Source organism: Mytilus californianus, unplaced genomic scaffold, assembly GCF_021869535.1.
Source record: "Mytilus californianus isolate M0D057914Y unplaced genomic scaffold, xbMytCali1.0.p SCAF_7, whole genome shotgun sequence".
In the NCBI taxonomy this organism is placed as follows: Eukaryota; Metazoa; Mollusca; class Bivalvia; order Mytilida; family Mytilidae; genus Mytilus; species Mytilus californianus.
In genome coordinates, this window is record NW_026262723.1 from 60,583,371 (window position 1) to 60,727,549 (window position 144,179).

The window sequence follows — 144,179 nt, forward strand, 5'->3', positions numbered from 1 at the left end:
CAAAAGAAACTACGCAAAATGACAATGATACATAAATTAACAAAGGACTACTAGCAGTTACTGACATGCCAGCTCCAGACTTCAGTTAAACTGGTTGAAAGATTATGTCTTCATCATATGAAAATCAGGCACAATTCCTCCCGTTAGGGGTTTAGTATCAAACCATCATACAACATATGAGAAGAACATAACCTACAAATCTAGAGAAGAAGGATCGGTCACCAAAATGCTAAAGGACCTATAGAACTAGACAATCTGCCGTCCGGTCCGGTAGAACTAGCCAGCGGCTCGTAGTTCTATAAGAGGTGGTTGAGGGTTTGGTCCCAGCTATAAATCCTAACGAAATTTTTGTTAAAAGTATAAAATCAAAAAGGTTGATTCAACCTAAACGTTTTGACGACTTTGAAAGTGCCAATATAGTTATTAATTCAGTCAAGAATTTGTATATTCTCACTATACAAATCATTGATTCAGTCAAGAACAATTCAACGGCACTTGATACAACACAATCTAAAACTGAACTGGAAGGAGACATAGTGTGCGCTAAATCAGCCGAGAGCTTCAAGACAGGTCTCTCTTCAGTCGAATAAAATATGGAATTGGTATCTTCGATGTAACAATACAGATACAGATGTATATGTTTTTAACCGTATTGGTAGCCACGATATCTGAATATCTTGGACGTTAAACAAGTTATCATTCTTTTATTTTCTCTCATCTTAATTACTGACTAGTCACCTGTCATTTTAGCAGTAAAAAATAACACCACACATATAAGATGGAAAGAGAGCATTGAAATGTGTTATGAAAATTATAATAGCTCATATGAAGATCTTTTGCACATGCCAATACTCCATTCCCTTAAGTCAGAAGATTACGAGAAATAGCTGTAGAAACATTTAAAATTATAAACATAAAGAGTCTATCATACTTACATGATTTCACAAATATTTGTTTCGATATAGAAATACAACTGACAAACTCCAGATAAAAACAACAAGCTTTATGACTTCGGCTTTCATTACGTATAGAAAGTATAACACACAGAACCATGCACAGTGCAGCTGATAACAAGATGACAACTAACTTGAAAAAGGGGGAAATACGGCACATAATTTGGTTAGCATGTACTCCTTGTTACTGAGGAAAGTACCAACAGAACGGCTATAAAACAACCATTCCTGTTGCTTAATTTTACTAATTAGTACGTTATACCATGGGAGTAATAATTATCGAATGTCATCAATATAACACAATCAATGGGTATACGTAACTTGCGAGGTATATTACAATGATAGTTAATTTCAAAAGATTAGCAAATTGTCAAAACGAAATTGTTCTGACAATGTGCTGTAGGCCTGCATTTCACAAAAAATCTTACGACTCAAATTAATTGATCGTAAGGCATGCATGAACAATTCACAGTAGTTCCGGTCATTTTTGTCTTAAGATTTTTTTGTGAAACGCATATGAAGAGAAAAATGTCCGGATTTATGCACTTAAGTTTTGAGTTAACATTAGCAAATATTCAAAATAATTGATGCAGAAAATTAATGTGTGTGACACCTAGCATTCATTTGGCGACTGCAATATTTCAGATGAGCAAAGTTAAGCCTATGTTGTAATAAGAATATGCATATAACTGAAATGAATTTCAAAGTCGTGATTCTGCCTGTAAGCAAATCGTGTCTTCCGCAGTTAAAACCGGATTTCAAGCATTTGTAACAAATGATTGATAAAAGACAGAACGATCATAAGATTGGGATAAGATTGTTTTAGGGAAAGGGGGGAGGTCGAAAACATATTCAAATAGATTCATATAGCAATTATCTTCAGCTGCATTTGATACACTGCAAAATATGAACAGCTATATGTTTTTAAAGTTCTCCTCTGAAACTACAGGGCCAATTGTTACTAAACTTGACCTGGATGTTACTAATGAAACCTTGTTTTAAAATCAAAACCGAGGACTTGACCAATCCAAGAACACGGCAACTGTTGATAAAAAATGAATATAGAGATAAAACTACGTTTTATTTGTTTTTTTTTTGGTTGATCTCATATTCTATCGACAGACCAAAGTCTACATACCTTGCAATTTTCAGAAGCAAGTTATGCAGTCTTGTATTATTTTGAAAACTTCAAATGATCAGCAAAGTAAGATCTACAAATAAGCCAACATGACCGAAATCGCAATTGACTCCTTATTAGAGTAATTCCCATGAACGACGAATAATATCATTTTTTTATAATTTCTCTGCAGAAACTATAGTAGAAAGCGAGAAACTGCAAATAGCAAAAATGATTAGCAAAATATATCTACAAGTAAGTCACATGGTTACTATTTCTCTGCAGAAACTATAATAGAAAGCGAGAAACGGTAAATAGCAAAAATAGTCAGCAAAATAAGATAAGTCTGATGGCTGAACTAGTAATCCAACTACTTGTACATAAGAGTTATTGCCATAAGATTTTTACCCATTTTTATGTGATATCTGCGGAAACTATAGTCGATAGAGAGAAACTGGTCAGCAAAATAAGATCTTAAGAGAAGATATGAAGCGTAGCCGGGTGTGAATTCTATGACATTTCGAATAAATAATAAACATAGAGAAAGGCAACCTCAGGATGACATTTTGAGTAATCAATAACTTTTGCTTGTGATCAAACAGTTCGAAGTTATGTTTTTGTCAAAACAAATTGGTAAAAAGAATAATAAATTATAATAGAACTTTTTTACTGTAAATTTTCAATGCATTGACAACCATTGTTATGAAATCTTGTCAAGAATAATTATATATATTCTATAAATAAGGTAGAAAGTTTCAGAGAAGAAGATTGAATTGTGACAGCTTACGAATGATGGAGACCAAAGAATGCCAATAGCTCACACAACCCCATATATAGCTCAATAGGAGAGCTAAAAATGTAGACAGAAGTCTATGAAAAATAAATATTGAAAACTCATTCATTCCAATGAGGTTTTGCTGAGACATATCATCTTACTTCAGTAGGAAACTATATAAAATTTCAATGCAGAAGAGGCCAAAAAAACATATACATTTCTTCTTAGGCTACTACTTTTTATATGACTTTTAAATATTGATGACATTGAGAGTTGCGGACACAAGATTCAACGTTGTGTGTTATCTGGACAATTTTAAAGTTCTGCACACGAGATGTAAAATAGTGAACTTCAATTTCAAAGTTGTGCGAACCACTTTAGATGTGTACTGATTGACATTTTAGTGTTCGGAAACATGAGATAATTATTAGTTGACATGGGACTTTTAGCTACATGTCAAAAACTGCTAGTACACCAAGATTGGTGATTTGTGTCATTTGTCTTTTAGCTAGACGTCAAAAACTGCTAGTACACCAAGATTGGTGAATTGTGTCATTTGTCTTTTTGTTACTAGTAATTGTTTCTGCGCTGTATACCAATCTGATCGGTTAAGCCATTTCTAACTGATTTTGACAGTTTGTTCTTTTTGTTACTAGTAATTGTTTCTGCGCTGTGTACCAATCTGATCGGTTAAGCCATTTCTAACTGATTTTGACAGTTTGTTCTTATGTTGAGTTGTTACACCATTGACCAGAATAGGGGGATCTAGCACTCGCAACCTGTAAACTATGTGCCTATCACAAACAACTGGTGTTATTGTTGGTTGCTATATGTGTTTTTTTCTTTTGAATTATTTCCCATTGTGTCAACGCAGAATATTCTCTCGCAGGGCAACCTTATTTACCTTGATAGTAATTACTCTGTCTGTTTGTCCGTCCGTCAACACTTTTATTTCGTAAAATTAGTCAAGATTCCCTTAATCAACCTCCCTTATATTTATGCACAGTGTTTATTTATATTGAAGGAAGGTCCCATTTTTGTGAAAAGGGGGGGGGGGGGGGGCGTAATAGAAAAAAAAAAATTAGAAAAATCTTTTTGTGGTAGTCAACAAAAAATAATGTATATATGTATACATTGTACTATATATATATATATATGCTATTAAAAATATGTTGAAAAAAATAGCAGTAAAAACTTAATTTTTGTTAAAAATATCAAATCCTTCTTGCGATGGGATTTCATTGAAAATTGATGTGTTGGTATGAAAATGCTATCCCAAATTGATAAGTTTGTGTACAACATCTTTTTTTTAACTTTGATTAAAAAAAATGATACATAGATACACATAATATACCTTTCCTAATTGGTGCCCAGTATCAAATTTGCGGTTAAAAACTTAGTTGTTGTTGAGATTCACAAATTTTGAGAAACATCTATTTGCGTTATCTATCATGATTTCATTGATAGAGGATTGCTTGCTGCTTACAAGGAAACACAGAGTTCCACTCTAATTCGTTATCAAAATCCCTTCCTCTTTCCCTCGGTTGTGACATTACCGAATGCTACGTACGCAGCACATGATTTTCACGAGCAATAAACAACTTGGCGGGTGCCAGTAGTGTAAGTCATTTTTGTTATTGCTTTTAACTGTCTTTATAATACACTAACCCTGAATGTATGGTGACATGTGCTAGTTTTGCCTCCTGCTTGTCAAATAATTATTATCTGACATGTCGACTAATTAACTGACAAATTAACAAGTCACCTTTGATATCTGACAAATCGAATTTAAAGTTAAATTTGACCCATGAACAGTTTAAGCTAAATCAATATATAATAGACCGATTTCTTCTTGTGTCATCTATGCTAAACAATTCAATTAAGAACCCAATATTTTGTGATACAGACACGACAACTTATATTTGTCAACGTTAACGTACGTTTATCTTTCTTTTGTAAAAATTGAAGAAACTATGATTCTGTTAGATGTTTACTTAATACATAGATCATCTTATGTGGGGGGGGGGGGGGACATTGTTTTTTCCCTAGGGACAAACATTTTTTTTGTATTTTGACAAAAAAAAACATTTTAATCAAATACAGAAACAAGAAAAACATTTTGTTACTCAATGCTATATTTAATATTTAACCCCCCCCCCACCTTATTTTCAATGTAAACAAACTATTTTTGTCACTTCTCTCCAGAGAAATTTTTTTTTTCTTCTTCAAGAAATTTATAATCAAACAATTTATTTAAAAAAATATCCTCCCACACACAAAAGATGACTAAATGGTTGGTACCTTAGAACTTACCAAAAACAACAAAAAACGATTCACCGGTACTTTGTGTAGATTTTTAACCATAGCTTCAGAATCGAGATGTAGTTATGCAAATTTTGATAGTCACGGAAAATTGGTTGCAATTCCTCGTCAAGATAGAATATGCCAGTTTTGCTCACTCAACATGGTTGAAGATAAAGCTCATTTTTATTTACATTATGCCCTCTATACAATAATTATATTAGAGAACTATATATTGACTGGGACTACTATAATATATGATGTCCCAGATACTGATAACATTTTTGATAAATTTCAAAACTTGAGAAAATTAAATAACGATTATCTATTGATTATATATAATTATCTGAATTCTTTATTTGAAATAAGAAGGGTTAAAGATCTGAGAACAAATATTCTATCTTGACAAAAAAAAACAATTTAATGTGGGCCTTGAGTTATCCATCTTTGTATAACTTAATGGACAGACTCCCCCTTAATCATTGAACAATTAATGTTTGTAATATGTATTAATAATCATAATTATATTGTATCGTCTGTATCTGCTACTTGATTGATATGCTTGTAATGAGTCCTATGATTAAGAAAACAATATTAGTTTTACTAGCATCTACCTACAGTAAATCTTTTGTAGTTTTATTTATTTTTTCAATTCATTTCTTTCAGAATTTTTTTTCGATATTTGATACCAAGTATTTAGAAAACTGATTTGTCAGATATTCAATTCTACACTTGTTAGATAACAAAGTTGACAAGTCATATTATAACCTGACATGTCAATTTTGCATACATGCGGGAGGTCGTGGATTCGAACGCCGGCCGGTAACCAATTGAACTTTTATTTGCTGCTTTTCCAATGAGCACACTGTATGAAGGAGTCAGAGAAGAGACTGGTCGGCTCGGAATCAGAAAAATGTGTCCGGGTAGGGTGGCATGTCTTCTAGCGGACTTTTACCATGTGAACAAGCACGTTAAAACCCCGGCTCAGCGTGTCGGTCTAGTACAACGCATGGTTAATATTCATATTACATTAACATCTTCTTGTCCTGATTATGCATTTAATTTGCCGCTGGACGTTAAACAGTCATCCATCACAATAATCATCATCATCTATCTTGAAATAAATATTTTTTTCAACCTATTTATTTTTTGCAAACAAATTATGAAGTATAAGCTATTCTTTCAAATTTTAAACATTGATCGACGAGACAATGAAAAAAGAATAATGTTCATTTTTTTCGCATTTTACAGAATACTACTATATTCGGACTTCTTTTATACTATGATTTTTGCTGTGTGTTTTTTTATTCCACATTGATTAGAGGTACAGCGGCAGAATTGAGATCTAACAAAACATGTTTAACCCCGTCGCATTTTTGTACCCAAGTCAGGAACTTCTAGCCTTTGTTAGTCTTGTGTTTTTTTTTAGTTTGGTTCATGTTTCGAAGTTAAGAGTCGCGTCTACTTTGCTGAACTAGTATACATTATTGTTGTGGAACCAGCTGAAGACCGCCTCCTGGTGCGGGATTTTCTCGCTGCGTTGATACAAAATTGGTCGCTCTGGGCTGTTTCTACTCCTTGGTCGGGTTGTTGGGCTCTTTGACACATTCCCCGTTTCCGTTCTCTGTTTTATGTAATCAATTCCCTTACCATATTGTGATCACAGTGATTTTGAACACACCAAAAAAGCATCCGTTACGGAAAATAGAATTTATGTTACAGCAACTGAAATCAGACTGTTGCTGATTATTTTCTTCATTAAATGTATGAATAATAAGCTTTTCTTCTACATCACTCAGTCTGGTGCGAGTTCTAGTTATATTTGAATAATCTTTAATGTTTGTCAGTCATTTTTCCGCAACAAAATTATGCTATTTTCTAAATGCAATTTGTTTCGTTATAATAAACAATATAAAGATATGATATTCATATATATCTATCCATGTTCATAAATATTTTTTATGTATAAATTTTATTTGAATGACTATTTTCTACCAAATGACATTATTTTACCTAAAATTAAAACTACTAAGGGGAAAAACAAAATACAAGTTTTCTGGCTATTTTTTTTTATTAAAATTCAAAATTCTAAAATCGATCCGTAACGGAACAATATAATGTATATTATGATATATAATATGTATTGTTGTTCCCAGCTTTTAGTATTGTTTACTATCTAATAAGATATCAAAATATATTTTACAGAAAATCTAATTGCAATGCATGAAAACGATAGATATCTAATGATTGTTCAGTATTGACGAAAAGTCCGCAATGGAGACATAAAGCTGCTTAACTGGGATTTTTAAACAGATGTTTACTTTTCATATTTAATATTGAAATTAAAAATAAATAAATAAATATATAAATACCGTCCTTGCAAGAAGGTTTAAGAAATGAAAGATAATCATTAATCATTGTATTACGCAATACATACATGAAACATGCATATCTCGAAACTGGAATGAAAGTTTATTGATCTCTAAAAAAGTACTTATAAATGTTGACATTGATGTGAAACATTTTCGAATTTACATCAACCTATTATACTGTTACAGACTTTTTTACATTCTTGCGACTGTTAAAATTTTCAAGAAAGTGATTTCACATGCGTATATCGACATCTCCGATTTTGAAAATTAATCTGTGTAGAAAAAAAACAAAAACTGTCATGTATATATTTAAGTTAAGTGATGTTTCTGTTTTTTTTTTTATATTTCAATTCAAATTAGAAATATGCTGTTGGCATTGACTGTTCGAGATTTGTAGTTACTTCTTACATGTATAGCTTTTAACACAAAATAGTTATGAACCGATCGTTGAAAAATATTTCAACTCGGATGTTTTTCGAATGACAAACAGATTAATATGATGTCCACTAAATGCCATCAGGGTCATATATAGGAGAGACACATACCTTTAAAAAGTGTCAAACATAGTAGATTTGTTGCAACATTTTGGACAAAAGTTATCTGCAAAAGTGATGTCACAGATTCTTTAATTTGTAAATAAATCTATAAATTTATCATTTCTTAATTATGTCTAAAAGAATTAAATGATTCTATACTTAGGGCAAAATGTTAGCAAATTGTTAAAAGCATATGATACCCCAAAATAAACTAAGCAAACTATCCAAGATAATGTCGCCCGTTAATGACTGCTGCTAAATTTAACACAGTCTATCTACTGTACCTAAAAATCTTCTGGTACAACCTTCAGTACTCATGCAATGTTATATACAGAATTATATATCTGAAAGCGAAATTATAAATCTAGGATTGGTATATTCAATAAAAAAATTATATTTGAAGGTCTGATATAGAAAAAGCCATATCATATACACTTTACCGGGTATTATGTACCTTAAGGATGTTCACTACTTTTGTTTTTCACTTTTTGTCAGCTTTTCGGAATCCTCAAGCTTTATCTATGTTGTGCCAATAAAAATTTTGCACGCTAACCCCTAATTTTCTTTTCATAATTTTATTACGTATAGTTTCAAAAGCCATTTTTGATAATCTTATAAAATCATTGTCATTTTTCATAGTTTTTGAAAGAAAAAAGTGTCAATATTAAATGTATGAAAATTCTAGTGAGAATCATTTCCCGCCAAATTTTTAATTGCTTAAGGACACGGACATGTCAATTTTTTTCTATTTAAGTTCTGTTATTTACATACTATCAATTCATAATAGTCTTTTAAAAAGCTTGTTATATTAAACAGAGGAGCGAACATGGCTTTTCAATATCACACACCGTATCAACCATCAACCAAAAAAATTCCCCGAGCAAAGCTCTTAGGATTGTATGAGTTTTAGGGTTGATATGGGTGTAATATTGAAAATCCAAATGATATCCTCTATTAATCAGACGTTTTCTTCTATTCGTAGATAGTATTTACATGAAGAACAGTACAATTTGATAGACGCTTATCATGATCAATATTGATGTGAAAGGTTTTATCATCGCCACACCACCAAGGAGATCCTTTGTCGACTGAAAGTCCACCACTGAATCGGTTTTGGCAGTAAATGAATGCTGGACTTTTTTTCCTGGAATTTAGAAACAAAAATAAACAAATTAACATTTATACCAGTACATTAGGCCCATGTGTAGAAAAGAAACAATAATTGGTAAGGGGAAACATTTGAATTGTGAAGGTTAGTAAGTTGTTTTAACGAGTACATAAACAGCACTAAGACAAAAATGTTCAAATACAAAACCGCTATTGTCATAAAAACTAGAGGCTCTCAAGAGCCTGTGTCGCTCACCTGATTCTACTTTGGTTTTAAAAATCATGTAAAAATAGATTAAAATAATAACAGTTACCCTAATAATGATTGAGGCCAAATTTGGTTTAATATTGGCCCCGTAATTTAATAAAAAATCTTTTCCCATAGGGTCCTATGTTAAACTAAGTCCCTCTCTGGCGGCCATCTTGGATGACTGATCGGCTTCAAAGTAACAACACTTGGTCAACACCTCATAAGGAACATTCTTGCCATGTTTTGTTTCATTCCATTTAGTGGTTCTCTAAAAGAAGACATTTGTATGTATTGTCCATAGGGTCCAATGTTAAACAAAGTCCCTACTGGCGATCATCTTGGATGATGGATCGGCTTCAAAGTAACAACACTTGGTCAGCACCTCATAAGGAACATTCATGCCATGTTTAGTTTCATTCCATTCAGTGGTTCTCTGAAAGAAGACATTTGTATGTATTGTCCATAGGGTCCAATGTTAAACAAAGTCCCCTACTGGCGGCCATCTTGGATGATGGATCGGCTTCAAAGTAACAACACTTGGTCAGCACTTCATAAGGAACATTCATGCCATGTTTAGTTTCATTCCATTCAGTGGTTCTCTAAAAGAAGACATTTGTATGTATTGTCCATAGGGTCCAATGTTAAACTCAGTTCCCCGCTGGCGGCCATCTTGGATGATGGATCGACTACAAAGTAACAACACTTGGTCAGCACCTCATAAGGAACATTCATGCCATGTTTGGTTTCATTCCATTCAGTGGTTCTCTAGAAGAAGTTCAAAATGTAAAAAGTTAACGACGATGACGACGGACGACGGACGCCAAGTGATGAGAAAAGCTCACTTGGCCCTTTGGGCCAGGTGAGCTAAAAATTGTTACAATGAAACACAAATAAAAATTCTAACACAGTAGAACAAAAAAGAAGTAGATATCTCAATTCCAAACCGAATCCCACGTTTAAAACAATCTGTCTCGGCGGTCTACTTGTAGTGTGCCTATCTCATGTGCGGGAGGTCATGGATTCAAAGCAAAGACTTTATTTACATACTAGTATTATCGTCCTGAAAATGATTTTAATTTGCCGCTGGCTTGAAGTTAAACAGCCAATCTCCAAACACCATGAAAATCATTCATCAAAAAATCCGACTACTACATGTAGTTGTTATTAAAATATACAAAGACACAATATGCCACCTATCAATTGATACATGCAGAAAACCAAAATGATGACATAGGGCCTACTATTAATTTCTCGTCCCAAATCATTATATATGGAATAAAACTTCTTTATTCGAGGAAGAATTTATACGGCTGTTAATGTTACGGGTACTAACTACTTTCTTTTTCCTAGTACTTCAGTTTAACATCGTTTTCGTCTTCAGCTTTCTATGATTTACTAAATGAAATTGAGAATGGAAATGGAGAATGTGTCAAAGAGACAAAAACCCGACCAAAGAGCAGAAAAACTAAAGTAAACTGAAAGTCTGTCATTTCTCTCATTCTAGTACGAGATTACTATTTCCGATGGCCTTTGTTGTATATGTTCTTAGTTTTTACTTATTTTGTTACTTTTAATTCAATTTTAAATATGAAAGTTCAGTTCAGATCTGTATAAATTCTTACCGATGTGTTAGTTTATATAAAAAAGGAGATGTGGCATGATTGCAAATGAGACAACTATCCAGCAGAGTCCACATTACGTAGATGTAAGCTATTGTCAACGTACTGCCTTTAACAATAATCTAACCCCATAATATTCATATAAAAACGAAATTTAAACTAAGAAATGATAATGTACCTCCCGAGATTGTCCCTTTCGCAAACAGTATATGGTAGCAATACACAGTTAGGAAAAAAACTTAAAATTGACACTCATAATTTTTAAACACCCTCTTTCCCTTCCTTTCTAACAAATAAGGCTTAATATTTGTGTTATGCAAGTGTGTATTTATAGAAAGAAAATGTTCCATAGATTTGATTTCTAATGTTTATAATGGTGAAATATAATCTCTTTTTGGTGTAACCATGGCAACAATCTGCATTTCTTTGATACAAAATATTGCAAAAAAAGGGGGTGAACATGTCACAAAAGTCTCCAAAATTTGGTCCAAAGGAAAATTTCAATCAATTACAGTGATACCTTTCCTGAACCCATAGACATATATCTATCAAGAGGTCCCAAAAAAATCATATGCATTTCTGCTCGTTTTTCCATAAAATTGAATTGAAAAGATCGAGCGCAAAATCTTTGTTGATAAACACTACAATAATTTATGGACCTATGGGCGGTACGGATAGGAAAATACGGACTGTCAAACAGAAAAATGGCCTATAAAACATGCTAAAAACAATCTAAATGTTCATATAAACCCACTAAGAAGGCTATATTATTCTTCAACTATCTAAAAATCAATTTTATTGTACAAAAACTTTCATATTTAAAAAATTCACCATGGCCATAATGCGAAACTAAACTTCTAACTGTGTATTGCTACCTTAAGGATAAACATTTTTTTTTCCAATTCCATTTTAAATGGATTTCTGTATTCTGCTAGCTTAAACGAGCAAATTGGCCTGCTAGTTTTGAAAATTGGTTCAGAAATAAATATTTTATGAAGGTTAGCAGTTGACACTGAAATGCAACAAAAAAGTGATTTGGTGAAACATGCCATGTCAAAGTGTAAATTCTCCTTTTTTAGTCAAATTTCTAAAACTATACCTTCTGTGCTTGTCTTTTCTTGTTTAAAAACTTAAATTAACCTTAACAGTAGACAAATTTTACAAGTTAAAGCTATTTTAAGGGCTTTAGAATGTCAATTTTGTTGTGTATTAGCATACCAAAGCCTTGGTTAAAATTTAGCAAATACTGAATTAATTTATAACAGCGGGAACAAATTTAGACTTAATTCATGCTAAATTGTGACTTTATACTTGCTAAAATAATAAATTTGATTTAGTCGCATGAAAAAATATAAAGCGTTCCCTTCTGAGGTTTCTACATAACGCGCATTGTTTCTTTTCCAAGGGGTAGCCAATAAAGTATCAAATTATGACCAAACCAAGTCTTTGTGTCAAAATGTCTATATTGGTTGCTAAGGACAATAAACAACAAAACTAACATATATTGTCATACTAAAAGATGTTTCTCCCTCAGAATTGTATCTATAATCTAAATATCAATAGATTTGTGGTATGATTTGTCTAAAAATAAGCAATTCTGTGCTTTGTCAAATGCCATAAGGTAGCAATACACAGTTAGGAAAAAAACTTAAAATTGACACTCATAATTTTTAAACACCCTCTTTCCCTTCCTTTCTAACAAATAAGGCTTAATATTTGTGTTATGCAAGTGTGTATTTATAGAAAGAAAATGTTCCATAGATTTGATTTCTAATGTTTATAATGGTGAAATATAATCTCTTTTTGGTGTAACCATGGCAACAATCTGCATTTCTTTGATACAAAATATTGCAAAAAAAGGGGGTGAACATGTCACAAAAGTCTCCAAAATTTGGTCCAAAGGAAAATTTCAATCAATTACAGTGATACCTTTCCTGAACCCATAGACATATATCTATCAAGAGGTCCCAAAAAAATCATATGCATTTCTGCTCGTTTTTCCATAAAATTGAATTGAAAAGATCGAGCGCAAAATCTTTGTTGATAAACACTACAATAATTTATGGACCTATGGGCGGTACGGATAGGAAAATACGGACTGTCAAACAGAAAAATGGCCTATAAAACATGCTAAAAACAATCTAAATGTTCATATAAACCCACTAAGAAGGCTATATTATTCTTCAACTATCTAAAAATCAATTTTATTGTACAAAAACTTTCATATTTAAAAAATTCACCATGGCCATAATGCGAAACTAAACTTCTAACTGTGTATTGCTACCTTAAGGATAAACATTTTTTTTTCCAATTCCATTTTAAATGGATTTCTGTATTCTGCTAGCTTAAACGAGCAAATTGGCCTGCTAGTTTTGAAAATTGGTTCAGAAATAAATATTTTATGAAGGTTAGCAGTTGACACTGAAATGCAACAAAAAAGTGATTTGGTGAAACATGCCATGTCAAAGTGTAAATTCTCCTTTTTTAGTCAAATTTCTAAAACTATACCTTCTGTGCTTGTCTTTTCTTGTTTAAAAACTTAAATTAACCTTAACAGTAGACAAATTTTACAAGTTAAAGCTATTTTAAGGGCTTTAGAATGTCAATTTTGTTGTGTATTAGCATACCAAAGCCTTGGTTAAAATTTAGCAAATACTGAATTAATTTATAACAGCGGGAACAAATTTAGACTTAATTCATGCTAAATTGTGACTTTATACTTGCTAAAATAATAAATTTGATTTAGTCGCATGAAAAAATATAAAGCGTTCCCTTCTGAGGTTTCTACATAACGCGCATTGTTTCTTTTCCAAGGGGTAGCCAATAAAGTATCAAATTATGACCAAACCAAGTCTTTGTGTCAAAATGTCTATATTGGTTGCTAAGGACAATAAACAACAAAACTAACATATATTGTCATACTAAAAGATGTTTCTCCCTCAGAATTGTATCTATAATCTAAATATCAATAGATTTGTGGTATGATTTGTCTAAAAATAAGCAATTCTGTGCTTTGTCAAATGCCATAAGGTAGCAATACACAGTTAGGAAAAAAACTTAAAATTGACACTCATAATTTTTAAACACCCTCTTTCCCTTCCTTTCTAACAAATAAGGCTTAATATTTGTGTTATGCAAGTGTGTATTTATAGAAAGAAAATGTTCCATAGATTTGATTTCTAATGTTTATAATGGTGAAATATAATCTCTTTTTGGTGTAACCATGGCAACAATCTGCATTTCTTTGATACAAAATATTGCAAAAAAAGGGGGTGAACATGTCACAAAAGTCTCCAAAATTTGGTCCAAAGGAAAATTTCAATCAATTACAGTGATACCTTTCCTGAACCCATAGACATATATCTATCAAGAGGTCCCAAAAAAATCATATGCATTTCTGCTCGTTTTTCCATAAAATTGAATTGAAAAGATCGAGCGCAAAATCTTTGTTGATAAACACTACAATAATTTATGGACCTATGGGCGGTACGGATAGGAAAATACGGACTGTCAAACAGAAAAATGGCCTATAAAACATGCTAAAAACAATCTAAATGTTCATATAAACCCACTAAGAAGGCTATATTATTCTTCAACTATCTAAAAATCAATTTTATTGTACAAAAACTTTCATATTTAAAAAATTCACCATGGCCATAATGCGAAACTAAACTTCTAACTGTGTATTGCTACCTTAAGGATAAACATTTTTTTTTCCAATTCCATTTTAAATGGATTTCTGTATTCTGCTAGCTTAAACGAGCAAATTGGCCTGCTAGTTTTGAAAATTGGTTCAGAAATAAATATTTTATGAAGGTTAGCAGTTGACACTGAAATGCAACAAAAAAGTGATTTGGTGAAACATGCCATGTCAAAGTGTAAATTCTCCTTTTTTAGTCAAATTTCTAAAACTATACCTTCTGTGCTTGTCTTTTCTTGTTTAAAAACTTAAATTAACCTTAACAGTAGACAAATTTTACAAGTTAAAGCTATTTTAAGGGCTTTAGAATGTCAATTTTGTTGTGTATTAGCATACCAAAGCCTTGGTTAAAATTTAGCAAATACTGAATTAATTTATAACAGCGGGAACAAATTTAGACTTAATTCATGCTAAATTGTGACTTTATACTTGCTAAAATAATAAATTTGATTTAGTCGCATGAAAAAATATAAAGCGTTCCCTTCTGAGGTTTCTACATAACGCGCATTGTTTCTTTTCCAAGGGGTAGCCAATAAAGTATCAAATTATGACCAAACCAAGTCTTTGTGTCAAAATGTCTATATTGGTTGCTAAGGACAATAAACAACAAAACTAACATATATTGTCATACTAAAAGATGTTTCTCCCTCAGAATTGTATCTATAATCTAAATATCAATAGATTTGTGGTATGATTTGTCTAAAAATAAGCAATTCTGTGCTTTGTCAAATGCCATAAGGTAGCAATACACAGTTAGGAAAAAAACTTAAAATTGACACTCATAATTTTTAAACACCCTCTTTCCCTTCCTTTCTAACAAATAAGGCTTAATATTTGTGTTATGCAAGTGTGTATTTATAGAAAGAAAATGTTCCATAGATTTGATTTCTAATGTTTATAATGGTGAAATATAATCTCTTTTTGGTGTAACCATGGCAACAATCTGCATTTCTTTGATACAAAATATTGCAAAAAAAGGGGGTGAACATGTCACAAAAGTCTCCAAAATTTGGTCCAAAGGAAAATTTCAATCAATTACAGTGATACCTTTCCTGAACCCATAGACATATATCTATCAAGAGGTCCCAAAAAAATCATATGCATTTCTGCTCGTTTTTCCATAAAATTGAATTGAAAAGATCGAGCGCAAAATCTTTGTTGATAAACACTACAATAATTTATGGACCTATGGGCGGTACGGATAGGAAAATACGGACTGTCAAACAGAAAAATGGCCTATAAAACATGCTAAAAACAATCTAAATGTTCATATAAACCCACTAAGAAGGCTATATTATTCTTCAACTATCTAAAAATCAATTTTATTGTACAAAAACTTTCATATTTAAAAAATTCACCATGGCCATAATGCGAAACTAAACTTCTAACTGTGTATTGCTACCTTAAGGATAAACATTTTTTTTTCCAATTCCATTTTAAATGGATTTCTGTATTCTGCTAGCTTAAACGAGCAAATTGGCCTGCTAGTTTTGAAAATTGGTTCAGAAATAAATATTTTATGAAGGTTAGCAGTTGACACTGAAATGCAACAAAAAAGTGATTTGGTGAAACATGCCATGTCAAAGTGTAAATTCTCCTTTTTTAGTCAAATTTCTAAAACTATACCTTCTGTGCTTGTCTTTTCTTGTTTAAAAACTTAAATTAACCTTAACAGTAGACAAATTTTACAAGTTAAAGCTATTTTAAGGGCTTTAGAATGTCAATTTTGTTGTGTATTAGCATACCAAAGCCTTGGTTAAAATTTAGCAAATACTGAATTAATTTATAACAGCGGGAACAAATTTAGACTTAATTCATGCTAAATTGTGACTTTATACTTGCTAAAATAATAAATTTGATTTAGTCGCATGAAAAAATATAAAGCGTTCCCTTCTGAGGTTTCTACATAACGCGCATTGTTTCTTTTCCAAGGGGTAGCCAATAAAGTATCAAATTATGACCAAACCAAGTCTTTGTGTCAAAATGTCTATATTGGTTGCTAAGGACAATAAACAACAAAACTAACATATATTGTCATACTAAAAGATGTTTCTCCCTCAGAATTGTATCTATAATCTAAATATCAATAGATTTGTGGTATGATTTGTCTAAAAATAAGCAATTCTGTGCTTTGTCAAATGCCATAAGGATAAACATTTTTTTTTCCAATTCCATTTTAAATGGATTTCTGTATTCTGCTAGCTTAAACGAGCAAATTGGCCTGCTAGTTTTGAAAATTGGTTCAGAAATAAATATTTTATGAAGGTTAGCAGTTGACACTGAAATGCAACAAAAAAGTGATTTGGTGAAACATGCCATGTCAAAGTGTAAATTCTCCTTTTTTAGTCAAATTTCTAAAACTATACCTTCTGTGCTTGTCTTTTCTTGTTTAAAAACTTAAATTAACCTTAACAGTAGACAAATTTTACAAGTTAAAGCTATTTTAAGGGCTTTAGAATGTCAATTTTGTTGTGTATTAGCATACCAAAGCCTTGGTTAAAATTTAGCAAATACTGAATTAATTTATAACAGCGGGAACAAATTTAGACTTAATTCATGCTAAATTGTGACTTTATACTTGCTAAAATAATAAATTTGATTTAGTCGCATGAAAAAATATAAAGCGTTCCCTTCTGAGGTTTCTACATAACGCGCATTGTTTCTTTTCCAAGGGGTAGCCAATAAAGTATCAAATTATGACCAAACCAAGTCTTTGTGTCAAAATGTCTATATTGGTTGCTAAGGACAATAAACAACAAAACTAACATATATTGTCATACTAAAAGATGTTTCTCCCTCAGAATTGTATCTATAATCTAAATATCAATAGATTTGTGGTATGATTTGTCTAAAAATAAGCAATTCTGTGCTTTGTCAAATGCCTTAAGGATAAACATTTTTTTTTCCAATTCCATTTTAAATGGATTTCTGTATTCTGCTAGCTTAAACGAGCAAATTGGCCTGCTAGTTTTGAAAATTGGTTCAGAAATAAATATTTTATGAAGGTTAGCAGTTGACACTGAAATGCAACAAAAAAGTGATTTGGTGAAACATGCCATGTCAAAGTGTAAATTCTCCTTTTTTAGTCAAATTTCTAAAACTATACCTTCTGTGCTTGTCTTTTCTTGTTTAAAAACTTAAATTAACCTTAACAGTAGACAAATTTTACAAGTTAAAGCTATTTTAAGGGCTTTAGAATGTCAATTTTGTTGTGTATTAGCATACCAAAGCCTTGGTTAAAATTTAGCAAATACTGAATTAATTTATAACAGCGGGAACAAATTTAGACTTAATTCATGCTAAATTGTGACTTTATACTTGCTAAAATAATAAATTTGATTTAGTCGCATGAAAAAATATAAAGCGTTCCCTTCTGAGGTTTCTACATAACGCGCATTGTTTCTTTTCCAAGGGGTAGCCAATAAAGTATCAAATTATGACCAAACCAAGTCTTTGTGTCAAAATGTCTATATTGGTTGCTAAGGACAATAAACAACAAAACTAACATATATTGTCATACTAAAAGATGTTTCTCCCTCAGAATTGTATCTATAATCTAAATATCAATAGATTTGTGGTATGATTTGTCTAAAAATAAGCAATTCTGTGCTTTGTCAAATGCCATAAGGTAGCAATACACAGTTAGGAAAAAAACTTAAAATTGACACTCATAATTTTTAAACACCCTCTTTCCCTTCCTTTCTAACAAATAAGGCTTAATATTTGTGTTATGCAAGTGTGTATTTATAGAAAGAAAATGTTCCATAGATTTGATTTCTAATGTTTATAATGGTGAAATATAATCTCTTTTTGGTGTAACCATGGCAACAATCTGCATTTCTTTGATACAAAATATTGCAAAAAAAGGGGGTGAACATGTCACAAAAGTCTCCAAAATTTGGTCCAAAGGAAAATTTCAATCAATTACAGTGATACCTTTCCTGAACCCATAGACATATATCTATCAAGAGGTCCCAAAAAAATCATATGCATTTCTGCTCGTTTTTCCATAAAATTGAATTGAAAAGATCGAGCGCAAAATCTTTGTTGATAAACACTACAATAATTTATGGACCTATGGGCGGTACGGATAGGAAAATACGGACTGTCAAACAGAAAAATGGCCTATAAAACATGCTAAAAACAATCTAAATGTTCATATAAACCCACTAAGAAGGCTATATTATTCTTCAACTATCTAAAAATCAATTTTATTGTACAAAAACTTTCATATTTAAAAAATTCACCATGGCCATAATGCGAAACTAAACTTCTAACTGTGTATTGCTACCTTAAGGATAAACATTTTTTTTTCCAATTCCATTTTAAATGGATTTCTGTATTCTGCTAGCTTAAACGAGCAAATTGGCCTGCTAGTTTTGAAAATTGGTTCAGAAATAAATATTTTATGAAGGTTAGCAGTTGACACTGAAATGCAACAAAAAAGTGATTTGGTGAAACATGCCATGTCAAAGTGTAAATTCTCCTTTTTTAGTAAAATTTCTAAAACTATACCTTCTGTGCTTGTCTTTTCTTGTTTAAAAACTTAAATTAACCTTAACAGTAGACAAATTTTACAAGTTAAAGCTATTTTAAGGGCTTTAGAATGTCAATTTTGTTGTGTATTAGCATACCAAAGCCTTGGTTAAAATTTAGCAAATACTGAATTAATTTATAACAGCGGGAACAAATTTAGACTTAATTCATGCTAAATTGTGACTTTATACTTGCTAAAATAATAAATTTGATTTAGTCGCATGAAAAAATATAAAGCGTTCCCTTCTGAGGTTTCTACATAACGCGCATTGTTTCTTTTCCAAGGGGTAGCCAATAAAGTATCAAATTATGACCAAACCAAGTCTTTGTGTCAAAATGTCTATATTGGTTGCTAAGGACAATAAACAACAAAACTAACATATATTGTCATACTAAAAGATGTTTCTCCCTCAGAATTGTATCTATAATCTAAATATCAATAGATTTGTGGTATGATTTGTCTAAAAATAAGCAATTCTGTGCTTTGTCAAATGCCATAAGGATAAACATTTTTTTTTCCAATTCCATTTTAAATGGATTTCTGTATTCTGCTAGCTTAAACGAGCAAATTGGCCTGCTAGTTTTGAAAATTGGTTCAGAAATAAATATTTTATGAAGGTTAGCAGTTGACACTGAAATGCAACAAAAAAGTGATTTGGTGAAACATGCCATGTCAAAGTGTAAATTCTCCTTTTTTAGTCAAATTTCTAAAACTATACCTTCTGTGCTTGTCTTTTCTTGTTTAAAAACTTAAATTAACCTTAACAGTAGACAAATTTTACAAGTTAAAGCTATTTTAAGGGCTTTAGAATGTCAATTTTGTTGTGTATTAGCATACCAAAGCCTTGGTTAAAATTTAGCAAATACTGAATTAATTTATAACAGCGGGAACAAATTTAGACTTAATTCATGCTAAATTGTGACTTTATACTTGCTAAAATAATAAATTTGATTTAGTCGCATGAAAAAATATAAAGCGTTCCCTTCTGAGGTTTCTACATAACGCGCATTGTTTCTTTTCCAAGGGGTAGCCAATAAAGTATCAAATTATGACCAAACCAAGTCTTTGTGTCAAAATGTCTATATTGGTTGCTAAGGACAATAAACAACAAAACTAACATATATTGTCATACTAAAAGATGTTTCTCCCTCAGAATTGTATCTATAATCTAAATATCAATAGATTTGTGGTATGATTTGTCTAAAAATAAGCAATTCTGTGCTTTGTCAAATGCCATAAGGATAAACATTTTTTTTTCCAATTCCATTTTAAATGGATTTCTGTATTCTGCTAGCTTAAACGAGCAAATTGGCCTGCTAGTTTTGAAAATTGGTTCAGAAATAAATATTTTATGAAGGTTAGCAGTTGACACTGAAATGCAACAAAAAAGTGATTTGGTGAAACATGCCATGTCAAAGTGTAAATTCTCCTTTTTTAGTCAAATTTCTAAAACTATACCTTCTGTGCTTGTCTTTTCTTGTTTAAAAACTTAAATTAACCTTAACAGTAGACAAATTTTACAAGTTAAAGCTATTTTAAGGGCTTTAGAATGTCAATTTTGTTGTGTATTAGCATACCAAAGCCTTGGTTAAAATTTAGCAAATACTGAATTAATTTATAACAGCGGGAACAAATTTAGACTTAATTCATGCTAAATTGTGACTTTATACTTGCTAAAATAATAAATTTGATTTAGTCGCATGAAAAAATATAAAGCGTTCCCTTCTGAGGTTTCTACATAACGCGCATTGTTTCTTTTCCAAGGGGTAGCCAATAAAGTATCAAATTATGACCAAACCAAGTCTTTGTGTCAAAATGTCTATATTGGTTGCTAAGGACAATAAACAACAAAACTAACATATATTGTCATACTAAAAGATGTTTCTCCCTCAGAATTGTATCTATAATCTAAATATCAATAGATTTGTGGTATGATTTGTCTAAAAATAAGCAATTCTGTGCTTTGTCAAATGCCATAAGGTAGCAATACACAGTTAGGAAAAAAACTTAAAATTGACACTCATAATTTTTAAACACCCTCTTTCCCTTCCTTTCTAACAAATAAGGCTTAATATTTGTGTTATGCAAGTGTGTATTTATAGAAAGAAAATGTTCCATAGATTTGATTTCTAATGTTTATAATGGTGAAATATAATCTCTTTTTGGTGTAACCATGGCAACAATCTGCATTTCTTTGATACAAAATATTGCAAAAAAAGGGGGTGAACATGTCACAAAAGTCTCCAAAATTTGGTCCAAAGGAAAATTTCAATCAATTACAGTGATACCTTTCCTGAACCCATAGACATATATCTATCAAGAGGTCCCAAAAAAATCATATGCATTTCTGCTCGTTTTTCCATAAAATTGAATTGAAAAGATCGAGCGCAAAATCTTTGTTGATAAACACTACAATAATTTATGGACCTATGGGCGGTACGGATAGGAAAATACGGACTGTCAAACAGAAAAATGGCCTATAAAACATGCTAAAAACAATCTAAATGTTCATATAAACCCACTAAGAAGGCTATATTATTCTTCAACTATCTAAAAATCAATTTTATTGTACAAAAACTTTCATATTTAAAAAATTCACCATGGCCATAATGCGAAACTAAACTTCTAACTGTGTATTGCTACCTTAAGGATAAACATTTTTTTTTCCAATTCCATTTTAAATGGATTTCTGTATTCTGCTAGCTTAAACGAGCAAATTGGCCTGCTAGTTTTGAAAATTGGTTCAGAAATAAATATTTTATGAAGGTTAGCAGTTGACACTGAAATGCAACAAAAAAGTGATTTGGTGAAACATGCCATGTCAAAGTGTAAATTCTCCTTTTTTAGTCAAATTTCTAAAACTATACCTTCTGTGCTTGTCTTTTCTTGTTTAAAAACTTAAATTAACCTTAACAGTAGACAAATTTTACAAGTTAAAGCTATTTTAAGGGCTTTAGAATGTCAATTTTGTTGTGTATTAGCATACCAAAGCCTTGGTTAAAATTTAGCAAATACTGAATTAATTTATAACAGCGGGAACAAATTTAGACTTAATTCATGCTAAATTGTGACATTATACTTGCTAAAATAATAAATTTGATTTAGTCGCATGAAAAAATATAAAGCGTTCCCTTCTGAGGTTTCTACATAACGCGCATTGTTTCTTTTCCAAGGGGTAGCCAATAAAGTATCAAATTATGACCAAACCAAGTCTTTGTGTCAAAATGTCTATATTGGTTGCTAAGGACAATAAACAACAAAACTAACATATATTGTCATACTAAAAGATGTTTCTCCCTCAGAATTGTATCTATAATCTAAATATCAATAGATTTGTGGTATGATTTGTCTAAAAATAAGCAATTCTGTGCTTTGTCAAATGCCATAAGGATAAACATTTTTTTTTCCAATTCCATTTTAAATGGATTTCTGTATTCTGCTAGCTTAAACGAGCAAATTGGCCTGCTAGTTTTGAAAATTGGTTCAGAAATAAATATTTTATGAAGGTTAGCAGTTGACACTGAAATGCAACAAAAAAGTGATTTGGTGAAACATGCCATGTCAAAGTGTAAATTCTCCTTTTTTAGTCAAATTTCTAAAACTATACCTTCTGTGCTTGTCTTTTCTTGTTTAAAAACTTAAATTAACCTTAACAGTAGACAAATTTTACAAGTTAAAGCTATTTTAAGGGCTTTAGAATGTCAATTTTGTTGTGTATTAGCATACCAAAGCCTTGGTTAAAATTTAGCAAATACTGAATTAATTTATAACAGCGGGAACAAATTTAGACTTAATTCATGCTAAATTGTGACTTTATACTTGCTAAAATAATAAATTTGATTTAGTCGCATGAAAAAATATAAAGCGTTCCCTTCTGAGGTTTCTACATAACGCGCATTGTTTCTTTTCCAAGGGGTAGCCAATAAAGTATCAAATTATGACCAAACCAAGTCTTTGTGTCAAAATGTCTATATTGGTTGCTAAGGACAATAAACAACAAAACTAACATATATTGTCATACTAAAAGATGTTTCTCCCTCAGAATTGTATCTATAATCTAAATATCAATAGATTTGTGGTATGATTTGTCTAAAAATAAGCAATTCTGTGCTTTGTCAAATGCCATAAGGTAGCAATACACAGTTAGGAAAAAAACTTAAAATTGACACTCATAATTTTTAAACACCCTCTTTCCCTTCCTTTCTAACAAATAAGGCTTAATATTTGTGTTATGCAAGTGTGTATTTATAGAAAGAAAATGTTCCATAGATTTGATTTCTAATGTTTATAATGGTGAAATATAATCTCTTTTTGGTGTAACCATGGCAACAATCTGCATTTCTTTGATACAAAATATTGCAAAAAAAGGGGGTGAACATGTCACAAAAGTCTCCAAAATTTGGTCCAAAGGAAAATTTCAATCAATTACAGTGATACCTTTCCTGAACCCATAGACATATATCTATCAAGAGGTCCCAAAAAAATCATATGCATTTCTGCTCGTTTTTCCATAAAATTGAATTGAAAAGATCGAGCGCAAAATCTTTGTTGATAAACACTACAATAATTTATGGACCTATGGGCGGTACGGATAGGAAAATACGGACTGTCAAACAGAAAAATGGCCTATAAAACATGCTAAAAACAATCTAAATGTTCATATAAACCCACTAAGAAGGCTATATTATTCTTCAACTATCTAAAAATCAATTTTATTGTACAAAAACTTTCATATTTAAAAAATTCACCATGGCCATAATGCGAAACTAAACTTCTAACTGTGTATTGCTACCTTAAGGATAAACATTTTTTTTTCCAATTCCATTTTAAATGGATTTCTGTATTCTGCTAGCTTAAACGAGCAAATTGGCCTGCTAGTTTTGAAAATTGGTTCAGAAATAAATATTTTATGAAGGTTAGCAGTTGACACTGAAATGCAACAAAAAAGTGATTTGGTGAAACATGCCATGTCAAAGTGTAAATTCTCCTTTTTTAGTCAAATTTCTAAAACTATACCTTCTGTGCTTGTCTTTTCTTGTTTAAAAACTTAAATTAACCTTAACAGTAGACAAATTTTACAAGTTAAAGCTATTTTAAGGGCTTTAGAATGTCAATTTTGTTGTGTATTAGCATACCAAAGCCTTGGTTAAAATTTAGCAAATACTGAATTAATTTATAACAGCGGGAACAAATTTAGACTTAATTCATGCTAAATTGTGACTTTATACTTGCTAAAATAATAAATTTGATTTAGTCGCATGAAAAAATATAAAGCGTTCCCTTCTGAGGTTTCTACATAACGCGCATTGTTTCTTTTCCAAGGGGTAGCCAATAAAGTATCAAATTATGACCAAACCAAGTCTTTGTGTCAAAATGTCTATATTGGTTGCTAAGGACAATAAACAACAAAACTAACATATATTGTCATACTAAAAGATGTTTCTCCCTCAGAATTGTATCTATAATCTAAATATCAATAGATTTGTGGTATGATTTGTCTAAAAATAAGCAATTCTGTGCTTTGTCAAATGCCATAAGGATAAACATTTTTTTTTCCAATTCCATTTTAAATGGATTTCTGTATTCTGCTAGCTTAAACGAGCAAATTGGCCTGCTAGTTTTGAAAATTGGTTCAGAAATAAATATTTTATGAAGGTTAGCAGTTGACACTGAAATGCAACAAAAAAGTGATTTGGTGAAACATGCCATGTCAAAGTGTAAATTCTCCTTTTTTAGTCAAATTTCTAAAACTATACCTTCTGTGCTTGTCTTTTCTTGTTTAAAAACTTAAATTAACCTTAACAGTAGACAAATTTTACAAGTTAAAGCTATTTTAAGGGCTTTAGAATGTCAATTTTGTTGTGTATTAGCATACCAAAGCCTTGGTTAAAATTTAGCAAATACTGAATTAATTTATAACAGCGGGAACAAATTTAGACTTAATTCATGCTAAATTGTGACTTTATACTTGCTAAAATAATAAATTTGATTTAGTCGCATGAAAAAATATAAAGCGTTCCCTTCTGAGGTTTCTACATAACGCGCATTGTTTCTTTTCCAAGGGGTAGCCAATAAAGTATCAAATTATGACCAAACCAAGTCTTTGTGTCAAAATGTCTATATTGGTTGCTAAGGACAATAAACAACAAAACTAACATATATTGTCATACTAAAAGATGTTTCTCCCTCAGAATTGTATCTATAATCTAAATATCAATAGATTTGTGGTATGATTTGTCTAAAAATAAGCAATTCTGTGCTTTGTCAAATGCCATAAGGTAGCAATACACAGTTAGGAAAAAAACTTAAAATTGACACTCATAATTTTTAAACACCCTCTTTCCCTTCCTTTCTAACAAATAAGGCTTAATATTTGTGTTATGCAAGTGTGTATTTATAGAAAGAAAATGTTCCATAGATTTGATTTCTAATGTTTATAATGGTGAAATATAATCTCTTTTTGGTGTAACCATGGCAACAATCTGCATTTCTTTGATACAAAATATTGCAAAAAAAGGGGGTGAACATGTCACAAAAGTCTCCAAAATTTGGTCCAAAGGAAAATTTCAATCAATTACAGTGATACCTTTCCTGAACCCATAGACATATATCTATCAAGAGGTCCCAAAAAAATCATATGCATTTCTGCTCGTTTTTCCATAAAATTGAATTGAAAAGATCGAGCGCAAAATCTTTGTTGATAAACACTACAATAATTTATGGACCTATGGGCGGTACGGATAGGAAAATACGGACTGTCAAACAGAAAAATGGCCTATAAAACATGCTAAAAACAATCTAAATGTTCATATAAACCCACTAAGAAGGCTATATTATTCTTCAACTATCTAAAAATCAATTTTATTGTACAAAAACTTTCATATTTAAAAAATTCACCATGGCCATAATGCGAAACTAAACTTCTAACTGTGTATTGCTACCTTAAGGATAAACATTTTTTTTTCCAATTCCATTTTAAATGGATTTCTGTATTCTGCTAGCTTAAACGAGCAAATTGGCCTGCTAGTTTTGAAAATTGGTTCAGAAATAAATATTTTATGAAGGTTAGCAGTTGACACTGAAATGCAACAAAAAAGTGATTTGGTGAAACATGCCATGTCAAAGTGTAAATTCTCCTTTTTTAGTCAAATTTCTAAAACTATACCTTCTGTGCTTGTCTTTTCTTGTTTAAAAACTTAAATTAACCTTAACAGTAGACAAATTTTACAAGTTAAAGCTATTTTAAGGGCTTTAGAATGTCAATTTTGTTGTGTATTAGCATACCAAAGCCTTGGTTAAAATTTAGCAAATACTGAATTAATTTATAACAGCGGGAACAAATTTAGACTTAATTCATGCTAAATTGTGACTTTATACTTGCTAAAATAATAAATTTGATTTAGTCGCATGAAAAAATATAAAGCGTTCCCTTCTGAGGTTTCTACATAACGCGCATTGTTTCTTTTCCAAGGGGTAGCCAATAAAGTATCAAATTATGACCAAACCAAGTCTTTGTGTCAAAATGTCTATATTGGTTGCTAAGGACAATAAACAACAAAACTAACATATATTGTCATACTAAAAGATGTTTCTCCCTCAGAATTGTATCTATAATCTAAATATCAATAGATTTGTGGTATGATTTGTCTAAAAATAAGCAATTCTGTGCTTTGTCAAATGCCATAAGGTAGCAATACACAGTTAGGAAAAAAACTTAAAATTGACACTCATAATTTTTAAACACCCTCTTTCCCTTCCTTTCTAACAAATAAGGCTTAATATTTGTGTTATGCAAGTGTGTATTTATAGAAAGAAAATGTTCCATAGATTTGATTTCTAATGTTTATAATGGTGAAATATAATCTCTTTTTGGTGTAACCATGGCAACAATCTGCATTTCTTTGATACAAAATATTGCAAAAAAAGGGGGTGAACATGTCACAAAAGTCTCCAAAATTTGGTCCAAAGGAAAATTTCAATCAATTACAGTGATACCTTTCCTGAACCCATAGACATATATCTATCAAGAGGTCCCAAAAAAATCATATGCATTTCTGCTCGTTTTTCCATAAAATTGAATTGAAAAGATCGAGCGCAAAATCTTTGTTGATAAACACTACAATAATTTATGGACCTATGGGCGGTACGGATAGGAAAATACGGACTGTCAAACAGAAAAATGGCCTATAAAACATGCTAAAAACAATCTAAATGTTCATATAAACCCACTAAGAAGGCTATATTATTCTTCAACTATCTAAAAATCAATTTTATTGTACAAAAACTTTCATATTTAAAAAATTCACCATGGCCATAATGCGAAACTAAACTTCTAACTGTGTATTGCTACCTTAAGGATAAACATTTTTTTTTCCAATTCCATTTTAAATGGATTTCTGTATTCTGCTAGCTTAAACGAGCAAATTGGCCTGCTAGTTTTGAAAATTGGTTCAGAAATAAATATTTTATGAAGGTTAGCAGTTGACACTGAAATGCAACAAAAAAGTGATTTGGTGAAACATGCCATGTCAAAGTGTAAATTCTCCTTTTTTAGTCAAATTTCTAAAACTATACCTTCTGTGCTTGTCTTTTCTTGTTTAAAAACTTAAATTAACCTTAACAGTAGACAAATTTTACAAGTTAAAGCTATTTTAAGGGCTTTAGAATGTCAATTTTGTTGTGTATTAGCATACCAAAGCCTTGGTTAAAATTTAGCAAATACTGAATTAATTTATAACAGCGGGAACAAATTTAGACTTAATTCATGCTAAATTGTGACTTTATACTTGCTAAAATAATAAATTTGATTTAGTCGCATGAAAAAATATAAAGCGTTCCCTTCTGAGGTTTCTACATAACGCGCATTGTTTCTTTTCCAAGGGGTAGCCAATAAAGTATCAAATTATGACCAAACCAAGTCTTTGTGTCAAAATGTCTATATTGGTTGCTAAGGACAATAAACAACAAAACTAACATATATTGTCATACTAAAAGATGTTTCTCCCTCAGAATTGTATCTATAATCTAAATATCAATAGATTTGTGGTATGATTTGTCTAAAAATAAGCAATTCTGTGCTTTGTCAAATGCCATAAGGATAAACATTTTTTTTTCCAATTCCATTTTAAATGGATTTCTGTATTCTGCTAGCTTAAACGAGCAAATTGGCCTGCTAGTTTTGAAAATTGGTTCAGAAATAAATATTTTATGAAGGTTAGCAGTTGACACTGAAATGCAACAAAAAAGTGATTTGGTGAAACATGCCATGTCAAAGTGTAAATTCTCCTTTTTTAGTCAAATTTCTAAAACTATACCTTCTGTGCTTGTCTTTTCTTGTTTAAAAACTTAAATTAACCTTAACAGTAGACAAATTTTACAAGTTAAAGCTATTTTAAGGGCTTTAGAATGTCAATTTTGTTGTGTATTAGCATACCAAAGCCTTGGTTAAAATTTAGCAAATACTGAATTAATTTATAACAGCGGGAACAAATTTAGACTTAATTCATGCTAAATTGTGACTTTATACTTGCTAAAATAATAAATTTGATTTAGTCGCATGAAAAAATATAAAGCGTTCCCTTCTGAGGTTTCTACATAACGCGCATTGTTTCTTTTCCAAGGGGTAGCCAATAAAGTATCAAATTATGACCAAACCAAGTCTTTGTGTCAAAATGTCTATATTGGTTGCTAAGGACAATAAACAACAAAACTAACATATATTGTCATACTAAAAGATGTTTCTCCCTCAGAATTGTATCTATAATCTAAATATCAATAGATTTGTGGTATGATTTGTCTAAAAATAAGCAATTCTGTGCTTTGTCAAATGCCATAAGGTAGCAATACACAGTTAGGAAAAAAACTTAAAATTGACACTCATAATTTTTAAACACCCTCTTTCCCTTCCTTTCTAACAAATAAGGCTTAATATTTGTGTTATGCAAGTGTGTATTTATAGAAAGAAAATGTTCCATAGATTTGATTTCTAATGTTTATAATGGTGAAATATAATCTCTTTTTGGTGTAACCATGGCAACAATCTGCATTTCTTTGATACAAAATATTGCAAAAAAAGGGGGTGAACATGTCACAAAAGTCTCCAAAATTTGGTCCAAAGGAAAATTTCAATCAATTACAGTGATACCTTTCCTGAACCCATAGACATATATCTATCAAGAGGTCCCAAAAAAATCATATGCATTTCTGCTCGTTTTTCCATAAAATTGAATTGAAAAGATCGAGCGCAAAATCTTTGTTGATAAACACTACAATAATTTATGGACCTATGGGCGGTACGGATAGGAAAATACGGACTGTCAAACAGAAAAATGGCCTATAAAACATGCTAAAAACAATCTAAATGTTCATATAAACCCACTAAGAAGGCTATATTATTCTTCAACTATCTAAAAATCAATTTTATTGTACAAAAACTTTCATATTTAAAAAATTCACCATGGCCATAATGCGAAACTAAACTTCTAACTGTGTATTGCTACCTTAAGGATAAACATTTTTTTTTCCAATTCCATTTTAAATGGATTTCTGTATTCTGCTAGCTTAAACGAGCAAATTGGCCTGCTAGTTTTGAAAATTGGTTCAGAAATAAATATTTTATGAAGGTTAGCAGTTGACACTGAAATGCAACAAAAAAGTGATTTGGTGAAACATGCCATGTCAAAGTGTAAATTCTCCTTTTTTAGTCAAATTTCTAAAACTATACCTTCTGTGCTTGTCTTTTCTTGTTTAAAAACTTAAATTAACCTTAACAGTAGACAAATTTTACAAGTTAAAGCTATTTTAAGGGCTTTAGAATGTCAATTTTGTTGTGTATTAGCATACCAAAGCCTTGGTTAAAATTTAGCAAATACTGAATTAATTTATAACAGCGGGAACAAATTTAGACTTAATTCATGCTAAATTGTGACTTTATACTTGCTAAAATAATAAATTTGATTTAGTCGCATGAAAAAATATAAAGCGTTCCCTTCTGAGGTTTCTACATAACGCGCATTGTTTCTTTTCCAAGGGGTAGCCAATAAAGTATCAAATTATGACCAAACCAAGTCTTTGTGTCAAAATGTCTATATTGGTTGCTAAGGACAATAAACAACAAAACTAACATATATTGTCATACTAAAAGATGTTTCTCCCTCAGAATTGTATCTATAATCTAAATATCAATAGATTTGTGGTATGATTTGTCTAAAAATAAGCAATTCTGTGCTTTGTCAAATGCCATAAGGATAAACATTTTTTTTTCCAATTCCATTTTAAATGGATTTCTGTATTCTGCTAGCTTAAACGAGCAAATTGGCCTGCTAGTTTTGAAAATTGGTTCAGAAATAAATATTTTATGAAGGTTAGCAGTTGACACTGAAATGCAACAAAAAAGTGATTTGGTGAAACATGCCATGTCAAAGTGTAAATTCTCCTTTTTTAGTCAAATTTCTAAAACTATACCTTCTGTGCTTGTCTTTTCTTGTTTAAAAACTTAAATTAACCTTAACAGTAGACAAATTTTACAAGTTAAAGCTATTTTAAGGGCTTTAGAATGTCAATTTTGTTGTGTATTAGCATACCAAAGCCTTGGTTAAAATTTAGCAAATACTGAATTAATTTATAACAGCGGGAACAAATTTAGACTTAATTCATGCTAAATTGTGACTTTATACTTGCTAAAATAATAAATTTGATTTAGTCGCATGAAAAAATATAAAGCGTTCCCTTCTGAGGTTTCTACATAACGCGCATTGTTTCTTTTCCAAGGGGTAGCCAATAAAGTATCAAATTATGACCAAACCAAGTCTTTGTGTCAAAATGTCTATATTGGTTGCTAAGGACAATAAACAACAAAACTAACATATATTGTCATACTAAAAGATGTTTCTCCCTCAGAATTGTATCTATAATCTAAATATCAATAGATTTGTGGTATGATTTGTCTAAAAATAAGCAATTCTGTGCTTTGTCAAATGCCATAAGGTAGCAATACACAGTTAGGAAAAAAACTTAAAATTGACACTCATAATTTTTAAACACCCTCTTTCCCTTCCTTTCTAACAAATAAGGCTTAATATTTGTGTTATGCAAGTGTGTATTTATAGAAAGAAAATGTTCCATAGATTTGATTTCTAATGTTTATAATGGTGAAATATAATCTCTTTTTGGTGTAACCATGGCAACAATCTGCATTTCTTTGATACAAAATATTGCAAAAAAAGGGGGTGAACATGTCACAAAAGTCTCCAAAATTTGGTCCAAAGGAAAATTTCAATCAATTACAGTGATACCTTTCCTGAACCCATAGACATATATCTATCAAGAGGTCCCAAAAAAATCATATGCATTTCTGCTCGTTTTTCCATAAAATTGAATTGAAAAGATCGAGCGCAAAATCTTTGTTGATAAACACTACAATAATTTATGGACCTATGGGCGGTACGGATAGGAAAATACGGACTGTCAAACAGAAAAATGGCCTATAAAACATGCTAAAAACAATCTAAATGTTCATATAAACCCACTAAGAAGGCTATATTATTCTTCAACTATCTAAAAATCAATTTTATTGTACAAAAACTTTCATATTTAAAAAATTCACCATGGCCATAATGCGAAACTAAACTTCTAACTGTGTATTGCTACCTTAAAGTAGTCAGTAGTAAGATCAAAAACCTGCGGGTCAGAGTTCGTGTTGCTTCTTGTCAACTCACATGTCAGAATGCCGTTGCTGTAAAATGCCAAGGTATCTGTTAAACCATCCGTTGACTGAAATAAGACAGACGCAAAGCTATTGTTGAAGAAAGTCTTTTTAGAAATATCAGTATCACTTTATTTAAATTTCACTATTCAATGAACAAATGACAGCATGGATTGTCTTCATAATGGTGAATAATATATGTTCCCATGTTTCTTTGATAACCTCCCCTACCAAAATTAGCATATAATTTTATCGTGTGACACAAGGCAGTTAATATTCGTAAATCATATGTATTTGCTTGGACTCGCGTACTCTGTGGTTTTAGCAGTATCCTCTTGTTTTGCCATTTTCAGACGGCATCTTATGAGTGATAGAAATTCATAGATGTAAGACGCACACAAAATAATGAATTTCATTCTCTATATTGTAATTTGGAAATGCTATCATGGATTTCAAACATTTGGTTTCGAGCACAACTGTGCAATTGTTTTGCTATTGTTCTATTTTTATAAGTTCAGATTTCGAATTTTGGTTTGAAATACCGTTGACAAGAAATAACAATCTGATTAAAATACAGATTATGTATCCACTCTGACAACTCTGTATTCTACTTTCTGTTTTAAGAGACCTTTCTGTACCCACAGGTACACACCTTCAAAAATGTGTAGGCATGTATTTCATTGGTTGATGTAATGGTTACGAGAACAGAAAGTAGAACGGAGAGTTATCAGATCCGTATTTTAATCAGATTCAGATACAAGAAATAATGTAGTTGAACAAATCAAAATTGGTATCTTTTTACCACTACTACCATAAGATAAATGCCACTGTTGATTAACAGCGCGCTGCCGACGTATTCAAAAGGCTGGTACCAAGACATTTGTATTTACTTTGAAATTGAAACTTCAAATATACATTACTAAGAGCACAACTGACGAACAAAATAGTAAGTTCGAAATGCGTATATTGCGAAATTGTTATTTATAATGATTTACCAATATTGAATATTATTTGATAAATGATAATTGAGTGAATGCTGTTTGAATAATATGTGACTGAGAATATATTCTGTTTGACGTTAAAAAGTCTGTTCCAGGAATCTAAATTTACCAGGGTTTTTTTTGTTGAAAAATATGATTCATGTATTTCGAGCAAATCGGATCACGGTCTTGTATCTTCCCCTATCTTGTCGATGGTCGTCCCTTATTTATTTTATTAATTCTTGATTTAATAACATAAATATTTTCGTGACTTTCTTCTAAGATCACATTTTCATTGTATACACATTGTCACAATATTTTCATTAGTAATCACTTTGATGGTTGTTTAAGGTGCTGTCTTCATTACCTATAACTTTTCATTTGGGAAATTTCAGAATTCATAATGATAGAATAATTCAGTTTAGTAACTTACATTTGTTAAAACAGAGTTTCCCCTTCCAGTTGCGCTGTTATAAGAATTCTCTGGAGCAAACGCTGTACCGCTACTTGTCATAAGGCATGATGTCACACTGGAATCTTGCTAAACCAATAACATTAACATTTAATATAACACACACTTTGGAGAACAACTTACTTGCCAAAAGTTAACAAAGATATGTGAAATGAAAATTACTGCAGAAAACGATAACACAAAAGTAAACAAATTTGATCATATGCAAACACAATAATCAAATCAAATGCAAGAGTTTTGTTTTGTTTTATTATGTTGGCCTCATTGTGACTTTGAGACGAAGAACAACAATAAAAGCGCTGTTCCTTTTCTTTTGTTTTTCTTTCCATGCCCGCTTAGCATTTTGTGTTTGATTGATACACCATATCATCTATTTTCCAGTAATAAACAATAAATATAATGTCTCAGAAAGTAAGATACCATATAACCAGTATTTTAGTGGGAACCTTACTAGTTAGGATACCATATAACCAGTATTTTAGTGGGAACCTTACTAGTAATCACTGCTTTAATTGAGAAGTATTACAGGTGTGAAGCCTCGCTGGTTAGTTTCACACTTCTAGAACTATTAAGTAATAACACAGCCCGTATGCATAAAGTTACTTAAGTTACGATTTTTCTAATGCCTGCGTCACACGGTCTCGAAATTGACACCAGGTGTACACACGGTAAAGGAAATGTTCAAATTCGGGTCTGGTCGTAAAAAGCCCGGGCCATTCTTCGTGTGATCATCGTGCCAGTGGGCATGTTTTTGCCTCACGAAGACAATACGAAAATAGCAAGCTGCTCGATTGTTTTAAGAAGGCCACTTGACTACATGAAGCCCTCGTAATGCCGTCGTGTAGCCAACTTATTATAGTACAATGAAATCGAGATGGGACTTCGGTGTTGGCTAACACAGCTGAATTTGAGAAACTGAAACGTTTCACATGTGTCATGGTAACGTGGTCATATAAAAGGCCAGGCTTAGAGCATCTTCCTGAGATAGTCCTGAGCAACTCTACAGAACAGAGGCTCGTGTAACTCCCAAAACTTCAATCACAATTAATCACAATTCAGTTCCTGTAGAATGGCATACTTTGATGATGAGACAATCAGTAATATAAGACAACTGCATTGCTTCTTTTGGTGCATCTCAGAGAAGTGATGAGCAACTGTCGCAAGCCCAGCAATTTCTCTTACAGGTAAAAATGGTCTTATTTCACTTTGTCATATCTTGCTATTTGCCTTTCTAATACTCGACAATGTCCTTATCTTGTTTTGCTTTTTTCCAGTGCAGGGACAAAATGAGGCGAAGGAGGACACCGAAGACTACATGGGTAAAAAATGGCTGTCTGACAAAAGAAGAGAACGATATGGCCACTATAGCACTCTTCTAAAGGAACTGAAGACATACGATGAGAAGACATTCTACAACTACACAAGACATCCCATAGGTCTCTACGATGCGTTTCTGCGAAGGGTATAAGGCAGAATAGAGAAGAAGGACACATGGTACAGAAAGTCTCCCATCCTCGTCTCAAGCTGTCTATCCCTTTACGACACCTGGCCTGCGATGACAATTATCAAAGCCTGTCTTTCAACTTCAGAGTTGCTCCAAACACAATCTCCTTATCATCAATGATGTCTGCGATGCCTTCAAAGCCGAGTTTTCTGTTGAGGTGATCCAGTTCCGACTACAACTGAAAAGTGGACCGCCACGTGGGCAGTTTGAGAAGAGATGAAAATTTCCATTCTGGTGTGGTGCGCTGGATGGCGAGTATGTGGCAGTCACCTGTCCTTGGATTAATGGCTCTATGTACAGAAACTACAAAATGTACAAGAACTCTCAATTGTTCTCATGGCCCTGGTCGACTACAAGTTTCTCTGAAATTGATATTGGCTTTGATGGTTCCAGTAACGATGCCAGTATATACAATGGGTCAGCACTGAAAGAAGATATGGAAAGTCCGAACAACATATTCAATCTCCCCGAAGAGAAGTCTCTACATGGTGATGACGTTCCTGTCCCATACTACATGAATTGGGAAAATGCTTTTGGGATCAACAAGCGCCTGATGAACCCGTTTTCCATCAGAAAATGGAGCACCACGAGAGACTTTTTTACTACAGACTCTCCTTATCCAGGAGTATAGTGGAGAATGCCTTTAGTATTCTGGCACACAAGTTCCGAGTTTTGCTGAGGGCCATGATCAGAGGCCAGAGTCATGCAGACAAATCACCACAACCTGTGTGATCCTTCACAATCTCATCAGACTGAGGCAACCAGCCACCCACAACAACCTGATGGACTTGGAAGACCAGAATCAGAATATCATCCAAAGGGCATGGAGAAATGACAAAGTACTTCTGGATGTTTACCATGAGAGGGCAAGGAACACTAGAACCCAGAAGGTACCTGAGTCACTACTTTATCTCAAAGGCTTGTTCGGTGCCATGGCAGGAAAGGATGATCCAATAATTATTCCCACAAAGCAGTGACAGTAAAATCAATACAAAGACACTTACATTGTGATGATGAACAAATTATTTTCACATATTACATTGTAAATTAAAGCGAAATGTGTATGGTGTAGTATAGTTTGTTTAAATAACTTGTAAAGTAAGGATAAAGGAACTACGGTCGGCCGAATGTTTTATACCATCGGGAGGTCTTGTGACGCCTTCGCGACCAAGTTCGAACTCATCGTACTCTCAATACGACATTGTACATCCATCGTGTGGCCTTCGTGTGTCCTACGGGTAAACATTGTAATGAAAATTCACATCTTCGTGTTGCCTTCGTGTGTGGTTCGGGTACCATCGTCAAACCTTATGTAGGCATCGTACTTGCATGGGCTGATGATTGGCTGTTTAACAAGTTTGGGACAATCTTCGCGCGAAATTCAAAATTCCATATTCGTATATGGTCATCTTGTGTCAATTTCGGGACAGTGTGACGCCTGAATTAGTAAACAATAAAGTTAAAGAAACTTCTCCATTTCTACCTAAGTGGTATGCATAAAACATGTTAAACTTAGTATTTCCTTAGTAAAATTTTAGTTGGCTTAAGTCACGCCCACAAGACTTAAGTGGTATGCGTAAAAAACCCCAAACTAAGACAACGCCTCAGATTATCCTTAAGTATAATAATAATAATAATAATAATAATAATATCTTTATTTAGAGAGAGTAACTCATTTGGATTATACCAATTTTCAATAAGGCTCTCTTAATACAATAATAATTACATTAAAAATAAACAATACATATTCAATAATAATGATAAATAAAGATGTAATACAATTTAAATACAATAAACAATTATTATATATGGCATTACAGTACAAATATCATGGTAATGTTAAAAGTACATAGATTTGTAGTTATGTTTAAATTCTAATACTGTGTTTGATTTTTTAATTGAATTAGGAAGAGCATTCCATACTTTTGGTCCATTGTACGAGAAACTAGACTTATACAACTCTGTATTTGGTTTTGGAATTATAAAATTATCTGAGGACGAAAATCTCGTATTGTATTTTTGGTTTGCAGAAGCTGATAAAATAAGACTGGACATATATTCTGGAGCTAACAATGTTTTGCCTTATACATTAGTAATGGTTTATGATAATGTATTCTTTGTGATATCGGCACAATGTTACATTCGTGAAATAATTCGCTTGAAGGTTTGGTGTAATCATGTTCGTCTAAAATTATTCTTGCTGCCCTCTTTTGCAGTTTTAGTAAACTATCTATAAAAGTATAAGGTACTTATGGAGGTACCTTTAAATTAAAAAAGAAACGTCCTGCGGTTTCCCACAAAAAGGAAGTATTAGCTTCCATATGCTCAGTTATAACAAACCTTTCTAAAATTATCCGTTTATGAATTTTGAAATTATAAATCCAGAAAAGCGCTTCGGACGCATAAAATTATTTAACGTGTTGTTTTCATATTTTAATAATAATTTCAGTAATATTTGTTTGTTTATACTAGCTTTAGGTGTAATACCACCAAATCATAGTACGTCAGATCCGGTTTCATACGCATAAAAAGGATCGAAAAAATATTCTCTTAAATTTGATAGTTGCAGGAAATTAGCCCTGCATTTCATTGCAGAAACAAAATTTCTGATTCATAAGCATATATCTTGCGAGTTTCAGAGTACCATTCTTTATTAATTTGGTGTTTATTCAAAATATTTTGGAAACTTGAGGTGACATGGTTACTAACTTTTAACAGGAAAAAAGGATTAAAAAGTTGACTGGTTTATCAGGTGATGGTTATTATCTTATATGCAATGAAATGTAATGAGAAATTTTCACTGTAGTACTGGACAGGATAAAACTTTACTCGTACCAAATATTTCTTTATTTGAAACAAAGACTAATACTTTTTCCCCTATAATAGGGGAAAACAATGGTGGCATTACTCCTAAATGGGAAGCTGGACATGCACCTATGACCTTATATGTACTCTTTTTTTTATAATTTAATGCTATTTCACTGAAATATTGCAAACATGAAATAATCTGAGTGGATTGAGTCTCAAAAACACATTTTAGGAAAAATTGCCTTGAAATAGAGCTCTACCATCAATATTGGTAGGCAGAACAAGCCATAATCAGTGTATTGGGGAGCTTTTTCTGACTTTTTCTCCATATTTCCTTTATTGGGCTATAAAAGAAGACTTTTTCCAAAGTAATTATTTATTAAGAAATATACAGTAATAAGTAAATGAAATGTTTTTGAGGCAGTAAAAACAAATTATTTACTAAAAGTGACGGCGATAGTTGGATAGCTAGATATATATAAAGTCATAACACCAACGTAATCAAAGAAAACAAACACGGCACCCGATCACGGTGTACGTTTTGACAAGACCTATCATAGAAGATTAGTTTTGTCCGATTCTTAATGAAATTATTTTATGACTTTATTTTGAATTAATAAAAGATAACATCGAATGGATGTTAACTGAGGTGAAATGAATATATTTTTCAAATTTCTAAATCCTTCATCACACGAGTAACCAGTAAATTACACATAATCCTAATTAAACCAGTAACATGCAGAGTTACATAACGTAATTATGACTGGAATAGTTGCATATAATTGACATCCGATGATTACTGTTCAGAATAGTAAATGTCAAACTGACACGTGTTACCGATTCAAAAACTAAAAACGTCAAGGACCATGTAATAACAAAAATGTTGCACAAATTCTGTATATGTTTATATCTTTATTCTCATAACCATTGCAGATACATTAGTCATAGGTAGAGAGAAGGTGCAAAATATGTACAGGAATATCCATCTATTTACAATAGAAATAAGAAGATGTGGTATGAGTGCCAATGAGAAAACTCTCCATCCAAGTCACATTTATATACAATATAGTGGTTTCAAAACAATATACATTTTAGGCAGGAGGACCCACATGTCTGTTTACACACTTTATGAACTTGCATAATCTTTTTAGCTCTGACTTTTTGTTTAATTGGATCATCAGTTTTTTTAAAGTTTAATGTATTTACCCAGGAGCCAAATAGTATTTTTCGATGTATATTTTCCTGCTGTCGGTAAAAATGGACATTCTCGCAAATAATGAAATTCAGCTCCAATTCTACTGAGATTACAAAGATGACATTTTTCTATCATTTCTAACAACGTCATTCAACCTCCCTGTTTTTATTGGGAATCTGTGTTGTGTGGTTCTATATTAACATAAAGTAATACTTTCGTGCAGATCCAAGATCTAAAAATATATTTCAAAATTTAATTATAACTTAAAAACTCTGTAATTAACTGCAGCTGTAGTGCATTTTTTTAACCATATCCTGTTACCAAAATATTTGAAAAACCAAATTCATCCAATATATAACCTTACTTACAAAAAATATACATACATTATTAACAGTAAATTATGTTTTGATAGTGTATATGCGACAGAAGATAACTTAGCCTCTTTATCAGATACTAATTTACAAACATAAGATACTATCTTTAAATTAATATCAATGTGCAAAGGATATCTACCAAGTTACATGTACCCATATACCCTATAGCTAGGTGTAAAATGTTTTAGTTTCAAAAGAAGTTTACAGAATTTCAGATGAATTTTGTCTACAATATCATCATTTATATAATACCAATCCCCCCAATTTCACATCCGTACAGTAGAATGGGGTTAACAACTTTATCGAAAAGATCTATGTGACACTGAATGGAAAGATTATGTATGCGGCCCAGTTTCAAAACAATAAAGATAGCTTTTGCGACCTTTTCTGCTAGGTGCTTCTGTGCTGTTTTAGAATAACCAGTTCTAGATAATAATATACCCAAATAGTATAAAATGGAATACAAATCTGGTGAGTATGTTTTTGTACAACTCTTAACAGTATCTAGGCAGAAAATACTGAGTGAAAAATAGGTCTATTCAGGTCCGTAAAAAATAAGGGCCGGGTGGTAATTTCCCCCCAAAACTTCCAGCCGGACAATTTTCATGTTGTATGTATGTATGTATGTATGTATGTATGTATGTATGTATGTATGTATGTATGTATGTATGTATGTATGTATGTATGTATGTATGTATGTATGTATGTATGTATGTATGTATGTATGTATGTATGTATGTATGTATGTATGTATGTATGATTGTATGTATGTATGTATGTATGTATGTATGTATGTATGTATGTATGTATGTATGTATGTATGTATGTATGTATGTATGTATGTATGTATGTATGTATGTATGTATGTATGTATGTATGTATGTATGTATGTATGTATGTATGTATGTATGATTGTATGATTGTATGTATGTATGTATGTATGTATGTAGGTAGGTAGGTAGGTAGGTAGGTAGGTAGGTAGGTATGAAAGTTTTTTTTATTTCAGTCTGGCAGTTACAATGCACATTGAAATATCGAAGTCCCCCCCCCTTAAGCATGTGAATTAAATGCAATAGCATAGATATGGTGCCCGAATATAAATATTTTTTCTTTGAATGTTTTCACATTTTTTTTAATTTAATTTTATTAATGTTTAAATGACGCCATACAATGTTTAAACGAAAGAAGTGCTAAAAAGCTGTGTTTCGGCAGATGGCGGTATTTTGGGCAACTGTATGAGTTGTTATGATTTGCTGTTTGATTAGAAGTAAGCATTGTTATAAGAAATTGATGATGTCAAAAACTTCTTTAGCACTAATTACAGGGTTTCATTTAGTTTTAGGTGATTAGCTGTTGAATTACAAACAAACATTTTGGTTTTCACTCGTTTTTATCACTTTTACTCGAATTTCAGGGAAAATGTACTGTTTATCAAAAACGCGCTTTAAATATTCAATAATGCGCTTAATAAGTGACTGTCAATCTCTCTGCTAAAAGTTTAAATTGTTTTCATACATGATCTTATTATAAAGAAGACATATTATACAATAAAGCTGACACCTTGGAATTTTTGCATTTGTCGTTTTTGAGCTTTGATCTTGATTTGACGGAAATTGCACCCTACGAATGTTTTACCACCGGGCAAAACACAAAGTACAGATGTTGTACTTTCGAATGATACATAATGTAGCCGTGTGTTAGGTAGGTGCATTAAAAATTAAATTTATGGTTAAAGTCACTCTACTAAATAGTTCAAGATAAAAACAGTTTCAAGTTACTGTGAAAGAGAACAATTTTTACCAAACTTATCTTATTTAATATTTAGATATATATACATAAGATAGAATAGAATATTTTTATTTCCAAATTACAGGGCCCACAAAGGGCATAAAATCAGTTAGACAAGAGACAACAACCCGACCAAAGAGCAGAAAACAAACCATGTTTCTACGGTTTATTCCCGATTGTCCCACTTTTTAAAATTTTAGAGTTCTGATTGTCCCACATGAAAAGTTCTGATTGTCCCACATTATTTTATGAAGTAAAATTTTCTTAGATAAACAATGTAACTGTTGTTTGTTTTGCTAAATAAACAAGAATTAATTTATTGCACATTTAATATTAATTTTATAGAAGTATAAAAAAAATGTTTTTTAAATCGTTAGATTAATGCACTTTTGATTAAAAAAAAATTATTTCTGATTTATGAAATATATCTACAATGTTACGTTATTTATAAAACAAATTTCAATACCGTAATTTTAATTACATTTTCTCTAAAGTTTTTGAATAAATAATGCATGCAATTTAAAAAAAAAAGGTATAAACTCATTTACATTCTACACTTTACACGAACTTGTTGATGGAGAGATTTTTTCAGAAGTCTTTACAATTTTACTAGGGAAGTCAGAGGACATTAATACAACATTCTCTGCACTATTGAAGACTACTAACACCCAACGTCAGATTCACCTGAACCCAACAACTTCCTTTTTTTGATAACGAAGCTGTTGTCTAGAATTCTGCCAGATCAGCCTTTCTAAGAATCAATATCAAAGGTAGTTTTTCCAATATTCCCAGCGTCTTTGCCATAAAGTGCAGTCAACAGGACTCGTCACCAACTATAAAGAAGAACCAGACTTCCATAAAAAAAAGATGTGGTATGATTGCCAATGAGACAACTCTCCAAAAAAGACTAAATGACACAGAAATTAACAACTATAGGTCACAATACGGCCTTCAACAATGAGCAAAGCCCATACAGCAGAGTCAGCTTTAAAGGCCCCATATGAAAAATGTAAAAAAAATCAAACTAGAAAAACTAACGACCTAATTTATGTACAAAATAATGAACGAAAAACAAATGTGTTAAACAGTAACAAACGACAACCACTGAATTACAGGCTCCTGACTTGGGACAGACACATACAGAACGTGTCGGGGTTATACTTATTTGAAGGCGCCAATCCTCCCACTAACCTGGGACAGTGATGTTACAGTACAACATAAGAATAAACTAAAAAAAATAAGTTGAAAAAGGCTTATCTCATCAGATGGGTACAGACAGAAATACATTTAACAAATCACAGAGTGGACATGGACGTGGACGGCTAATTATACATTCCCACAACAAAGACACTAAGTACAGAGTATTCGCAGTTACTGACAGCTAGTTCAAAGCCAATAAAAACTAATTAAAAAAATCATGCATCTAAAATTTTATGATTTCATATTATATTCCATGTTTGATGATACTTCAATTGTACCTACTACATGTATGTGCAAAATATAATATGTTAGTATTATTATTTGTTCATGTTTTTTTTTCATATTTTATAAGTTACAGTGATTAGTAACTTGTAATTAACTGACAAAGACTATAAAAACAAATTAATCACTTTCAAAACAATTCCCAATTGTCCCACATTTAAACTTCCCAATTGTCCCACAAACATATTCCCGATTGTCCCACAAAATTTCATTACTTTTTTACCTGTAATTTCAAAAAGTGGGACAATCGGGAAGACACCGTTTCTACTATCATTTTCACAACTATGATTAATTGTGGTACTTTTGTATATAATAGTGATTAGTGAATTTTTAATAAAATTGAAATTGTTGTATTAATGAACCGACACCTTTTTTGTTCTAATTTGAGCTGACAAAAAGGTAAGGCGAATGCTTCTTAATTAATTTCACACAGGGCAAAAAAAAGTCTTCCAATCTTTACTAAAATCAACAGTATGACACCTTCACATGTTTACTTTGAGTTTCAAAAAGTGTTGTGTCTTACAGAATGTACTTATTTAATTTAGCGTTCCAAATGTTTTGATTCAAGTGCACTTGATGAACCTAATTTGGACAACACGCACGTCTAGTGTATCAAATTATAAGGCTGAAATCTTTAAGGAGTTTTATTTCTAATTCAATGACCAAATTAAAAATTGAAGATTGAGGAAAACGGCAATTTTGACAGATTTTGTCAAATTTTGAGCATTTATTCCAAAATCTATGAGAAGAACAATCTTAACCAAAACTAAGTTTAGAAGGAAAGCTACATATTGTCTTTGGGATACAATTGATATAAAGACAAGGAGATGTAGTATGACTGCCAATAAAACAACTATCCATCAAAGTTCAAATGACGTGAATGTAAGCAATATAGGTCACTATACAGCCTTCAACAATGAGAAAAATCCATACTATATACATAAAATTGAGAATGGAAATGGGGAATGTGTCAAAGAGACAACAACCCGACCATAGAGCAGACAACAGCCGAAGGCCACCAATGGGTCTTCAATGCAGCGAGAAACTCCCGCATCCGGAGGCGTCCTTCAGCTGGCCCCTAAACAAATATGTATACTAGTTCAGTGATAATGGACGTCATACTAAACTCCAAATTATACACAGGAAACTAAAATTAAAAATTATACAAGACTAACAAAGGCCAGAGGCTCCTGACTTGGGACAGGCGCAAAAATGCGGCGGAGTTAAACATGTTTTTTTAGATCTCAACCCTCCCCCTATACCTCTAGCCAATGTAGAAAAAACAAACGCACAATAGTACGCACAGTAAAACTCAGTATAAGAGAAGTCCGAGTCCGATGTCAGAATAGGAAACAAAAGAAAATAAACAAAATGACAATAATACATAAATAACAACAGACTACTAGCAGTTACTGACATGCCAGCTCCAGACCTCAATTAAACTGATTGAAAGATTATGTCTTCATCATATGAATATCAGGCACAATCCCTCCTGTTAGGGGTTTAGTATTATACCGTCATAAAATGTATGAGAAGAACATAACCCGTGTCATGCCAACAACTGGTTTTAGAATAAATGCGTTTAATTCCGATGCAAAGACCCTATAAGTGTGTCAATATTAAAGCCAAAATATGCAATCTTTAATGACCTGACAACAGTATCGTAACTATATCCCTTCTTAATAAGTCTGTTTAAAGGTTTTGTTAGCTTTTGGGGTGAATACTGACATTTTTGTGCTTTGTAAAGAATATTACCATAAAAGATTGGATGTGAAATACCCATGTATGTCAGCTATAAAAAGTCCTGACTAGAAAAATATGAAACAATTCAAACAAGAAAACTAAAGGCCTAATTTATAGAAATTGATTATTCAATTTACGAAAAACAAACAGGACAGGCAAGAACCAACAACAACCACGGAAATAACATGCTCCTGACTTATGATAGGCACATAATCATGTGGTGGGGTTAAACATGTTTGTGAGCACTCAACCCTCCCTCTCACTTAGGGACAGGGGTGTAACAGCACAACAGATTGTTAATATCAGTTGCAAATGGCTTCGCTCAATAGATCGGTATAAAGCACGAAAAAACAATAGACTAAATTTATTTTAGCATGTTTAGTAAGATACTTCCTTCTATTTTAAACAAAAACAGTATTAGTAAGCGTTGTCAGAACAACATTCTAATTTGATGAATATATGAAAGAGTTGTTGATTACATGTATATTATGTAGATTTTTCAATATTCAAATTCAAGGAAGAAAAGAGAGCTTTTTGATTTTGACCATCATAACCATGGAAGTGAAACAATTAAATAAAAAATTGGTCTTGCCTTTTTTTTTTTTTATCTTATTTACAGAGGAATAGAACCAACACATTTGATTTTCGATGCATTACCATTGTGATTACTTTAACACTTGTTTTAACTTATGACAACATTTAAGCCACTCAGCCACATCATCAATATAAAAATACGCGCTAACCACAAGAAATTCAACTTCACAAGGTACAAACTGATATAACAAATAGTGCAACAACTTTTTGAAGGGTCCGTATGTGGCCTGTTGTAAGGCAAATTTCTGTTCCTATCCAATATAACCTCATTTTCCAGTAGCAGCCCAAATTTCCCCTACCTTCATCCCAGACGGCCTCTATTACATGACCTACCTATTGTATTTATTGTTAATTTGTTCTCGTCGTGAACATGCATGAAATATTTGCAACTAGACGTTAAGCAACAAACAATCAATCAATCAATTTTATAATAAATGTAAACCATTTTACAGTAATCTATGTATATGAATAAAAGGACATGTGGGGGATACATGTAGGTCAATGAGAGAGCACCCCAACAACAAAAATAATCAAAGAGCATCCAGCGATAATATCCAAAAAAGATGGGTGTGTATATTTTAATATGTACATCATATGTGACCCGTCATGACATTTCCAGGCTTATGGAGGTAGAACTTCATTGTAAATACGCCGTTAACTAAATATAAACATTATGTACAATTTCGTATGGGGACATGCACGTTTATTTCTATACTGAATGTATGTTTTGGATGCCTTTTACCATTGCATATGAAATTTATATAATCTAAAGCTTTTAGCTAAAGCGAGCAAACTTATCCTAAAAATCAAAAAGTAGATGGGACATTCTGTATATTTTACCATTCAAAATCTCTGTTTCCAAAACATCAAATTTTTAAAACGAACTTTTTTCTTCCGTATTCCATTGAATAAGTCATAAAGTCTTACGGTTTTTAAGGGTCAATAGTATTGCACTTGCATATAAGATTAACTCTTATTTTATTTTAATGCTTTTTGACTATCTTTAATACGGCATATTAAATAGTTTTGTACTACAGTCTCCTGACGTGGGACAGGTACATAAAGATTGTGGCGAGGTTAAACAAGTTTGTAAGCGCTCAACTCTCCCCTTACCTGGGACAGTGGTGTAACAGCACAACATAAGAACAAATAATAATAATCAGTTGAAAAAGGCTTAACTTATCATATCGATACAATGCAGAAAAACATCAAACAAAAACACAGACCGGACGTGGCAGGGAATTTATCTATCCCTCATCCCTAACAACAAAAAAGACACTAAGTACAATTCTGAGATCACTCGCAGTTACTGACAGCTAGTTTAAAGTCAATAAAAACTAAGAAAAAATCATGTATCTAAGACTAAAATATCAATCAGTACCACATCCAACATCCAACATCCAATGGATTTAGTGTAAAGACGTCATTCACAGTCAGAGAAAAACATGACCTTGTGCAATGCCAAAATATAGGTATCGACATATTGTAGTACCGTGAAAGTACATATGTGTAATACTTAGTATGGTTTTAATTTACCGATGTAACAAAATCTCGTGAAAGTACATATGTGTATAACAATAATATTTAGTATGGTTTTAATTTACTGATAACAATATCAATATTAACACCAATAAAAACAATATTCAAAGATTTAATTACAGTGTTGAATTGGTTACTAGTACCTTTTCAGTGGCGGATTTACCGGGTGGCATAGGGGGCACGTGCCCCCCCCCCCCAGTCGGGGTCACCAAAATTTTTTCTAACATAGTTTTATTGCTACTGTATCTGCTTATCTAGATCGAAAATCAAGACACAGCTTGATTTGACTTCCTAAACTGGTGGTTAATTGAACCCAGCTTCAACATGTGTGATTTATATGACAACTTATCGATGGGTGTGTAAATATTGACACCTTTGTGTAGTGTCTATATCCAAAAGCATTTATGTAAACTATATGTACATGTACATGCTGATTGGAATTAATACGAATATATTTATTGGTTCTTAATACAATATTACAAGATCAATATCGATTAACAAGTGAAATCTTCTGATCAGAAAAAAAATTACCAACTAAAATCGGTCTTAAAAGAATATGTAAAAATAGATGTTTAGTGTCAAGAATGTTAGTATCGATATGAGATACGTCTTTTTTACCAAACACTCACATTGTATACGGTTTCTGGGGAATGTGCCTTTCTCAGAACAGTCTTTTTCGGACTTTATTAAACAACAAACGATTTTTTTCAATGCATACAGCATTTGTTTTAAAACTGAATGTCATGTTTTTTTCACTCATCTTTTTTTTTTATGGAAAAAAAACCTTCCACAAAACATGAATGGTCTGTGCCTTATATATAATCATTAATAAATGATATTGTATCTTAGAAAACCTACTTATATTTGAGATGAAGAACAGCAATACAAGCTTATTATTTGTTTTTTTGCAGTGCATGTACTGATTTTGTGTCATGGATGGATATCCCATATCCTTTCTTTTTCTATTATAGTACAGTAATATGTGTATATTTTTCTTGTTTTAAATACCATGTATGAGGGTATGAATATGTTACCGTAAATGAGGGTATGAATGGTTTACCGTGAATGAGGGTATGCAAGGGGGTTAACAGATTAGAGAATAATTGTCAAAAAGTTTAGCTAGAAAAAAATGAGCCCAAAAAATATAGAAAACAGATTAAAGCTGTGATGAACTGTAAAGAATAGAGGACAATTGGCAGGAAATAAAAGAGTAGAAAGAAATTGACCCAAAAATAATGAAAAGATACAAAAATGAAGACCCGACCCCCTGCCCCACCCCCAAAACGACCACCATCATCCCCAATACATGACACCAACACCACCCAAACTCGCATATATGCATATATAAAAAAATCTTTAATTTTGGTTTCATATCAACATATGGAGAATTGATTCAACTTTTGATTAACAAACACATTGATTTATAAAGTACACATATATTTCATTGGCACTGAGTAATTTCTAACAGCCTATTTGAAAACAAATTGCAAATGTAATAATGTACGCATTGGCAGTCATACCACATCTCCTTATTTTTTTATATAAACACAGCTCTGTACTTAAAAAAAATGAAATTTCAAATTTGTAATGAAATTAATTTAGAATTATTTACACCCTTTTGATTCGAGCGTCACTGATAAGGTTTTTGTACACGAAATGTGCGTCTGTCGTACACAATTTTAATCATGGTATCTATGATGAGTTTATTTAGTTTTAATGACAGCTTGTGGTTTTTTTCTTTTCTTTTAAGCTTAACAGTTTAGCTGTTTACTGATGCATGTTTCGACCATACATAGAATGCGAAGCGTAACAGTTTATGACGTATTTTCCTAAATGACATCTAAAATAGTCTTTAGATACAATGCATTTATTATAATGATGCAAATTTAATTATTTTAACTATGAAAACTGAATAGAGCTGATACTATTGAATTTTAAACACTTTGAAAACATGTGCACTTACATGACATGTAACCAAAGTAATGCGGTATACATTTTCACTAATACTTCGAAACGACAATTAAACATCATTCAATTAAATCTAGAGCTAATTGAAGGAACTGTCTGAAAACAGGCTTAAATTTATATATCATTTAGAAAGTAAATTATATCTTAAATTTGCCATGCTAACATATCTTACGACTTCGTTGGATGTCTAACATTGTTTCTTATCTTTCTGTTTACTTTTATATGGATATTTTGAGGATTTGGGCTTTTATGACTCATAAATATAAATCACCTCATATCTTCACGTCTATTTAAAGGTTCGATGAATTTACACGGATCACATAGTGATTTCCGTGGTTTTAGTACAGTATTACCGTAAAATTTAGGTAGTGAAATGCCGTTTTTAATAAGTTTTCTACGGGTACAGCCAAATTTACTAATCAAATCTTTGTATCTATGAAAAAATTTAGTACATATGGTACCGAAATAACCTAATTAAAAATTTAATTTGTGCGCACTCTAAGTCTAATGTCTCTGTAATTATCTCCATTGGATTTTATTTCAAACAAAATTTGTCATAACAAAACACTTTTTCATTAAGGTTATAAAACGTTTGGGCTTTTTTAAAATATGGGTTTAACATTTCACAGCGGTATAATACTGTTACTTATTATTCATCCCTTATTTTATTGATTTTGTATTTACATTGTATCATAGATCAAATTTATTCGTTCAGTGTATGTTCACTTGTGTTAATATGTCTTTTGATTGAGTTAAGTCATTTCTATTGATATTTTATAGTGTGTCTTTCTATGTTGTGATGTCACACTATTGTTTCAGATAAGGTTGAAGGTTTGGTACCATTAAAACGTTAAAACCCGCTGCAATTGTTTGCACCTGTCCTAAGTCAGGAATCTGATGTTCAGTAATTGTCGTTTGTTGATGTGGTTCATAAGTGTTTCTCGTTTCTCGTTTTTTATATAGATTAGACCGTTGATTTTTTCCCTGTTTGAATGGTTTTACACTAATAATTTTTGGGGCTCTTTATAGCTTGCTGTGCGGTGTGAGCCAAGGCTCCGTGTTGAAGACCGTACTTTGACCTATAATGGTTTACTTTTATAAATTGTGACTTGGATGGAGAGTTGTCTCATTGGCACTCATACCACATCTTCTTGTATCTAATGATTGGGCGTTTATGAAAAGGACACGTTTTGGCGTCTTTCATCAACTAGACATGATTGGGAGTTCAGTGACATCATACGGACACGTTTGGGGGATCGTACACGTTTGGGGGGATGGACACGTTTGTGAGTGTTACATATATATATATAAAGTATACAGTGTAATTAAAATTCTAGTATACAGTCACATGGTCAACGTATATTAGTTCCCACGAACAGAAGGTTCTCTAAAGGCAATAATAATTATCACAACACCTTTTATTCAATTAGGAGTAAATACACGTTTTTTTGTATAATGTTTGTTCTTTGCTGGAAATAATATTCTTGAATATTTCTTCCACTGGAAATGATATTCCAGAATATTTCTTCCATTTTGAAGAATATTTCTTCCATTTGAAACTATCATCATGAAGGAACTTCCATTCCATTAAAACCACCCTTAACATTATATTGCTTATCTTGTCCAAGTGTAGTAAGTGAGAGACAGCATCTGAGAATTGACTGTTGGAAAGCACTTTTATCTTCAAATTCTCACTATTTCCGGATTCGTAACGCACGTTTTCCACTTGCATTATAATGTAGTTATCGACATCAGAAAAGATTTTCTCACAGTTGAAATAGCTCAATCAGACAACGACGTGCACTTTTCGCGTATTTGTTCAACTTGGAATGCCTACCGCCTAGAATTTTGGTATTTAATACTACTGCCCTTGGTTCTTCTGTCCTGCAATGTGTATCTACAAATGTTGGCTACCTTCTAACAAATACTCAGTATCATATTATATCATTGACTAGGGTGGTGTTTGCCATGACTTATGACTGCATGACCAGACGGTTCTGTTACCAAATTAGGCGGACGTCGTATTCGGTTATAGCATTAGGCGAACGTCGTCTTCGGTTATAGAATTATGCAGTTGTCTTACCACTGTATATTGCAATTGTGCCCTATTTATAGGATGAATACTTTATATATTTTTAAGTTAAAAGGACTTTAATTTATTAGATTTTTTAGGACTTTGAGTGAGAAGAAATTTTATGTCATTTTTTAAAAGGACTTTTATCATTACATGACAATGAGTGCATGTGTAGATATTTTGTTGAAAAGACATCACAAAATGTCTACCACTAATAGTCTACTATAAAAATTTATTTCATTTTTTCAAATTTTATTTCAGAATTAATTGCCCATTTGAAGCTTTGAAGTACAAATCTAGATATCGTCAACTCCATTTTTATTAAGTTTTTAAACAACCCATGCAATTTATTTTATTTATTTATTTTCATTTTCATTTTCATTTGAGAAAAAAGAAGTTGATTTATTTCATATTTACAAATCTTAATATACCATGCACTTCATTTTTTCTCTCAGGAAAACTACAACATTAAAGTACAAAATACTTTTACCATAAATCTAGTATTCTTGATAATTCAGTTTACTAAAAAAAAATACATAGGGAGCATATTTTTCAACTCTAACAATCAAAAGGATCAAGATTTTTTTTTTTTAAATGATTTCCATTCGAAAAAAACTTTCTTATCCCTTCCCTTTTAAAACAGTTAATAGGGTTTAGGATTATTTTTTTCGGGTATTTCTTTAGATTTTACCAAGTCATCAATGCTCATCATGACTAAAGACTTAAAATATCCCTTCGAAAAAAATTATCAATTATCCAAAAATTGTCGAGACTAACTTTCATAACCCATACCAAAATTCTTAAGAAAGTAATTACATAAATTGCCCTTTTAGATATAACTTAATACTTTTCTTTAGAAACAAGCGTGGACACAGTTCAATAGTTATATTGTACAGGTATTATCCCTATATTTGATCCTTATTTTGTTGTTGCAGAACTTACAGGTGATTATTTTATTGAATTTGTGGGCATTACTACAATGTATATTTAGTATGGTGTTCAGCACCCTCTAGTGGAGTGACTTTAACCATAAAATTTATTTTTTAATGCACCCACCTAACACACGGCTACATTATGTATCATTCGAAAGCTAAACATCTGTACTTTCTGTTTTGCCCGGTTGTAAAAAATTCGTAGGGTGCAATTTCCGTCAAACAAGATCAAAGCTCAAAAACGACAAATGCAAAAATTCCAAGGCGTAAGCTTTATTGCATACTATGTCTTCTTTATAATAAAATCATGTATGCAAACAATTTTAACTTTTAGCAGAGAGATTGACAGTCACTTATTAAGGGCATTATTGAATATTTAAAGCGTGTTTTTGATAGACAGTACATTTTCCCTGAAATTCGAGTAAAAGTGATAAAAACGAGTGAAAACATAATATATTTGTTTGTAATTCAACAGCTAATCACCTACAACTAGATAAACCCCTGTAGTTTGTGCTAAAAAAGTTTTTGACATCATCAATTTCTTATAATAATGCTGACTTCTAATCAAACAGCAAATCATAACAAGTCATACAGTTGCCCAAAATACCGCAATCTTCCGAAACACAGCTTTTCAGCACTTCTTCCGTTTGCATTGCATGTAGTCAATTAAACATTAATAAAATTAAATTAAAAACAAATAAATTTGAAAACATTTAAAGAAAAAAAATATATGCGGGCACCAAATGCATGCTACTGCATTTAATTAACATGATTAAGGGGGCGAACGTCGATATTTCAATGTGCATTGTAACTGCTAGACTAAAATAAAAAACCTTTCGACTTTTCTTATTGTTTGATTTGTAATTTCATTATAAACATTTATATAGTTAAAAGACTTTTTATTTATATAATGTCAACCATAAAAAAGTATTTAAAATATAGACACAAATAAATAAAAAAATCAATTAATGAAAAGTGAAATTTGAAAGAATTCACTTATACAAATTAGAAAACTTGTCTTCTGGCTGCTTAAACTGCATTGTTCATTGTTTAAATGCATACATTTATCGACGACAGAAAAGGGTGTTAAAATTATCATATACTAGACATTGTAATGATCTGCATACCCGTTCTTAGTAAGAAACCTTATAGTAATACGTAATTGTCAAGTATCAAGACATGTTGCTGTTACATTGACTTTGAATTCATTCTTTATCTTACCTTTATTTAACTATCTGTTATTGGACTTAGAAATCTTTAAGAAACTAAAGTCCCAACTCCTTTAAACATAGTTGACTTCAAATATAATTTTTATTCTATTGCTCCGCACCTTTTCAAGTAGTTATACTTTGCTCTCAAAACTTTTGTTTTGAGCGTTCCCGATGAAGGTAAATCAAGAACAACACTTCGAACGCACCAAATTGAAAAAGAATAATTTGGTTTAAAAAATTCAATTAACTAGTAATAACTCTAGTTACAACTAGAATAGCTTGAATGACTCGTTCCTTTATTCATATGAGGCTGACTTGATACAAGAGCTTTTCATGAAGAAAGAAAAAGAGCTATCATTATCTTTCAACTTCTCTTTCCACTAGAAAGATGATGTCCTCTCACTGAATAATTCAAAGTTTGATGACTATGTTGAACGTATATATCCCACCGAACTTGAAAAAAGGATACCACAAATACAATTTAGTCTGCCTCATATCTTGACTTACATCTAGAAATTGAGATTGAGAACAAGACTTTAAGACAAAAGAGTTGAATTCAGTTTCCCAATTGAGAACTTTCCATTTCTATGTAGCAACATTTCATTAGCGACTGCATATAGGGTATTTATCTCCTAAGTTGATACGACATTCCAGAGCTTGCATTTCCTTTATGATTTTCTTGATAGAGGGAAGCTATTAAACTAGAATTCAAATTGTAAAGCTGAAATCATCCCTTCGAAAATGTTATGGACGCCATTACGAGTTGGTTGACCTTTATCGAATATCTGACTCACAGATGACGACGCATATGTTCCAATTGTCGTAACCACCATCACATCCTCTTTGCCTCGAATTTGACCGACCTCATTAGATTTATTAACGGGTCAGTACTTACATGTGACACTCGACTGGAGCCATATGTGGAGCAGGGTCTACTTACCCGTCTTGAGCCATTGAGTTCACCCCAAGTTTTTGGTGGGGTCTGTGTTGCTCAGTTTTTGGTTTTACATGTTGTATTTTGTATACTGTTGTTTGTCTTTTGGTGTTTTTTTTATCGTTTTTTGTCACGGCTGTGTCATTTTGTTTTCAACTTGTGACTTTGAATGTCCTTTTGATACCTTTTGGTAATGAAAGTTTTAAAAATTGTTGTTGAATCGATCATAATTGTGAATTGGTTATAAATCCCCGTGAGCAAATTAACTTATTTTCGATGATATTTTTTTATTGCGTTTAATCCTCTTTACTTTATTATGAGGCGATTTTTTTTTGCGATTTTCACTACTGCAACTAATTGTCTTGAAAGTAAATTGATATCAAGGAAACAATTTAAAACCATGAATTAAAGAAACTAAGATAATACCATGACCAAATTAAAAAAAAAAAAATCCAACATAAAAATAAACGCTACCTAAAGCCGTGAATGTCTTATTGTGTTCAAGAAGGATATTCAACCTTTCATATATTTAATAACACAGCTACCAATAATTTCGTTGCATACACAATTACCTGCATTTGTGTTTTAAAAGCTTAAGGTGAAATCACTCAAAACAGATTTCATTCGAATATTGAACCTATTCATTCGAATAGTTAACGAAATAAACTTCTAAAAATGTCTAAACGTTTAAAAAAAAGCAGCAGCATTTTTTCTGGTTCGTTTTTTTTCACGCAAAAGACAACAAAGTGTTTCCAAATGCTGGTACTTATTTCAATGTTGCTTTTGATTTAGTCGCAAAGCCATGTTTGCATTTGAACATGACTTCAAAAGGTATATAAGTTTGACTCCGAAAAAAAACAGATTTTACCTCAGTTAGCTAGTATATTTCTTTTCGAACTTTAAATACCCCTTCTTTTATAATGGACAATTGTTTTCCTCCCTGATATTGACAATTAGCGATGTGCTATCTAAACATAGAAAATCAAAATTATCGCCATTTGGGGATGGTAGTTTTAATGCAACTGCAAACACTTCAAAAGAAGGCTTTTCAAAGAACATTATATATTAATTGCATCTAAAAACTATGAAAAAATAATTCTTGACTTGAAAACCATAAATTTATTTGATTTTTAAGCATACAAGTATCGATCCCCCAAGATATATTTTGCTTTTAGAGTATTTTTCTAATTTTTGTAGGATTTGTTAAGAATTGCAATTTTGGGGAAATATTGCGCAAATAAACCTCTTAATTTTTGTTGATTTTGTATCCTTTTCTATGAGGTTCATGTGATCTTTTGGAAAATTTTATCGTAATAGAACTAGAAAATGGCATTTTGTTTGATAATCTCAAAAATTAGGAATATTTATTCTTGACCTTTGATCTTGATTTAACGTAAATTGCACCGTACGGTTTTTTTACGACCGGGCAAAACAGAAAGAACAGATGATTAGCTTTCGAATGATATATAATACAGCCATGTGTTTAGTGGGTGCATTAAAGTCCTTAACTAAGCGTCTTTTTGAAAAATAGCAATCGCCTACCAGTAGTATTTGTGCATGCTTTGGTTTGAATGTCTTTCTCATTGGTTCCTTAATTGAACTGTGTTCTACGATGACAGCCATCTTGGGTTCCAGATTGGCAACACATACTAAAAATTAGTAATTGATCACCCTTGTATCATTTATTCAAGTTTTCATTAAATACATGTACTTGAGACAGTTTCAAAGACAAAACTATTTAAATGGTTATACGTTTACTTATAATCAAATTCATAATAGTGTTGACGAGACCATTCATTGACGCGCTCAATTCTCCAATTGACTGTGTCAGATCAGGTAACCGTTTGTCTGTTACACCCAATTAATACGCTGTTTTTACAAGGGACATTTAAACGTACGGGGTCGCCAAAGGGTTCTCAACGCCTAAAAACAAGTAACTCGAAAAAAAAAATACTACAGGCGTATTGATTAACATTGAATATTTTGACATTCTTCACCGATATCCAATTACCAAATTATTTATCATATCGCACGTTCTTTTAAACATTAAAATACATTTTCACTAGCTTCAAAAGTAGTAATGAATGTGTTAGCAATAACCTTTTTCGGACTTTTACAATTGTCGTTTTCTGAAATTTGAATTCATTTTTGGCTCTTCGTATCTTTCAGCTTTATTATTTATTTTTGGAACGAATGCATGATAAGCTTTAAATCGTGGTGCAAAAAAAAAAAATTATATACTTTCGTACGGTCTTTTTCGTACTTGCAAAATATAGGACAGTAAAAAGATACATGTATTTGGACTTAGCTTAATACAATTTGCATTTACTTTATGAAATAGGAATCTTTAAATTCAATATTCTAATATAATTAATTGTTGAATAAATTCATTTACTGGAAAGCTAGAATTCAAATTAGTTGGTCCAACGTTCTACTGACTGACTCAGCATTCGGACTAGTTCTTGAAAATTATTTAGGGGTATTTTCCTCCGAAACATAAATACATTTAATCAGGTCGGGTACACTATCATTCATTGGCATACTAACGTTCCCGCTATCATAATTTGTTTGTTTGCATAATAAGTAATGTTTGTCGCCTTAGAGAATTGACCAATCCATTGAATGAGTTGCAATGCATGATGGACTACTACGTACTATACCGAGAACAGGTGTTTTTCAGTGACCTACAACTCACTTTTTCTTCTTTTGTGTCTAAGTTTAAAGCATAAGTTGTATGCTTAGATTAAAATAATAAACGGAGAGCTGATGAATTGTAACACCTGATTATTTGTAGTTTGTTACGTCAACAAAACCCTGTAAAAGTGTTATAACCTATGAGTTACAATTAATCTGTTAAAAATTAGGCTTTTGTTTAATTGCTTTAATTATTCTAATACAAAGATATTGTGAACACATTATTTAATTCATGGATAGTTTTTAACAAAATGTAAGTACAATTAATGTACGTATAATTCCTAATTAGATTGTTGTGATCCAACTGCTGCATTTAACAGGTCGGGACATTTCCAGAGGCGGATTTAAGTGGGTGGGGTGGGGGATGTCCCCTTATGGAGCTTCATATATGATTAATGCATATATAGACATTTTACTTGTCCCAATCCTGACGCTGTCTAGTTCCCCCTTTCAAAATCCTGGATCCGCATCTGATTTCCTTATACTGATATGCAATACTCAGCATTTTATGCTCCCGCCAATACATGCAAGTATCAGTGTCAGTTTACAAATAATGCACTTTTTTTGGACGATTTAACGACCAATCCACTGAATGAGTTGAAATGCATGACGGACTACTATGAGTTTACAGTTGATTATCACTGCATGACATAGAACACAATTTTTAACACATAGCCGAAAAAAATTGATCTTTATAAAATTGAGAATGGGATTTTTACCTTTTCTTCATTTGTGTTTACATTTATGATACAAAGTATGTTGTCCTATGCTCAAATTCACGAATAATTACTTCGTTGCTATATATATGAAAAAAGTTTTTTAAATACTCGAACCATAGCTGCTAATATTATGAATATAAACAAAGAAATTTCACGAAAAAAAGCGAAATACCCGAACTAATACAACAAGGATAAACACACAGACTAAATGTATTCGTTCACGAATTAGCAACCAATTGACAAAGAAATAAAAACTCATATAAGTGATGCATCCAGGTTCCGAAAACGGGAGTCGCATGAACTTTTAGTAATCCAGTAAAATTGGGTAAGCGATAGTCAAATTTCCGTAATAGTTTTTATTTTTGTTAATTTGTTACTTCTTTTGATTTTTGATGTATTCATTCATTTTCAATTTCTGTTTTGCTACCAATAAACTGTACCGGTTTCTCTTTTACATAAACCATTATAAACTTAGAAAAGTCTTTCTGTTATTCAGATATTTTTTTAGAAATATATACTTAAATAGAGACAAATCAGTAGTCTAATATACTTGAATATCCAAAGCAAACTGACCGTACTAGTCTTCTAAATGACCGAACGATTCAAATGATGTGCCATTCATTATCCTGAACTCTTTTCACAAACAAATCTTATCCATTGAATAAACGGTGGGTTATTCTTAAATTTTACCAACGTGGCAGTATTTTTTCTCATTGTAAGATATGTTTTTGTGAAATAATCCCATAAACTTGAAGTTTTTTTAATAGATAATAAAAATCGAAATGTTTTACATGTTATATATTTTTCTGTAATTTATTGATATTAGCTCTACACATTTATTGTTATTTCAAATGAAACTGTTGGGTGTGATGATAAAAAGAATGTTTAAAACAAGTTTCTTTTAAATTTTGTTGAAAGAAAGTTTAATTATTGATTGTTGACATCCCCACTGGTGGGCCTCTGACAGACTGTGTGAGCGTCAAATCATTGTTCTCGATATCCACAAGTTAAAGGTAAATTATTCGCTATTATTAAGAACAAAACTATTGGTGGCGTCCACACTGTTGCGGGATTGCCTCTTTGTCCCCCAGTGGTGTCCATCTTACATTTTTATTAGATAAGCAACAAAAGCTCAAAATAAGAAGAGGATGTGTCCATTATTTGGTTCTGATATTTAGGTGGTTTATGATCAGTTGTTTGTATGTATTTCCTATATAGTTCTATTACATGTATGTTGCAACATGGTGGTCATTAATACTTATTTGGTTTGGCAAAATGAAAATAACAAAGTATAATAAAACTTATTAGTATAGGATCATCCTAGTATCTATTGTGCACGATTATGTTTACATGCATGTCGGAAAAGGGTTTCTGAGAAATAGCTATGTGTATTTATTTCTCAAGGGGTTCTATGTTAAAATTGATCTTTGCTGCCAACCCTCTTTGATTTGGATATGCACAAAAACGATTCCTCATAAAATCTTTGTAATTCCAGGCATTCAGAACAAATTTTTGGCCTTAACAATCATATTGAATTTCTGATCGACAGCAAAATCTCCAACATTGTAAAGTACCTTCAAATGGAAAATTCCTACAAAGTTTGGCTCCGTTTGGCAAACTTGGATTTGCAGTAGAACATTTTACAAAAAGTGAGAAGTTTATTGAAGACGATATAGTCCAATTGATTACAATGCCTCACACAAAAGTTTTGTGTCATTCTAGTTCCATCTTACAACTATTGCTTTTGTTTAATACACTAACAATTTTTATATACTCAGCCAATTGCCACGGATTTTTTACAGTTTTTACAGCTTGTTGTTTTGCATGTTGTGCTGTTACACCACCGTCCCAGGTTAGGGGGAGGGTTGAGTGCTCTCAAACATGTTCAAACGGAATAGCACATCCTAAATGTTACGGCGATGTTGTAAACCAAGCCCGGAAATTAAGATACGATCCGGGTAAACTTATCAATCCTTTAAATAAACTTATTCTTAAAGGTTACATATTCAACACTGTAATTAAATCTTTGAATATAGTTTTTATTTGTATAAATATTGATTTTGTTACATCAGTAAATTAAAACCATACTAAATATTACACGTATGTACTTTCACGGTACTACAATCTGTCGATACCTATAGTTTGGCATTGCACAAGGTCATGTTTTTCTCTGACTGTTAATGACGTCTTTACATTAAATCCATTGGATGTTGGATGTGTACTGATTGATATCTTAGTCTTAGATACATGATTTTTTTTATTAGTTGTTATTGGCTTTGAACTAGCTGTCAGTAACTGCGACTACTCTCAGATCTGTACTTAGTGTCTTTTTGTTGTGGGGATGTGTAAGTACCCGTCCACGCCCGCTCTGTGTTTTTGTCAGATGTATTTTTATTTGTATTCATCTGATGAGTTAAGCCTTTTTCAACTGATTTTGATAGATTGTTCTTACGGTGTACTGTTACACCACTGTCCCAAGCGCTCACAAATATGTTGAACCCCGCCACATTCTTTATGCGCCTGTCACAAGTCAGGAGCCTGTTGTTCAGTGGTTGTCGTTGGTTCATGTCTTTCATATTTGTTTTTCGTAAATACTTTTGTTATAAATTAGGCCGTTAGTTTTCTCAATTGAATTGTTTCATATTTTTCATGTCGGGGCCTTTTATAGCCGACCATACGGTATGGGTTTTACTCATTGTTGAAGACCGTACGGTTGTCTATAATTGCTTACATCCACTTCATTTGAACTTTGGTGGATAGTTGTCTCATTGGCAATCATACCACATCTCCTTATTTTTATATTAATCCCGCCACATTTTTCATGTGCCTGTTCCAAATCAGCAGCCTGTAGTTTAGTGGTTGTTGTTGGTTCATGTTTGTCATTATTTGTTTTTCGTAAATTGTTTCTTGTTATAAATTAGACCTTTAGTCTTATAGTTTGAATTGTTTCACATTTTTTCATGTCGGTGCTTTTTATAGCCGACTATAAGGTATCGGTTTTTCGTATTGTTGAAGGCCGTATGGTTGCCTGAAAGTGCTTTCATCCACTTCATTTGAATGCCTGGTGGATAGTTGTCTCATTGGCAATCATAACACATCTCCTTATTTTAATATAAGAACCGGGACTATTTAGAGCTTCAATGTGATAAACTGTTGACACAGAGATATGTCTCGCTTTTTGCAATTTTGATAGTAAAATGCAAATGTTTAAATTATAATGGCAATATTCAAACATGTTAACTATGTAAAACATTCAAAGTCAATGAACCATGACTCAAGGAGCAGGACCAAATAACCTCCATGGAAATGAAAAATGCCAATGCCTATAATACTGCATTCCAAATACCATTGACTTATCCAAAGTGGTTCCATTTAAACTAACCTATATAAAAACACAAACTTTAAGTTGTAAAATATGCAAAAGTTTTAAAGTCAATTAATCATGATGATAGAGCGGGGCCATATAATATCCATGGAAATGAGAGTTTCAAATGTTTATGCAACTGCATACCAAATGTCAATGACTAAATATAAGTGGTTTATCTAAAACTGATGTAATCACAAACATTAACATGTGTAATATTCAGAATCAATAGACCACGATTGAGGGGGATCCAAATAAGTCAGATGTTCCATTACTAATACAACTGCATACCAAATACCATTGCCCTACCACTATTGGTTCCCCATAAACTGACCTTATCACAAACTTATACATGTACACAAAGCAAAAGTTTCAAAGAAAAAAGACAGTGACTGAATGGTCAAGGAAACAGCACACCTTCGTCGAGGCGAGACAAAAATAATAATTAGCGGTATAACTGCTAATGAGACTATTCTTCACCAGAAAGACACAGAAGTTAGCAACTGTAGTTCACCGTACCGCCTATAATTATGACCAAAACCCATACAGCATAGAAAACTATAAAAGGCCCCAAAATGAAAAATGTAGAATAGTTCAAACGAGAGTTTTGACCAAGGGTCTGGAAAAGGGTTTTATTTGTCAGTCATGACCGAAACTGAAAGCAACTTGTCCTAAACGGCAGATTGGCATTTATGTCAAATTATGTTTTTATATACATCACTACTAACAGCCTGATTTTTGTAGAAAACATTCAAACGAAAAGCAAATATGTGACTAGCCACGATATTTCCAGGCTTATGGGGGTACCTTGTCTAAAATTGGCTTTTTGCATATTTGTCTAGTGCAGACTGAAACAAATCACTCTGTTATCTTATAATGACCTATTTGTTGTAATAACAATGAATCGAGTCTTTCTGAATATCGACATAATGAGACTATTCGATGACGACTTTTTATTATCGATGGTACTAATTTATAGAATACGAAATTATTGTATTTGAGTGGTGCTTAGTAATCTCTAACAGCGTATTTGAATACAAATTCCAAATGAATTAAATTTTCCACAATACAAACAGTTCTTAGCTCTCATTTAGAAAATGTAATTTAAGCTTTTTGTAATGCAGTTAGTATAAAATTTTTCAAAGAATTAATTTCTTTTAATTTGACTTAGATTTATGATGCATGTATCTACACCACACAGCTTGCGAAGCGTAACTATTACAGTTTATAAGTAGTTATTCTCATAAATGTATTTTATTATGATATATTTTAGATTCCATTAATGAAAATCTATAGAGCAGAGCATTTTGATATTTTTAATCAATTTTGTATGCAGATTCAAATATTTTTAACTTCAAACGATAACGTAAGACTTCTTCGGACCTTATATAGGATGTATAGTTCAGTGCCATCAAAAAAAGAATTAAAGTGTTAATCTCTTCTTCACAAATACTTCGAAATGACAATTGAACATTATTCAATTGAATCTCGAGGAAATTGAAGGAACCATATGAAAACAGTTATACATTTGTAAATGATTGATTTATTGTTAGTTTATATATTATTTTTACTGAGCTTCAACTTATGAAGTCCTGCAGAGGCGGGATTTTTAAATATATTTCTTTAATATTTTTCTTTTAGTTTTGGGCGGTGCAGGGTCGCAGCTACATATATATGATAAATGCATAAACTTTTTTCAAATGCCAATCCTAATGAAATTGTCATGCTACCCCACCCTTTTCAAAACCCCTGAACTGCAACTCGAAGTTAATTACTAATTTATTTTAAATCTATGAATCAAACCTATCTATCATACGATTTCTTTGGACTTCTATGATAAATACTGTGTCTGGTCTTTTCTGTTTACCTATTTATGGAGTAGCTTGACATCGCATACATTCACGTCAATCGTTTAACATCCAACTGACTGTCCTTAGTATAGATAAATGCATCTTATTTATTTAAATCCTTTTAAGAAGCTTGTATTCTTATGGAACCTACAATATTTTACAGTTCGTGTGACAAATTTATATAGACAAAAGCGTTGAAAATAATATATGATGGGAGGGGCAGATTTAAGTGGATATGACTATAGGTAACCGTACGGCCTTCAAGAAAGAGCAAAATCCAAATGGCATGGTAAGCTAATCCAAAGATCTTTGAGAGTTCATACAATCTAAGACCCTTTCATCTTGCAATAGTATTAAAACATTAAAACTTTTCAAACGAATGGAAAACAACTGTCATATATCTGACTTGGTACATGCATTTCCTTATGTAGAAAATGGTGGATTCAACCTGGTTTTTAAATCAGTGGTAGTCGTTTGCTATTGTTTATCATATTTGATTTTCGTTTATTGTTTTTACATGAATCAGACCGTTAGTTTTCTTGATTGAATTGTTTAACATTTGTCAAACTTGAACGTGTGACGCACAGTTCATAATTCTATTGTGGTGTAAATGGGAGATGTTCGTTGTTATTTTGTGGTTTACATGTTGTAATGTACTATTATATTATTTATTTATGTATTTCTCTGTCCTGAGTGTTCTTGCGTGTATTTGTAATGTATTCCTGTCACGTAATGTTGTCATGTTAGCGGTATTTTTAACATTGCCATATAGGCGGGAGGTTTGGCTAGCCATAATACCAGGTTCAACCTACCATTTTTCTTAAAATGTCCTGTACCAAGTCAGGAATATGGCAGTTGTTATCAATTAGTCCGTTTCTATGTATGTTGGCGTTTGTTTTTGTAGCAGTTCCGTGTGTATGTTTTTCCGTTGTTTTCCTCATATAGTTGATGTGTTTCCCTCGGTTTTGGTTTGTGACCCGGATTTGTTTCAGTTAAATCGATTTATGACTATTGAACAGCGGTATACTACTGTTGCCTTTATTCTACACTTTACACAAGTATTCCCCATTCCAAACTAAAAGACAAATTGAAAGAGTTGGTCCTGCTTTGTTTCATAAAAAAAGAATGACCAACGTAGATACAAGTATCTTGTCTTAGGAAGGGATAGATCCTACTTTGTAAAAAAATCAATCTGATTCAAACAAAAAATTCTCTGAAACTGACATTATCAAGATACTTGATTTCTTGATTGACAACATATTTGTTACGTTTGGAGGACGTGTTTTTCAACAAACAATCGACATTCCAATGGGAACCAAGTGTGCCTCTCTTCTTGCCAACTTGTTCCTTTATTCATATGAGGCTGACTTCATACAGGAACTTCTTAGGAAGAAAGAAAAGAAGTTAGCAGTATCCTTTAACTTTGCTTTCCGCTATATAGATGATGTTCTCTCACTAAATAATTCAACATTTTGTGACTATGCTGAACGCATCTAACTCATCGAACTTGAATACAGGATGCAACAGATACAATTAAGTCTGACTCATATCTTGAATTACATCTAGAAATTGAATTTCCATTTCTATGTAGCAACATTCCAGCAGCGCCTGCATACGGAGTATATATCTCCCAGGTGATACGATATTTCCGGGCTTGTATTTCTTATCATGATTTCCTTGATAGAAGGTTACTGCTCACAAGGAAGCTATTAAACCAAGAGTTCCAAGTGGTGAAGTTGAAATCATCCCTTCGTAAATTTTACGGACGCCATCACGAGTTGGTTGACCGTTATGGAATATCCGTTTCACAGATGATAGCGGATATGTTCCAAATGTCGTAACTGCAATCCCGTCCCCTTTTACCCGAATGTGACCTACCGAATTAGACTTATTACTGGGTTTGTAATAACATGAGCAACACGACGGGTGTCACATGTGAAGCAGGATTTGCCTACCCTTCCGGAGCACCTGAGATCACCCCCAGTTTTTGGTTGTGTTCGTGATTCTCAGTCTTTAGTTTTCTATGTTGTGTTTTGTGTACTATTGTTTGTCTGTTTGTCTGTTTGTCTATTTCTTTTTTAGCAATGGCGTTGTCAGTCTATTTTCGACTTATGAGCTTAAATGTCCCTTTGGTATCTTTCGCCTCTCTTTGCTTGTGCCAAACTCTTCCCCATAACATGGGACAATGGTGTAACAGTATTACCTAAGAACAAACTATAAAAACCAGATAAAAGGGCTTAGAATCCTTTCCTAGATTTAAATATTTCAGTGTTACACCAGAACTCTACACAAAAGTTTACGACAAAAGGATGATTTTTCTTTCTCTTTAGTTATTTTCCTTTTTTGGACGGTTATTTTCCTTTGGCACCGTATTACGGTGTTTATAAGTCGAAGATATGTGGTGATTTATAATTATGAGTAATAAAAGCCATAATCCTCAAAATATCCATATAAAAGTAAACAGAAAGATAAGAAACAATATTATACATTTATCATTCAAGTCCAACGAAGTCGTAAGATATGTTAGGATGGCAAATTCAAAATATAATTTACTTCATATATAATATATAAATTTAAGCCTGCTTTCATTTAGTTCCTTCAATTCGCTCTAGATTTAATTGAATGATGTTTTATTTAGTTGTCGTTTCGAAGTATTTGTGAAAAAGGTATACCCATTACTTTGGTAACATGTTATGAAAGTACACATGTTTTCAAAGTGTTTAAAATTCAATATTATCTGCTCTATATAGTTTTCATAGTTAAAATAATTAAATTTGCATCACTATAATAAATACATATCGTATCTAATGCCAATTTTAGATGTCATTTAGGAAAATACGTTATAAACTGTTACGCTTCGCGTGCTATGTATGGTTGAAGCATGCATCATTAAACAGTCAAACTGTTAAGCTTAAAAAAAGTGTTTATAAAAAAGTAAGGAGATGTGGTATGACTTCCAAAGAGTACATTGTTACATTTGCAATTTGTTTTCAAACAGGCTGTTAGAAATTACTTAGCAAATCTTTTAAATCTTAAAAATGCATAACTTCCAAAAAATTTAATTTTTTGTGTGTGTTATCTAGGGTAATAAGTCTTCAACCTCTGTAGATATTTAGTCTTTCCTTCCACGAATGATTTAATTAGATTTTTTAGTATTTTTGAACTTTCGAAAATTCCAATTGACAACCGATCAGAAAATTGTTTTAAGTTGGCAAAAGGCCTAAAATAACATTAAATGATGCTTAACAGCCAGTAGATACATTTGTCTTTTAATATGCAACTGTCATGTAAGAATCGTAATGAAGCTATGTTGATAAATTTATCGGTTTTCAAAAGCTAAATTGACAGCGCGTCATCCCTACAATGGCTTCCATTTTCACGCTTTAAAAAATTAGGTGGCGTAATGGCAAGAAAATTTTGAAGAAGTAGAATCCTGACTGATCAGTTTGTACCTTGTGAAGTTTAATTTCTTGTGGTTAGTGCGTATGTTTATATTGCTAGCTGATGTGGCTGAGTGGCTTAAATGTGGGCATAAGTCAAAACCATTGTTACAAATGACAAATGTTAAATAATTCAAACCAGAAAACTAACGGTCTAATTCATGTAAAAACAATAAACGAAAATAAAATATGATAAACAGCAGCAAACGACAACCACTGAATTACAGGCTCCTGACTTGGGATAGGCACATACAGAATGTGGCGGGGTGAACATGTTTCCTTGTGCCAAACTCTTCCCAATAACATGGGACAATGGCGAAACAGTACAACCTAAGAACAAATTATTGATGTTCCTTAGGCACCGTCTGTGACCCGCCATGACACTTCCAGGCTTATGGAGGGATAATGTCATTGTGAGAAAAAACGCCGTTAGCCATGAACTTTTCGTAAAATTTTGTAAACAAACAAGTTTATTTCTATTCTGAATGTAAAGTCTGGATACTTTTCAGCATTAAATATGAAATATGATTTAAAGTTTTAAGCTAACAGAAAGGAACTAACCAAATGTTTCTGTATATTTTACTTTTAAAATCTTTGTCTAAAACATGAAATGTTTGGTAAAGCATCCTTTTCTTTCGTATTCGTTTGATTGGTGTATTATGTATATATATAACAATCCTATTTTGACTCTTCAAAATTCAAGAGTCTATCCTAAACTATATGGCCTTTCAAATACCGTTTCGATTTCTAACATCACTGAAGAGACATTAATTGTCGAAATCCGGATATGGTGTACAAAATTTTGCACCTAATGTTTGCGCAAGTTTATTGTTTTCTGTTTGGTATTAAACTAATAATAAAGATCCATTTTGTTACATCTTATGATCCGTTTGTTTGGCAATCGCCAATGGCAGTCAGCAGGGTTTAAGAACATCCGTTGTTCGACCTGTTAGTCAAATGCGTTTTGTTAAAATATACCTTTTCACTATATTGGTCTTTTGGAAAATGTTGTTTGTGCTGTATTTAGACCCCTCTACCAAGAAATTTGTTTTACATGCACACGTATATAAAATTGCGGTTTTTATCCAACGCAATCATAGGTTTGAACGTTGTTTTCAATTTAGACTTGTTTATATTTTTTCGTTTGGGCTTGTATAATATTTTCCTTCGGGTTTATATGATCCGTTCATCCTATTTCGACTCTTTTAAAATACAAGAGTCTATCCTAAATTGAAATAAATTATATGGCCTTCCAAATACCGTTTCGATTCCTAACATCACTGAAGAGGCATTAGTTGTCGAAATCCGGATAGGGTGTACTAATTTTTGCACCTTTGTTTGCGGTATACCATCTTTTCCGCAAGTTTAATATTTTCTGTTTAGTATTAAATTAATAGTTAAGATCCATTTTGTTACATCTGGTGATCCGTTTATTTGGCAATCGCTAATAACAGTCAGCAGGGTTTAAGAACATCCGTTGTTCGACCTTCTAGTCAAATGCGTCTTGTTAAAATATACTTTTTCCCTTTTTTGGTCTTTTGGAAAATATTGTTTGTGCTGTATTTAGACCCCTCTACCAAGAAATTTATTTTGCATGCACACGTATAAAAAATACGGTTTTTATCCAACGCAATCATAGGTTTGAACTTTGTTTTCAATTTAGACTTATTCAAAACAATAAGAAGACATAGTAAGATTGCTTACTAGATAACTTCAACGATGAGAAAAACCCATACCGAATATCAATTTATAAGAAAAGGCCAAACAATGACAAGTGCAAAACAATTCAAACGAAAAAACTAACGGCCTGATTTATGTACAAAACAATAAACGAAAAACAAATGTGATATACAGCAACAAACGAAAACCATCGGATTAAAGAATACCAAAATATTATGTTGTAAAATGAAACCGCATTCAGTAAGAACTATAATAGTTATTGAAAACTTACGTACTTTTTCTAAATTCTAACAGCTCAACTTAAGACTGTCTCCCATTATATAAACATTCAACGCTATTGCCTACTTAAACGTGTGCAGTATTTTAGTTTCCATACGAATGCAAGTATTTTTAAGACGACCAGGAAGTTTATTTACAGAGAAATATGTATTTCGTCGTGTGAGTCTTATAATGATGTAAAGTCCATTTTCTACATGTAAGGAAATTGAATATGAAGTTTAAAAGCGCAATATTATAAACATTTGCCTGAGATAGAGAAAGTTATGTACAAATGTAGCAATCGTATGTATGTTGTTGAAAAGCAACTCTTTGTTCAACTGGGTTTGAAAAAAAAACAAGCCCTTAAATAAATAAAGAATCCTCTTTTCTGGAGAGAGTTCCCTACAATACAAACAAATGATATTTTAGAAATTATTTCTTATATTTGTATTGTAGATAGACTTTTGATTTTTAAATCCTGTAATATCCCAAATTCTGTTATGTTTTATTTGCTCAGTATTACCGGAAGTCACTCACTAGGGGAACCCCTTGTAATGGACTATTGGTATTACTCATAGATTGAGTTGATTTTATGCAAAACAAAATTAAGCATAGTATTACTAACTAAATGATTTTGATAACAATTGTTCTAGAGCAATAATATCTGGAAAGTAGTAGTGATACAAAACTATTGAAATATTTTTCTCTGAATTTCCGATGTTTAACTAGTATAGTTCTGACACAAACTCGTAGAATGTAAAAATCTCATTTTGTAGTTGTTATGGGAGATATACCATTGCACATGGATTTCAAATATATACCTATCTCTATTTTTAACAAAAGTGGACACAGAAAATAATAATAAAACTCGCACGACAATTTGTCTATGTTAGGCCCAGTCGGTTCATGTTAGTTACATTGGCAATAACATCTATTTTGTCATCAACAAATTAAATTAAAACATTACTAAATTTGTATTCTTTTCGAATGGTTTTTGGGATGTATAAATACACATCCAGGTTTACTTTCTATTTAGAGATTGCGTTATCTATATATAACATGATACATATTTATTATAAGGTTAAATCCTAACTATCCTACAGCCTGTTGATACTTTTATTTTGGCATTGTACAAGTCCTGTCTTTTTTGACTGTCCATGGCGTTAAAACACTAAATCCCTGGGGTGCGTTTTAATTGATTTTTAGTCTCCGATGCTTGATTTTTTATTATTAATTGTTTTTGGTTTTTAACTAGCTTTCAGTAACTGCAAGTACTCTCAAATCGTACTTTCTTGTTAATTTGACATGTTGACACAATTTGTAATGCATTTCTATTATTCAATGTTTACTTATTTTGTGTTATATCTCGTCTCACTATTTTTAATATGTACCACATTTGATAAGTATTTAGTATGACGATAAATATTCACTTCTGTACTCGTATTTGAACGACAAATTTACCTATTTTGTAAAAAAATGTTTCCGTACTCCTAACAACAACATTATATTCACCTGTGTATTTTATTTAACGCCATTTTGTCCCAGGTTTAGAGTTGTCTTTTTGACATCGTTCCTATATCTTTTTTTTTTTTATTAATATTGTATCTTCATTGTGTCATAGATCAAACTTATTCGTTCAGTGTATGTTTATTTGATTTTGTTTATATGTCTTTTTGATCGAGTTAAGCCATTTCAAGTGATATTTTATAGTGTGTATGTTGTAATGCTACACTACTGTTTCAGGTTTGAGTGAAGGTTTGCGCCCGTTAAAACGTTTAAACCCGCTTTATTTGAATACATAAAGGCAACAGTAGTATACCGCTGTTCGAAATTCATAAATCGATTGAGAGAAAAACAAATCCGGGTTACAAACTAAAACTGAGGGAAACCCATCAAATATAAGAGGAGAACTACGACACAACAGAAACACAACATTAAAATATAGCACACACAGAAACGAACTATAATATAACAATGGCAATTTTCCTGACTTGGTACAGGACATTTTAAGAAAAAAATGGTGGGTTGAACCTTTCCTAAGTCAGGAGCCAATTGTTCAGTGGTTATCGTTTGTTGGTGTGGTTCATAAGTGTTTCTCGTTTCTCGTTTTATATATAGATTAGACCGTTGGTTTTCCTGTTTGAATTGTTTTACACTAGTCATTTTGGGCCCTTTATAGCTTCCTGTTCGGTGTAAGCCAAGGCTGCGTGTTCAAGGCCGTGCTTTGACCTATAATTGTTGACTTTTTATACATTGTGACTTGGATGGAGAGTTGTCTCATCGGCACTCATACCAAATCTTCTTATTTATAATAAATGTTTTTCCTTGATAGTTATTTTTAAAGAGTACTGTTTTGTTGTTGTCAAAAGTGGACAGAAGCTCCTCAAAGGCCAAGGGTCCCACAAGTTATAAAAATGTGGCACAGAATGTAAAAAAAAAGTGTGGATGCTGCCCCATTTAAAAATTGCAAAGACTGAACACAATCAGACAAATATAATGATTTTGTTTTTCATCTCAGTTATACCATGTACGTTTTTCCCTTGCTCGGCTTTCACCACAAATATTGATTATTACTTTGTTTGGTGATTGAATTAAACGGAGATGCACATTTATATAAAATAGCTTCAATTCACATTTTGGACCTCTAACCATCTTTTGAAATTTACGAAGTCTACATCTTGAACTTTCTTTTTTTTTCTTAACTCGGTATCGTTTTAAATCTTCGGAAATGGTGCCAAAAATACATTTGCATTCAAGTAGGCATATCGGTTTTTTTTCTTCCTTTTGACTCAAGCAGAAACCCGACATCTTCAATCGTATCCATTGAGTGACTTTGCCATAGACATAACTGACGGCACACAGAACATATTAGCGCTAAAATTTTTGAGACGTTATGGCGTCTTAAAGTGGACACGTATCGGCGAATAACAATTGCCGTGCACGTTTGGGGGAGGAAACAAACAGGCACGTTTGGCGAAGTAGACGCGTTTGGTGGGATGGACACGTTTGAGAGTGTTACATATATACATAGGTAACATTACCTTGATTTCAAATTAATAAACTAAGGCGGTGTTCACACCAACCGTCGCGTACTGTAAACCTGTTTACAATTAGGTTCATGTAATGAACACTGGTTTCACATTACATTTATTCTCATCTGTACATCAGTTTTTATTACCTGTACATGACAATTGTTCACTCCAGTGAACAACATGTACACGTAATGTTCATGTACATTTCATAGAATTGAATTAAAATTTCCTCTGTAAACATGTTTTTGGCGCTGACCAATTCAAATTTGTGTTTAGTTTTTCAATATTTTGTTTTAGGAAAGGGGGGAGGGGACGGATAATTGGCTTGTCCCACGAAGATGAATGGTGGTTACCGTATTGATTGTTGGTTGCTTAACGTCAATTGACAAATAATTCATGCATTTTCAGGACGATAAAATTCACAATAAATACAAAAGGTAATTCCTGTAATAGAGGCCGTCCGAGATGAACATCGGGACAATTTGCAGTGCCATTTGAAAATGACAGAATATTGGATAGGTACAGAAATTTTGCCTTGTAACAGGCCACCTACGGACTCCTCAAAGAATTGTTTTAAAGGTTCTTAACGTGCAGAGAGCGTGGCGCGCTCTCCACACAAGGCATCGTACTTAAATGTCCCCATTACGACCAAACGTGGCTGAGTACTTGTACATTCTGCACAGCCAAACGGAGGGCCCACTTTGGCGAGGGTTTTACGGCCGATCGAAAGAAGACCAAAGTGACCATGGGGTGATTTTGGAAATGAATATATCTAGTCAGGACTGGAACTAAATAAAAAATAATTTATTATTAGATAAATATTTTGTCTTACAAAATGCAGAACTTTGCAAGAAATAGTTATTTAAAAGTGAAAATAATTTTTGCGCTAAATAAATAAACCGTACTAAAAACCGGTGTAAAATGAATATTCTATCAGCAAACAATCCACCCTCGCACTGAAAATGAAATGGTCCAAAAGGCTTTTAATTTAATGTTTTTAACTGAGCAATTTTTAAATTTTTGTTATATAAATAGGTAAATAACTTCATTCATAATATTTTTATAATCATTTTTATTCAATATATGTAATTTCCTGAAATATTGATAATAGAATCCACGTTCACAATATCTAGAATATTGTACACTTAATCCACACAAGGTCTACATTGACTATCGACTGCATGTAGCCAACACCTGTTTTAAACTACATGTAAACATTGATTTTTATCAATGGGAACGTAATAGAGTTTAGTTTAAGTGTCGAGTACACTAACACTACACCGAGTTTATCTCAATGTGAACACGGCCTAAGTTTACCAGCTCACATTTTAACTACGTTTACTGATAACTTTTAACTGACTGTATTTAATTTTAATTAAAAAATATTCCTTGAATGCCAACATATTTTCATCTATAATCTGTCGGCAGATCAAAGATTGTAGGCATTTAAGGAATTAACGGTTGTAATATATTTATTATTTCCTCCAATGCTCGTCCATCAAAATAATCTTTTTTCTTATGGCCCAATTTCGATAAACGTTAGACATTTTATTTTGTTGCGTATTTTTTTTAATTCAATTACACACCACCATTGTAATTTAATCAAGTTCGTTATCAAAATATGCATTGATGAATCAATGTAAATAACCTTTTGTACGGTTGAGTACAGGCGACATATTTCATAATAACTTCATGATAACAAGTTTGAATTACACATTTTCTTAAAGAGAGCTAAGAACAATTTGTTTTGTAGTACATTTTATTCATTTGAAAATTGTATTCAAATACGCTGTAGGAGATTACTAAGCACCAATGAAATATAATAATTCCCTAAATCCCAATCTGCGGTTTGGGACAAATTGCTTTCAGTTTCGGTCATGACTGGCAAATAAAAACCGTTTCCAGACCCTTGGTTAGTACTCTCGTTTGAAGTTTTCTACATTTGTCATTTCGGGGCCTTTTATAGCTTACTATGCTAAAACTAAAGGTCTAATAAATGACAATTATTTAACACTTCTGCTCGACGAAAAGAAGTCATGGTCACAGAAATTATACACCACCTGCTGTTCACAGTGTGACAATTGATAGTCTGTTATCGTCTGTTCAAAATCCTTTAGGAATTCACCACATCAGAACTAAATTATACTCCATTCCTTATCTAAACTTTATTTACTATTTCAAGAGACCCAAAATACTTCCGTTATTGATTCTAATTTTGTTTTGTATAGATTAGTTGCAATAATCATGGACATTGCTAACCATAGACTATTCAAACCCTTATGTACTACTTCCAAAGATGAGGAAAAACGTAATTTTTTTAAAAGTAGAAATCGCAAATAAAGGTTTAGATGTTATCAATATTAGCAATATTTTCCATCAGAAATCTATATAAAAACTATACCTGATTCCTAGTACTTCAAAAATAAAGCTACACTTGTAATTTCATATAATTACACCAAGCCTATTGCATCCAAGATTTTCCGCCACAAGGGGGTTTTAGAGGCCTTTAACCTCAAAGATGTGAAATCCAAACCTCCGGATTGTTAATGTGCATCGTCAAAATACAATTATAGTCCAGCTGGTCATATTATTAGAATCGTCGCCAATGAACAACTAAGAGAGCTGTTATCCAAGGGACCAAAATATAGAATTCCCCAGCCCATTAACTGGAAAAAGAACTTCAGGTTACTGATGGATGCATTTGAGGATTATGCCAGACAATGGGTAAAGCGCGAGCCAGATGAACCAGAACTGGACACTTTGTCTGAATGGATCAAAGCTATTCGATCATGCATTTAGAATCTACGATGTACTATGAGCACAAGGGTTTCTAACCCATTCAAGAACCCGGAGGTTGTGGAGGCTTTATTTTTTTTTCATGACAAATATGTCGTTGTTTCAGCAGATAAAGCTTCCAATAATATTGTCTTCATATGTAAAAACCATTACTTGGAATGTCTCACAAAAGAGCTTGGAATAAACAGCAAAACTGGTAATTCTACACATTCTTTAACATCATTTACAAAAGATGAAATTTTAGAAAATCACAAATCTGTCCTACTTTCTTTTGGTATTAACATAAAGAAAACAAAGAAAATCTACCGTCATCATACTGGATACCAAAACTTCACAAAACTCTTTATAAAGAACGATACATATCTGTACCATCAAGATGTTCGACTAAACATCTTTCTAATGTGCTGACTGCTATTCTTTCTACAGAAAAAGATGGCCTTAAAACATATTGTGATGAGATATATTCAACCAGTGGTGTCAATCAGATGTGGATTCTTACAAATTCTAAAGATCTACTGCTAAATCTTGGATCACAATATCTGCAATTTTGAAGCAACATTATGACTTTTGATTTTTCTACGCTTTACACTACCATTCCCGATGCTCAATTGAAAGATCGACTTCACCATCTCATTAAACAGAACTTTTTCTATAAAATGGGAATCGTAATGCTGGACTTTTTGATCGACAATATATTCGTTGAGTTTGGAGGATTGATATTTCAACAGACAGTCGGTATTCCAATGGGTACTAATTGTGCACCCTTACTGGCCGATTTGTTTTTTGTACTCGTATGAAGCAGAATGAATTCATTGAGAACCTTCTTAAAGACCACATAGAAAAAGCACCTTGCGAAATTCTTAAATTTTATTTTCAGATATATTGATGATGTCCTATCACTGAATAACCCATATTTCAGTCAATACTTGCATCTCATATATCCCAGTAAACTTGAAATTAAGGATACTACTGATACTAGAAGGACTGTTTCATACTTTGATCTTTTTCTTAATATTGTCACAGATGGACGACTTCACACTAAAATCTATGACAAACGGGATGATTTCAACTTCCCTATTATCAATTTCCCATTTCTCAGCAGTAACATACCCTCTGCCCTATCGTATGGTGTTTACATATCTCAATTGATACGTTTTGCTCGTGCGTGTTCACCCTATACGGACTTCATATACAGGAGTGTGCTCTTTACGCAAAAACTGCTCCAACAGAGTTATGAGGAGGAAAGATTAAAAATGACACTCCGTAAATTTTATGGACACCATCACGAATTGGTTGATCTATACGATATGACTGTGTTTAAACTAACGAACGACATTTTTACCACGTCTTAGATTATGGTTTACCATCTACGTCGTCTGGTCTACTAAGTACCAAACGTGACCTTTTCCCGAATATGACAGTTTTGCCGAGTGTGAATTCGCATTGCTATACGATGTGTCTCGGTATTTATACATCCATCATTCGTGTATTTAGTTATGAGGTTTCTTTTGAAAGACTGGTTCGATATTGTGTTATGTCTTATCGTTTGTGGTATTAATTCTGTATTTTAGGTACATTTCAAATATGTCTTATTTGTCAGTATAGTTGAGTTACTCGTGGTTCGTCTACAGTATTTTTGTTTTATGTTGTTTGTTTTCAAGTGTGTTTACTGTTTGCTTGCCTTACATTACAGTTATCTTATTTATATTTTCTATATGTATGTAAAAGTTAAGATAATAAATCAGCTGTTTCATTCATATGATTTTAAGTTTAAAACTACTATATGCACAGGATTTTTTTGTTTATACATAGTTTTGATTTATAAGAAAAACCGACATGGTTAGAAAATACAAATAATAAGACCATTACAAACACAATTTCATTTTAATATTCTTGTCATGATTAGAAAATACATAAAATAGCACCATTACAAACTCAATCCCAATTTTAAATTCTTGTACGTGTCTACAATAAAACAAATCTATTCTATTTTTAGAAATTTACCTGTGATAATATAAACGTCACAACAATACGTCACTTTTTGTGGCGTTGATACATTCGTGTGACTCGCAGTTTATACTTCGTTTGTGGTGTACTGGTGTACTGCCGTTAATGCATGGGAGGTGTACGTTGTTATTCTGTGGTTTACATGTTGTAATGTACTATTATATTATTTATTTATATATTTCTCTGTCCTGAGTATTCTTGCGTTTATGAGTATTGTATTCCTGTCACGTAATGTCCTGTACCAAGTCAGGAATATGGCAGTTGTTATCAAATAGTCCGTTTCTATGTATGTTGGCGTTTGTTTTTGTTGCAGTTCAGTATTTCTGTTGTTCCGTTGTAACCCGGATTTGTTTTCGCTTGATCGATTAATGACAATTGAACAGCGGTATACTACTGTTTATTTATAACAAAACATCAATTTACGAAAAACAAATATGACAAACATGAACCAACATGAACCAGCAATAACCACTAAACTACAGGCTACTGAATTGGGACAGGCATATAAAAAATGTGGCGGGATTAAACATGTTTGTGAGCACTCAAACCTCCCTCTAACATGGGACAGTGGTGTAACAGTACAACATAAGAGCACACTGTAGAAACTGTATACATCAGTTGCAATTGGCTTAGTATATAAAAATTGTTAGTCAATTAAACAAAAGCAATCAAAGATCTGCTGTCAACTAAAAAATGCTCAACATAAGAAAAAAAAAAAAAAAAAAACAGCAAAAAAACAGTGCGGTAATAAGACAACCTCTGACTAGTTTTTTCACCTGTTTACTATAGAAAGGTGGAATTCCTTTTTAATACGAGTTAAAGGGCAATTTTAGATTTTTATTCCTATGCAACCAAACAACGTTTTCTGTCAGATCCAAATATCAATTTACCAGAAAATTGCTACTAAACTTCAATAAATTTCTAGGTGTTTAAACCGGTTTTTTTAACCATCTGTTCTGCCTACTGATGTGTCCCAAGAACAAATGGTCATTCATATATATTCATGTAAATGGACGAAGGTCACAAGGCTTAACTGAATAAGGAATTTAAAATTGTTTGGTAAAATACACCTTCTGTGTAAAAAAAATAAGAAAACTAATTTATCTTTAAATAAAAATCAACAGTTGCATGCTTTTTTTTCTTGAATTAACGCTTTCATTCAAAAAGTTTGTTATCTATAAAACATGAATAAATAACAAATTTGTGGAATGAAAGTGTTAAGGAAAATAGGAGAGTAAGTGTTGATTTTTGTATAAAAATAGATCAGTGTTGAAATTCTTTTAACTGCAACAACAAAATTCTTCACTATTATTTTCATTCACAATCTATTACAAATATAAGATTTCTTCTATTTCAATACAATTTATCTAAATTGACTTTCAGAAATAAAAAAAAACATTTTTTTACATATAAAATAGATTTACAATTTTATTAAAGGTTATTTTAGATTGGTCATATTTTATTTAGCATATTGTCAACCAAGAATTGTGAGTGTCGGCAAACAATAGTTCAAAGATGGAACTAGAATGACACAAGACTGGTGTATGAGGCACTGTTATCAACTTCACTCCATCGTCAACAATAAACTTCCCACATTTTGTAACATGTTCTTCTGCAAAACCAATTGTGCCTAACGTAGCCAATCTTTGTAAGAATTTCCATTCGAAGATACTTTACAATGTTTTGAGATTTTGCTGTTGATCATAAATTCAAAACGGCTGTTAGGGCCAACAATTTGTTCTGAATGCCTGACATTTCAAAGATTTTGTGAGGAATCGTTTTTGTGCATATCCAAATCAAAGAGGGTTGGCAGCTAAGAACAAAGTTTAACATAAAACCCCTTGAAAAATAAATACACATAGCTATTTCTCAGAAACCCTTTTTAACACATAAAGTTTTACAAAAGCTTGCATAGAGATACTAGGATGATCCTATACTAATAAGTTTTATCATACTTTGTTATTTTCATTTTGCCAAACCAAATAAGTATTAATGACGACCATGTTGCAACATATATGTAACAGAACCATATTGGAAATACAAACAAACAGCTCATCATAAACCACCAAAAACATCAGAACAAACTGATGGACACGTGCACCAGGGGTGCTCCTCTTCTAATTTTGAGCTTTTGGTGCTTATCTAATAAAAAATTAAGATGATCACCACTGGGGGGGGGGGGACATAAGTTAACGTATAACCAATACATAGGAGGTGAACACCCTACTAAATATATATTGTAGTTATGCCCACAAATTCAATAGCAAAATCACCTGTAAGTTCTGCAACAAATGCTAAATTCAGCATGAAAGACCCAAAGTACTATGACTCAAACCAATCTATTACTATCCGCATTGAACTGTGTCCACACGGGTTTCTTAAGAAAAGTATTAGGTTGTATATAAAAGGGCAATCTATGTAGTTACTTCTAAAAGAATTTTGGTATCTATACTACTAAAATAATGAGGTACAATTTGTTAGCCGGCAGAAGTAAAAACGATCAATCAAAGAATTAAACTTTATATATAACTAATATAGGACAATGGTGTTGATTAAAAAATTACACCATTCCAGGCCCTTTTGTTTTCCACATAATTAATATTACCAATAATTAACAAGTTCCGGGTCGAATCCGATACCGACACCAAAAGTATATGTCACATGTGGTTTAATTTCCGGTTGTAGTAATAAAACCAGGACGGGTTCAAACAGAAAGATTTTGAAAGCAGAGAAAACTGTGTACCATATAATCAACATGACTTTATCAAATGACAATACGAATACTAAAAACCCAGGCTAAAAATAATTCAGTCACGGACCCGCGATGTCGCGGGTATGTTCTAGTGGGTTATGAAAGTCCTTCTCGACAAGTTTTGGATAATTGATCATTTTTTCGAAGAACTATTTGCAGTTTTTAGTCATGTTAAGCATTTATGGCTTGGAAACATCTTAAGAAATACGCGAAAAATAATCCTTAACCCTGTTAATTGTTTTAAAAGAGAAGTGATAAGAGATTTTTTTCTAAAAAAGAAAGGAAAAGAAAACAATCGTGTTCCTTTATTGCTAGAGTTGGAAAATATGCTCCCTATGTATTGATTTACATAAACTGAATTATCCGGATGGTAAATATGGAACGCCACAACTGTCTTATGTGGAACTCTGATATTACTTTATGTTGTTTTATTATTACTTGATGATATTTTGTCTTTACTTAATATGGTTTTGACATTACGTAATGATGTTTTGATATAACTCAATATGGAATAGTCATTACTTAATGATATTTCGATATTACACAATATGGTTTCGTATTGACTTGATATAGTTTTGTCATTACTCAATATGGTTTTGTCATTACTCGATGTGGTTTCACCATTATTTAATGTGGTTGTGTCATTAGTCAATGTAGTTTTAACATTACTTGATGTGAATGTGACTTAACGTTATGTAGTTGTTTCATTACATGATGTGGTTTTGTTATTTTGCAATGATGATTTGCCTATTTTTATATGGTTTTAACATTACGTAATGATGTTTCAAAATTTGACGATTTTACACTCCATGATGTGTTTGTTTCATTATTTGATGTGGTCCTGTCATTCTTTGATGTGGTTATCCCATTACTTGATGAGGTAAAATCACGTGACCAATTCGGAAAAACCTGTTCTATTTTTAGATAGATTTCCATGTTGTATATGCCTTGGATGAGTGTGGCCATCCATTGAATTAGAGTTCAAATTAAAGTTCGGGTTACTGTTTGAGTTATACTTTGAGTTCGTCTTCGATTTAGAATTCAAGTCATTATTAGAATTAAAGTTTTAGTTAGCATTGAGTTTCGAGTTGGACTTCGAGTTTGAGTCACATCTAAAGATAGAGTTCTAGTTACAACATTAAATTTGAGTCACTTTTTGAGTTTGAGTAAGATTCGAATTTAAGTCTCATTCAGATTAATTAAGATTTTGAGTTGAAATTCGAGCTATCTGATATGAGTTCGTAATTAAATTTTCTATCGCGAAACAAGGACTTTTGCTCGTGTCCGAAAAGAGGGCTCCTGGGTATGCGTACAAAAGATAAACAATGTTATAGTATACGAAACGCAACATAGAAGTTGAAATAAAGTTAGATGTGGTGTGATTGACAATGAGACAACTATCCACCAGAGTTTAAATGCAGTGGGTGTAAGAAATCATATATAGGCAACCGTACAGCCTTCAACACAACGTATAGTCAGCTACAAAAGGCCACCATGCACCATGTGAAAAAATTCAAACGACAAAACGAACGGTCTTATTTATATTTAAACAATCTACAAAAAAAATGACGTTCATTTATACAACAACAACAATTGAACTTCATGCTCCTGATTTGGGGCAGGTACATAAAGAAAGTGCACGTGATGGAGATTAACATGTATGTGAGCGCTAAATCCTAACCTTAGATCGGACTGTTACAGTTGTGTAACAGCAAAAAACGAGACAAAATGATGCCCCCGCACTCAACTCATTTAAATTAACCGCTTATATCCCAAAAATGACAAAAAAAACTTCAATTATCTCCCAAAAGAGCAAAAGATCATAAAAATAAAAACCCTGACCACATGCACACCTTCAATAATTATACAAACAGCCAGCAGAGTGAAAAGTCATGCGAGACACAGGGTTCCGTGGAATATTTTACAAATTTATTACAAAAATACTGCTTCCATTTGAGAACTTAGGATAAAAACAACAAGACCAAGTGGTTTCGGGATATCCCAATTATGTACGAAATACTGTAAACTTTTCATACTTTTTTTGTTATTATTGTCTACCGTTCCCCTTTTTCATACCAAATAACTCTGAACAAACACTCGAACTTTAATTTGAACTTTAACTCAATGGATAGCGATACCCATCCAAAGCACATTAAACAAATGATAAATTGAAATCTGTTTAAAAATAGAACATATTTTTTTCCGAATTGGTCACGTGATTTTACCTCATCAAGTAATGGGATGACCACATCAAAGAATGACAGGACCACATCAAATAATGAAACAAACACATCATGTAGTGTAAAATCGTCAAATTTTGAAACATCATTACGTAATGTTAAAACCATATAAAGAATAGGCAAATCATCATTACAAAATAACAAAACCACATCATGTAATGAAACAACTACATAACGTTAAGTCACATTCACATCAAGTAATTTTAAAACTACATTGACTAATGACACAACCACATTAAATAATGGTGAAACCACATCGAGTATTGACAAAACCATATTGAGTAATGACAAAACTATATCAAGTCAATACGAAACCATATCGTGTAAGATCGAAATATCATTAAGTAATGACTATTCCATATTGAGTTATATCAAAACATCATTACGTAATGTCAAAACCATATTAAGTAAAGACAAAATATCATCAAGTAATAATAAAACAACATAAAGTAATATCAGAGTTCCACATAAGACAGCTGTGGCGTTCCATAGGTGAAAGTATTTTTTACTTTAATGTTGTAGTTTTCCTGAGAAAATAAATGAAGTGCATGGTATATTAAGATTTGTTCTTTTAAGCATAACTGTCTTTTTTTCTGACATGAAAATAAAAACAAATAAATAAAATAAATTGCATGAAATACTCAATAAAAATGGAGTTGGCGATATTTAGATTTGTACTTCAAAGCTTCAAATGGGCAATTAATTCTGAAATTAAATTTGAAAAATGCAAAAGATGTTTAAAGTAGGCTATGAGTGGTAGACATTTTGTGATGTCTTTTCAACAAAATATCTACCCATGAACTCGTTCTTATAAAATGGTAAATATGATAAAAGTCATTTTAACTTGAAAAAAATGACATAAAAATACCTCTTTACTCACTCTCCCAAATAACCTAATAAATAAAAGTCCTTTTAACTTACAAATATATAAAGTAATCTTCCTAAATTTACATAAATAGGCCGCAATTGCCATGCATAGTGGTAAGACATCTGCATAATTCCATAAGCGAAGACGACGTCCGCCTATTTCTATAGCCGAAGACGACATCCGCCTTATTATATAACCGAATGAGACGTCCGCCTAATTCTATAACCGAAGACGACGTCCGCCTAATTCTATAACCGAAGACGACGTCCGCCTAATTGTATACCCGAAGAAGACGTCCGCCTCATTGTACAAACGAAGACGACGTCCGCCTAATTCTATAACCGAAGACGACGTCATCCTTATTCTATAACCGCTGACGACGTCTGCCTAATTCTATAACCAAAGACGACGTCCGCCTAATTATATAACCGAAGACGACGTCTGCCTAATTCTACAACCGAATGCGACGTCCGCATTTCAGCTGTACGAAAATCTTTTCTGACGTCGATAGCTTCAGTATGCTGCAAATTGAAAACGAGCGCTACGAAGCCGAAAATAGAGAGAATTTGAAGATAAAAGTGCTTTCCAACATTCAATTCTCAGATGCTGTCTCCCACTTACTACACTTGGACAAGATTAGCAATATAATGTTAAGTGATGTTGTAATGGAATGGAAGTTCCTTCATAATGATAGTTCCAATTTGAAGAAATCTTCTTCCAAATGGAAGAAATATTCTGGAATATTATTTCCAGCGGGACAATTATTCAAGAATATTATTTCCAGCAAAAACAACCGTTATACAAAAAACGAGTATTTGCTCCTTATTGAATAAAAGGTGTTTTGACAAGTGTTATTGCATTCTTTATTACAAAGATTTTAGAGAAACTTCTGTTAGGGGGAACTAATATACGTTGACCATATGACTGTATACTAGAATTTTAATTACACCGTATATCATATATATATATAGGTAACATTACCTTGATTTCAAATTAGAAAATTCAGTTTACCAGATCACATTTTTACATATACTGATCACTTTTAATTGACTACATTTAATTTCAAAGAAAAAATATTCCTTGAATGCCAACATATTTACATCTGTTATTTGTCGGCAGATCAAATAATGTAGGCATTCAAGGAATTAACAGTTGTAAAATACTTATTATTTCCTCCAATGCTCGTCCATCAAAATAATATTTTCTCTTATGTCCCAACTTGACATTCGTTAAACTTTGGACATTTTATTTTGTTACGTATTTTTTTAATTCAGTTACACACCACCATTGCAATTAATCAAGTTTGTTATAAAAAACTGCATTGTTGAATTAATGTAGATAATCAAAACAAACTTTTGTTCGGATAAGTACATGCGATGAGGTAACACATACCAAACAGTAATAAGAGAAAGGTTCCGACGAAAGATTTCCTTAGCTACTAGAAAGTAAAACCTTAGTAGTTCTATGCATACTACTTAAGAATTTAACTTAACTAAGGAAATTCTTAATGTAATCTAAGTTTAAGGAACCCTTAAGTTAAGATGTTTTATGCATACGGGCCCTGATGATAAAATTAAATCATGCTAAATAAGTCAATAAACAACAAAATAAAACAGAGGGAAGCCAATTTCGTGTAGTAAAATAGTAAGGGAAAAATTACAACAAACATTATTATATATTACCATTGATGGTGATGCTGATATTCCAAAACCTGCCCATTGGTCGGCATTTGACGATAATGCGACTTTCATTGTAAAATTTACACCTGACACTGCAGGGGTCCACATAAGTAAGAAGGAGCAACTCTCATCACAGTCTCCCCAGCATCCATGTGTCTCACCACAATTACTGTCTTTAGAAAAACCCTACACGAAACAAGACAAACGAAATCTAACATTTAAATCTTCAAATTGATAATTGCATGACGTTCTGTTTCATTAAAAGTATGTTTGGTGTAAATGTTGATAATTTAATAAGATATTGAATCTGAATCTGCATTGAAAGTATGTTTATTTTATGATTTATAGAAGATTTTCCCTCGAAAATTTCTTCCGAACATTTATATAAAAAAATATTCGTTTACTCTTTCTAATATGTATATAAAACAATAAATTCATTTTATCGTAAGCAACGTGAACCTAAGCTAATCCTAAACCGAAGTAATAAAAGATTATAGGTTATCATGGTTTTGATTTTATCTACATACCCCCTCCCCCACCTAAAAATATGAAATATGTTTTAAAAGTACGAAATGATATGTCGACTTTATAAAAAAGAATTATTACAATTTTGATAAAATATTTTATGTAGATACAAAAATGACGAATAATCTGAAAAACTATTGTAAACAGTTCTAAAAGTATAAACCGATAAACAGTAGTGATGTGTTGCCCAAACATTTATTGTTTTGATACATGGTACATCTTGATTTCTGCTTTCGAACAATTGTATACAGAATCATAAAGTCAAAATTTCAAGGTCGAAAGTATAAACGATGATATCTAACGAAAACATCAAGAAAACCTGAAAGCGTTTGATAATATTTATGCTGATAGTTTTTTTTTGTCTAAACGACTAAAAAATGCCACTCAGTCATCATTTTTTTTTATAATGAATTTCATTTTATTTGCGCATGAACATAATTGTAAGTTATACACATTTTATGCATAATATAATATATAGGCAGAATATATACAACATATTAAATAGACACAGCTAAAATAGTTTGATACATTGCAGAATATGATTGCAAAACAAAGGCTGTTTGGATAGAGAATGCATATTTTTAATCTATACAACATATGGTGTCTGTTGTTTATCTTTGTTTTTTATGACAATAATGGAGTCCAGGGGTTACAGCAGTTCTCTCCCCTACTGTGCCTTTTATTTTTACATTTCGTTCTATCAATAAGTTTTCCTTTAAATCATTTTTGAGTACTATCATATTTGTTCCAATGATAATTTGCTTCTATAGATATAGAATTTTGTTAACAGAATTATTAAGGTTCTTATGTCATTTTTATTGGTTTTCGTTAGAATACCAAATAAACGAAATCTATATTTAAAGTTACTTCTATTTCTAACTTCTCAAATATCCAGGAGTTAAGGTCTTCCCATAATTTTGATATATACGGACAAGTCCAGAATATATGTTCTATTGTTTCGATCCCTCCACACCCAAAACTACACTTATTTGTATCTTTCATTTTTATATTAAAGAGTTCATTTGTGACTAAAATTCGATGTGTTATTCTGTATTGAAACCGCTGCAGTTTTGAATTCTTGGTAACATAAAAGGGCAATATCTGGATATTTTTCCAATTGCAGTTTTTTGAGAATTATGGACCATTTTTGTTCACATTTCAGTTTAAGATTTGACTTTTTACTATTTAAAATACTATACATATCTTTTGAACCTCTTGGGGATTTAAAAAATATTTTGTATTACTGAGGGGAAAACTGGGTCGTTTTCTCTCACTAAGTCATTGGGACATATATCATATTCTTTTAAATACTTTTTTTATTGCAGAAATTAAGTCTTGATATGTAAGGAAATTAGTTTTGATATTGTATACATTTTTAAAGTTATCAAACTCAGTCATCATTTTAACTGATGACAAAATATTTAAAAACTTTTCAACAAATAAATTAATTAAAATTAAATGTTTTGATGTTTTTTGTTGATAAAAACCATCGCATCTAATATATCACACCACACAACTTGTGCTACAGTACAAATGAATACGACCAATTGTTGTTTCTTTGTGGACTTATTTAAAACAAAATAATTCAATATTGGATGTAACATGTCCTCTGATTGGCTGAAAATATTTTGTCTATCAGCTCATAGACATAGTTTTCTCATGTGACCGTGACGTCATCAACGTTTTTTCATGATTTACTCCTTAAAAATGGATTTTAGAATTGACTGACAGTAATATTTTTGTTTTCTATTCGAAATAACCTAAAAAATGTTGTGCACACTTTTAAATAAGACGCTACGTGGGTTATTCAGTGCGCACCACATTTTTTAGGTTATTTCTTCATAGACAGAATCAATATTACAGTCATTCCTTAAAGCATTTTTATTAGCCTAGATTCTAACAAAGTGCAAAATATGTTGACAATATACTTACATTTACAAGATTTACAGTAATGAGTAAACATAATATACATTTTACAATGACAACATAGTTCATTTTGATTGCTGTCATAATGACTTCTATCTGAAACAAACAAGGTTTCATTCAAATAAAATACACTAGTTTATAAATAATCGGTCTGATCGATTATAACTATTTTTAAATTACTCGTTTTTTTTTACAGTAGATTTCAATCAGTTTATAATAAAACATTATGGAAACAAGTCCCAATGAAATTTAAGTCAATGGAAGAATCCAACATTAAATTAAACAATGTAACTAAAGGTTTTTCCTAACACTTGAAAAAAATAACATTTATCCAACATGTGTTAAACAATTGGAGAATTGTTTTTTATACATAAAAGAAGTAGAAATAAACAGAAAAGGGAAAATATACTACAAGGAAAGCGAAAAGTTGAAGGTCAAAGTGTAGATACAACACATATGCATAGAAATGAAATTGACGAACAGACAAGGGGTAGCAGTTTATGCTCCGCAAGTGGGACTCGTCGTATAACTTTTGTTTAAGACATATCCGATAATTAGATATTACACGATAGCATATTAGTAGTGTCTGTTGTCTAACCCTTAGACATCAACAAAGTAAACAAGGATACTTTTAAAGTATCGTTCCTGAATAATGACCGAATATATAAGAGTTTAAAATGAAAACACAGGTTTTTCTTAAGAAAAGGATTAAAAGACCGTTGCCTAGAAAAAAATTGGATACATACAACGCAGCAATCTGACAAAACAGCAACACGAACACCTTTAAAAAACTAGACTTCATGTGTTCCGGAAAAGTAAGCAATCTCTTCTCTACAATGGTACCAGACGTATTGGTCAATTCAGGAAAACAAATCGGTGATAAAGACTCATATATGATACCAGGCTTATAATCTGGTATGCCAGACGCGCGTTTCGACTACTGTAACATAAGATTCGTCAGTTGCGCTAGTATCAAAACAGTTGAAAGGCGAAATCAAATACGAAGTTGAAGGGCATTTAAAACTGAAACTTCCCATCAGAAATATATGCCTGGGTATATTAAAGTCTTAACGTTTCAACATTGATAAGTCGCATGCGTATTCGTTAATGTTATAAGTGAGTCAAAGACAACCATTTTGTGGCTACGACATAAATATTCCATAATGGTCAACCAAATCACGAAGAATTACGCAGGACTATGTCTAGTTGTTGTTAAAGTCTTTAAAAGAAAATGAAAAATTTATAAACTGCAGCAAAACGATTTTGTAATTATTTGTATTAGATTTTGGATATTCTAATATTTTGGCTTTGAACATCACTGAAGCGACATTAATTGTCGAAATACGCATATGATGCATTAAAATTGGTACCGTTTAAAAAATTGGTACCGTGCAAAATTTCCAAAGATCTTTTCGAGTACATACAATCTAAGACTCTTTCATCTTGCAATAGTAATATTTGACTTTTCTACACTTAACACAAGTATTCCCCATTCCAAACTAAAAGACAAATTGAAAGAGTTGGTATTGCTTTGTTTCATAAAAAAGAATGGCCAACGTAAATACAAGTATCTTGTCTTAGGGAGGAGTAAATCCTACTTTGTAAAAAATCACTCTGATTCAAACAAAATATCTCTGAAACTGACATTATCAAGATGCTTGATTTCTTGATTGACAACATATTTGTTACGTTTGGAGGACGTGTTTTTCAACAAACTATCGGCATTCCTATGGACACCAACTGTGCCCCTCTTCTTGCCGACTTGTTCCTTTATTCTAATGAGACTGACTTCATACAGGAACTTCTTAGGAAGAAAGAAATGAAGTTAGCAGTATCCTTTAACTTTACTTTCCGCTATATAGATGATGTTCTCTCACTAAATAATTTAAAATTTGGTGACTATGTTGAACGCATCTATCCCATCGAACTAGAGATTAAGGATACAACAGATATAGTTAAGTCCGCCCCATATCTTGACTTACATCTAGAAATTGACAATGAAGGTCGGTTGAAAACAAAACTTTACGACAAAAGAGATGATTTCAGCTTTTCAATTGTGAATTATCCATTTCTGTGTAGCAACATTCCAACAGCGCCTGCATACGGAGTATATATCTCCCAATTGATAAGATATTCCAGGGCTTGTATTTCCCATCATGATTTCCTTGATAGAGGGTTGCTGCTCACAAGCAAGCTTTTAAACCAAGAGTTCCAAATGGTGAAGTTGAAATCATCCCTTCGTAAATTTTACGAACGCAATCACGAGTTGGTTGACCGTTATGGAATATCCGTTTCACAGATGATAGCGGATATGTTCCTAATGTCGTAACTACAATCCCGTTCCCTTTTCACGAATGTGACCTACCGAATTAGACTATTTAGCTGGTTTGTACTGACATCAGCAACACGACGGGTGCCACATGTGGAGCAGGATCTGCTTACCCTTCCGGAGCACCTGAGATCACCCCCAGTTTTTGGTGGGGTTCGTGTTGCTTAGTCTTTAGTTTTCTATGTTGTGTTTTGTGTACTATTGTTTGTCTATTTGTTTTGTTTTTTTTTAGCCATGGCGTTGTCAGTTTATTTTCGATATATGAGTTTGAATGTCCCTCTGGTGTCTTTCGCCCCTCTTTTATGTTATCATCAATTAATGTACAGCTTATAAATTTATCAGCATATCTCTTTTCCTATGAATTAAGTGAAAAATGGTAGGAAAATGTATCCGAACGAAACAAACCACAGATAAAAATTATTTCATTAGAATGATTGAATAATCAGAACATTCGGGATTCATATATATTGCGGTTCCGCCGCTGCTGGTGATCAATCAATACCAAGGTGTACCTTCGGCCAATTATGCAGTCCTTCTGTATTGACATGATTTGTCCCTAAATTTTCTTTAGAAAAAAAATTGGACCTAAACTATGGTTGCGAACATTTCTAGCAAAATTTACCCCGAACGGTTTTGAACATTCTGTTTATTATTTGTTTCTCTCGTTAACCCCTACAAATTTATTGCACATCACTGTATGTTTTGCACACTGGTGTTGTATAATTAACTTAAATTCCTAAGTGTCTTTTTTAATAATTTTTACACTCTATTTCTTTGCCTCATCCGTAGAACGTCCTTTAGCGCACAATCTAGAGCCTAATTTATGAATATTGGAATTGTAAAGAACTAATTGTTTATATGTGAAAGAATCTTGTGTAGCTGTATTGCTTTTAATGTCAAGTTACAGTAAATGGGCTATGTCACAGATTTTGGTAAAATTTTGCATACAACTTTGGCTCGTTGAACTATAACTATAAATCCAAAAAATAATGCATTTATCCCTTTTATTATCTGAACTATTGCCGATTAAATTCTTTCAAAATAGGTGAATATTTGAATACATAAAACACATAAAATCGGCGAAAAGCGTTCTTAAATTTGTCTTAAAATCTCTAATTCGAAATACATAGATTTTTCTTTAAAATCTTTATGTTGTTGAAACAGTAATTTCCTTTTTAATTCTGTAAAATAATAAAAGTGTCCCCGACTTCGTTTTAACGGTATTCCATATTCAAAGTAGTTTTATAGATAAAAAAAAAAAAAAAAAAAGAACCACAAAACGTCGAAATAAGCGTAACGTCATCGTATTTTAGGCCGTAAAACGTCGATTGTTGTTGTTTTTTCACTACGAACAAGGTGACAGATTTGTTGTTGGACCAAAAACGAATATGATTATTTTATGTTATTTAAAAATAACGGATTTTTATCAACAGCATATGATTTAAAAAAGAAAACAACTATGGATTTGAAATTGGAGATTTGATGATTTAAAGACAAATAGAACGTTTTTTTTTTGCGATTTTATGTGCTTTTTATTCAAATGTTCACCTATTTTGAAATAAATCAATCAGTAAAATTTTAGGAAATAAAAGAGAAAGTTTAAAATATTTATCTGATTTTCAGTTAAGCCATTAAATTGAAGCATATCTTAGACTGAATGGTGAGGTTATAGAATTTTATATACCTTAGCTGTATTTGGCAAAACCTCGAAATTTTGGGTCCTCAATGCTCTTTAATTTCGTTCTTTAATTGACCTCTTTAACATTTTTGATTCGAGCGTCACTGAAGAGTTTTTTTGCAGTCAAAACGCGCGTCTGGCCTACCAAATTTAATTCTGGTAATCTATGATGAGTTTATTTATACAAATGATGCGAACTAACTGTGTTTTAAAGGGGGTTGGGGAAAGTCTGTTTTAGCATATGGAACTCTTTTTTTAGTTAAATAGTTTTCTACATACTAGTATTAATTGCAGGGTTGTTTGCAAAACGTTTTGACGCATTTAATCACATCGAAGCCTCACATCCTTATTGCTTAAAGTCAAAGCTGGTAGTTAAAAAGTGACTTACCTTAAGTTGCTAACCTTAATTCGTTTAACAAATTAAGATAAATGTACGCACTCACTAAGAGATACAGGTGAATGATCGTATAAATAGTGTCCTAGATTTTTAAAACGATGGTTAACAGATCATTAATTCTTTCAACGACAAAAAAAACCAACTGTATCTTCTCACACGAGAACCGTTCCTAAGACAAACACAAATAAACAACAATTTAAAAGAAATCAGAGCGAGACCATGCATACACGCTTGACAACTAAACCATGTGTATATTGCAAACAGTCGACGCATTAGTCAGTAGACTGTACACACCTTGTAGACCATGAAAAACGCTTTATCATTGTTAAACAGGAAAAAAATTTGTTTCAATTGTCTCGGAAATCATTAAGTTTCAGAATGTCGTTCTAAATTCTCACACGAGAGCCGTTCCTAAGACAAGCACAAATAAACAACAATTTAAGTGAAATCAGAGCGAGACCATGCATACACGCTTGACAACTAAACCATGTGTATATTGCAAACAGTCGCATTAGTCAGTAGGCTGTACACACCTTGTAGACCATGAAAAACGCTTTATCATTAGTAAACAGAAAAAAAATTTGTTTCAATTGTCTCGGAAATCATTAAGTTTCAGAATGCCGTTCTAAATTCTCACACGAGAACCGTTCCTAAGACAAGCACAAATAAACAACAATTTAAGAGAAATCAGAGCGAGACCATGCATACACGCTTGACAACTAAACCATGTGTATATTGCAAACAGTCGCATTAGACTGTACACACCTTGTAGACCATGAAAAACGCTTTACCATTGTTAAACAGAAAAACCTTTGTTTCAATTGTCTCGGAAATCATAAAGTTTCAGAATGTCGTTCTAAATTTTAATGCCGTAAATGTAATAACAAACATCACACAAGCCTATGTAATAAAGACCACACAAATTTACATGATGAGCAGACAACTGCATCTGTAAATACAGTTGATATTGAAGAGATAAATAGTAACACTTCTATATTTTACACTTCATCAACATTGCCCATGCAATCTAGAAGTGATGTACTACTGAAAACAGCATTCTCACTAGTTTGGACAGGAAACCAGACCGTATCCGCAAATAAACTGTTAGACGGAGGTTCATAGAAATCTTTCATTTCCGAATATTTAGCTACAAAATTACAACAAAGGGAAACACCACAGTCAATCTTGCTGCATTTGGAGACGCTAACAGAAACGTACTTAACCTTGATAAAGCAAATGTTGAGTTGGAAACCCAATAAGGAGAACGAATACCAAATGAAGAGCTTATAGTACCCACAAACAATATAATCCGCGAAAATGGTCCATCAGCTGTGAAATAAAAGAATGGATATTTATTAGCAGGACCGATGATCAACACTACAAGTAATACAATTGCAGCTTCAATGATGAATATTTTGGTGCAGCATAAGAAAGAGTAGGCTTGATTTAGAGCGTTTTTGGACACGGGAATCCATAGGAGTTACAGCAGACGATGAGTAAACACAGACAGACAGAGATTTTTATGAAATGTATCAGAAATCTAGTATCATGTACAAAGATAATCGGTATACTGCTAAATTACCGTGGAAAGACGATTTTCAGGTTTTACCAACTAACTACCATATAACAAAATATCGTACTGAAAATTTGATAAACAAGCTCAGTAAGGACCAAGACATGCTGAAAATGTACGGAAGTATAATTTAAGATCAAGAAACGCGAGGATTTGTTGAGAAGGTTAATGAGGAAACCGACAGAAGTTAAAGAGTTCATTACATTCCACATCATGTTAAAAAAGACTCAACAACAATCTCCATTGTTTCATGTCAGTACCACCACTTATGAATGATTTGACAGGATTAATCACAAGATCCAGACTACACAAGTTCGCAGTAACGACGGATATCGAGACGGCGTTTTTACAGATTGAATTAGACGAAAAAGACGGAGATGTAACAATATTTCTTTGGTTGAGCGATCCGAGCAACCCTACTAGTTCACTATAATCACCTACCGTTTCCGAGTAGTTTTATTTGGAACAGGTTGTTTTCCATTCATGTTAAATGCCACAATCATGAAACATCTGAACAATATTTTTTTAGATACTGCTAGAGTATTGAAGAGAGACCTGCGTGTGGACAACGTTTTCTCGAGCTTTCGTAGCGAGGAGAATTTACTGTTATTTATAAAGAATCACGTCAACATTTATCCAAAGGAGGATTTATTTTAAGGTCTTGGACATGAAATAATATGAAACCACGCAATATGACAGAGTCGGAGGATTGTATGGATAAGGACAAAACTATTAAAATTTTGGGACTTCAGTGAAACTGTGAAACTGACACGATATCATTTCAAAACAGCATTACAAATGATAACGAGAAATCTGTTACCAAGAGAAAAATTCTTCAACAGTTGTCAAGGATATTTGACCGTTAGGAGTGTTAAGCCCAATCACTGTGCGAGCTAAGATTTTGATGCAGACTACATGGGAGAGGAAATTTGACTGGGATCAGTCCTTACCAGATGATATAAAGAGAAAATAATTTGCTTTATTGAAGGATTTACAACAAACAGCCACGCTTGAAATATCGAGATTTTATTTCACCAATGAATTATCTGTAAATATTAACACCAAGATAAGGAAACTACATGTATATACCGATGATAGTCAAAGTGCATAGAGAGCATGCCTCTACCTTGTGGACGGAGATCAATCAACACTGGTTATGGTGAAAAACAGAGTAGCCCCTTTAAAGCAAATAACATTACCAAGACTTGAATTAATAGGAGCATAAAAAGAGGCAAGACTAGCAAATCATTTACTGGAAAACTTAGGAGACATGGAAGTACCATTTTGGTCCAATAGCCAATTTTTTTTAACATGGATTGCGTCGATAAAACCTCTGAAGAAATTTATTGCTAATCGAGTGATTGAAATCAAAGAACTTGTTAAAATCAGAGATGGAAAAATATTGTCTGACGGACATGAACCCTGCAGATTTACAAACTAGAGGTACATCTGAACACAAGGACCAAAATGGATTATCAACGAAATTTAATTTCCCACTTGGAACGGCAACACAATGGCATTCCTAACAAATGCTGAATATGACATTGAGCTAATTTTTCACTACTCACATCAACACAGAATCAAAATGAAGAATCGGGTTTTCACCGGATTATTGATTTAGTCCATTTCAGTAGTTTAAGGAGATTTTTGAGACGTATTGCATATATACTAAGATTTATACAGAATTGGAAACTACAAAAGAATCACAGGAAAACATCAGTACTAGCTAACGGTAGATAAAATTAACCATTCAATATTTTTATGGATCAGGAATAATCAGGATAATTCATTTCATCACATCAATTCGACTTAAAGTCCATCAATATTAAAACAGTTGAAACAACCAGAACATTTTGAGATACGGATGCAGAATTAACAATGCACCTTTGAACGAAACCGCTAAATATCCATATTTTTTGCCGACAAAACATAGTTTTATAACTTTGGTAATCAAAGACGCATATGTGAAACAACTTCACGAAGGAGTAACCAGTACAGTGACTTTATTACGTCAGACATGTTGGATTTCAGGAATTTGTCAATGCGTCAATGCGGTATTATGCAAATGTGTCACTTGCCGTAAAGTTATAGAGAAGGCTCACCAGAAATCAGACCCACCACCACTACCAGTAGATAGAGTTCAAGATACATTTCCGTTTACCGTGACAGGCGTAGACTTTGCAAGGCCACTTTATGTAAAATAAAAATCCGATAATTCAAGAGCTGAAGTTTACATCTGTTTATTTACTTGCGCCTCCTCTAGAGTCGTACATTTAGAGATCGTTTCAAACTTGACAGAGGAGTCTTTTAGGTAGCAATACACCGTTAGGAAAAAAACTTAAAAATGACACTCTAATTCTAAGCAGGAAGAAAAACATAACGTCAAACGCTGACAGAACATAAAGGAGTCCTCGACTCAAAACGCTTATAATAATAAACTATTGTGACTAAACCAATCTAGATATATCAATTCATCCAGTTAAGAACTCATAAGTGTACACTATCTGGTTCACGCTTAGAATATTGACCCAACGATAACGTTTTAAACAATACATGAAAAAGTTGCGCCATATTTAGCGTTATCGATAGCATTTGTCTAGTTGAAATAACTTTAAGTAAAACGTACGTTAATTGCCCATTAAAATATACATAAAACTAGAAATATAACTTATACAAAATCTCAAAATACAAAAGTAAAAATATTTCATGACTTGGGAATCACCAGTGCACACATTTACAAATGTACAACACCTTGGTTAAAATTTGGTAAATACTAAATTAATTTCTAACAGCGGGAACAAATTTAGACTTAATTCATACCAAATTGTAACAATATACCAAAGCCTTGTATCGTAATTTCTTGCTTCTTGCTATGTTTTAGATATAGGAAGATGTGGTATGAGTGCCAATGAGACAACTCTCCATCCAAGTTACAATTTATAAAAGTAAACCATTATAGGTCAAGGTACGGCCTTCAACACGGAGCATTGGCTCACACCGAACAGCAAGCTATAAAGGGCCCCAAAAAATTACTAGCGTAAAACCATTCAAACCGGAAAACCAATGGTCTAATCTATATAAAAACGAGAAACGAGAAACACGTATGAACTACATAAACAGACGACAACTACTATAATCAGATTCCTGTCTTAGACAGGTGCAAACATTTGCAGCGGGATTAAACGTTTTAATGATACCAAACCTTCTCCCTTTTCTGAAACAATAGTATAACATCACAACATAGAAAAACACACTATAAAATATCAATCGGAAGGCTTAACTCAATCAAAAAACGCACAATGAACGAATAAATTTGACCTGTGACACCTGAATGCAAATATACAGTTAATAAAAAATTACAAGGGATAAATAATTAAAGTCAAAAGTAAATAAACAGGTTTAAACAAAGTTAAAGTATGATACCACTGTGAAATGTCAAACAATATTTAGAAAATCATCACTTTTGAAGAAACCTGCGTCATATTATACACAGGTAAATGAAAATAATTTTGTTGTTAAGTATACTTCTTCTTCTGTCTGTATAAAATCTTATGTTTAGGAATACCAAGAAATTTCTTTAATATCAATAAAACTAATCTAACACTTTGACTAGTTCTAAAGTAAAGAAATACGAACAAACTCATAAAACTTGTAACTGTACGAAGGATAAATAAATACGGCCGTCAATTCTAATGTCTGATCTCTCTCAGTATTGGTAGCGTGAATAAATAATCCAAAGAAGAAAATGATACGTTTATTAAACTTCTGGAACCGCTGATACATTTACATACATGTACAATGTTCTAACAACAATATAATTTCATAAGGGGCGGAGCTACTAAAATAACATTCTTATATTTTTGTACGGACCAAACAGGAATATAAGCCTATTTAGGCCCTTCCAAAGATATAATTTGAATTCGAAATCACGAATTTAAATCGTTATCACGAAATGTATAATTCGTTATCATAGATTAAATTTGTAATAACGAATTTGTGATATTAGTTATAGCAGATTTTGTAATTAGTAATTACGAATAAAATTCATTATCACAATTTTTTGAAATTTGTTTTAACGAATTAAAATCGTTATAACGAATTGCATAATTCGTTATAACGAACTGTATAATTCGTTATAACGGATTACATTCGTTAAAACGAATTGTTGATTACGTTATCACAGTTTTTTGTAATTCTTGGATACGGATCAAATTTCGTTATCACAGATCTTTATAATTCATAATTACATATTAAGTCGTAATCACGAATTGTATAATTCTTGATCACGGATTAAATTCTTGATAACGAATTTGTGGAATTGGATATCACAGTTTTTTGTAGTCCGAATTATACAATTCGTGATTATGATTTTAACCCGTTATCATGAATTATAAGTAGATGCCAAACAGAGCCGATGTCGCACATCTTGATATTTGTGCATTTTCGACTTTGAAGACTAGAATAAAATTCATGAATGAGATCTTGTCTTGCTGATAATTTTTCGAGTTTTTCTCTATCTATAATGGTTATGTGAAACATCCAAAACGGGTATAAATCATAATTAGGGATAAAATTCCATTAGCAGTCAAGCTCACCATTTCAGTCGTCTGAAAAATGTGAAGATCTCGTCTTACTGATCATTTTGCTTTGTAAAGTTTCCCCCTTTCTGTTGTAGTTGAAAAAAAGGAAACCTGCAATTTAATTGGTCAAATGCTGATTAAGGAGCAATAACTCCTATTAAGGATCAATTGACGCTTTCAATCATGTGGAATTATTTGCAGATCTTTGTTTTCAGATCGATCAATTTCCCTTTTATAATTGATTGAAAGATTCTCTCTATCTATTTTAATTTTCAAAATAATAGACAAAACACAAAATTAAAAACAAAAAATGTCAAGAAAGGAAAATTATTCCTATAAATAGTCATCTAACAATTTTGATGTTAATAAACAGTAGGTAAATCTCGTCATTCCAAAAAATTCTCTATCTATAGCGGTGTTCAAGACAAAAGAAAAAACTTGTATTTTACCCTTATATTCTATTTTAGGCCATGTCGGCCATGTTGTTCCTCAGGTAGGCTCATCGCACACATTCTTCAAACTAGACACCCTAATTTATTTCTCTCACTTTACTCCACTCCAGGCTAGCCTGATCTACTTTTGCACATTATATTCTATTTTCTTCTTCTTTATTTCTTTTGTTTGTTTTTGAATTGCATGCACTCCTATTATGTTTTCGTCATTATTAAATAATTTTTATTTTATTAGAAAATCAATAAATGCTTGAATGTAATTGGTCTGTTAGATTTCCTTTCCTAGGTTTATACTTCGATAAACCATGTTGCCAAAACTACTTCCGTTGCCTCTGTTGAAAATATATTCATGCGCGATACACACGAGTGAAATTCGCCGGTCTAAAAAGAGTTTGAATAAAAAATAATGAATAAAAATGTATCGGTTAAAAATTATGAGGATTAAACACATTTATTTCTAGAGATTTTTGGTGTGTAAACTGGGTCGCTGGCTAACAAACTTATCAGTTTGTGAGTTAACTCTATCGGTTTACACGACAATAACTTCTAGGTATATATATTTGTATAGAGAGAGGATGTCACTAATGTTGTTTCAGTTTGTGTACAATCCCTTTTTCTAATTTTGTAAATAAAATGCTTTAAACTAAATTGATTGTGGCCATGTTTCAAATTGTTTCAATTTTACCAAAAGGTTTCAGGAAAGAAATTTTTTGTAAAAGTTAACGAACAACGACGGACGCAAAGTGAAGAGAAAAGCTCACTTAACACTTTGGGTCAGGTGAGCTGAAAATCTGTGATAATGAATTTAATTCGAAATCACAAATTACAAATAAAACTGTGATAACTAATTCCACAAATTCGTTATCACGAATGTAATCCGTTATAACCAATTATACAATTCGTTATAATATAATTGTGACTAGCGACGAGATTTCCAGGGTTATGGGGGTAGTTGGTTTAAAATAGGCTTATATTGTTTCAGAAAAAGGGTGAAGGTTTGGTACCATTAAAACGTTTAAACCCGCTGCAATTGTTTGCACCTGTCCTAAGTCAGGAATCTGATGTTCAGTAGTTGTCGTTTGTTGATGTGGTTCATAAGTGTTTCTCGTTTCTCGTTTTTTATATAGATTAGACCGTTGGTTTTCCCGTTTGAATGGTTTTACACTAGTAATTTTTGGGGCCCTTTATAGCTTACTGTTCGGTGTGAGCCAATGCTCCGTGTTGAAGGCCGTACCTTGACCTATAATGGTTTACTTTTATAAATTGTAACTTGGATGGAGAGTTGTCTCATTGGCACTCATACCTCATCTTCCTATATCTAATTACAAGGGGTTTCCCTAGTAAGTGACTTCTGGTAATACTGAGCAAATAAAGCATAACAGAATTTAGGATATTCAGTTACTATTATAGTTCTCACTGAATGCGATTTCATTTTACAACAGTTTTTTTTGTTATTCTTTAATTCTGTAATTTAACGGTTGTTGATGTATATCACATTTGTTTTTCGTTGATTGTTTTGTGCATAAATCAGGCCGTTAGTTTTTTCGGTTTGAATTGTTTTGCACTTGTCATTGTTTGGCCTTTTATTATAGATTGAAAAGCGGTATGGGTTTTCTCATTGTTGAAGGCCGTACGGTGACCTATAGTTGCTAACTTCTACATCATTTGGATTCTGGTGGAGAGTTGTCTAATTAGTAATCATACTATATCTTTTTATTGCTATAATTATGTATAATACACCAATCAAAAGAAAACGAAAGAACAGGGTGATTTACCAAACTTTTTATGTTTTAGACAAAGATTTCATAAAGTAAAAGATACAGAAAGTTTCAACTTTGATTAGTTCCTTTCGTTTAGATTAAAACTTTAACTATATTTCATATTTAATGCTGAAAGGCATCCAGACTTTACATTCAGACTAGAAATAAACTTGTATGTTTACAAAATTTTACGTAATGTTCATGGTTAACGGCGTTTTTCTCACAATGACGTAAATATACCCCCATAAGCCTGGAAATGCCATGGTGGGTCACAGACAGTGCCAAAGGAACATCACCGTCCAAAAAAGGAAAATTAACAATAGGGAAAGAAAAATCATCCCTTTTGCCGGAAATTTTTGTGTAGATTTTCTGGTGTAACACTGAAATATCTTAATCTAGGAAAGGTTTCTAATCTCTTTTTATCTGGTTTTTATAGTTTGTTCTTAGACTGTACTGTTACGCCATTGTCCCATGTTATGGGGAAGAGTTTGGCACAAGCAAACATGTTTAACCCCATCACATTATGTATGTGCCTGTCCAAAGTCAGGAGCATGAAGTTCATTGGTCGTCGTATGCTGCTGTTTATCATATTTGATTTTCGCTTATAGTTTTTACTGGAATCAGGCCGTTAGTTTTCTTGCATGAATCACTTTATGCCTTTCTATTTAATTGTGCAAGTGTAAAATTAAATGATTGCAAATAAATAATTAAATTTATAAATACCAATCAAATATTGGAATGAATAAATAAGTCGGCCAGCAAGTCGAAAAGTTTTTTTTTATTGTATAAATGCTAGTATGAATGTAAAGACAGATCACAAGATGAGAATATTTTTTAGGTGATATAATTTATGTTGTTTTAAAAGTAAAATTTTCCATATCAAATCAGTTATTGAATAAGTCTTGCTGTGATATGATCAAGGAAGATCACTTCACACCTATGTTCACTTACAGTGGCGCATTTACCGGGGGGCACAGGGAGCACGTGCCCCCCCCCCAGTCGAGGTCACCAAAAAAATTTCTAACATACGTAGTTTTATTGCTACTGTATCTGCTTATCTAGCCCGGATATCTAGATAAAAAAATCAAGACACAGCTTGATTTGACTTCCTAAACTGGTCGTTAATTAACCCTAGCTTCAACATGCGTGATTTATGACAACTTATCGATGGGTGTGTAAATATTGACACCTCTGTGTAATGTCTATATCCAAAAGAATTTATGTAAACTACATGTACATGTACATGCTGATTGGAATTAATACGAATATATTCATTGGTTTCTAATACAATATTACAGGATCAAGATCGATTAGCAAGTGAAATCTTCTGATTCGGAAAGAAATTACCAACTAAAATCGATCTTAAAAGAATATATATAAAAATAAATGTTTAGTGTCAAGAATGTTAGTATCGATATGACATGCGTCTTTATTACCAAACACTCACATTGTTTACGGTTTCTGGGGAATGTGTCTTTCTCAGAACAGTCTTTTTCGGACTTTATTAAACAACAAACGATTTGTTTCACTGCATACAGCATTTTTTTAAAACTGAATGTCGTGTTTCTTTTCCCCTTATTTTTTTGTGGAAACCAACGATTTGTCTTTAATCCCCCCCCCTTCCACCAAACATGAGTGATCTGTGCCTTATATATAATCATTAATAAAATGATATTGTATTTTTAGAAAACTTACTTATAGTACAGTAATATGTGTATATTTTTCTTGTTCCAAAAAGGTATGAATAGGATACCGTGAATGAGGATATGAATGGTTTACCGTGAATGAGGATATGAATGGTTTACCGTGAATGAGGGTATGAATGGGGTTTACAGGTTAGAGAATAATGGTCAGATTAAAGGTGTGATGAACTATAAAGAATAGAGGACAATTGGCAGCAAATAAAAGAGTAGTAAGAAATGGACCCAAAAATAATGAAAATATATAGAAATAAAGACCCGACCCCCTAAAACCCCTCTTCCACCATCATCCCAATACATGACACCACCACCACCCACACTCGCATATATACATATATAAACAAATCTTTAATTTTGGTTTCATGGTGCCCCCCCAGACATGGAGGTTCTGGATCCGCCCCTGACTTATTAAAGATATATTCGCCTGATAGCCGCTTGACATTTTATAGAACACGATGGAGAATTTACCTCTTTAAATATTACACTTAAAACTGAGAAATATTCTTCGAATACGGTAGAAGTACTTGTTATTCCCAGAGTTCGAAAAGTGAACTAAATCGTCTCCGTAGTCTTCTGGAAAGTGTATTTCTGGGAATTTCACCAACATTTCACCAAACATTTAAAAAAAAAAATCTATTGATTGAGTTCTTTTGTTTCATATATATATATATTGTTCTTTAGACCGGGAGATTTCGCGAAACATCCTCTTTCACAAATTTCTGCCACGAATACTGAATTAGCACCGGCTTTGTATAATTCTAAAACGACATTATGAATGTTCTGACATATTGTCCTACACGAAATGTCCCACCGAATATTATTTGCACCTAAGTTGACAAAAAACCACATCGGGTCCATACGATTTTAACCGTTATAACAATTTATTTGACATCAATTGAAAGACTAATAATGATATCTGCAGTGGATGCGTTAAGTGTATAATTATTCCAATGAATACCTGGACGAAACCTTAGACTATTTATGTACTTTTCAGCCACTCTTTACAATATATATAATCCTGCCTAATATAATTTGATTGATTGATTTTTTTTTATTTTTGTGTTTTAACGCCACTTTTAAGCACTGCTTTTGGGCTATTTCGTGGCGGCCAGTTTTTATTGGTGGAGGAAGCCGGAGTGCCCGGAGAAAACCACCGACCTTCGATAGGAAAACTGACAATCCTAGTCAATTAAGATTGGAGTCGAGTACCCGCACGAGCGGGGTTCGAACTCACAACCTCAGTGTTGACTGGCTAGTGATTACAGTAGTAACTACTTAGACCACTCGGTCACCGAGGCCCCTGCCTAACATAAATATTAAAGTTCAATTCTGACGGACACATTCATAATGTCTACAAATTTGACTAAGCTTGAAAATTTGAAATTTCAGTCAAAACTGTCGCTAGACCAAGAACATTGTCCTAAGTTTGATAAGCATGTAGCTCAAAATCCAAATTCAAGTGTCACAATTGCAGTTATTAGTTTATTTTTCAAGGAGCTTTCAAAAGCAAAAGATAGCTACCAAGATTTTGGATACATAGATATCATAAATTCGCAGCTGGAAGCATTCTAATTGAAATGTACGGAAAGTCTGGAACGCAGACTGGATAGTAAAACAATTCATATGTTATGGTACTACAGAAAAATGACAGGAAGAAAAGAAAGTTTTCCCACATTGGGGATGTCTTTGAAAAGTATAAGGAGTGGGTCAGATCTTCTTTAACTTTAGGTACACTTGAAAAGAAGGGTTTCGACAGCGTTACCCCTTATATGCATTGTCTTATATATCACGTTCCATTCCTAACACAGAATTACGGAAGACTGGTTAACTTCAGTTGTCAATATGTTGAAAACATTAACGATGATATAAAAAAATTCATCACTTCAAGACAAACAAACGGGATGCAACCCATGACGCCCTTCAAGTTCGCAAAAGGCATAGAACACTTGACATAAAAAAAATGCGAACGCTAGACACGAAGTTACAGTAAAACATTAGATTCGTATTGGGATGACGACTTTTTTAACAGATACCCACCAAAAAGACAAAAATAATCGAAGAAATGGCAATTGTGGCAAATAAATATGTGGAAGATAACACCGTCTCAGTTTCTGACATGGACAATCTGTCTGTGTATGATAAACGAGAGAAGCTAAAAAAAAGTAGGGTCGAAAATCAGGGTGAGGATCAGGGATAAACTTTTATCGCTCTTAAAGAGTATGAGATAGCCGATTACTTCGTTGTTACTTTCTGCTTCCTCGTGTCAGGAGCCGAATCATAGTCGGTAGTCAAAAGTAGCACGAGGGCACTGTATGTTGATTTCCAAGATTCCGGTGTTGATGGTTTTACTGTATATATGCTTCCTGAGTGGTAACCTATAAAGGAACAAGTATTTGATTTTTTTCTGGGGGAGGGGTGATAATGGGTTCAAATTTTTTAGAGACATATAGATTCCACCACTGCAACAAGTGTGTTACGATATTTCTAAACTCGAGACAGTTAAATTTTAATTTTTAAATAATCAAAATTTAACTGTTGAGAGTGGAGAAATATCGTAATACATGAGTTATAGTGGTGGAATCTGTTTCTCTATTGATTTTTATCCTTCCTTTTCAAAGATCTGCAGAAAGTTGTGTTCTTTATATGTGACATCATCAGGCATGGTCTCCTTTTTTCGACCTATCATTTGCTGAGAACAGATATTTCACTAGTGAGGAGAAATACTTTTCTCACACCGCTCAAGAAACATGAAAATAGCACAAAAATTAGAGAAAGTTTATTTGTCTCTTCCTTGACGGGATCCTGAATTTTGATTCTGTTTATTGAGGGTCCTTTCCCATTGTTTGTAAACGAAATCCGTCAAATTATGACGCCTTAATTTTTACTTGATTACTTTCTAGTGAGCTTTCTAGTCATCACTTTAATACAGTATAGTAATTTGGTATTACATTTGGACTTTTTACCTGTGGTGTTGCGAAAGATATTTACCTGTTTTGTTTTTAATTCAAGATGTATTATAAAGTATGTGGATATCTTATTAAACAGTCATTCTAAATACTTTTTTATTTCAAATATTTCTAATTTAAAATGACTGAATATTAGTTAGATTTTGTATAGTTCTTAAGTAGTATAAATGACTTGTATGTTTTCTAACAAATTGTGGTGTATACATTATGTAATAGTTATTTTTGTACCTGAATGATACATGTGAAGAATTGAAAATAAAAACAATTTAACATATCATTTTATTGTTTTATTTTAAAGATTTAGGTGAGGTTTCAACACAAGTGTTCACCACTCGATATTTTCTTTATTTGTGTATACAAGTTTTAAGATCAATGATTTATGAAGTATTTTAAATTAAACATGTTAAACAATTTATTTCTTATAAAGTATTTTAAATTAAACAATTTATTTCAACTCCGTGTTCATCCGAAAAAAGTCCATTGACGACCATATGCCCACACTCAATGTTGTACATGGTTGTTACAATTCCCATCAAATACAGTTGGACTGACACACGCTGACATAGATATCGATACAGATAGTCCCGCAGAGAAAGGACAAGGTTCACTTTAAGCAAAATATGGCCTTGAATTTAAACATTATCATAAAATTTCAAAATGGCCAGAATTTGGTTCTTAAATGGATCTATTTCAAAAGATTTACTTCTTTGTTCAAAGAAATCTCTTCATAAAGGTACATTTTTGACTTCAAAATCAGCAGATTTTGGATATTTTGTCAAAATACGATGATTTTGGATATTTTGTCAAAATACGATGATTTTGTGCATTTTCGGACCTAAAAGCTTGGAGGAAACCTTTGGCCACAACCTAGGATCCAAAATGTTCTGTAACCAAGAGTTGCCAATGCTGATATTCAATACCTAGACACAAAAGCTCTCTGGATCTTGGTTGGCGGCCAAGGTAAATTATGCTAAAAACTGTTAAGAATTATTGATAATTTGACCAAAACTGAGGTTACAACTCAAATGATGCAGACTTAAAGAGTCAATACTTTGTCAATTTTAATATGATGTGCCAAAATGAAGTTACTTTGTATTAATAGTAATATCATAACTATTTCTATGTGAATTTTGTAGTATTATGGCCTGATTAAAAAAAACATCAAAATCTTAGAGCCAATTTTAATCCTTCGGATGTCCTTATACATATCATAAAATGCAAGTGCGGAGTGTAATCTGATCAGAACACATATGTAAGGCACATCATTAAAATCATGCGAGATAACTCGTACTTTTCGCTACTGAGGAAAATAGTTGGCCGTGTCTTAATCGACTTTCAGACATAAAAAAATCTCTAATATATATAAAATAGATTTACAATTTTACTAAAGGTAATTTTACATGTGCCGTAATTCATTTAGCACATTGTCAACCAAGAATTGTGAGTCTAGGAAAAAAAAATAGTTGAAGGATGGAACTAGAATGACACAACAAACTTCTCACATTTTGTAAAAAGTTCTCCTGCAAAACCAATTTTGCCAAACGGTGACAAACTTTGTAGTAATTTTCTATTTGAAGGTACTTCACAATGTGTGAAATTTTGCTGTTGATCAGATATTCAAAATGGTTATTAAGGCCAACAATTTGTTCCAAATGCCTGAAATAACAAAAATCATCTGAGGAATCGTTTTAGTGCAAACCAAATCAAAGAGGGTTGGCAGCAAAGTTACTTATAGAACCCCTTGAGAAATAAATACACATACATGTTACTATTTCTAAGAAATTTTTTTCCGACATGCATTTAAAATCTTGCACTAGAGATACTAGGATGATCCTATAATAATAAGTTTAATCATTATTTTGCCAAACCAAATAAGTATTAATCACATCCATGTTGCAACATACATGTAATAGAACCATAATCGAAATACATACAAACAGTTTATCATAAAACATCAGAACCAACGGATGAACACATGCACCAGGGGTGCTTTTACTTCTAATTTTAAGCTTTTGGTACTTATCTAATAAAGGTTTAAGATGGACACTACTGGAGGACACACGTTAACGTATAATCATTTAAATGCATACACATATTTTTGTCTTTGAAACTGTCTAAAGCGTTTAACTAAATCTTGAATATACGATACAAAGGTGATCATATACTAATTTTGAGTATGTGTTGCCAATCTGAAACCCAAGATGGCTGTCATCGTAGAACAGTCAAATCAAGAACCCAATGAGAAAGACATCCAAACCAAAGATTGCACAAATGCTACTAGGGTAATGAGCACCATAACAAATATACAAATTCAATAAAAAAAATTACCTGTAAGTTCTGCAACAAAAAAAGGAAAACATATACATGTAGGGGTAATATCTGCATAATATTACTATTTGAAATATGCTCCCTATGTATTTGTTTTAGTAAACTGAACTATCGGGAACATTAGATATATGGTAAAAGGTACTTTGTACTTAAATGTTGTAGTTTTCCTGAGAAAATAAATGAAGTGCATGGTATATTAAGATAGTTTCTTTTAAGCATTAAATTAACTTTTTTTTACTGAAATGAAAACGAAGACAAAGAAATAAAATAAATTGCATGGGTTGTTTAAAAAAACTATAGTTAATGATATTTAGATTTGTACTTCAGAGCTTCAAATGGGCAATAAATTCTGTAATAAAATTTGAAAAAATGCAATAGCTGTTTAAAGTAGACTAAGAATGATAGACATTTTATGATGTCTTTTTAACAAAATATCTACCCTTGCACTCATTTTCATAAATCTGAGACAGCAAATGAGTATTCAGCTGCTTTACACTAATAAATACATCATGTACATACATGTGACATACACAATTATATATAAATAGTTATAAAGACATTTAAAAAGCAATTTTTTGCAATATTCAAATTATGTAGGCCCGAATCTTGATAGTTAAACGTTAAACTTTAAACAGCAAAAAATTAACACCCAAAGTTCAAACATAAGAATGAACTTCTAGTCTTTAATGTATTTATGCTATTGCCATGAAACTAGGTAAACTGTCTTATAATTCCCTAATCTTAGTTCATGCCAAGTTTGATTAAAATTAGTATTTCTACTCTATTAGGTCTCTAGTGTGGATAGTGTATAACTTGCAAATTTTTTTCATACTCCTTCCAAATTTATTGCTTTAAATATTACGGATGAAATTACATTGGAAAAAAATGTGGCAATTTTTTTTAGGTTAAGGATGTTCGCTCCTCTTGATTTTGAATTTTTACCAGATATTCGGAATCCTCTGGTTTTATTCATGCAGTGCCATTAAAAAATTTTGGCCGCAAACCCCTACTTTTCTTTTCATATTTTTATTACATAGTTTAAAAAGCCATATTTGAAAATCTTATAAAATCCTTTATTTTTCCATAGCTTTTGAAAGAAAAAGGTGCCAATGTTAAGTGAGGGAGGGTAGGAGGGGTCCTGATCCCGAAATCCCAGGCTTAAAAACATGGAATCCCGAGGTCCCGAATTTAAAAAAATTTAAATCCCGACATCCCGAAATTCGAAAAAAAGATTTCCCGGATCACAAAAGGATCAATCCCGAAATCCCGATCTTAAAAACACCCGATCCTGGAGTCCCGATAAAGGTCCTCCCCCCCCCCTCTCTTATGTGTATGAAAAATCTAGAGAAAATCACTTCCCGCCAAATTTTTAATGGCTTATATCTTAAAAACAAGCACACAGACCCTTCATTTTTTCTGTTTTTTTAGTTCCTTTATTCATTTACTTTCAATTTATAACAGTCTTTTAAAAAGCTTGTTATTTTGAAACAGAGTAGCGAACATCCTTAAGTAGTGATTTGGTATAGTTTGAAAAGGTCAAATATTAGTATGCCTGAAGTTGATAAACTAAATTATAGACCCTTTAAACATAAAATTGTCCTTATTTTGAGTTATAGCTTATAGATTTTTCTATTATGTTAATATGTCCTGTCCCAAAAGTAGTACACTACACTGAAAAAATCTTTTTTTGGATAGAGCCAGCGCAATTATTAAAATTTGCCTTTTTAGCTCATCGTTCCGAAAGGAACAGTGAGATTTTGCCATCACTTGGCGTCCATCGTCGTCTGTCGTCTACCGTTGGCGTCCGTTGGGTGTAAACTATTTCATACATCTTCTCCTCTACTGAACCAATTCCTACCAAATTTAAGCTGAATGATCTTTACGGTATCTACAATAAAGTTTGTGTTTTGTTTCATCAAAAAACATGGTTGTCATGGCTAAATAAGAACATAGGGTTAAATGCAGTTTTTGGCTTTTATCTCAAAACCCAAAGCATTTAGAGCAAATCTGACACAGAGTAAATTGTTCATTAGGTGTTCAAAGATCTATCAGCCCACGAATTTTCTGATGAATCTAATAACCCATTGTCATGATTGTTGGGTTGCTGTCACTAAATTGGTAATTTTAAGGAAAATTTGCAGTTTTTGGTTATTATCTTAAATATTATTAATGATAAAAATAAACTGTAAACAGCAAAAATGTTCAGCAAAGTAAGATCTACAAATAAGTTTCTATAACCAAAATTGTCAATGGACCCCTTAAGGAGTTATTGCACTTTAACAACAATTTTACACAATTTGTTTATCATGTTTTCTAACTTTAAAAAATCTTCTCCTCTGAAACTACTGAACCAATTCCAATCAAACTTAGGCTGAATGATCCTTAGGGTATTTATAATAAAGCTTGTGTTTTATTTTCTGTTTCATCAATAAACATGGCTGCCATGTCTAAAAATAGAACATAGGGGTAAAATGCAGTTTTTGGCTTATATCTCAAACACTAAAGCATTTAGAGCAAATCTCATGTGAGGTAAAATTGTTCATTATGTCAAGTTCTATCAGCCATTAAATTTTCAGATGAATCTAACAATCCATTGTTGGGTTGCTGCCACTAGATTGGTAATTTTAAGGAAACTTTGTAGTTTTTATACGACCGCAAACAAATTTTGCAGTCAAAATATTGGTATGACGTTGGCATCGTCGTCGTCGTCCAAAGACATATTGGTTTTCGCACTCTAACTTTAGTTTAAGTGAATGGATCTCTATGAAATTTTACCATAAGGTTCAATACCACAAAAGGAAGGTTGGGATTGATTTTGGGGGTTATGGTACCAACAGTTAGGGAATTAGGGGCCAAAAAGGGGCCAAAAATAAGCATTTTTGTAACTTCCAGACATAACTTGTGTGTTAGTGTATGGATCTCTCTGACATTGTACCACAAGGTTTCATATTACAAAGGGAATGCTAGGATTGATTTTGGGGGTAATTGCCTCAAAATTTTAGGAATTAGGGGCAAAAAAAGGGGCAAAAAACAAGCATTTTTCTAGTTTCGTGACAATAACTTGTGTGTAAGTGTATGGAACTTTCTGAAATTGTACTACAATGTTCCATATCACAAAGGAAAAGCTGGAATTGAGTTTGGGGGTAATTGCTCAAAACGTTTAGGAATAAGGGGCCAAAAATAAGCATTTTTCTAGTTTCCAGACAATAAATTGTGTTCAAGTGTATGGATCTCTCTGAAATTGTACTGCAAGGTACCATACCATAAAGGGAAGGCTGGGATTGATTTTTGTTGGTAATTGCCTCAAAATTTTAGGAATTAGGGGCCAAAAAAAGGGTAAAAACAAGCATTTTTCTAGTTTCATGACAATGACTTGTGTGTAAGTGTATGGATCTTTCTGAAATTGTACTACAAGGTTCCATATCACAAAGGGAAAGCTGGGTTAGAGTTTGGGGGTAATTGCCCTAAACGTTTAGGAATTTGGGGCCAAATAGGGGCAAAAAAAAAACAAGCATTTTTACAGTTTCCAGACAATAACTTATGTTCAAGTGTATGGATCTCTCTGAAATTGTACTGCAAGCTACCATACCACAAAGGGAAGGCTGGGATTGAGTTTGGGGTGATGAATCATAAGGGGGTTCAAAAAATTGGGGGGGGGGATTTTTTTTTCCTTTAAAATTTTCCATTTTAAGTTGGTTATTTTTGATTTATATATAAAAGCAAATAATAATGATATGGTTTGATTTCATCAAAAATTAAAATATTGGGGTTCATTGATATGCTTAATCTAACCGTGCATTTAGATTCTTTATTTTTGGTCCCGTTTTCAAATTGGTCTACATTAAGGTCCAAAGGGTCCAAAATTAAAGTTAGTTTGATTATAACAAAAATTGAATTCTTGGGGTTCTTTGATATGCTGAATCTAACCGTGTATGTATTTAGATTTTGGATATTGGACAATAATAGGTAATCTAAATTTTTTTAAGTTCTTAGACCATATTCATTCTGTGTCAGAAACCTATGCTGTGTCAAATATTTAATCACAATCCAAATTCAGAGCTCTATCAAGCTTGAATGTTGTGTCCATACTTGCCCCAACTGTTCAGGGTTCGACCTCTGCGGTCGTCTCAAGCTGCGCCCAGCGGAACATTTTATTTTTATATAGAATTAGAGACGTTATCAAGCTTGCTTTTGTCTAGCTTAAAAACTGTTTTAGGGAGGTGAAAAAGCCAGTAATAGAACGATAAACAGATAATCGGTGTTTTCTTCGTATAGATATCGTAAAATATCACGTTCTACACAATGTGATTCATTCGCTGCGCTCACTCGCCAAAAAGGTTCATTGTGGCTCGCTGGCTGATATTTTACGATATCAATTTGTAGAAAAGCCGATAATATAAACATATATATATATCAACCAAAAGTTATCAGGGACGTCACAATGTGTGAGGAGACGTTATCAAGCTTGCTTTCGTCTAGCATAAAACTGTAAGGGAGGTGAAAAAGACCAGCAATAGAACGATAAACAGATAATCAGGTTTTTGTCGTATAGATTTCGTAAAATATCAGTCGCTCGACACAATGTGGTTCATTTTAACTCCTTCGCCAAAAAGGTTCATTGTGGCTAGCTGGCTGATATTTTACAACATCATTGTGTAGAAAAACCGATAATCTATACATATATATATATATATATGCCAAACAAAAATTACAACTGATTTACACTACAAATATGACAACTGTTGAAAAGACCTTTATGTATTTATATCTAATCTTATTCTAGTCAGTTCAACTGGCAAAATCAACAGAATCGGTGTCCACTTTGTTTCGCATAAACGCTTCACCCTTTTTCAAAAGTTTTATGTCGACATCTTCTTCCTCATTTTGTAAACCTTCAAGCATATCAACTTCTAATTTTGTATTGCCTGTACATGAGTTTAGAATAGTTTTACGCTTATGGGATGCACACAAGAACCATGTCATTTGGCTGACTGATGACATCAAATTCCGTATCTGGCGCACATCCTTGCAACTTGCAAGGTTAAGGTTGTGCGACTTGCAGTGAACGAAAGGTGCATCTGGACATTGTTCACGTATGCGCTGTTGTACACCTGATACATGTCCACTCATGACAGAGGCTCCATCGGTTAGCATTTGTTGTTCAGTGAGTTGATAGTGTAAACATTGGTAATTTTAGCGTTATCGATTCAAACATAAACCAAGGAAAGTAATAAGCCAGCATACTTATAGGGGGTGTTTATACTCATGAGTTACCTGTTTCATCTTCTTTTCTCTTTAAAGAACCCGTCTTCAACCAGTTTTGTAACGACATTAAGATTTTGTTTCAATTTTTTTATTTTGATTTGTATTCGGAACACTTATTTTTTTACCGTCACCGCTATGGTAAAAGCTGCAATCGCTGCTGCAGATTGGACACACTGTATGTAGTGTGCCGGTAGATAATTTGAAACTCGAAACTCGCATATTGATAATGTAAAATACATAATTGAAGGAAAAAAAATGACACTTCTAAAGTTTGGTCGTCGTTTCAAAAGTAAGGCATTTGCCTCAGTTGCCTCCATTACGCTACGGCCCTGCATTTTTGCGCCTGTCCAAAGTCAGGACAATGAAAAAATTATACATGAGGTTCTGATATTGAAAAAGCCTTATCACTTTACCGGGTATTATTTACCTTTAGGTGTCAGACCACCAATTCACCCACTCAAATTTAGACCGTATGTAAAAGTAGCCCTTCCCTGACAAAATAGTGCTTTTGATGTCATTGTTTACTTAAACCAACCAACAAATTTACAGAAATGAAACTTTTGTTGAAAGAGAAATACATTTAGACCATTTTGAGCTAAAATTTACTTGTCCATGAGTTTGTATTAAAAATTGAGGATTAATGCGCTACATAGTATACTTATTTAAGATTTCCAGAAAACCGGGGGTTATTTTTAGGAGTACTTAGCTTCCGAACGGTAGTTCTTCGTTACAAGACTCTCAACATTGGTTAAAAAATGGCATGTAGAAAGGTGATACATGTATGATTCAGGATATACATGGTTTCTATGAAGTTAAGTTTAAGGTAAAATATTTAGAAAGGTGTGAAAATTGCAAAATTTGATCTAGATAGGGATTTTGATCTGGTGGTCTTGCACATTAAAGATGTTCGCTTCTCTTGTTTTTGACTTTTTTGTCAGCTATTCGGAATCCTCTAGTTTTATTCATGTAGTGCAAATAAAAATTTTGCCCGCTAAACCCTAATTTTCTTTTCATAATTTTATAACGTATAGTTTCAAAAGCCATTTTTGAAAATTTTATAAAATCATTGTCAATTTTTCATAGTTTTTGAAAGAAAAAGGTGTCAATGGTAAATGTACGAAATTCTAGTGAGAATCGTTTCCCGCCAAATTTTTAATTGATTAAGGACACAGACCTGTCATTTGTTTCTACTATTTAAGTTCTGTTATTTACATACAATTAATTCATAACAGTCTTTTGAAACGCTTGTTATTTTTAAACAGAGGAGCGAACATGGTTTTTCAATATCACACACCGTATCAACCATCAACCAATAAGATTCCTCGAGCTGGAGCAGAGCTCTTGGGATTGTATATGTGTCTTGGGTTGATATGGGTGTTATATTGAAAAGCCAATTGATATTCCCTTATAATCAGACGTTTTCTTGTCTATTTGTTGAAAGTATTTACATGGAGAACAGTACAATTTGAGAGACGCTTAACATGATCAATATTGATGTGAAAGGTTTTATCATCGCAACACCCCCAGCGAGATCCTTTGTCGACTGAAAGTCCACCACTTCATGGGTTTTGTCTTTTCTTTTTTTCCTGGAAGTTAGAAACAAAAATAAAGAAATTAACATTTATACCAGTACATAAGGCCCTTGTGTAGAAAAGAAAGAATAATTGTTAAGGGAAAAACATTTGAATTGTGAAGGTTAGTGAATTTGTTTTAACGAATACCTAACCAGCACTAAAGTGAAAATGTCCAAATACAAAACCACTATTGCCATAAATAAATATGTTACGTTGAAGCACGAATAAATATACTAACACAGTAGAAAAAAAGAAGTAAATATCTCAATTCCGAACCGAATCCCTCGTTTAAAACAACCTGTCTCGACGGTCTAGTGGTAGTGTGCTCATCTCATGTACTTTAAAATTGGTATTTGCTAATTCTCTGCACGCGCAACTATTGAGGGAGTAAGAGCAAAGCCTGACTGGTCGGCTCGGAGTCAGATGTATGTGTCCGGGTAAGGTGACATGTCTTCCTACGAACTGATTCATAAACAAAATCCGGATCAGCGTGTCAGTCTAGTACAAAGCAGGGTTCATTTTCATATTCTTATCTTATTTACATACTAGTTTTATAGTCCTGAAAATGAATTTTATTTGCCGCTGGCTTGAAGTTAAACAGCCAATCTCCAAACACCATGAAAAAATATCCAGCCATCCATCAAAAAATCTACTAATTGTTAACAAAATATACAAGGAAGCAATATGCCACCTATCAATTGATACATGCAGAAAACCAAAATGATGACATGGGGCCTATTGTCAATCGTTCCAAATCAATATATATGGAATACAACTGCTTTATGCGAGAAAGAATCTACACAGCTGTAAATGTTAGGGTACTAACTACTTTCTTTTTTCTAGCATTTGAGTTTAACATCGTTTCAGTCTTCAGCTTTCTATGATTTACTAATGTAAACTGATTGTCTGTCATTTCTCTCATTCTAGTACGAGATTACTATGTCCGATAGCCTTGGTTGTATATGATATTTTTTTCTTTTAATTCAATTTTAAATATAGAATTTCAGTTTAGATATGTTTAAATTCTTACCGATGTGTTAGTTTTATATATATACAAAGGAGATGTGGCATGATTGCCAATGAGACCAATATCCAGCATTACGTAGATGTAAGCTATAGTCACCGTACGGCCTTTACAATAATCAAAAAATAATATTCCTATAAAAACGAAATATAAACTAAGAAATGGAAATGTACCTTCTGTGATTGTCCCTCTCGCAAACAGTATATAGTAGACAGTAGTAAGATCAAAAACCTTCGGGTCAAAGTTCGTGCTGCTTCCTGTCAACTGACATGTCAGAATGCCATTGCTGTAACTTGCCATTGTATTTGTTATACCATCCGTTGTCTGAAATAAGACAGAGGCAAAGCCATAGTTGAAAAAAGTCTTTTTAGAGATATCAGTATCACTTTATTCAAATTTCACTATTCAATGATCGAATGACAGAATGCATTGTCTTCATAATGACGTATATATGTTCCCATGTTTCTTTGATACCAAAATTAGCAGATCATTTAATCGTTTGACATAAGGCAGTTAATATGCGTTATCATATTTATTTGATTGGACTCACGTACTCTGTGGTTTTAGCAGTATCCTCTTGTTTTTGCATCTTTAGATTGCATTTTCTGTGTTATAGAAATTCATAGACGTAAGACGCACACAAAAAATTGTTCCTTTTTTATAAGTTCGGATTTGAAATTTTTGGTTTGAAATACCGTCGATAAGACATAGCTATCTAAATTAAAATACAGGTCATGTGTCTACTCTGACAACGCTCAATTCTACTTTCTGTTTAAAGAGAAACTTTCTGGACCCGCATGTATTGTCGTAATGATACACACCTTCAAAAAATGTGTAGGCATGAATTTCAAAGGTTGATATAATGGTTACCAGAATAATGAGTAGAACGGAGAGTTATCAGATCTGTATTTTAATCAGATTCAGATAGAAGAAATAATAATGTAGTTGAACAAATCAAATTTTAACCACTACTACCATAGGACAAATGCCACTGTTGATTTACAGCATGTTCATGACGGATTTGCAAGGCTTGTACCAAGACATTTTCATTTTATTTTACTGTGAAATTGAAACTTAGGATTTCAAATATACATTACTCAGATCACAACTGACGTACAAAATAAAAAGTTCAAAATGCCTTTATTGCGAAATTGTAATTTATAATGATTTACCAATATTGATCAGGTTTTTTATGTTGAAAAATATGACTTATATATTTCGAACAATTAGGATCACGGTCTTATATCTTCCCCTATCTTGTCGATGGCCGTCCCTTATTTATCTCATAGGGGCCTCGGTGGCCAAGTGGTCTAAGTAGTCAAACTACTGTTTCACTTGTCTGTTAACACTGAGGTTGTGAGTTCGAATCCCACACGGGGCAGGTGCACTCGACTCCAATCTTAATTGACTAGGATTGTTAGTTTTCCTACCGAAGATCGTTGGTTTTCTCCTGGCACTCCGGCTTCCTCCACCAATACAAACTGTCCGCCACGAAATAGCACAATAATGTTGAAAGTGGCGTTAAAACACCAATCAATCAATCAAATGAATATTTATATCATAACTTCTTGATTTGATAACATTAACAATTTCGTGACTTTCTTCTAAGATCACATTTTCATTGAACACATTGTAACAATATTTTCATCAGTAATCACTTTTCAGAATTCTTAATGATAGAATAATTCAGTTTAGTAAAATTGAGAATGGAAATGGGGAATATGTCAAAGAGACAACAACCCGACCAAAAAGCAGATAACAGCCGAAGGCCACCAATGGGTCTTCAACGCAGCGAGAAAATCCCGCAACTGGAGGTGGTCCTCAGCTGGCCCCTACATAAAATTGTGTACTGGTTCAGTGAAAATGGACGTCACACTAAACTCCAAAACATATAAAGGAACTAAAATTAAAAAAGATATACAAGACTAACAAAGGCCAGAGGCTCCTGACTTGGGACAGGCGCAAAAATGTGGCGGGGTTAAACATGTTTTGTGAGATCTCAACCCTCCCCCTATACATTAACTTACATTAAATGAATGAGTGTTTGAGTTTCCAAGTGGATTAATATAAGAATTATCAAGAACAAACGTCGAGCCGCTACTTGTCATAAGGCATGATGTCACACTAGAGTCTTGCTACAACCAATAACATAAACATTTTATATAACAAGCACTTTGGAGGACAACTTCATTGCCAAAATTTAACAAAGAAAAAATGCAAAATGAAAATTACTGCAGAAAAAGATAACACGAAAGGAGTAAACAAATTTGATCAAAAGAAAGTTAAACAGTTTATATAACAGCTAGAAAAAAAGATGCAAATACAATAATCAAATCAAATACAAGAGTTTTTTTTTTATTATTTTGGCATTATTGTGACTTTGAGACGAAGAACAGCAATAAAAGCACTGTTCCTTTCATTTTTTTTTTCGATGTATGCGTAGCAAATTTGTGGTTGATTGATACACTATATCCAATATCTATTTTCCAGTAAGAAACAATAAATATAATGTCTCAGAAAGAGAGATACCATATAACCAGTATTTTAGGGGGAATCTTACTACTAATCACTGCTCCAACTGAGAAGTATTGATAGTGTGAAACCTTGCTGGTTAGTTTCACACTAGTAGAAATAGTAAGTAACAACTCAGCTGGCCCGTATGCATATAGCTACTTAAGTTACGATTTTCTTAATGCCTGCGTCACACTGTCCCGAAATTGACACCAGATGTGCACACGGTAAAAGGAAATGTTCAAATTCGGGTCTGCTCGTAAAATAACTTTGTGTGATCATCGTCCCAGCGGGCATTTTTTTTCTCACGAAGGCAGTTCGAAAGTAAAAAGCTGCTCAATTGTCTTAAGAAGGCCACATGACTACGTGAAGCCCTCGAAATGCCGTCGTGTAGCCATCGTATCGTAAAATGACAACCCTACGTGACAGAAATACAGCACACACACACACACACGCAAGAACACTCATCACAGAGAAACACAGAAACAAATAATATGATAGTCGACACAACATGCAAACCGCAGAACAACAACGAACATCTTCCATCAACGACAGACTGCACAGCACATCACAAACAGTGACGCACTTATGTAACGAACATGTAATCTTGAACTTCTTACAATTATTTTCACAATACCAGTCCAAACAATTATCATGCCAATGACGGTATTGAACGGCTATTTTATGATTATTTGGACTACAAACGATAAGACATAACACATTATCCAACCGAAACCACAACAGAAACATCAAAAATAAATACATGAATGTTGGATGTATAAAATACCGAGACACGTCGTATAGCAATGCAACTTCACACTCGGTAAAAACAGTCATATTCGAGAAGGTCACGTTCGGTACTTAGCAGACAGACGACATAGATGTTAAACCACAATCTGAGACGTGGTAAAAATGTCATTAATTAGTTTAGACACAGACACATCGTGTAGATCAACCAATTCGCGATGGTGTCCATAAAATTTACGGAGTGTCATTTTTAATCTTTCCTCCTCATAACTCTGTTGGAGCAGTTTCTGCGTAAGAAGCACACTCCTGTATATGAAGTCCGTATAGTGTGAACATGCACGAGCATAACGTATCAATTGAGATATGTAAAAACGATACGACGGAGCAGAGGGTATGTTACTGCTGAGAAATGGGAAATTGATAATTGGGAAGTTGAAATCATCCCATTTGTCATAGATTTTAGTGTGAAGTCGTCCATCTGTGTCAATATTGAGGAAAAGATCAGGTATGAAGCAGTCTTTCTTGTATCAGTAGTATCCTTAATTTCAAGTTCATTGGGATATTTGAGATGCAAGTACTGACTGAAATATGGGTTATTCAGTGATAGGACATCATCAATATATCTGAAAGTAAAATTAAAGATTTTGCAAGGTGCTTTTTATTTTTGTCTTTTAGAAGGTTCTGAATGAATTCTGCTTCAAACGAGTACAAAAACAAGTCGGCCAGAAGGGGTTCACAATTAGTACCCTTTGGAATACCGACTGTCTGTTGAAATATCAATCCTCCAAACTCAACAAATATATTGTCGATTAAAAAGTCCAGCATTTTGATAATATCATCTTCACTGTATTTTCTGATAGAATCAGTGTGGTTCTTCACAAAATAAAAATTATTATTACCCAAAACAAGAAATTTATAACAACGATTCCCATCCAATAGTAGTGTAAAGCGTAGAAAAATCAAAGGTCTTAATGTTGCTGCAAAATTGCAGAGATTGTGATCTAAGATTTAGCAGTAGATCTTTAGAATTTTTGAGAATCCACATCTGATTGACACCACTGGTTGAATATATCTCATCACAATATTTTTCAAAGACATCTTTTACCGTAGAAATAATAGTAGTCAACACTTTAGAAAGATTTTTAGTCGAACATCTTGATGATCCAGCTATGTATCGTTCTTTATAGGGAGTTTTGTGATCATCAATGATGTCTGCGATGCCATCAAAGCCGAGTTTGCTGTTGAGGTGATCCAGTTCCGACTACAACTGAATAGTGGACCGCCATTGCTGGGCAGTTCGAGAAGAGATGAAAATTTCCATACTGCTGTGGTGCTTTGGATGGCGAGCATATGACAGTCAGCTGTCCTTGAAATACTGGCTCTATGTACAGAAACTACAAAATGTAAAAGAACTCCTTCTCGATTGTTCTAATGGCCCTTGTCGACGCAGACTACAAGTTTCTTTGGATTGATATTGGTTCTGATGCTTCAAGCAACGATGCCAGTATCTACAATGGATCAGAACTGGAAGAAGGCATGGAAAGTCCGAACAACATATTCAACATATTCAATATCCATGAAGAGAAGTCTCTACCTGGTGATGACGTTCCTGTCCCATACTACATAATAGGGGAAAATGCTTTTGGGATCAACAAGCGCCTGATGAACCCATTTTCCATCAGGAAATAGAGCACCACGAGAGTGTAGTGGAGAATGCATTTAGTATTCGGGCACACAAGTTCCGAGTTTTGTTGAGGACCAGAAAAATCATCCCAGCTTGTGTGATTCTTCACAATGTCAGAATGAGATATCCATCCACCCACAACAATCTGATAGACTTGGAGGACCAGAACCAGAATGTCATCCCAGGGGCATAGAGAAATGACACAGTACTTCTGGATGTTTACCATGAGAGGGCAAGGAACACTGGAACCTAGAAGGGGAGGCTAATTAAATGATACCTGGATCACTACTTTACCTAAAAAGCTTGTTCGGTGCCATGGTAGGACAGGATGATTCAATAATTATTCCCACAAACATTGTGATGATGAACAAATTATTTTCACATATTACATTGTAACTTAAAGAGAAATGTGTATGGTGTAGTATATTTTGTTTTAAGCCGGGGTCACACATTCACGATTTTTACTACCGTCCTTGATAGGACCATTCCCGATGAAAATTTGTCAAAAGTATGATCAAGATCCCGTGAATCGTGGCTGGAAATTCAAACTTTAATCAAAATTTGTAAAACATTTATTTAATCACGACAACAATCAGATATCATTCAGGAACCGTCCAAATACAGCTGTTTCCAGCCGAAATTCACGGTCCCGATTAGCCCGTTGTCAATCCGATTCTTATCCAATTTATATCTTTCGCATGGTAAAAAACCACCGAATCTGTCCCGACAGCTTCCCGATTCTGCCGAATGCAATCCGACAAAGATCAGACAGTGAACCGTACTATAAAAAAAAATCGCAATATTGGGAATGATCAGGTACTGTCGAGACGCAATCCTATCACAGTCTGCTGTATCGCATTGCAAACGGCTTTGTCTGGACTCAGTCGTATCGTGTTCTGTAATTGTCGGGACCCTGACGTGGGTATTATTGACGAATCTTATCGTATTTATAACTGGACGGTTCGCATTCGGCAAGATCTGGATCCAATCTGGGCTCAATCGGCAAAAAGCAGCAATGACAAATTTCTCCAGATCAAAATAGGTACAGCCAAACTTGCAAAACCAAATCTTTGTTTCTATGGAAGAATTTAGTAAAGGTTTTCAGTTATTTGTGATAACGAAATCCCTGACTTAATAATTTACCATTGAAACATAGATTATATAGATTACGTTCATTGAAATCCAAAACGTCATTAGAATATAATTGTGACTAGCGACGAGATTTCCAGGCTTATGGGGGTAGTTGGTTTAAAAAAGGCTTATATCATATTTATCTACTACATTCTGAAAGAAAACATCCTATCAAGTTATTATGACAGATTTGTTAAAATAATAATGTGATGGTCTTTTTTTATAATGACATATGGAGAATTGACTCAACTTTTTGATTAACAAACACATTAATTTATCAAGTACACACATATTTCATTGGCACTAAGTAATTTCTAACAGCCGATTTGAAAACAAATTGCAAATGTAATAATGTACTCATTGGCAGTCATACCACATATCCTTATTTTTATATAAACACAGCTCTTTGCTTAAAAAAAATGAAATTTAAAACTTGCATTGAAATTAATATAAAATTATGTACATTATTTTCATGCGAGCGTCACTGATGAGGTTTTTGTAGACTGGACGTGCGTCTGTCCTGGTATCTATAATGAGTTTATTTTGTCTCAATGACAGTTTGTGGTTGGTTTCTTTTTTTCTTTCTTTTAAACTTAACAGTTTGTTTATTTAATGTTGCATGTTTCGAGAATACATAGCATGCAAAGCGTAACATCTAATTTTCCTAAATGACATCTAAAATAGGCATTAGATACGACGATTTTATTACTTTTTATGCAAATTTAATTATTTTAACTATGAAAACTATATAGAGCAGATTATATTAAATTATAAACACATTGAAAACGTGTGTACTTGCTAGCATAAAATGTAACCATAGTAATGCGGTATACATTTTAACATGTACTTCGAAACAACAACTAAACACCATTCAATTAGATCTAGAGCGAATTGAAGGAACCGTATCTGAAAAAAGGCTTAAATTTGGAAATTTTTGATTTATTTTCAATTTATATTTTATTTATGAAGTAATTTTTTTTTATAAATTTTCAAACAAAATCATTTAGTTAGTAATACAAGTGTGGACACAGATCAGTGTGGATAGTATGTTTGGATGTTTGACAGTGTTTTCTGACAAAGGGAGTTCTCTGGTTTTTCCCATAGGGTTCCATATTATTAACTGTGTTGCACAATGACAGCCACCCTGAGCATAAGGAGTATTGTTTGTTTAATATTTATATTTTATGTTCAAGACTGTCATGGAAGAGACACTTACTTCATTGCCTACCAAATTTTTATGATAGAATATGATCCACATCTTTGATTTTGGATGCATTTTGTAGTTAGGAGAAGAACACATATTAGGTTCAATTATCATGATGTGATTTTTTTATATGGGAGATGGTATCTGAGAACATGTATTTGCGTACTATTTGTATGGTTCTATTTATGTTACTTTGAGGTGGATCTTCCCAGTATCATAAGTAAAAAAGTTCGTTTAAATGTCGAAATTGTTTCTCAGATTAGAAGACATTTAATGGTTTTAAGTAATGACAATGTCTGACATGATGCTTGGGGCTAGATGAGCTAGAAAGTAAACTTCTGTGTTATTTTGTTTTATAAATTCTTCGAAAATATCTTCTCCAAAGCCTGGTGAAAGCAAAAAAAGTTTTGACCAGTATGAAAATAATATCAACCTTAACTTTGTGAGCATGCTTCAGACTCATCACTGCTACAGAAGTCATCTGACAAAATTTCTGGTGGATATGAACATCTACTTAATTTGTCTAAATATCTAAAAAGTTATAGTATTCAAAATGAAAAAGGTGTTGCAAAAATATTCTTGTTTTCAATTTTTTTTTATATATATATGGATACAAATATAAGTGATACCAGTACAGTAAGGCAGTATTGTGGTATGAAAGTGCAGTAAAAACATTTACTATTAATTCACACAAATTAAGAAATAAACGAATAAATGATAAATGTTGAACAATGAAATACAATTTTAGAAATCAATTAGGCCAGATAGGCCTTATGAATTTTGTTCTTTTTTTTGTTAACATACTGAATGACCATTTACACTCAGGACTGAGTCGTCAGAAGGCAGTACAGTTGTATAAAAAAAAAGTGTAACAAAACCACAGAGCATCATATTCTAGTAGCACGAGTAGCATTGTTTGGTGAATTTGTGCTTTTTTTTTTAATTTGGCTTCTAGACAAAAAATGTTTGGTTAAAATCTAATAAATGTGGATAGTGTCCACATGTGTCCACAGATGATGCCCCCGCTTGCATATCATATATTAATAAAGGGACATAAGTGAAGAACGGTAAAAGTGACGCTACCCAAATTTGAACTTGATTTGAGTTTTGTAGTAATAAGCATTGTGTGTAAGTCTCATAACATTTGGTTGAGGCTAACTTAAGTAGAGAACAGAAACTAAAAATTCAGCAATTTTTCTATTTGTAAACACGCATAACTCATAGAATGGTTGTGTATAAGTTTAATAACATTTGGTTGAGACAAACTAAAAAAAATCAGATTTTTTTATGTTTATAAAGGGACATAACTCAAGAATGGTAAAAGTGTCGCCACCTAATTTCGTACTTAATCTGTATTATGTAGTAATAAGCATTGTGTATAAGTTTCATAACATTTGGTTGAGGCAAACTTAAGTTAAATAAACTGCTTCGCTGAGCGCAGCTGGATACGCCCGCAGAGGTCCAAACCTGAACAGTTGGGGCAAAAATGGACACAATATTCAAGCTTGATACAGGTCTGAATTTGGATTGTAATTAGATATTTGACATATTACAGATTTCTGAATAAATGTAGTCAAAGAACTTGAAATTGGTTATATGAATTGAATTTATATTCAATTAAAGATTTCTTGCTGTTGTGTAATACACTGTGCTGTTGCGCATTACTTAGTAAATCTGTTGTCAGACTATAAACAAATAAAGTTCAATTTATCCTCAATATCATATTAGAAATTTATGAAAATCAAAAGGGAGCTTACATCAATAAATAAAAACAATTCAACAAAGTTTCATGAGAATTGCTGACAGCATTTTTGAGTTATTGTCCGAAAACTGGAAAATCACCCCTTTTTTAATGAATAAAACCCCATAACTCAGAAATGTAAAATGTAAAATTTATAAAATTATAAAGGGAGCTTACATCAATAGATATAAACAATTCACCAAAGTTTCATAAGAACTGCTGAAAGCATTTTTGAGTTTTTGTCCAAAAACTGGAAAATCCCCCCCTTTTTTTTTAATAAAACCCTGTAGCTCAGAAACGTAAAATCTAAAATTTATAAAAATCGAAAGGGAGCTCATGTCAATAGATATAAACCATTCACCACAATTTCTTGCAAGTTGGTGAAAGCATTCTTGAGTTATTGTCCGAAAACTGGAAAATCTCCCTTTTTTTAATGAATAAAACCCCATAACTCCGAAACGTAAAATCTAAAATTTTTAATAAACGAAAGGGTGCTCACGTCAATAGATATAAACAATTCACCAAAGTTGTATGCAAATTGGTTAAAGCGTTTTTGAGTTAATGTCGGACATGTTGACGACGGACGGACGGACAGACGGACGGACAACGGTATACCATAATACGTCCCGTAAACGGGCGTATAAAAACGGAAACAAAACATTTGTACTTGATCTTAGTTTTGTGGTAATGAATATTGTGTATAGGTTTCATAATGTTTGGTTGGGGCAAACTTAAGTTACAGAATGGAAACTAAAAATTTTGCAATCTTTCGATTTATAAAGGGGCATAACTCAATAATGGTTAAAGTGACACTACCCAAATTCAACTTGATCTGTGTTTTATCAGTGGAAGTCAAAACTAAACATTGCATTGTATAAAGCATTGATTGTAGTTGATTCAACTATAATCATGGACAAAGGAAGATAACTCCAAATTTGAAAATTACTTGATATTTAGAAGAAAATAAAAATTTTGCAATTTTTCTATTTATAAAGGGGCATAACTCTAAAACAATTAAAGTGACACCAACAAAATTCAAACTTGATCTGTGTTTTGTGGTAATATGCATTGTGTATAAGTTTCATAACATTTGGTTGAGGCAAACTTAAGTAAGAGAATGGAAACAAAAATTTTGCAATTTTTCCATTTATAAAGGGGCATAACTCTAGAACGGTTAAAGTGACGCCACCAAAATTCAAACTTGATTTGTGTTTTGTGTAAATAAGCATTGTGTATAAGTTTCATAACATTTGGTTGAGGCAGACTTAATTTAGAGAACGGAAACTAAAAATTTTGCAGTTTTTCCATTTATAAAGGGGCATAACTCTAGAACGATTAATGTGACGCCACCAAAATTCAAACTGGATCTGTGTTTTGTGGAAATAAGCATTGTGTATAAGGTTCATAACATTTGGTTGAGGCAAACTCAAGTTAGAGAACGGAAACAAATTTTGGGACGTACGGACGGACGGACGTACGTACAGACGGACAAGGGTAAAACTTAATGCCCCAGCCGCTACTGCGGGGGCATAAAAATGCTTTAATCTCCCCATTACTACTTACATTGTACACAGAATAGATACTACTTTGACAATTGCTTGTGCAGATGAGAGTTATCTGTCAAATCTTTATTTCACAAAGAATGAAATGCATCCATCCGCCATAACCACACCTCACAAACATTCCATACAACATGGTTAGAGATCAGAAGTCCTGAAAAAGACATGAATTTTTTTATTATATTTTCAGTATATACATGTACACCGGTTAAAACTTTCACAAATTTGATTATACTACACCGGTTAAAACTTTCACAAATTTGTGGTATAATCAATCAGTATCTAGCAAGTTATAATCGCTTCATGCGCAATTTGATATAGGTTGAGTGCCCCTCTGTCAGAAATAAGATCAAACCTCCACCTAATCTTAGTTAACAGTTGAAGAAACATTCAAAACTATAAAATGTTATTAGACTTCGTCAGTGTCTTATTTACCATCACCACTGAATCAATAATATATGTACACATATATAAGACTAAAATTGACTCCGGCCTTTACTCAACCTTCATTCCTCAAGTCGATGTTCAAATCTTACTTCATAATAAAATAAGATTCCAAATCTACAACCAATGAAATACCCCTCTAATAGATTAGCCGCAATGAAATCACAGTTTTCTAAAATGGTAGGTGGAACCTAAAACTCTAAAAATTTTAAACAAAATATTTTAAATCTTGCAAATACATGCAATAATTGCTCTAGATGTCTTTCAGTTACATCCAGTTTGTTGGGTTGATGTCTGATTGTTGTTCATGTAATACATTGACGTGGGATTTGTTTATATAAATAAAAACTATTCCCTCAAATTAAAAAAAAAACGGATGTAAAAAATTATAGGCAACCATACCACCTTCAAAATTGGGAAAACCCCAGAATGTATATTTGGCTGTAAAAGAGCCCAACATGTTTCTATTGCGATATAGTTTTAAACTTTATATTGATAAGATTCAAGATTAATTAAAAAAAATTTCAAGACTTCATAATTATTTGCATTTGTTCTGTTGATTGATAGTGGTATAAGGACTGGAATGAGATCAAATATATATAGTTTCATGTTAAATCAGTTGTAGAATGTTGTTTGAAATTTGCAGCATATTCAACTTTGAACATCTTTTTCAGGTCTGCAATCCATATAAAAAATCAGAATTTGTGGTATGAACGACAAAGGCTCAAATATCAAAGCAGTTAAAGGCAACCATACAGCCTTAAAATAAACTCATCATAGATACCAGGATGAAATTTTAAATTTACGCCAGATGCGAGTTTCGTTTACAAAAGACTCATCAGTGACGCTTGAATCCAAAAAATATGAGGAAAACAGTCCCAACATGTAAAGAATGCAACAATTGAATTGAGAAAAGTAATGGCCTGATTTACAACCTGTTGGGAACACCACCCCCCCCCCCCCGCCCCCTATAAAAAAGTTGTTAAAAAGGAAAAAAGAAGATGTAGCCTTTTTAACTTATAAAAGGGGGGGGAGGGGATTCATTACATTCGGAACAACTTTTCAAAAGAATGGATTCATATAAAAATTAGATGTGTGGTATGATTGCCAATGAGACAACTATCCACAGAGGTTCAAATGACAAAGCAATAGGCAACCATACAGCCTTCAAAAATGAGAAAAACAGTCCCCGACATGAAAAATATTGAGAAAAGTAGTGGCCAGATTTACATTTCAACTAATTTACAGGTTGGGACCCCCCCCCACCCCCACCCCCAAAAAAAATATTCATAGGAACAACTTTTCTAAAGGATGGATCTGTTTATTTTCAATAATGAATCTGCTTATTTTCAATAAATAATATAAACTGAAGTCCATCTCAGGCATCTGGGAACAGACTCAACAGTATATCTATATTATACATTTGTATATATTCCAAATTGTGGACAAACCCGACATTAAATGTTGATAATATTCTACTTGAATGACTTGTGGAAGGAGATCGAATTAAGACATTTATTGTCGCAGTGTGGTGATATATTCCAATCGCAGTCTTTTCCGCGTATGTAGAACGCGATATACCATTTTTACGGCTATATACTGTCCTTTATATTTAGGTCATTTTGACACAGCAAAATATAAAGAAAACGTGAACTAAATATAATGTTTCTGTATTGAGAGAGTTTATCAGGAAATTGAGTTCTTTTTTCGCAAAATAAACCTACTAAGTAACATACATTTATAATTTGACTTTGAATGCAAACGACCCCTAAATGGCTAAAAGATATATATTGGCATATAGAATAGTCCATGACAATTTTTGTAAAAAGTTCACGAAATGTACACCAATTCTGTTGATTTCGCAGTCCCGGTTGAACGGATTAGAATAAGATTAGATATAAATACATAAAGGTCTTTTCAACAGTTGTAGTGTAAATCAGTTGTAATTTTTGGTTGACATATATATACATATAAGTATAGATTCTACACATTGATATTGTAAAATATCAGCCAGCGAGCCACAATGAACCTTTTTGGCAAGTGAGTGCAGCGAATGAGCTAAAATGAATCACATTGTGACAAGCGGCTGATATTTTACGATATCTATACGAAAAAGACCAGATTATCTGTTTATCGTTCTATTGCTGGTCTTTTTAACCTCCCTTAGACAGTTTTTACGCTAGACGAAAGCAAGCTTGATAACGTCTCCTCACACATCGTGACGTCCCTGATAACTTTTGATTGATATATATATATATATATATATAGATTATCAGCTTTTCTACACATTGATATCGTAAAATATCAGCCAGCGAGCCACAATGAACCTTTCTGACAAGTGAGCACAGAGAATGAATCACGTTGTGTAGAGCGGCTGATATTTTACGATATCTATATACCAAACACAGATTATACATGTATCTGTTAATCATTCTATTACTAGCTTTTTCACCTCCCTCAGTTTTTACGCTAGACAAAAGCAAGCTTGATAATGTCTCCTCACACATTGTGACATCGCTGAGAACTTCTACCAGACATTATGACATTGCTGATAATGCCTGCTCTCATTTCAAAGCCGTGATATGAGAATTACGGAGCGACTGAGCAGGGTGACGTGGGAAAGGACGATAAGTCGGGATTTGCAGTACACAATTTTGAGAATGAGTACATTTATACTTCAGTTTGACTAGACTAGAGACTTCATGTGCACAAACCTGACGCCAAACTATGTACTATAGAAGAAGAGACAAATAATATCACATTAAATCCTGTCACATTACATCTAAAATTAACAATAATCCAAAGTCAATTATATTACGATGTCAATGAAAGAAATTCAAGCGCAAATGTCATGACTGTGTTAAACGGGATAGACCAAAACGTATTCCAGGTCTATGTTGTCATTCACATTCTGATCAATTTATATATGTTAACTATATTTATATTGGTTTTGAATTTAGTTACCCTATCAGAAAAATTATTTATTTCTCGCAGACAACGTTTTATGTACATCCACTCGACACTGAAGCTAAAAACTCATAAATCATTGTGGTATATGGAATCATCCTTTTAAACTGATTTCCTGATAAAGGTGAAATATGTAGTATCAGAATTGTGTACACAGAAATAAAGCCCTGTGTAAAGTGAAAACCAAAAGAAACTGTATAAGATCATTGTTTATTAAATTTGCTTGCATAAGAACCTTGAAGTTAAAACTAATAACGATTATGTGTATCCTGTCAACCCCTGAAAAAAATAAAACTGTCTTCTTGACTACTTCTGCCCACCACTGACTGAATTTTTAAATTGTTATAGAGTATGTTAATAAGATGACTCATATAAAATCTAATATAATCTGTTTTCTATAAGATACCTTATATAATATATAAATATTTATTATATAAGATATGTTATTATATATACTTTATAAAATATCTCATTTAGTTTATGAAGGGAGCTAACGTCAATAGATATAATCAATGCACCAGAGTTTCATGCAAATGGGTAAAAGTGTTAGTGAACAACATGCTAAAAACAGACAGATCAGGACAAGCAGACAAAGGCATACCATAATATTTCTCATGAAAACTGCAAAAGGGGGAGGGGGTTGAAGGATGAAATATTTTAATCTCTGTCCTGCCCATAGGCGGATCCAGGGGGAGGAGGGGCTGGGGGGCCCGGAACCCCCTTTCGTGGGAAAAATTTGGTTGATTATAAAGGGAATCACTGAAGCATGACTGGAGCAGCCCCCCCCCCTTATGAAAAGTTCTGGATCCGCCACTGCTGCCTTTTTATTTTTCACTCTTTTCGATCCTGCATTTTTTCTATTAGTTTATCCCAACTTGTTTTTACATAAATTGTCATCCTGCCTTTTTTTTCAGTGTGTCTTATCCTGCCATTTTTTTACTTCAAACTCGTGTCCTGCCTTTTTTCAAATTTCATCCTAGACCCGTGTTTCAAAAATTGAGGAAAAATAACAGGCCCAGTTGTCATCTCTTTAGACTTACCGTCTAATTCTATATAAAAAAATATCAAATTTAACTAAACTACTGAACAGGACACTAACACTAGAGTATGGTACTATTATGTCTATGAAACTATGACTACTGATCTGCAAACCTACAAATAGACAGAAATATAAGATTGATTGCACCTTGTTAATGTATGGATAATTCCGACACGTGTTACACGGGGAGCCCGTTTGTTTACAAATAATAATGTCACGTGATCACGCACTGACGTCACAAATTTATATCGTCCACCACAATTCACACATACATTACCCATTTATCTTGCAAACTTGCAAATGGTGTGTGCACGGTTATCAAAAAATACAATAATATTGCATGTACAGTTAATGAAGAAATTATTCCATCAAATAGATAAGATTTCACTCATGACACAAATCGACTGGGGTGACATTTCTGTCGTCGCGGATAAATGATAAATGGGATTAAATTGACCGTCAAGAAGGTCTAGATAACAACCTCTGGAGAACCGTAACATTAATAAGTAATACTTACCAAAATTACTCTATACTAAACTCTATTTTCTATTGGAAATGTCGATGTACCATGATAAAGTACTGTGTCTGTGATGCAGGTTATTTTCTTGTTTTGGCGCGAAATATTCTTACTCCTATTGATTGACGTAACAAAATTTGTATAGAATTAAATTTAACTTTAGTTCAGCGTAAATAAAAGTATATATGTAGAAGCATGACAATACATTAATGATAAAATGTGTATATATTTCTGTAAAAGAATATACTTTTACTTTACCAGTATACTTTACTTAGAATTACATTTGAGCGCAAGAAAATCTCTGTTTGTGAAGCGGTTGAACCCCGGTTGAACCCGGGGTCGAAGTTCAACATATTAACGGAAATTTTTGCGTTGCTTTACATGGTACAGCTTTTCAGCCAATCGGGGAATGTTTAGTTGGGGCATACATCATACATCTATTTTTACTGCAGGTTTTGAAATATTTAATTCGGAATTTAGTATAGAAAGTGGAATGTTGCTAGTAGATACTAAACAGCAAATGATGAACACTTTTAGCAAAAGATAAATTGGATCGGGGGTCTGTGTATTCACATAATTTGTACAACTCTCCTTATTCTTGTGAAGCGTGTGCTTTACATCGAGGCTTGCGTTGCTTTACATCGACGCCACACTAGTTCAACCAATCGGGGAATGTTTATTTGGGGCATGTGACCTATTTTAACTGCAGGTTTTAGAATATTTCAATCGAAATTATAGAAAAATGGAATACTGTTAGTACATACAAAACAGAAAATGATGAATACTTTTAGCAAAAGATAAATTGGATCGGGGTTCTGTGTATTCACATTATTTGTCAAACTCTCCTTACTGATGTCATATTTTGGAATTTCCGTGACCTAAATGGTTCGCGAAAATTATTATTTTTATATATAGTACAGTAACTATGCTTTTAGGGAACAGTCAATAAATATGTTCCTGATTTTGTTTTGCATAAAATCAACTCAATCTATGAATAATACCAATACTAGTAGTCAATTACAAGGGGTTTCCCTAGTACAATGTAAGTGACTTCTGGTAATACTGATCAATAAAGTATAACAGAATTTAGGATATTCAGTTACTATTATAGTTCTCACTGAATGCGGTTTCATTTTACAACAGATTTTTTTGGTATTCTTTAATTCTGTAATTTAATGGTTGTCGTTTGTTGATGTATATCACATTTGTTTTTCGTTTATTGTTTTGTGCATAAATCAGGCCATTAGTTTTTCGTTTGAATTCTTTTGCACTTGTCATTGTTTCGCCTTTTATTATAGATTGATATGCAGTATGGGTTTTTCTCATTGTTGAAGGCCGTACGGTGACCTATAGTTGCTAACTTCTACGTCATTTGGATTCTGGTGTAGAGTTGTCTAATTAGCAATCATAGTATATATTTTTATTGCTATAATTATGTATAATACACCAATCAAAAGAATACGAAAGAAAAGGGTGTTTTACCAAACTTTTAATGTTTAAGACAAAGATTTTATAAAGTACAATATACAGAAAGTTTCAACTTTGATTAGTTCCTTTCGTTTAGCTAAAATCTTTATAACTATATTTCATATTTAATGCTGAAAGGCATCCATACTTTACATTCAGACTAGAAATAAACGTGTATGTTTACAAAATTTTACGTAACCTTCATGGTTAACGGCGTTTTTCTCACAATGACGTAAATATACCTCCATAAGCCTGGAAATGTCATGGTGGGTCACAGACAGTGCCAGAGGAACATCACCGTCCAAAAAAGGAAAATTAACAAATAGGGAAAGAAAAATTATCCCTTTTGCCGGAAATTTTTGTGTAGATTTTCTGGTGTAACACTGAAATATCTAAATCAAGGAAATGATTCTAGGCTCTTTTTATCTTTATGGGGGTAGTTGGTTTAAAATAGGCCTATATCATATTTATCTACTACATTCTGAAAGAAAATAGTTTGTTCTTAGCTATAGGCTGTACTGTTACAACATTGTCCCATGTTATGGGGAAGAGTTTGGCACAAGCAAACATGGTTAACCCCGAGTCTACTTCTAGATAGATTGTTCGTTAGACCAGGAGATGTCGCGAAACATCCTCTTATAGTTATAAAGTACGCCAGATCACAAAATGAGAATATTTTATAAGTGATATAATTTAAGTTGTTTTAAAAGTAAAATTTTCCATATCATATCAGTTATATAATTTAAATTGTTTTAAAAGTTAAATTTTCCATATCATATCAGTTATTGAATAAGTCTTGCTGTGATATGATCAAGGAATATCACTTCACACCTTATCTAGAAGTAGTCTGTTCACTTATTACAGACATATTCTCCTGGTAGCCGCTTGCCTTCTTATATGACACGATGGAGAATGTACCTCTTTAAATATTACAATTAAAACTGAGAAGTACTTGTTATTCTCAGAGTTCGAAAAGTGAACTAAATCGTCTCCGTAGTCTTCTGAACTTTTCACCAATCATTTTTTTCAAATTTCTATTGATTGAGTTCTTTTGTTTCATATATATATTGTTCGTTAGACCGGGATATTTCGCGGAACATCCTCTTGCACAAATTTCTGCCACGAATACTGAATTAGCACCAGCTTTGTGTAATTCTAAAACGACATTATGAATATTCTGACATATTGTCCTACAAGAACTGTTCCACCTGAATATCAGTTGCACCTAAGTTGACAAAAACCACATCGGGTCCATATGATTTTAACTCTTGTAACAATTTCTTTGACACATGTTCCGCTGTCATTCCACCTTGACAAACTTTTACAGTCCATAGTTTACTCAACTCTTGATAATGTTTTATTTGACATTTTTTATTTTTAATTTCGTTTCCCGATTTTTGTATTAAATAACAATAACTTATAATTGAAACCACATCTCTATACTGTTATACGTATATGACCCAAGCCCGGGTAATATACGAACTACATAAACGAAAGTTACAAAATTGACATGGCAGAAATAACAAGACAAAAACACAATTAGATAGTTTAAAATCGTTTTGAATATATAAGAGATAATTATTTGAATAACTTTTTAAAAAAAAACATCGTGTCATGGATAGTTCATCCTAAATTGGTAACGTCCAGTGGCAAATACTTCACTCACATCAGCACTGGGATATGAATAAGAAATCTGCTTTAATTTGTACATGCATGACACGATATCACGGAAGCTGATCTTTGATGTGGTGGTAGTTCACAATGTTGCAGTCTTCGGAAAATGTTTTTATCCCAGACACGTTATTGTTAAATGAAGGTTTATAAAATTCTTACCATGTAAATATATATATATTGGCATCATGATGCTGAATGAAACATGTGTCAATTAAAAGACCACTTTGACTACTTGTTTAAATTTACAAATAGTTTGTTAAATTCATATCAGACTAAAGATATTAGAAAATAACAATTTATGTTAAAAAAATAAGTCTTTTGTTTATCAAGACTAATTATCTGAAAACTGGATTATGTCATTTTGTCTTTTGTGACTTTTTGTATGTTACTTATAATATAGATACGCAGATGCGGATCCAGGATAGAAATGGGGAGGGCTGGATTCAAGATATATTATAAAAGATGTGGATATCTTATTAAACAGTCATTTTGAATACTTTTTTATTTCAAATAGTTCTAATTTGAAATGACTGAATATTAGTTAGATTTTGCATATTTCCTAAGTAGTTTAAATGACTTGTATGTTTTTTTTTTTTTAACAAATTATGGTGTAAACATTATGTAATACTTATTTTTGTACCTAAATGATACAAGATTTAAGCATTGCTACATGTGAAGAATTGAAAATAAAAACAGTATAAAATAAAATTGTATTTTGTTATTTTAAAGAGATTTTTTTTTAGATCTAGGTGAGGTTTCAACACAAGTGTTCAACACTCGATATTTTCTTTATTTGTGTATACAAGTTTTAAGATCAATGATATTTTATAATGATTAATAAAGTATTTTAAATTAAACAATTTATTTAAACACCGTGTTCATTCGAAAAAAAATCCATTGACAAATATATGCCCACACTCAATGTTTTACATGGTTGTTAAAATTCTTATCGAGTACAGTTGGACTGACACATACTGTCATAGATATGGATACAGATAGTCCCGCAGAGCAATTTATCGCCCGTCGCAGCGGAACGTCCTTATACATATCATAAAATGCAGAGTGCGGAGTGTTATCTTCTCAGAACACATACATGTATGGCAAATCACTAAAATCTACTGAGGAAAATAGTTGGCCATGTCTTAAATGACTTTCAGACATAAAAAAATCTTTAACATATAAAATATATTTACAATTTTACTAAAGGTTATTTAAAATGTGCCATAGTTTATTTAGCATATTGTCACCCAAGAATTGTGAGTCTACACCAAAAAAAAATAATTGAAAGATGGAACTAAAAACGACACAATAAACTTCTCACATTTTGTAAAATGTTCTTCTGCAAAACCAGTCTTGCCAAACGGAGCCAAAATTTGTAGTAATTTTCCATTTGAAGGTACTTCACAATGTGTGAGATTTTACTGTTAATCAGATATTCAAAATGGTTGTTAAGGCCTACAAACTAAATGCCTGAGATAACAAAGATGTTCTGAGGATTTGTTTTTGTGAAAATCCAAATCAAAGAGGGTTGGCAGCAAAGATCAAAGTTTAACATAGAACCCCTTGAGAAAAAAATATACATTACTATTCTCAGAAACCCTTTTCCGACATGCATTTAAAATATTACACTAGAAATACTAGGAGATCCTATACTAATAAGTTTAATCATACTTTGTAAGTCTCATTTTGCCAAACCAAATATGTATTAATCACATCCATGTTGCAACATACATGTAATAGAACCATAATCGAAATACATACAAACAGTTTATCATAAAACAGCAGAACCAACGGATGGACACATTTTCTTATTTTGAGCAGAGCAATTTATCGCCCGTCGCAGCGGAACGTCCTTATACATATCATAAAATGCAGAGTGCGGAGTGTTATCTTCTCAGAACACATACATGTATGGCAAATCACTAAAATCTACTGAGGAAAATAGTTGGCCATGTCTTAAATGACTTTCAGACATAAAAAAATCTTTAACATATAAAATATATTTACAATTTTACTAAAGGTTATTTAAAATGTGCCATAGTTTATTTAGCATATTGTCACCCAAGAATTGTGAGTCTACACCAAAAAAAAATAATTGAAAGATGGAACTAAAAACGACACAATAAACTTCTCACATTTTGTAAAATGTTCTTCTGCAAAACCAGTCTTGCCAAACGGAGCCAAAATTTGTAGTAATTTTCCATTTGAAGGTACTTCACAATGTGTGAGATTTTACTGTTAATCAGATATTCAAAATGGTTGTTAAGGCCTACAAACTAAATGCCTGAGATAACAAAGATGTTCTGAGGATTTGTTTTTGTGAAAATCCAAATCAAAGAGGGTTGGCAGCAAAGATCAAAGTTTAACATAGAACCCCTTGAGAAAAAAATATACATTACTATTCTCAGAAACCCTTTTCCGACATGCATTTAAAATATTACACTAGAAATACTAGGAGATCCTATACTAATAAGTTTAATCATACTTTGTAAGTCTCATTTTGCCAAACCAAATATGTATTAATCACATCCATGTTGCAACATACATGTAATAGAACCATAATCGAAATACATACAAACAGTTTATCATAAAACAGCAGAACCAACGGATGGACACATCTTCTTATTTTGAGATTTTGGTGCTTATCTAATAAAGATTTGAGATGGACACCACTGGAGGACATACGTTAACGTATAACCATTTAAATGCATACAAATAGTTTTGTCTTTGAAACTGTCTAAAGCATTTAAATTTTGAATATACGATACAAGGGTGATCATATACTAATTTTTAGTATGTGTTGCCAATCTGGAACCCAAGATGGCTGTCATCGCAGAACACAGTCAAATTAAACCCCTAAAATGAGAAAGACATCCAAACCAAAGCTTACACAAATGCAACTAGCGTGGTAAAAACCATACTTAATACACATTGTAGTTATGCCCACAAATTCAATAAAAAAAAATAACCTGTAAGTTCTGCAACAAAAAAAAAGGAAAACATAAATGGGTTATATCTGCACAATATGCTCCCTATGTATTTGTTTCAGTAAACTGAGTTATCAGGAATATTAGACTTATGGTAAAAGTACTTTGTACTTAAATGTTGTAGTTTTCCTCAGAAAATAAATGAAGTGCATGGTATACTAAGATTTGTTCTTTTAAGTATAAAATAACTGTTTAGTGATATGCAAACAAATAAATAAAATAGATTGCATGTGTTTTTAAAAAAAACTTACTAAAAATGGAGTTGACGATATTTAGATTTGTACTTCAAAGCTCCAAATTGGCAATTAATTCTGAACTAAAATTTGAAAAAAATGCAATAGATGTTTAAATAAAATTGAGAATGGAAATGGGGAATGTGTCAAAAAGACAACAACCCGACCAAAGAGCAGAAAACAGCCGAAGGCCACCAATGGGTCTTCAACACAGCGAGAAAATCCCGCACACGGAGGTGGGCTTCAGCTGGCTCCTAAACAAAACGTGTAATAATTCAATGAAAATGGACGTCACACCAAACTCCAAAACATATAAATGAACTAACATTAAAAACATACAAGACTAAAGTAGACTAAGAATGGTAGATATTTTAAAATGTCTTTTCATCAAAATATCTACCCATGCACTCATTCTCATAAAATGATTAATATGATAAAAGTCCTTTTAACTTGAAAAAAATTACATAAAAATGTCTGCTCACTGAAATTAAAAAAATGAAATAAATTAAAGTCTTTTTAACTTAAAAATATATAAAGTAATCTTCCTAAATTTATTATCGTTTTCATAATAGTGTGGACGAGACAATTTCTTGGCGCGTTCAGGTCATCAGTTGACTTGGTCAGATTAGGTGAATGTTCGTCTGTAAGTACCGATTATCAGGTTGTCTGCATATTGATATCGTTAACTATCAGTTGCGAGTCACAATATGAACCTTTTGGCCGAGTGAGCGTAGCGAACGAGCTTAAAAAGGTTCATATTGTGTCGAGTAGCTGATACTTTACAATATAAATAAACAGACAACCAGATAATCGAGTTATCGGGTTGTATTTACGTATTTTGCATGATAGAAACTAGTGTATTCTTTGTTTCACCCGTAAACCGTAAGATGACTTAATAAGTTAGGGTCAAACTTATTAACGTCGGCTATACATTATGACGTCGGTGATATGTCCAGGTCAAAGTTATTTAGGCCGAGTGAACGTATATGACGTCAGAAAGCCGTGATATGCAATTTTGTTAAGAGCTGAGCAGCACAGAGGGATGACTAGCACAGGAACAAACCTAGTGTTTTGATTAATATTGAATACTTAAACATTCTTTACTGGCGAGTTTGTTATGTTATGATAAATATTTTTTAATAGCTTTAAATGTTACAATGTTTGGGTTGTCTTCCTCGGACGTCAAAGCGATTTAACAATTGCGGTTGTCATTTTTTTTCAGTTAGTATCTTTAAACTTTTATCTTTTAAAAAAAAATTTTTAGTTGTGCAATTACAAAACATACTTGCAAGATATTGGACAGAACTAGCTATAGGCAATTTGGGCGAAGCCTTATGAAATTTGAATTAATTTTATAAGATAGGTAAAATAAATAGTTTGGTGTATATTGGAAACTGGAACTTTTCTGCCAACTACTATACTTGTGACAAACCCTTGGCAACAGAAACGTATTCATGATTACGCACCTACTATACTTCCTTTTATGAGTGTGTGTGTTTTTTTGTGTTTTTTTTTCTCTCATGCACATACATGAACATTAGTTTTTCATCTATTTAAATCCCCAACTGGAAGGTCTCTGACAGACTGAGTAAGCGTAAAATAATTGTTATCGATAGCCGATGACAAACAAGTTAGAGGTGAATGATTCAGTATTATTAACAGTATAAGTATTACGGTTGTCCATTCTGTTACGGGAACACCTCTACATAAATAGGCCGAAATTGCCATGTACAGTGGTAAGACATCTGCATAATTCTATAACCAAAGACGACATCCGCCTAATTATATAACCGAATACTACGTCCGCCTAATTTTGTAACAGAACCGTCTGGTCATGCAGTCATAAGTCATAGCAAACACCACCCTAATCAATGTTATACTATGTTAATGTGTATTTGCTAGTAGGTAGCCAACATTTATTGATACATTAAGCAGAAGAGAAGAAACAAGGGAAATGGTAGTAAATACAAAAAAATCTAGACGACAGGCATTACAAGTTAAAAAATACGCGAAAAGTGTACATCGTTGTCTTATCCGTCTGATTGATCTATTTCAGCTCTAGGAAAATCTTTTCTGAAGTCGACAACTTCAGTATGCTGCACGTTTAAAACGTGCGTTACGAAGCCAGAAATAGAGAGAATTTGAAGATAAAAGTGCATTCCAACATTCAATTCTCAAATGCTGTCTCCCACTTACTACACAAGATTAGCTATATAATGTTAAGGGATGTTCTAAAGGAAGGGAAGTTCCTTCGTAATAATAGTTCCAATTGAAGAAATATTCTTCCAAATGGAAGAAATATTCTGGAATATTATTTCTACTGGAAGAGTTATTCAAGAATATTAGTCCCAGCAAGAACAAACATACGAAATACGAGTATATGCTCCTAATTGAATAAAAGATGTTGTGACAAATATTATTTCAATAAAAAAATATTCCTTGAATGCCAACATATTTTCATCTGTAATTTGTCGGCAGATCAAAGAATCTAGGCATTGAAGGAATTAACCGTTGTAATATACTTTATTGTTTTCTCCAATGCTCGCCCATCAAAATAATGTGTTCTCTTATGACCCAACTTGAAATTCGTTAAACATTTTATTTTGTTACGTACCTTTTTTAATTCAATTACACACCACCATTGTAATTCAGTCAAGTTCGTTACAAAAATATGCATTGTTGAATCAGTGTAGATAATCAAACAAACTTTTGTACAGATGAGTACATTCGATGAGGTAACACATACCAAACAGTAATAAGAGAAAGGTTCCGATTAAAGATTTCCTTAGCTACTACTAAGTAAAGCCTTAGTAATTCTATCCATACTACTTAAGAATTTCACTTAACTGAGGAAATTCTTAATGGAATCTAAGTTTAAGGAACACTTAAGATGTTTTATACATACGGGCCCTGTTGATAAAATCAAATCATGCGTATTGTCAATAAACAACAAAATAAAACAGAGGGAAGCCAGCTTCGTGTAGCAAAATAGTACAACTGACAAGTATTATATATCACCATTGATAGTGATACTGATATTTCGAAACCTGCTTATTTGGTCGGCATTTGACGATAAATCGACTTTCACTGTAAAATTTACACCTGAACCGAAACTCGCAGGCGTCCACAAAAGTAAGAAGGAGCAATTTCCCTTACAGTCTCCCCAGCATCCATGTGACCCACCACAATCAGCGTCTTTAGGAAAACCCTACACGAAATGAGACAAACGAAATTTAACATTTGCTATTTGTCTAAAAAAGTGACAATTGCATGACGTCCTGTTGCATTAAAAGTATGTTTAGTGTAAATGGTGATAAACTAATAAAATATTGAATCTAAATCTGCATTGAAAGTATGTTTATTTTATGATTTATAGAAGATATTCCCTCGAAACTTTCCAAACAATTATATAAAAAAATATCGTTTGCCCTTTCTAATATAAATATAAAACAAAATTCTTTTTATCTTAAGCAATGTAAACTTAAGTTGATCTTAAACCGAAGTAATAAAAGATTATAGGTTATCATGGTTTTGTTTTTATTAAACAGTTATTGTTTTGATACATGGCACATCTTGATTTCTGCTTTAGAACAATTGTATACAGAATCATATAGTCAAAATTTTAAAGTATAAACGACGATATTTAACGAAAACATCAAGAAAACGTGAAAGCGTTTGATAATATTTCTTTGAAAACTATTTTTATAATTGAGGGCAAAACATAGGCCGTTTTCTCTCACTAAGTCATTGGGACATATATTATATTCTTTTAAATACCTTTTTATTGCAGAAATTAAGCCTTGATATATAAGGAAATTAGTTTTGATATTGTATACATTTTTAAAGTTATCAAACTCAGTCAAAATGACTTAGCATTTTAACTGATGATCAAATATTAAAAAACTTTCAAACACATAAATTAAGTAAAATTATATTTTATTGTTTTTTTTTTTGTTTATAAAAACTATCGCATCGAATAAGATATCTCACCACTCAACTTGTGTTGTTTTTTTGTGGACTTAAGTTTTATTTTAAAACCAAATAAAGCATTTTTAATAGCCTAGATTCTAACAAAGTGCAAAAAATGTTGACAATATACTTACATTTACAAGATTGACAGTAACGAGAAAAGATAATATACATTATACAAGGACAACAGAATTCATTTAGATTGCTGTCATAATGACTTCTATCTGAAATAAACAAGGTTACATTCAAATAATGTAATTGCCACTAGTTTATAAATAGTCGGTCAGATCGATTATAATTATTTTTAAATTACTCGTTTTTCTAAAGTAGATTTCAATCCGTTTATATAAAAAAGTCCCATTGAAATTTTAGTCAGTGGAAGATAAACAATGTAGACTAAAGGTTTTTCCTAACAATTGAAACAAATAACGTTTATCCAATATGTGTCAAACAATTGGTAAACTGTTCTTTATACATAAAGAAGTAGAAATAAACAGGAAGGGGAAAAGATATTACAAGGAAAGTGAAAAGTTGAAGGTCAAAGTGTAGATACAACACATATGCATATAAATGAAATTGACGAACAGACAAGTCCAGAACTATTTTCAAACTTATAAGTAGTTAACACGAACCCCATTGATCTCAAGTGCTCCGGAAAGGGTAGCAGTTTATGCTCCACAAGTGGGACTCGTCGTATAACTTTTTTTTGGAGACATATCCGATATGGATAAGATATCACCCGATAGGATATTGGTAATGTCTGTTGTCTAACATTAGACATCAACAAAGTAAACCAGGATACTTTTAACGTATCCTTCCTGAATAATGACTAAATATATAAGAGTTTAAAAGGAAAACGCAGGTTTTTCTTGACAAAAGGATAAAAAGACTGTTGCCCAGAAAAAATAGGATACATTCAACGCAGCAAACTGACAATACAGCAACAAGAACACCTTTAAAAAACTAGACTGCTTTCATGTGTTCCGGAGAGGTAAGCAATCTCTTCTCTTCGATGGTACCAGACGTATTGGTCCGTTCAGGAAAACATCGGTGATAAAAACTTATAAACAACACTAGGCTTATAAATTGGTGCGCCAGACGTGCGTTTTGACTACTGTAACATAAGATTTTTCAGTTGCACTCTTGTCAAAACAGTTGAAAGGCCAAATCAAATACGAAGTTGGAGGCATTTAAAACCGAAACTTCCTATCAGAAATTTATGCCTGGGTGTATTTAAACCATAAAGTTTCAACATTGATAAGTCGTATTTGTATTCTTTAATGTTATAAGAGGCTACGACATAGATATATATTCCATAATGGTCAACCAAATCACGATGGATTACGTAAGACTATGTTTAGTTGTTGTTTGGGTCTTAAAAAAATTTAAAAAATAACAAACTGCACCAAAATGATTTTATTATCATTTGTATTAGATTTTGAATATTCAAATATTTTGGCTTTGTGCATCACTGAAGAGACATTAATTATCGAAATACGCACCTGGTGCATTAAAATTGGTACCGTTTATGTTATTTTCAATTAATATACAGCTTTAAAGTTTTTAAACATATCTTTTTTTCTATCAATTAAGTGAAAAATGGTAGGAAAATGCATCCGAATGAAACAAACCACAGATAATTATTATTCAATTAATCAATATTCGGGATTCATATATATTGCGGTACCGCCGCTGCTTATGATCAATCACTACCACGGTGTATCATCGGCCAGTTATGCATCCGTCTGTATTGACATGATTTGTCCGTAAATTTTCTTTCGAAAATAATTATGAAATTGGACCAAAACTATGGTTGCGAACATATATAGCAAAATGGACCTCGTACAGTTTGGAACATTCTGTTTATTATTTTTTTCTCTCGTTTAACCCTACAAATTTATTGCACATCACTGTATGCTGTGCACACTAGTGTTGTTTAATTTACTAAAATGCCTAAGTGTCTTTTTAATAATTTTAAAATTCTACTTCTTCGCTTCACCCGTAAAAAGTCCATTAGCGCAAAATCTAGAGCCTAACTTATGATTATTAGAATTAAAAAAAACACGGGTATAATTGTTAAAATTTGAAAGAATCTTGTGTAGCTGTATCGCTTTTAATGTCAAGTTACAGTAAATGGGCTATGTCACAGGTTTTGGTAAAATTTTGCATACAACTTTGGCTCGTTGAACTATAAATCGAAAAAATAATGCATCCCTTTTATTATCTGAATATTACCGATTTAATTCTTTCAAAATAGGTAAATATTTGTATATATAAACACATAAAATCGGCGAAAAGCGTTCTTAAATTTGTCTTATAATCATCAAATCTCCAATTTTAATTCCATAGATTTTTCTTAAAAATCTATACGTTGTTTTTAATGTTGTAAAATAATAATAGTGTCCCCGACTTCGTTTTAACGGTACTCATTATTCAAAGTAGTGTTGTAGAGATAAAAAAATATCACAAAACGTCGAAATAAGCGTAACGGCATTTCGTTCAAAGTCGTAAAACGTCGATTGTTTACGTTTTTCACTACCAACTGGTAACAGTTTGGATGTTGGACCAAAAACAAATATGATTATTTTATGATATTTTAAAAAACGGATATTTATCAACAACATATAATTGTTTTAAGAAAAATCTATGGACTTAAAATTGGAGATTTGATGATTTAAAGAATGTTTTTGTCGATTTGATGTGCTTTCTATACAAATGTTAACCTATTTTGAAATAAATCAATCAGTAATATTTTAGGAAATAAAAGAGATAGTTGAAATATTTTTTCGATTTTCAGTTATTGTAGTTCAACGAGCCACAGTTGTATGCAAAATTTTACCAAATTTGTGACATAGCCGATTTACTGTTTACCGACCTTAATTGAATTAATTTAAAAAAAATGGCATTCTCGTCCGGTTTATATTTTTTTTCTTAAGCTATCAAGTTGAAGCATATCTTGGACTTAATGGCGAGGTTATAAAATTTTATATACATTGGCAAAGCCTTTCGGAATTTAAGACCCAAACAACAACTAAACATAGTCTTACGTAATCCATCGTGATTTGGTTGACCATTTTGGAATATATATCTATGTCGTAGCCACTTATAACATTAAAGAATACAAATACGACTTATCAATGTTGAAACTTTATGGTGTATTCATTGCTTAAACTCAGTGCTGCTTGTTAAAAAGTGACTTGCCTTAAGTAGCTAACCTTAATTCTTTTAACAAATTAAGATAAATGCACAAACTCACCAAGAGATATAAGTGAATGATCGTTTAAATAATGTCCTACTTTCTTAAATACGATGGTTAACAGTTTATTAATTTTTTAAACGACAAAAAAAGTTCTGTTTATTTAGTTTTAGCAAAATTAATAATAGTAATCACGGAAAAGGGTAATCCCATTCAGCAAAAAATAAATGATACATTTATATTATCTTGCGCATGTGTTAGTATTGAACAGTTTGTTTTGATAAAATATAACCCGAATAATGTCAGTCGTTATATTCCGCCGATCTCCGACTAATCTCCAATTGCTACATTAGGTCGCGTGATGGTGCAGAATTATTTAAGTTACACCAGAACTACAAATGAGTTATAATGAATGAAATTGTCAAGCGATTCCTTACAGGAGTTGTTGCCCCCTAAATAAGAATTTTACCATTTGTTTTCTTCAACTTTTGTTTTCCTCAATTTTTGCTTTTTTTTTCTTTCAAACTACTAGTATAATGAACATACAGAAAGTTGGCCCGGCAAAAATTATCAGTATTTATAGAATAACTAATCGAAGAATTCAAATAGAGAAAAATATTCAACGAGTGACCGAACAACACATTAATTCACGAATGCGCGTAGCGCATGAGTTAATTATCAGTGTTGTTCGGTCACGAGTTGAATATTTTTCGATATTTGAATTCTTTGATTAGTTATTCTTTTTATTACATTGGCAAATGGCTTTTTTAATGAAATTAATGCAGAAAATGTAAGGAACTATATCTTTTTTCTACGCATTCACAATTTGTTCTGATCCGACGTTATCGACGTCTTGACAACGCCTATTGTTGTATGACGTCAGAGAGTGAAATAACCACGTTTATTTCACATGTGAAATTATCGGTTTTTATTTGACTGGGAAATCAATGTAATTCAATGCTACCAATGTAATAATACAAGATATTGGCCCACACTGTTTTTATTCAATACAAATATTTTTTTTACTTTGAATTATTTTAATACAAAAATTCCTGTTATGCGATACAGGCTCCTTAGAGTAATTTGATTTAAGCGAAAATGTGAAGGGTAGTTATAGAAATATGCACCCTCATGATCACATTTTGAGTAATCAACAACTGTGCTTGTAATCCAATAATTCGAAGTTAATTTGTTGTCCAAACGAATTGGTCCCAAAAAATAATAAATCATAATAGAACTTTTAACTTGTAAATTTTGAATGCATTGACAACGATTACTAGGTAATCTTGTGAAGAATAATCATATATTTTATTATTAAGGCAGAGAGTTTCAGAGAAGAAGATTGAATTGTGAAATTTTACTTGCGACAGATGCCACAGGATTTCAATAGCTCACATGGCCTCATAACTCAGTTAGAGAGCTAAAAACGGAGAGGGAGTCCATGAAAATTACTAGTAGATCTTAAACATTCATTCATTTCAATGAGATTTTGCTGAGGTTCTTACCACTTACTTCAATAGGAAAAATATATGAAATTTGAGTGTACAGGAGACCAAAAATTGTTATACCTTTTTTTGAGGCTATGCATATCTCCCCTTTTTGAACAATCATCAACATACTTTTGAATTATTGACGACTTTGCCAGTTGTGAACACAAGAATCAACGTTGTGTTTTATCAGCACAATTTTAAAGTTCTGAGCACAAGATTTAAAATTGTGAACTTAAGTTTCAAAGTTATGCAAACCCCGTTAGATGGGTACTGATTGACATTTTAGTCTTGGGGATCATGGTTTAGTTATTAGCTGAAATTGGGCTTTCTGCTAGCCTTCAATAACTGCTAGTACTCTCAGATCGGTAATTGTGTCAATTGTCTTTTTGTTTATGCGCTATGTACCGATCTAATCGGTTAATAGTTATCAAAGGTACCACTGTCCCAGAATAAGGAAGGATTTAGCACTCGCAAACCCCGCCACATGTGCCATTGGTTGTCGTTGGTTGCTATCTGCCATATATGTTTTTTTCTCTTTTGAATTATTGCCCAATGTGTCAGCACAGAACATTCTCTAGCAGGACAACCTTACCAA

At 32.5% G+C, this 144,179-nt stretch overlaps 1 long non-coding RNA gene across 1 annotated transcript; it reads right to left on the reverse strand.

Annotated features, from left to right (window-relative positions):
- Positions 1 to 31,924: 31,924 nt before the first annotated feature.
- LOC127709169 (uncharacterized) lies at positions 31,925 to 89,940 on the reverse strand. Its single transcript, XR_007985532.1, has 5 exons — positions 89,794 to 89,940; positions 85,405 to 85,494; positions 82,951 to 83,133; positions 33,384 to 33,491; positions 31,925 to 32,038 (listed from the first exon to the last, which is right to left on the reverse strand). It is a non-coding gene; the product is annotated as an uncharacterized LOC127709169 (long non-coding RNA).
- Positions 89,941 to 144,179: the final 54,239 nt, after the last annotated feature.